Source organism: Hyalella azteca, unplaced genomic scaffold, assembly GCF_000764305.2.
Source record: "Hyalella azteca isolate HAZT.00-mixed unplaced genomic scaffold, Hazt_2.0.2 contig5264, whole genome shotgun sequence".
Taxonomy (NCBI): domain Eukaryota; kingdom Metazoa; phylum Arthropoda; class Malacostraca; order Amphipoda; family Hyalellidae; genus Hyalella; species Hyalella azteca.
The window spans coordinates 1-139,304 of record NW_025935459.1 but is presented as its reverse complement, the minus strand read 5'-3'; the positions used below and the strand labels follow the sequence as shown (position 1 = coordinate 139,304).

Sequence of the window (139,304 nt, the reverse complement as noted above, 5' to 3'; positions counted from 1 at the left end):
AGAGTTGAGGTTTGATAATTCTGGTGATTGAGTATTTAAAACTGAGTAAGCAGTTCTGGATAAGAGTAAGGTGTGACCTCCGTATTTTAGGGAAAGCTTGCATTTGTTTACGCACAATATTTACGGTGAGGTGAAGCGGTGAATTCATTAGTAAAGAAACCTAAGAAGGCTCTGCTGGTTTGAAAAATTAAACATTAATGCATTATCTGTTAGGTGTTTGTTGTATATAAACTAAAGAATATAATGTACATAGACTTAAGGTTATCTCATTATTAACGACTAGTCACTAGTGTTTTCATTGTTAAGTTATCGAACTACTGAAGAAACCTATCGACTATCGACTGCATAAATCCTATCGACTATCGACTGGCATGCGGTTGTTCAACGACCAGATGACCTTGAGATAAATTTTACAACGACTCTTGTGCCACACTATGAGAATGAGACCTGGTCAGAAGCTAGAAAAATTTACTCAGACCAGACTCCAAAGCTTCGAAAAATTAACCATAGATTCAATTCAAGACAATTCATTCTCATTCATAGTTCTAATAAATTAGCATTCTGCTTTAAAAATTTAGTTCAAATTAAATTCATTAATTGAATGCATAGCTCCAAATTTAAATCAAAAGCTTCAAATTAATTGAAAGCATTGCTTCAAAAATTAAGTCTCAACTCTCAATTTTTCACCTTGGTTAGCAGATATTTTCAACACCTTGTTAGCCTTGTTTGTTATACCTGAATCTGATTATCTGAAGTCGTCAGATTCCACCCTGATTAAAGATCGTTTTATATTATAGGTAGGAGCTTGTTTCAGTTGGATGTAATATATCTCTAAACATTAATTATTACTTACCAACTAAAACTTCCAAGTCAACAAATGCTTTGTCAAATTCTTTTTCTAGAATATCAAGCCATCGAAAACCAACAGTAACAGCGGCCATAATGCATGTGTGTATTTGCGAAAAAATTCCAACACAATATGGCTGGCACTGGCAGCCGAGCTGAATTTCAAAACAAAGGCAACGTAATTCTTGAGAAGTTGCGAGTTAGTAATATTAAAGTTTCATCAACTCAGCTGAAGCGGCTTTTTATATTTTAAATCATGCATATAAATCTACTACACAACTAGCACAAGCACGAACTCCTTTCGGATAACACCAAATTCAACTGCCGACGTAGCATGTGTGCTTCAACGATATTGACTTCCAGTCGTTTAATGATGCATGTGGTTCCGTCTTGTTAAACCCAAGCCAAAATGCTCATATAGAATATTTTTTTTCTTTTTACATAACATTTAATGAGATTTCTGCGGTAAATAAACTGCCATAAATGCATTACATAAAATTTTGAAGCAGGAATATCAATAAAAATTTGATACAAACTTCATTATAAATAATTCAGCTCCGTAACGTCACAATCTATTAGACAAGTATTATCTAAATTTTAGTTAGTGTAGAAATTTGATTACCTTATAGCGGTATAGATGATTTGCTAGTATCAATGGAGGAAAGCTCGGAAGAGCAAGAATCCCCCATTCCGACATGTTTGCGGGCATTTCTGATAAATAATAATAATAGCGGTTTCAGCGTTTATTAGAGGTCTCGGACAAATTTACGGCCAGACCCGTGGCCGGTCTCGCGGCCGAAAGGTTTTCTTAGTGATTTTATTGTTTTTTTCTAGATTTTTTGTGTTTTTAATGGAACCTGTTCCTAACTGGACCTAACCTGCGAGGTTTTCGTTGATTAGCTAGGTTTTTTCTATGTTTTTAGTCCGGCGGCCGCGAGACCGGCCGCAGGTCCGGCCGTAAATTTGTCCGAGACGTGTTTATTAGGCCGTAGGCCTGTCGCCGATTCTTAACCTCGCAGAACATTTACAGCATTTTAGGTCTCGAACTCGCAACTCACTGCTACAATTCTGCTGTGTTTAACCGCCCGGCCTCCTTGCCGATTCTGACAAGAAACTGGCGCACAGAGCTGGGATCGAACCCGCGCCTCTCTGCTCCAATCCTGGTACTCTGAACTTTAACCACTGGGCCACCCTGCCTGCCCAGGGGATGCCCTGGACAGCGCCCAGGGCATCCCCTAGCGCCAAGCCTTGCCTTGCACGTTATTTTCATTCACCGAAACCATGCCATGAAAGTTGCAAATGTTGTACCTTCCAAAATATAAGCTAATAAAGCCATTAAATAATAACACTGACCCATAGCTTATGTCACGTTTTTGGTCAATAATTTATATTATATATGGTCTCCGGTGACTGCACTCAACCTGACCACGTGATTAAAAAAAGTAGACACACCTGCTACCAAGTCCTCAGACTCTCTTGACCAATCTTTAATCAACGTTATGAAAGCATTACGCCCACCAACAGTCACGAAATCTTGGGAGATTGCTGGCCCTGAAGTAAATCATAGCTCGGTCAAGGCCACAATTATTCATGAAACGACACGCGAGAAGAAATTTTTGCCCCCCGCTCGAATTGGCCTGATGATTCCATAATGCAGGATAGTCAGAGGTGGGCAGTAGCCCCGCTATATGTAGCGACCGCTACATATTTGAGTAGCGATACGAGGTTTTGCCGCTACAGCGCTACCGATACATTAATAGATAAAGCCTTTAGATTTTATTTAATAGTATTAAATATTATTTAAAAACCAGCATGATACATACAGAATATAAATTACAGAATAAAGCTGTACGAAAGATTTCGGTGTTATGTTGTCTACCTCAGCCTGTTACTAGTGTCAACATGTTAGTTGTTACCAGAGGTGGGCAGTAGCGCGCTACGTCTAGCATCAAACCATGCATGTAGCGGCCGCTACATTTTTAGTAGCGGTAGCGGAGCTATATTTAAGTAATTGCAGCGGTAGCTGGAGCGCCCGCTACATTTGGAGCATGTAGCGGTAGCGGCCGCTACATTTCAAAGTAGCGCTGCCCAGCTCTGAGCATAGTATTGTGGTTTCCATTCCAAGGTACTTCCAGCTGTGAATGATCCTACCTACTGCATCCATACAACACTAATCAAGTTCGAGGCGCCTTGTGATCACCGCTAGGATGTCGGTAGTTCGATAATTATTCTAGAAGTCAGTAAAGGAACGACTCGGTAAATTTATTCGCTTTAATGGTCAAGTGATCTCTAACGCTTCCACTCTAGAACAATTTGATGCAGCATTTCTTACTATCAAAGGGTTTAAATGAACTCAAAGCTAGCTAATACGTTGGCAGCTTCACGTTAAACCAAAATGCATTTCAGCACTCAAAAACAAATACATTGTTATCTTAATAATTAATAAACTTGACAATTTTATTGTTGAGGAAATTAAAGTAAAACTTGGCAGGTAATTAGATTTCGTATTTATTAATGACATACTTACAACCAACAACTTTCAACACAAGGGATTCAATGGATATATTACACGCATGATCTGGACAATTCAGCAACTTTTTCAAAGACCTTAATATTTCTTCGACTGTACGAGATAGGATGTACTGAGAAAAACAATTGTTAACTAGTGTGTGACAATCTTTATGCCCAATGAAAGTAAAAATACAAATTATATGAAACTTCAGTTTCGAAGTATCAGTCTAATTCTGACATGCAATGTCTCAACAATTCAGATAAGGAGAAATCTTCATCACAAAGGGCGCTGTACTGCGGCATGACTGGCCAACGTTGACGACCTTACTTTACTGCGCAGCAGCACCTGGGACATAGAATGCAATTCAGTCAATAGCGATGAGAAGAATAATTGAGTCAAACCTCTTGAGTAAATTCAAGTTAACATTAGGCAATGTAAACAAAATATCGCTAAGAATGAACGCATTTATCTATGAGCACAGTAAATAAAATACACAAAAACTTCTTTGTAACGGTTAGAAAATTTGCCAGACCTACATGTAGTATTCTTTAAATTGGTGAACTCTTCAGCATAAATACTGACATTTAATAAAATTATCGACTTGCCAGCAAATCTAGCCTTGCACTGGCACTGCCGCAGTGCTTCATTGACTCACCAGCAAATCCCTGCACTGTCGCAGTGCTTCATTGACTCACCAGAAAATCTAGCCTTGCACTGTACAGTGCTTCATTGACTCACCAGCAAATCCAGCCTTGCACTGTCGCAGCGCTTCATTGACTCACCAGCAAATCTAGCCTTGCACTGTCGCAGAGCTTTATTGACTCACCAGAAAATCTAGCCTTGCACTGTCACAGTGCTTCATTAACTCATCAACAAATCTAGCCTTGCACTGTCGCAGTGCTTCATTGACTCACCACCAAATCTAGCCTTGCACTGTCGCAGAGCTTTATTGACTCACCAGAAAATCTAGCCTTGCACTGTCACAGTGCTTCATTAACTCATCAACAAATCTAGCCTTGCACTGTCGCAGTGCTTCATTGACTCACCACCAAATCTAGCCTTGCACTGTCACAGTGCTTCATTAACTCATCAGCAAATCTAGCCTTGCACCTGTCGCAACTCGCAGTGCTCCATTGACTCACCTCATCAACAAATCTAGCCTTGCACTGTCGCAGTGCTTCATTGACTCACCACCAAATCTAGCCTTGCACTGTCACAGTGCTTCATTAACTCATCAGCAAATCTAGCCTTGCACTGTCGCAACTCGCAGTGCTCCATTGACTCACCTGCAAATCTAGCCTTGCACTGTCGCAGTGCTTCATTAACTCACCACCAAATCTAGCCTTGCACTGTCGCAGTGCTTCATTAACTCATCATTGACTCACCTGCAAATCTAGCCTTGCACTGTCACAGTGCTTCATTGACTCACCAGCAAATCTAGCCTTGCACTGTCGCAGTGCTTCATTGACTCACCAGCAAATCTAGCCTTGCACTGTCGCAGTGCTTCATTGAATCCCTCGCAGAGGCTCACGTCAGACTGTGACTGTGCACATTGCAGGAATTGCTTCACCTCCCACGCGCAGGGGCCGTCGAATTCGCTCTGCTGCGGTGCCTAATGTAAAGTTGCAGCTCTTTTATTAAGCCTTATATAGTAGCAACAAATGTTTCTCAAGTTACAATAATAATCATAAATGGATATTTGCAAAACTATATCAATTCGTTAGAAGATGCAAAGAAAATACATTGCTGTGAAGGTAATGAAATGGTTGAAAACATGTATCCAATTATTTCATCATTGGTTCAAACTTCCAAGCTGAATTAGTAAAATGATAACAATAGTTTAAATTCTGTATTTTGGAGATAAAGGTAATTGTTCAATAATCAACAAAAAAAATTTTATTGTGTATTCAAAACAAAAATTGTTTGGTCCTTAGTCATTTGCCATACAGATCTTGTGTTATTGATTTGAGGGCAACAAAGATATACCTAGGTTAACTGCAAACTTTGTCAAATATTCATAGGCAACAGAAGATTGCAAACGTGACCACCACAATGTTAAAGGCATCTTAGTTATTATCAAGTGCTAGATCCTCACCTGTTGGTATTGCTGAGGGTAGTGTTGTGGGTATCCTGACTGCTGTGGCTGCTGCTGAGGCGCAGCCTGCTGTGAATCAGAGCTGCCACCTCCACTGGTCAATGCATGACCAATAACATGTCCCTGCATACAAAGCAATGTTGGGTAAAAAAGCAAGTAAAATCCATGTTGAAATCTTTAGGGATTCATGACAACAAATTTCAAGCTATGGAACAGACAATAAAACATATCAATCAACTCCTTCTCAGGCAGAATTTTGAGAAGTGATGAAACAAATGTTTGCAGTATCATACACGAACAAAGCTAACATATATATAGGTACTAAACCTATAGGTACTGTATAGAATAAGAAACTGATTCTCAAACTGATAAGCAAGAGCTTTGTGTCCAGCTCAAATTTAAAATTAAGAATTATATTGCAATATAAGCAACCATTCTAGCCATGGCATATAAATTTTTAATATCTATACATGTTATGTGAATCAGAGAATGAAAGAAAAAAAAATTGGGAAGTGTAATAAAATTGAACCCTTTAAGTCATTTCCATAAATTAAATGAATCATTGAAAACATAATAACCCAACCAGTGATAATTCATGGAAAAGGATTTTAACTTTTACAAACACAGGACATAAAAATTAAGAAATCCAGACATGGTTTCATGGAGCCTGAACTCAACACTTTAGTAAGAAATATTCAACAGAATTACATTAATTGGTCAAACAGCCAATATTATGAGATATATATTTAAATATTCATATACATATATTTATTTATCTGCCTTCAGTCCAGGTAAGTAAAGCAGCTTTTCTAATTAGTCTTTCAAAAAACTGACCACAGCCGAGCCAACGGCTACTCCACCAGCAGTGGCTGCCATTTGTGCCATAAGACCAGGTCCCTGAGCAGGTGCAGCAGCTGCTGGTGGAGGAGGAGCTGCTGCAGGTGGAGGGGGACGAGCTGGTGGAGGTGCTGGAGCAGGTGCTCTCCTTCTGAACATCACATAATAAAATGAATAATTATTCAAATAAGTAAAGGTAATCATTCTAATTTTGGATCCAAAAATTCATAAAATCTTATCTTAACTTCAGTTTCACAGCATTTTCGTCGTATAAGGATCAAAGGAATTAGAATAATTCATTCAAATAATTCACTTTCATTATCTGTTGCAAAAAAAAAAAATAAAATAAACAGAAAAATTTGTAACTTTCAGAGATGAAAATTTAAGCAATTGAGAAAAGAAAGCCTGAAATGAGTAATTTGTTACCCTGAACAATAATATACATATTTAAATGAAAATGAAGTGCTTCCACTTAAAATCTAACTAAATATGTGTAGTACTATATACCATTGCCAGATTTTGCCAATATATAGGTAAATTATAGAGTTCATTCCAACACAAAGCACAAACAATGTTACTGTTGCAATAGTAACTTGAGTTTATTTAAAAAATATGCCATAAATCAATTCATAATTCAACAAAAAGCATATTTAATTTGAACACTCACGGGGGAGGACGAGGAGCAAATCCACCACCACGACGACCCATTGCAACTTTGTTAACAAACAAGTAGACTTGTGCTTATATGAAATATGGCTTATAGGTAATGAGAGAATAAAGTGTTAAATTTCACACTTCACACCTAAATGCAATAATCTAATTCCACAGCACCAGGCCTGGAAACACAAAAAAATAATGAAAAATATTTTATGAGACTGGTTTTTTTTTTCAAATAATAGACAAAGCCAGTTGGTAAATATTATTCACTAAGCCTTCTTAGTGAAGTTCTGAACTTCTGACTGAACTACATCAGACATCAATAGAAACAAATTTCTCATATCAATTATGATTTATGAGTAAAATTGTAGCATTAAATTGAGTAGTCATCTCAAGACTGAAAACACTGTATAATGCACTAAAACTAAGAAAAGCTACTTCATTGTTCTAAAGATGAATAACTAAAACAAACAGGCCAGAGAATTTCAAAAATTTTGACCAGAGATCTTGGAAGCTGGCCACATTCCAGAGTGCTCAGAAGAGAGTGAGTAAATTCAAATATCTCACTCATAGACAATAGTCATTACTTATTGAGTCAATGCCAATAACCTTACCAGCAACATAGCATAAAAGTTGACAGCCTTCAATTTAATTTAACCATTCTATTTTAATAATTTTATAATAAAACACAATTACCATATATATCTACTGTTGAACAGAGTAATAAGGTTCAGTTTTGAGCATTTATTGTCAATAACTTTTCACCATGAAACATTTCATAAATGAGTTTGGACTCATTTTAAAGGTCTTTGCAAAGGCTACCATATGGCATATCTGAAAAAATTACATATGCTATTTGTAGGGTGCCAAATACAAAATGAAAGCTTCTTGAATTACTCCTGGGATTGGGGTAATGAAGGACACTTGAAATTAAACATAATTTTAAATGTCTGAAGCATGCAGAGTGTACTCATCCATTACTAACAGTACTCTGAAGACCTCCTCTTCTTTTGTATATGATGTAGATGTTTAATAAATGACATTTTCTGTGATTTCAACTTGTTTTCTTTCATTGATATGAGTGATATGATATTGATATGATAATGATATTTTATTGTTTTCTTTTATTGATATTAATTTACCTTGTCCATACATCACTGTATTATTGATGTGACATACGGTAACAGTATCCATACACATGCCATCGAGCATGTACTTTTCCACTGCAAGCTTCATATCAGCAGACATATAGCATTTCTTCTGTACCCGTAAGCTTACAGGACGGCTTGTAATTTTGCACCATTTTAATTAAGTCAAGCAAATTTACTAAAATAAAAATAAACATTATTATAAAAACATGCCTGAAACAGAATGGAATATTTTAGTGACAACCATCATATTTTTTGGAGAAATAAATAAGTTTTTTTCATTCTATCTTGCCCAGTGCACAATTCTATGACATTCTATGAACAATTCTGTGATGACCAATGAAGATGATGCACTAATTTTTTTGTTAAGTGAAATTTTTCTTGCTGAACAAGGTAAATTTAATCAAAATTGTTAGTTGTTAATTGATTTTTTTTTTTTTTTTAACTGGAGCCTTTGCTAACCAAGTTTCTAGTTCTACTGTAAACGAGTTTTTACAGGAGACCCTTAATACCTCTGGGGGTATCCCTTTTTACCCCCTCCTGCAGAAACGGCCACCATTCCCTTTGAGAATGAGGAAACATTTTTAAGCCAACACCTGTGTGCTAACTTAATGCGAGTAAAATCTTTTAATACGGCAAACATTTTTTTTTGCTACAGACCTTAGCAGAGGTACTCTTCCAAAATCTCACTTTCCACACTTTTTTCAAATATTTTTAGAGGTAGTACCTAACTAGTAACTAGTAAATGTATGATTTCTGAAATTCCTTTATGCTAAATAGATGGGAAAAATTTTGAAAATTACGACACTATTTTTAGTTTTGAACTAGGGTAAACGCGGTATATTCCAACATCGTGAGTAATTCCGACACCTCTCTAGTTTTTCCTTTATATTAAGCTTTGTCTTAGTTCCACGCATTTGTTGATGGTCGAAATAGTGACGTCATACCTTTGCGCGCCAACCTATTGCCAAAACACTAGGTTTGGGCCGTCTGGCGGGAAAATGTTGAGATCCAAAGAGAGACAGTACATGCCACCCAGTGAGATCATCAAAAAATGTGTCAAAGTTGTCAAAAAATGTGTCAAAGTTGTCAAAAAATGTGTCAAAGTTGATAGTTGACCTTGCTCTACCAAATATTGATAAACTGTTTGTGTAGAAAGAATATTATGGTTTATATGTCTGTGACATATATATATATATATATACCGTATATATATATATATATTGGTGTAGTTTGGCAAAAGCTTCTCTTTTATGCAAGTTTGATTGAAGACCGGAGCATGCTTTTTATTTACAATCTTCTTGTTTGTCTTTTCAATGAGTCGAACCAAATTTCTAGCTGGAGCCGGGAGATCGAAAAGCAGGTTTCCGAATGACATTTTAATAGATTGCGACGTTTCCAAAATACAATTAGATGTGTATAAGAGACAGCACTAGAACGTATCCTTTTTGGGAAGTAGGCTGGTGACAATACTGCTCTGGTTACTCATCTCAGGCCGTAGAGGGTTAAGGCTTCTCAGACTCACTTCCGCGGGTCCGAAAAATGAGCCCCATTCAAAGCAACTTCAGCCTTGATGTTTTTTCGGAACTCTACTGCCCTAGTGGCATGTCCACAGCAACACATAATGCCATGAGGACTGCCTTGCATTGCAAGTCGTTGTGCACAGCTTGGCAGAGTTGCCCGCAGCTAAATTGCCACCGTCATATCGTGACGGCAAGACCAACGTCTCCAACAAACGTAACGGGAATAGTGAAAGAAATAATTATAAACATATGAGTAAGGTAAAGAATGTAGGGGAAAGAATGTCTCACCTTGGCCTTGCGACTCCAAATGGAAGTTTCATGTCACNTTAATATGTCTGTGAATATATTAGGAATCCTTTAAGTATACTTGTATTTGCTGATTTCAAGTGGTAAATAAATTAATAGATGATTAAGTTAAGAAACAGATTTAGACACAAAAACTAATTCGGACACAACTTGAATTGGACACACACAGCTCGTTCCAAGCTTTGTGCAAAAATTAAAATTTTCTTAATTAAAAGCTTAATAGTTGTTAATTAAAAGCCTAATTAATTAGTGTTCAATATTCAATAGTGTTCTAATTCAAAGCCGTGTCGTATTCCAATACAGCTCACACAGCGATCGGAATTTGAACACAATGATGTTGGAATTATGTATTAGTAGAGTTTGAAGCACGGCCGGAATTCGTCTCACAATGTGTCAAATTTAGTCACACACAGCATCAAAATATTAGAGATTTGGAAGGTTTGCATTCTAAAGACTTTTAAATAAATATGGCAACACTTTGTGATGTTTCATCGTTGCTGGCACACATAGTGGCAAACCAGAGCTTTTTTATATTCAGTTCATTTTTAATTTCCTCATTTACTCAAGATTTAAAAAAAAATTCTTAAGTATGATAATGCTGGTATCCATGATATACTTTACTGGTCTACTTATAGGACTCAAAAGTGAACTTGAGGGAGAGTCTAAAAAACTCTCTGCTTTGTCACTACGCAGTGGCACGTAGTGCGGTGTTTTGAGAGTCACGTAAAGCAAACAGAACTCGAGTAACGCATACGGTTATTTTTTTATAGTTTTTCATTTCTCGATGCGTCCTTAATGTGTCGGAAAATACCGCGTTTACCCTATGAATATTTCAATAAATTCAGCTGCTACAACATTTCTACAAAAAATTTCAGACAGTCAGAGGACTGTCCCTTATTAGGTACCCTGTCCATCCCAGGCGTCCCTAAATTCATATTGGCAATTTTGCAAAGCAGAGAGTTTTTTAGACTCTCCCTCAAGTTCATTTGTGAGTCCTATAAGTAGATCATGGTCAGGAAGATGTGCCAGGTGCGCGGGAATTTATTTTGTCATTTTAACGACCTGCGCGGTGCGCCGTACTATGCTGGTAAAAAAATGCGCCGTGCGCCGTACTTTAGAAAGCTAAAATAGTTTAAATATGGACGCGCGGCAACGCGGCTCTAATTAAATAAAGATCATTACTTGTAGTATAATAAACATGAAGTCTCCCTATTAAAAAGTTATATTTCGTTGGTCATCAAAGATCAATGTTTATATCAACTACGCGAGTCAAACTGACAATAATAAATGTAAGACATGTCCCGATGTCTGGGTTACTTCTGACTCATCCGCTTGTCGGATATGGAACCTACGGTAATCGTAAACTGCGGCTATTATACATACGAAATGTAAACAGACGGTGTTCATTGTTGCCATATGACTTTGGAGAAAATTTATTCTAAAATAAAGTTCTAGATTTCTCATTCACCAAATTTCCGTATCAAGAAAAATCATATATTATTGAAAGATAATTAAAGGCATATAGTCAGATGGGGTAAGACAGGACCGAAATCACTAACAAGCCTGTAGCATCAATACCAAGAATAACTAAAAACCCTAAACCTATCACAAGGTGTATATATGCAATGGGCTCCTAAGCTACAACTCAGACGTTTTGCATCTAACATAGTTTTCTGTACAGATTAAAAAAAGTGAGCTGGTCCCATCTTACCCCATTGGGGTAAGATGGGACCAGGCATGGGGTAAGACAGGACCAACTGGTAATTCTTGTGTTACAAGATTTTTAATAAAAGTGCAAACATGATATTCAATATTATCCATCTAGAAACACATTATTTGATTAAACAACCACTTGTTACTGTTTTGTGCTGCAGGAAATCAACTCTAATATCAGTCAGATTGGAGTTTTTGTTACAAGAAAACTTCGTTAAGCATAGTAATAGTAGGTTGGCTTTGATTCATTGTAGAGGACTGCTAAATGCTACATGTATATTCCATTAGTGTCATTGTCTAAAAATTCATCAAATTGGTAATAAAACCAGTGGATAATAACTTGAGAGTCAGACATCATGTGTTTTCTTGCTAACTGCATTTGTGCTGCACTTCTTCAAACATAGCCCGTGCCCTCTCACAAAGTTATGATAATAATTGTTTTTTATGTTTTACACAATGATTTTTCCCCCCAATCACTCTTGCACATAGCTCTGCAGCTCACTAATGGGAAGAGACATCCCTATTTTCTCCATCCCCTTGATACAATTTTCAATAGTAAGCTAAATTTCTCTAATTAAAAAAGCTAACGAGTTAGAATGGTTATTTTGAGCAAAAGATGAAAATTGTCACCAAAATACTCCATGTTTACTTATGCTCAATAATATATTCACTTAAAAGCTACTTTTGATAAACTATGGGGTAAGAGAGGACCATTTGTGGGGTAAGATAGGACCACTTGTGGGGTAAAACAGGATCATGTAGTGGTCCCGTCTTACCCCATGTTTGGTCCTTTTTTACCCCATTTTAGAATAGATGTCAGGCAGTGATGGTAGCAGGTAGGAATGCCTAGTATGTCTCAAAAGTTGCTTATTACTTGAGGTTACCTGCCTACATCCACAAACCTGGCCAAAAAAAATTTTGTAATCAGACAGAGCTTATTTCCCAAATAGGGTTAACTATTTTGTGACCCTTCTTTACATAGATTTTCTTTAAAAATTAACCAAAAATTCATTATTTGCAGAACAGGGTTGAAACAAACACTGAAATGACTGGCAATGATTGCTCTAACATATTATTTCATCAAATTGAATTCAGTGCAGTTAGAATGCACGCCATGGGCCGGTCCTTTCTTACCCCATGAAGGCTGTGATCCTGTCTTACCCCATTTGACTATACTGTACTGAGTATTACGTCTGTTCCTCCACAAACTGCTCGTGCACGGCAGCGCGACGTAGAATTGATGGCCTTGATTGCACAAACAAGTGCGCGAAGAGAATCAATTTTCATTACATTGTGCCAACTGTGCACAGCAATGACTTAAAAAAAGTGAAAATGCGCGGGAAAATTCACCGAAAACATACATCATCCTGATTCCTGAGTGTGGTAAGTAGACCAGTAAAATATCCTGGATACCAGCAGTATCATACATAAGAAATTGATTTAAATCTTCAGTAAATGAGGAAATTAAAAATGAACTGATTCTAAAAAATCTGTGGTTTGCCACTATGCGTCCCTTATTACCCGTACCCCACACTCATGAAGATGTATATAAACGGGGAAATTTCTCGCGTAAATCAATCTAATTATATTTTTTTCGCACAGACGTTCGTGCAAATCACGGTCATCGATTCCGCGCCGCGCAGCACTCGGCGCGGGCCGCGGAGCCGTCTGACACAGTTCTGATTTAGACACAGTTTTCATCTGAATGGAATGGCAACATCGTCTGTAGATGATCAAGTAACGCTGAACCAGCATTGCCAGATGGTATATTTCTATACCAGATTTCACAAATCTGGTATTTTCAAAAGGTGTCTGGTATGAATATTTTAGATCTGGTATATATGCCTAAATCTGGTATTTTTCTAGTATTTTCTGACTTACTGCAAATTTACTGCATTTAGTTCCACCTCTGAAGTTTGAACTTCCTCCAGCGTAGGCGTGGATTATATTATTATTTATATGAATTGCCTTCAGAGCAGGGCGATTAGAGCTTTCCCGCCATTTTTGGAACCACAAGTTTTCATGTCAACCGGAACTCGAACACCACAGCAGAGAGTATTTTATGCAGCTAATGAATTTCGCAAACTTTGCTGGAAGAGAGATTATTGAATTTTAGAAAAAAGGCGGGATAATTCAATGAAGGCTGGTGGCAGAGCTGGCAATCTTGATACTCTATTGTGATTCGTGCTATGATAACCTACGTAGGTAACAATTTTCATATGATAGTTATAATTTTTGCACATTCAAAGTACACATGACATAACATAACGCAGACGCACCCAGATTTGGAAACCATTATTGCTCAAATGAAGCAAAAATAAACGACAGACCATTGACTTATCTTGCAAATATATATATTCATATCATGTATCACATAGCATAATTACGCTCTGTAATTATGCCATATTGACCTAATTTGTATTGTCCATTTACGCGCATTGTTATTAGGTATTGATCGTGTCGATTTTGCCGGCCGGGAGGATCGTACTGTTGACATACAGGTTCATAGGTACCCTACTTGCCGCAACCAGTCCAGTCATTTATTAGAAGGCACCGATCGCACATCTAAAGCCATGTTGCCTTCTTTAGTTCTGTAATTCATGTCCGATTGAATTGTGATCTATGAATCATAGTGGCAAAGCAGAGAGTTTTTTAGATTCTCCTTCAAGTTCAATTTCAAGTCCTAAAAGTAGACCAGAAAAGTATCATGGATACCAGTACCAGCATCATCATACATAAGATATTGGCTTGAATCTTGGGTAAAAGAGAAAATTAAAAATGAACTGATTCTAAAGAATCACTGGTTTGCCACTATGCTATGAATGAATATTCATTACTGTGCAGACTCTTAGAACCTGAGTCCTGAGTTGACGCGGTAGCAATCTAGTTAACTCGTATCCAACCACAACACAGTGCGGGTACACGTTTGTGTGTATGGTCAGTGTGATTACGTAATTTGCATTGCCGCGCGTCCATATTCAAACTATATTAGCTTTCTAAAAGTACGGCGCTGTTGGCGCACGGCGCATTTTTTTTACCGGCATAGTACGGCGCACCGCGCAGGTCATTAAAATGACAATATAAATTCCCGCACACCTGGCACATCTTCCTGACCATGGCCCGTACCCCGTTTGACAGTATGATCTCTCTAGTCTCTAGCACTGTAAAAAGCTGGCTAAACAACTTTGAAATTGTAGATTTACTAAAGTCTAAAGTGAGAGTGAGTAAAATTGACAACTCATAGTCATAAACTGCCATCTGCCAGTGGTATTCAAACCCTAGTACCTACAAATCATAGTGAAGATTAGTCAGTATAGTAGGCTACTAGCCTACTACCACGAGTCCACAACTCCACAACCACGGGGCTACCTCCATCAGTGCCAGTACCACTACCAGCATCCAGACTCATCACTCAAGGCTCCAGCTACCAGCAATGTGGTTTAGCCTATATTGAACTTTTGAAGCCTTGAAGGGCAGCAAATTATGTGCAGTATTTACCGAGTCACGGCTCACTGAGTCTCTGAGTGGTGACTCTGCTGACTCACTTGTCATCTCATCCTCATGTATCATTGAAATTTGAAACGATTGAATTGACGGTTTGACGCTGATGCCCCTGACTGCAGTTGGTATAACAAAAATACCAACGTACGACGTCGGCCTTTTAGTCACTTTCTAGAAAAATCTGTCCAATTTAGGCAAAACAGTTGCCAGTTGAAATTTATTCTTGAAAGGTTATTTCCGATTCCGAAGTCTAAACAGCCATACTTTTATCCGGGAACAAGATGATTTTTCGTACATGCAAATGATGCAATAGACCCACATATAAATATAATATTTGATCGAAAGGCATGAAACATGCAGAAACCACAGCCGGCTACCGACCTACCGTCACATGAAGCAACCTCACAGGCACAACAACTGAACTCTTCTACGCACGTCGGTATTGCGGATTTTATGTTCACTCTACTACTGAAGAGTAAAGACCGTAAAAGACGGTATCACCAATTTGAAATAATAAGTATACTGAATTTAGTATCAATTAAATATTTTAATACCTGCTACGGATTCAGCCTGCAATCAACTCTCACTAGCTATTATTGTGAACCTTGACATCAATCACTGTTTCTTGCTGTCCGAGACGTGAGAATCACTGCGACCGAACACATGATTCCCTGCAGAGCATCGTCCTCCAGCATTCTTGTGCTAATCGTCGGCATTTCATCAACAGACCGTTTTAGAATGACAACCTTGTAGAGCGTTTAAGAGTTCCTCCCTGTAGAGTTAAATAACAATCATCCAATAATCAAAATTAGGTCTGGATTAGTAAGTAGTTTACACACTGCCATATTGCATTATTTTCATCCAATTTTTCTGTTTTCGCTCAATAAAATAACTTAATCTTGTGCTAATGAGCAGCAACAGCTTTCTTAAGGATTACTCGTACCAGCGACAGTGAGTACTCGTAGACTCGTAGGTAGTTGTGGTCACTCATTATCTTCAAAATATACTGCCGCTGATGCTGTTCAAACTCGAGTTAATACCGGGCAAATTTTTTCCAACTGCTGGCTATTCTAGAGTTTGAATTTGCAATGTCTAGAGTTTGAAGAGGTGCTCTCATGCAATACTGTTTAGGCAACGGCAATTGTGCGTGGTAATTCAATGTAATAAGATGAATCGTGATCAGAATTGTTTGTCAACTAAATTTAGAAGTCCTAGTAGTCGCAGGACATGAACAAAAGACGACCGACGATAGAGGACTCGAAATCGATTAATTAAATTAGCTACGCCAGTGCAAAAAACTCTCCTCTACCGATCAACTTTGTTCAATATTTCATGCTGGAGTTTAGCTGGAAATGATAAACCTTTTCTAACGTTCAAGTCTAGAGAATAAGCTGTAAAATGTTCTATCCTAAATGTATCTCGGCTGTCAAAACATTAGATATCGGCTACATTCCGAGGCAACGTTAAGTGGAACGTACGAAGGTCGAACCCATATAAAATTAAGCCTGCGCCAATTTTTGGCCACATTACCACGTGTTGAGAACTTGAGATCCTTCGCTGACGTTCAGTCACTGACCAGCAGTCGGGGGTGGTGGTCTAAGCGTCCTGCTCGGGGTGAATCCTGACCAACCGACTGCTTGGTGCCGGCGAGTTGAGAATTTCTAATCTCAAGTGCAGTCGGTCACTTGGATCGTGCATGCAGTTGGCAATCATAAATATTAATTGACAAATTCCATAATGGACTGAATAATTAGAATTTGATAATTTTTTCAAGTTATTACGATTTCATTCATAGATCGAAAACCGAATGTGATGAGGAAACTGACAGCAAATAATATGGAAAATAGGCCGCTTGGTGAAAACAACCTGCCAGTAGAAAATGTTGAAAGATAAGATTGCTACAAACGCGGAATCGTTCTCACTTCATAACTTAGTGTTTACTTTCATAAAAAGAGACCAAGAGTGCAGCTTGCAAAATGGAAGAAAATAGGAACTGAGACCACTGGGCATTCTCAATGCACTTTTCTTTATATAGGCGAGAAAAAAAGGCATATCTAAAAAGTACGAACTTGATATGCGTGACAGCTGTCACCGTGTCACGATATACTTTGGCGTGCATCCCTAAAAACAGCTGGATTAATCGACCATTCCAGCCTGCTGGTGAAATGCACTAAGTTTTCAAACAATTCTGTTTGTATTCCACGTTCGTGAACACTCGTATTATATAAAATATAAACTTATGTAACAATGTGACGTTATGTTAAATGGTTTAAAGCGAGAAAATGCGGATTACCAACCGGACTCGCTTTCGAACAATGACTCGTATTTGAGGACACGATGCTGTTCAGCAATCTGTCTCGTGTTGACTACGGTTCTTTAATGAGTGTTTCTCGCTACACAGGTAATCTATCTATCGGCTCAGATGAGAGCGACTCATATAAAGGATAATAGACTCAAGTCAGCCAACTGGTACCAACTGGTACTGGTAGTAATCTGTATTCGATTGCTCTAAATTAAAGGATCTTTGTTTATAATTAAAGAACATAAGTGTGGTTTGCAGTAATCCTGAAGAAACGCATGTCATCGGAAGGAAATTGAACTACGCAGCGTGTTGATGATTTAGGTTTGTTTAATTCAAATGAAAACTCTTAATAATTATGCACTCGAAGGCACTTCCGATTTAGAAACCATTGACACGGAGCGAATTCCAAACTTGTCTTTTAAGTCTGGCAGATAATGTGTTAAAAATGAGACCATGAGACGGTGGAACTCGTGGCACGCGAGAAAAACTCGAGCTATGAATTAGAATCACTGAATGAGAAATCGATTCTATCAAGAGAAGAAACCTCCATCCCTTGGTTGAGGAACCAAAAAAGTTGCGGAAGTCTCAAGTTTTGTGATCGATTGATGGCCTGGCCAGATTTGCTTAGCATATTTCAGCCTGACACTCACGCATAGGCTTAATTAGGTAGGAAAAGGAACAGGTTTGACTGACACGAATGTTAATCTTTTGACGTCTTGCGTAATACGATATTTTTAGTTCACAATTTAAGAGAAAGATTCGTTAAAATTACATTTTTCAGATTTTTAAATGTTCACAATTAAGAGTCTATTGTCTATTGTCCGTATCTATCCGTTTTGTACACACCACATGTGAGTCATAGATATGTAATTATAATTACTGTGATTACATATGCCATGCACTAGTAAACTATTATTATTACATGTGTGATTTGACATGCACTAGTGAACAATTCAAATGTAAGTATTAGGAACGGAGGAATAATTGATAATTTGACCGAACATCAATAGTGAATCTGTAACACTTGTGCTGACCACCAGTTTTGTGTAGTATCCCCTTCATAAAGGGAATATAACTGAGATATCAACGTCAAGGAATTGGTCAAAAATTCAGTTAATTAGAATTAAAATGAACAAAACTTAGTCATTAAGTTAAGTTGCTACAAAATTTTTCAGCTAACAATATCAGAATATTTTCTGTTCCAGCACTTTTCTGTTATAATCTTGCAAGCGATGCAAATCAAGTTGGAATTACTATAGTCGACTAATAATTATTTTTTTTAACTTATGCTAACCAAGTTTTAACCCCAGAACCCGTTTGTTTTATTCACATGTGCTCTGCTTATAGAACAAAATAGTAGTCAACTTTCCAAGCATTGCAAGTTGTAGTAATACGAGGCAGAGAATGAATGGCACGGCAAACATTTTAAACCAACTACGGTAGAAGCTGGCCAATGATCCATAACAGCTACGGTAGCACCCTTCCACTACGTGCGCCACAAAACTCCTTTCTTTCATCGTGATTGAAACTCTCTTCGGTTACTGATAATTAAAATTGATAACTCTTATACCAATGACTGATAGACCAGGAAAATTTAACGATAAGGATGAAATTCCTAATAATTTTGGGAACTTATAATGATGCCGTGATGCCGTTATTTTATCACCGAATTATGATTGAGTGCGTATATATGATTGAATACATTGGATCTGAAATAGACAAAAGCAGAACACGAGAAGTGCATTAAACGCATTGCAAAACCTAAAGAAGGTTGCATTCCCGGAAAAAAATCTTTTTTTTTTTTACCGATCAATCAAACTCTCGGGACAGGTCGACTGTTATTGACGCGTCGATAGAGCAGACCTTCGGCACAGGTAGCATGTCAGTGGTGCGTGACAGCTCAAACCACTGAAACGAAAAGCGACATTTATTTCAGAACGCGTATGACATTTTGTTTGTTCAACTTCGTTTGTTCTACTTTGTTTGTTCTACTTAGTTTGTTCTACTTAGTTCGTTCTACTTCGTTTGTTCTACTTTGTTTGTTCTATTTTGTTTGTTCTACTTTATTTGTTCTATTTTGTTAGTTCGGTTATCAAGAAATGCATTCTGAACGATATACTGCATGTTGCTTAATTAGTGGCAGGAAATGTCCCCTATTCTCATTTCCGAATTTAGGAACGAATTTTTCCCAAAATACTTGCTGCCCATTGCCCAATAATAATGGTTTATATTTTAAAATCTGGGCTAATGATATTCATTCCAAAATTATCGCACACTTTTACACAAACAAGCTAAGGGCCCTTGTGTACAATAGTTCCAATAAATTCTTACAAATATAACACTAACTTTCATATTTTTAAATGGTATTGGACGCACAGGATAAAACATACACCAAACACTCTTGCAGCAAACTGAACCTGCCATGATGACTTACTTAGCATGGCAGAGTTTTTAATGACTTACTTAGCAGCCATTATTGGGCTGCGTGTTACTTGACTCTTTATAATATTTCCCAATGACCGCATCAACATCGCGGCCCTGACCTGCTTGATGCTCAGCAATCGATGGACTTGCTCCAACCAAGTCCACGGAAAAAATCTTTGGGTATAATGGCATGTGAACCTCATGCAGAATTGCAACCATTATTATGCGAGTTGAATGAACATTACTGTACACCTTCCGAGACATGGAAATTATAATGCGAGTGGTATAGTTAGCTAATTCTAAATTTATATTTTTAGTTCGGCGTGGCTAAAATGTATTCATTCATTTATGAAAGCAAATAGAAGTATTTGTCAATGTGTTCAATTACATCTATTCATATGTATTAATCATATGTCTGAGATTTGATAAGTTTATTTTTATTTGATTGGTTGATTGAACCGGATTTTGATTCATCGGCAATGCCGTGACTCGTCAACATGCCGAGTAACTCAAGCGCAAACAATTCTAAATTCTTATTTTGAATGTCAAGAAAGAAATGCCACATATTTTTTTAATATAATTACCTAAATTTTATTAAATTTTGAAGCTTGTGACTCTCTCTATTTGTCATAAAGCACGCTTTAACGACGCTATTCTGACTCTCCGGCAGATGAATATTTTGCAGGCGAACTTTTGTCATAAAATTATGTACCGGAACAGAGTAATTTTATGATTCATTTTGTGTGGCTCATAATCCACGAAGTTCAGCCGAAATCTAGGAAATTGTTGCCAGTTTTCGAACCTGTTTGCAGAGGTTAGACCAAACCAAGTCCCGTGGCAGCACATTGAAGACATAGCAGTAGCTCGTACATTTCCTGCGAAGGCACAGTAGCTAGAAAAAAAATTACCAGCAAAAGCGCAGTATCAACAAAAGCCTTTACCGGCAAAGGCGCAGCATCAACGAAAGCCTTTACTGGCAAAGACGCAGTATCAACGAAAGCCTTTACCGGCAAAGACGCAGTATCAACGAAAGTCTTTGCCGACAAAGACGTGTTAGGAGGCCGTGGGCGCCAAACCCCCCATGGGCGCCGGAGGAAGCAGCGAGCGCCGAGCGTCGGTGGGCGCTGTGGGCGCTGCCAACACGGCAGGAGCGCCGGTGTTCCAGCAGCGCCACGTCAAGGGCGTCAGAGGCTGCGGCGTCGACGACAGCAACGAGCAAGACTTCCTGGACATCTCCTACAGCGAGGGCGGTGGCATCATCTCCCCTCAGGTGACGTGTTGATTACTGCATCATCTCCCCTCAGGTGACGTGTTGATTGCTGCATCTTCTCCCCTCAGGTGACGTGTTGATTACTGCATCATCTCCCCTCAGGTGACGTGTTGATTACTGCATCATCTCCCCTCAGGTGACGTGTTGATTACTGCATCTTCTCCCCTCAGGTGACGTGTTGATTGCTGCATCATCTCCCCTCAGGTGACGTGTTGATTGCTACATCGATCCTCTACACTGCGTTGGTAACGGCGTGTGAAATGGTGGCACCTTATGGGGCCCAGTGGTTACAATTAGTACAAAATTTGGAGCAGAGAGGCGAGGGTTCGATCCTAGCTTTGTGCTCCAGTTTCTTGTCAGAATCGGCTAGAGGCCGGGCGGTTAAGCAAAGCAAAATTGCAGCAGTGAGTTGCTTGTTCGAGGTCGCAACAAGCTGTGGATATTCTGCGATGTGAAGATCGGCGACAGTCCTATACGGCCTTATAAACGCTGAACCCGCTAACCGCTATCATTTTCTGTCTATATTCTTTAACGACTAAATTCAAAAGCAATAACCCTATCGCATGCGCTGTTAATCGGCAGCAAAGCAGCTTCGTTTTTCTTCATCGGAAATTTAGAAATGTTGGTCGATGTTTCGGACCATACAAGTGGTCAATAAAATTGATCATTCCTGTTGTTTTTTTACTCTCAATTTGTCCCTTACATTTTATTTTCGATTAAATGATAGGTAGTGTGAAGAGCGCTGCAGATACCTCGATACCGAGGCAAAGAAAGTAATTTTCTCAGTAATGATTAGAAGGATCAAGTGCTTATAAATAAGTACTTGCATAACAGTGAACTCACAAATAATCCTAACGATTGTTTCAGTTCATCACATCGTACAGCAATCAGAGAAACGGCAATAGCTTCACAAGACACAACATGAAAGCTCCGCCAAGCAGTCACTGCTCGTCTCCCGCTCTCGACTCGAGATCCAACAATACGGCAACAAAAGTTACACATGGTAGATGTACTGAGAAGGACTTCAACAAAGAAAACACAAAACCCCTAAAACTTAATCAACCACTAAGCGCCGTATCCAGTAATCCAAGAAATTCTCATGGAATATCCAAGGTTCAACCTGCGAAAGCAACAAGTCAAGTTAATGGGACATCTATAACGCAAACAGGCGCAACAGAGGAGGCTGAAATTTCACCGAGCCAAGATGGGAGGCCGGTCATTAAGTCTGCTACTTCCTCCTTTGAATCTCGGACGGTGTCAGAAAGCGTCAGGAGTGTGCGCCGTCAAATCAGCGAAGTTCCTCTGCCGGTCAGTTTTTTCTCTAGCATTACGTCCACTAGATTGTTTACATACTACCAATTAACTATCAAATATATAGAATAGAATAGAAGTGTTGGCATTGAAGAAATAGGCCTGTTGCCGATTCTTGAATTTTTCGTGACTTGATTCACAAGGGATCCGGCCTTTGGAACCCGATCTTTCCATAACTGACGATTGATTGAGAAAGCTGCTGGGAATCTCGGACGAAGACAAGAACTATTACCCAATTAGAAAAAATAATTCAGCGATCATGTGCGTCATTAATTCGGTATGCGAGATGAATCAATTAGCACAGTTAAATCAGAGAGAATTGTTTAATATTTTATCTAGGAAGATTTTTTAAGGCATAACTCTTTCGGGCTTCCATTAGGCAGCATGAACTTTACTATATTAACTCGAATCGGTCTCGATTGATGCAGTGCAAGCCAGTGGTATTAATCCAATGAGAACTTCTATATTTATTTGAGCTTGTGTAGTGCACTAACAACAAGTTTTCTCATCTGGACGTGACAAATCCTCACGAAGTCTTTCTTATGTCTCCAGGCTGACGATAACAAGGATCCGAGGCCTTACCGCTCGCGGAGCCCAACGCGGTCACCTAACTCCGGAGACCTCCAGATAGAGGAAGTCGCTTGAATTTATAATAGAAAAGAATAGAAGCGTCGGCACTGAAGAAATAGGCCCATGGCCTGTTGCCGATTCTTGAACTTTCCGTGACGTGATTCACAAGGGATCCGGCCTTTGGAACCCGATCTTTCCATAACTGGCGATTGATTGAGATAGCTGCTGGACTTATTGCCTGGTCCGTAATTTGCTAGGCATTTTAAGACTGAACATGTGCTGATTTTAAGTGGCAGTATGGCTTCTATAGAATCGAGGCACAACAATACCTTCAACACAAATGTAACTACAGCTGATTGTATTTTTTTCAAACTAAGGAAAAAGGAGAAGTCCTTGTTATGCACCGGTTATTCAGTAATTCTATCGAAAAATACCTTGATGGATGCAGGATTGATGCGAGTAATTTGGCTGCCATTCTATAGACGCCTTCCGAGTCATCGCTGTCGTGGGAAAACGTCCAGCAGTTGGTTTTCCATCTCATAGAGTTACATCCTTCATAAATTTCATTCAGAGAGATTTTGAAAAAAATCATTACCGATGACGAGAAGGCTACTTCAAGAATGTCAATTTGGTAATGCCCGATGAGTTGATAAATAATCGAATTTCACTGATATTAGTCGTTAAAAATATTACAATAGGAAAAGCATAAACTGCATGTTGTTGAACAAAAAGGAAATTCAAATGACTGTCATAGTAAATCGTTCAGTATATGAATATTGTATTAATAATTGAATATTACAGTTGATAATTCAATGAATGAATTTTTATTAGCCTCCCTTATTACTGAATATTTCAAATTTCTTAACATTTACGTCGCTGGGTGATCATCTAAGCTGGCGACCTTTAGACGACCGAAATCATCGTATCATGCTCTCTATGACACGGACACGCCTGCTTCCGCATCCGAGTCATTAAAAAAAGTTACTTTCAAATGAAAACTTTTCTTTTCAATTGATAAGAAGAACATAGGAACGATCCTGGCGTGTTTCTTCCCATGTAAAAATTTTACGATCAAAATTAAATAATTTTCTTATACAGCATCTTTTTTCAAGTAAGGAATTGGTGATTCTGATTGTCATATATTAATTACAATTGGCCTAAAGAAATAATAAAAAATAAACGCTTTGCCTTCATAAAGATAACCTGCCGAGCATAGCGCTGGATTCAAAGGTTTTATTCATATTTAATACATATTGACTGCAACTTTAAGGCAGGCACATAAAGCTCGGCCGTACGTTTATAATTCAGGAACCATTAGGCTTATCATATACGCACCCTTCTCAGTAATAATTTAAGGGCAAACAACATCAGCAGTTATCGATGCTCCTTACTTCATGTTGTGCGTGAAACCTAGACGCTGAATTGTGATAAAAAGCTATGTATTGATTTGCACAGAAACAATGAAAAGTTCAGCTGACTTCCGAGTCTCCCAATTTTTAGAGAAGAAGGCCCGATAAAAAACATTAGCACAACTAAAAATTTTGACAGTTTTTTACGAATTCAATATTATTTCAGTTATAATAAGCTTTTATCTGTTTGGGAAATTATGTTTTGTCACAACATTTTATTCGTTTGAACACCTGTTGGTTTTCTTTTCTTATCTACGTATAATAAAAATATAATAATATGTTGGGTAAGAAATAATTTGTACTGTTAGGAGGAAGTGCTTTTATGCTATGAACTTCAGATGTTCATAAAAATTATCTCGCTTCTTTAAATCGTAACAAGAAATTATTCAGATGTTATTTTCTCTGAGTTGCCAGAGCAAACTATTGAAAGTAAATGACATTACAGCTAGAGTGTGGTTATAGTAAGATATTTGAAGGTCATACTTAAATGAAAATTACACAGACGTAGAAATATTGTCTAATTATTAAATTGCTATTACGAGATTTGTTGATAGAAAAATAAAGTAAGTTTTGATTTAGTTTGAATCAAGATTTTACCTGATGAATGAATTTTATTTTTTCAGTTTTTGCAGTAAGATGAAAATATTAAAGAAGATCCAATACATTCTAAAAGTTCCCACTCAATATTTCGTGTTTCAACAACGAATCAATTTCAGCATGCTTATTTCAACCTCGCGTCAACGGTGAACGCGTGAAGTGCAAAGAATCGTTAATAAAACACGCGAAATGTCGATGAAAGAGTGAAGTGCTCGCTCGGTGGACGAAAGGACATATCGCATTCATCTTTTTATCATACAAGTCGCATTGACGTTTCTTTCGACGTTATCTTTTGCTCGGACGCTCTACAAACAAGGAAGGACTTGTGCAAACAACAATTTATAGAGTCGGTGTTATTTCTTTGGTTTCTCCGAGTGTATTGTGTAGCTAATTTACGGTTACTGCCATTATGATCCATAATAATATTTGCCGAGCACTGTAGTGCTTAAACAAAGTTTGTAGCTTTGTTCGGTCTGCCTCTGCAACACTTGAAATGCACTCACTTTGCAAAGTAATTGGATCATGCATCGTCCTGAATTGAGGAACGAATTATTCCTAAAATACTTGCCGCACAATATGTACAATAATACCGATTCTATATTTTCAAATTGGGGCCAACAGTATCCATTATAAAATTACCGCACACTTTTACACAAGCAAGCTTAAGGAGCTTGAACTATCACGAGCCTTGTTGTCCCGGCTCGTGACTTGCTGCAAACTGCGGCTTTATGTTTCAATTACAAAATGTAGACAAGAGAACATTCGAAGGCGGAAGTTATAGAGGCAAACATTTCTCCACGATGAGCCAGGAAAGATAACATGGCTCAGGCAAGCTGATGTTGATATTGAATGAGTTGTTGATTTTTTACGAGATTCCCAACAAAATTAACTTCACGTTTCTACGTTACATTATTATTACATAATGATGCTAATAACAAGGCGCGTGCGCTGTAGAAAAACTACCACTACCGTAGTTACAACATCAATAAAAAACAAACATAGTTAGATCTATACACTATTTTTCCTGGAAAATAACAACCTGAACGTACATTATGAATAATACCTGCATAGACTCGCTAAGACGCCAGCTACACTGAATGATGCTCGTAAGTTGCATAATAAAGCTTAATAAATAGAATAATGAAGAAGCTGGATATAATCGCTGCCAGGCTTTAGATTGTAACTTGTAAGTTCTTTGTAAACTTGCAGATTTTTCTATGTTAAAATTATAATTAGTAAATATTCCAAGTCTCGAGCTGAAATGAACGGCTGTACATTTTAGCCATCCTCGGTGAAAAGAAAAAAAAAATTATATCCATAATTAGGAATTTTGTGTGATCATTAACATCATACAATGATCCTTAACTCAAGGTCAATGTCTAAATGCGGTCGATGGACTCTGTTTTATTTATCGGAGTCCGTTTATTTTAGTCTGCTTAACAGTTGCGGGAGTTGGAGTGACGCATGCAAGATTATGCATGAAATTTGAATCCTTCTCTGACTGAACGATCAATGCTGGTAAGACAATCACTCTAACACGCCACTCCATCAAGACCAGCAATAAACCTTGGGCATGTTTTGCCTTATATGGAACAATAGAGGATCACCATAGTAACGGTTATATATTGATATTGTTCCAATGTTTAAAAGTACGATACAGCATACAGCGAACTGAGAACAGCTATTTTTTCGATTCTGCAACCGACTCTACAATATGCAATTCTGTAATGATTTAGGTTCTATAACGAAAAATACATGGTGTATGAAATTCAATAAAAATCATATCAGTACTCACTGCAGTGAGTGACAAAGAGCGCATTTTCTTGTCCATCCGTCACGTAAAGTCACGGACGGACAGTCACGGACGGACGGACATGACGTGCACAATCACGCCTTTTTCCATTAAGGAGAAAATGCGCGATTAAACTGGTTGATGGTCAATCGGAACATACAGTCCTTGGCCAGTATGAAGACGGCCGACGCGTGCAAACTTATCACAGGAGTCAATAAAGCATAACTACGAAACAGTTCGCTCAGTTGTTCGGCCGTCTTGCCTTTAACACGCAAGCTCAATTTGCATAAAAGAGCGCCACTTACAGCAATCCATGCTCTGACTCAGCCGCCTCTAACACGATACCCCTTACGGTCTAACAAAGTACTGTAAATAATTACTCGATAATGGATTTCTCATTGCATGTATGCAAAGAGATAGTCGTTGTTAGCTTTGACGTTACTAATAGAACGCTTGAGATAAAACTCAAAGGTTACTTGCAGTTCCCATGACATTTGCCTGCTCTATTATCAAGATAATTCCGCACATTTAAGCAATCGTGCTCGTTTTATCGCTAAACTGACGAAATAATTCAAAGAATAATTACAAATGCATTAATATGAATTATACTGTACGTAGCATGACTTTTATTGCACAAAAATAACAGTCATATGCACGAAACAAATGGAGGATTTTTCGTAATCAAAAGATTTTACTTTTGAAATGCCTAGCCAGGATGACGATTGATTGAGGAACCGAGATAAAATTACATTATAAAATGCGCCATTGACACTATTATTATTAGTTTATTATTATTATTAAACAATATTGACATCTCAACTAAGAGGATCGGTTTAACGTAAACTCGATTCATGGATTTAAAAACGGTGCAACAGAACCTGCAAATACTGTTTAATGAATATAGTACAGTTTCCGTACGAATTCTCAGTACTAAATTCAACATAGGTTTTATGGTAGAAAATGATGGAAAAGTTTATTGTCCTGTACTAATATGATCCTTGATCAGAGCACTCCTAGCACATTCAGTAGTCGCGTGCCCTCGTGGATAATGTTTGAATAGGACAAAAGCCATAAAATCATCGGAAATAGAACTTTTAAAAGTCCTACGCTGTTGCAGGGTTTTCTAAAACTTGTTTACTCCTGCATTTATAGAATTAATGAACAGCGCAATTTTTCCCAATGTGAGCGATGAAATTGTTATATTCTACATCACAGCCCCATTGATACGGTAGAGAGTAGTGCTGATGCTTGGAGCAGTAGATTTTGGACTTCATTAAGTTTATCTAACCTAAAAACGTATGTACAGGATTGAAAAAGAAAAATAAATGTATATTTAACTTAATTTCTCAAAGAATTTTACCAACGCAACACAAAATATTTCCGATTCACACATCGTAGCACTTTGCTTTTAAAAACTACGTGGACAAATAATCGATTCGAAAACATGGATGCCTTTCTTTAAATAAATGCAAAAAGTGCTGAGATTTAAACACAACTCATAGTATTTCTTATTTTTGGAAAAAAATGTCTCAAAGAATAGTGTGGTTTGCCATCTCCATATATTTAAATTTTAAATTTTTTAGAGCAATTTACTGTACACGGTGGAATACAATAACAATACCTTGCTTGTTACTGCCGGTAGTGCGCAAGTCCCAATTAGTGAATCTACTAATGAAGTTCAACTCGAAGGCAACGCCCTATGAACGTGATCTGGGACACTATATATAGCGACCATCGCTTCATCACGGCTACGCTCGCGTGGTCGTCATGGCAACACGAGTATTGCTCTCGCTGAGTCGTGTCGCTACGGACGGTATCATAGATACGAACTGCAACAGAGAGATTTCAATGGAAATAAAGATCACTGCAGTTCACTCGCAACTTTTGTGACGGTATGTGCGCCAAGTGTGGTTTGCAAGCAGTTCTGATATATTTAATCAATTCGGATGTCATGTGTTTATTAATAACAGCCGAATGTTTCTAATTTGCTCATATGGACACGTGGATTATCGTGTCGAACCGAATTTGATATGTTAAATTAAAACAAAGTAAGAAGTGATATCAAAATGTAGAGACCAAAAATTATTCAAAAGTTCAACGATCCTGCATCGGAAAAAATCCGTCTAACTAATCGTTTTAGTTTCAGGGTACCAATTAAATTGGTATAGTAAATACGCAAATACAAATTTGATACTATATAATACGAATACCACGCACTTCACAAACAACTATTAAATAATTAATCATTTGACTTGCACCACACCGAAGAGAGTCGCGTGATGCGAAATGGATACCATTGATTTCTTTTCTAGGCCATTCTCTCCCCATTCACGTTCGTAGGCATTACGTCCAAACATTCAAAATAATATTATTCTGAATGATATTCAGAATAATTGTGCTCAGGTATTCTAGCAAAGAAAAGGTCGCTAGCTTGAAATTTATTATACCAAAAAGAGTAAAATCAAAATGGTTAAAGATGGTTCGAAATTCGTTTCGTGATCCCACAAATTAAGTACTAGACTAGATAATACATACTACAGGCATTTGATTCAATAAGTTATTTTCTAAAGCATTTCTTGATGCCATCGTTTTTCCAGTGTAACATACAACTAGATTGCCAATGAAAATTGCCGCCCCACGCAATTGCAAAAACTAAATCGCGGAATTTGTCCGGAAATAAAACCGTCTGGCATCCCTGGTTGCAACTACCAAACACACTCTCAAGCTAACACGTGGTTGGATAGCTTCGGAATAAAAACGATGCATACAGCCACGTACGATGAATTTTTAATTGAATCATAGATCTGAAACCTCGAATTTATGTGTCAAAGTTTACGTGTTCGTGTGCTTGAAGCCTGGCAAGGCATATACATGGGGGCTGTTCGAGCATGTATATGTACACTATGCGATATAAGTATTGTTGATACGCGCTCTACTGATGAGATGTCGGAATATTACATACACCAGAACTTTATTCTTATCGAAAGAATTTTTAATTTCTATAAAGCATTTCGAAACAAAGAGGATAGAAATGAATTGGAATAAAAAAAGAAGTTTTAAATTGGCATATATAAAATGTAATTTAAAAGGCGCAATATAGTAATTCCTATATTTTAAAACGAGAAACAATCAAGTCGTATTTTCTGTGTAAAATTTCTGTTCAGACTGATCTCTCCTAATTAACACACATTTGCTTTAAAGTTTAAACGAATGGAATGTCGCGAATCACGAATTGAATGTCACGAATCACGAATGGATTTTAACATTATTCAGGATAAAGAGATTCCAAGATAGCAGGGATTATCGATCACCCGCAACGCCGAGCTCACCTGACAGTAATGAATAATTCAGTCGGAATTCTGCGACTCGATGCCCACTTTCAAATAGCTTGATGCCTCGGTGATTCTGTGACAGTGTTAAAATAGTGTAATCAATCGAACGTCAAGGACTACTACACAGAGTAGAGTAGTCCTTGTCGAACGTATAATTAATTAATAAGAAGTGCAGTCTGTTTCAGAGTTAATTATGATGAATAGTAAATTCATAAGTAAGTAAGTAAAATCCCAATTACTAAGAAGGTTATTTCATAATTATATTTACCAGAAAAATAAAGATAATTCATAAGTCAATATTACCGTGAAAATGTTCGGGAAAAAAAGCCGCCCCACGCCAGAGGGAGCTGAGGTTGACACCAGCACACGACGCAGCTTCTCAGAGCAGTCAGCGCAGCGAGCTGGCCCTCTGAACAGGAGCAGCAGGCGTCTGTCTCTGGGATTAAAGGTACACGTGACGTCGTCACAATTGTAGATATATCATTTGTAGACTTGCGGCAATAATTAAATGGAAATTGATATATATTTGGCTAAATGGGTATGCGTTACACAGTAGAAAACCATTCAAGTTAGTTATTTTATCAGCATAACAGGACTGTCGATGAAACTCACTAGTTGGATGCAAATCATTCAAGTTTTTTTCTTTCTTACAACGACGAAAAGAAAGTAGTTTATCATCAAGCAACTATATCTTGAAACAGATTTTAATCACGCTAAGCGTATGGATTTTTTACGCACATTTCACGAAGTAATTTGAACCATTGACTCTATTAAAACTGAAAAAAATTCATGAACAAGTCATACCGATTGTTCTGTCGCGTACGATGAATCAGCAAGAATATAGTGTGTGCAACAAGACATCTTTTTCTTTTCTATAAAGACGATAGTACGCAAGTTAGACGCTCGCAAATGCAGCTGCAGTTCCGTGAGTAGGAAATATTTTGAGCAGGAAATATTTTGAGTAGGAAATTGGATAGGAAATTTACCTAATTAGTATAAAATATTGTGTACTTGACATTTCTGGATTCATAAATCACCATGCGTGACGAAATTGTATGCTCTGAAACTTAGGTCATTTCGCGACATTCAATATTAAGCTGAACTGTAATTTCGATTAGTTCTTGTCAACGAGCGACGAACGAAAATTCGTTTCAGTTTCTGTCTGAATAAACAGGACACAAGAAATGCGTGTGGACGGTGAGCGTGTAGGCGGGCAGTCAGATAATTTTTTCCATTTCTTTGTGCCTTTTATGCGATTTTTATTAAATTAAATCTGCCTTTTTCCATGCCAATATATAAAATTATTCCTGAGAAGCTGATTGTTATACTCATGGATATTTAATATAGTTTAATATACGCTAATATATCGCCATTTCCGGACGACTGCGCTGAAAAGTTGCTGAACTACCGTCCCAGTGCTGTCTCAAATTATTCATAATTCTCATTGTTCGTTCAACTAAAATGGTGAGGCGGAGTATTTCTGCACCTATCACTTCGAGTTGTATAGGAATTGGATTACTGTACTTCACTTTAAAATAAGTTGCATATCAGCTCCATATTTTCAAAAATTTCGTCTTCGTGCATACGAGAGCACTTCCTTAATTAACTAATACAAGTTTTCGAAGTCAAAGTTTAGAGTAATTATATACATGCATAAATAAACTTCTGCCATCCTGCATACATATTCTGTCAATAGTTACAAACCCTTCTGAATTGAGGTTTTTAATTAATTGACTTCAATGTATTTATAGGATTTTGAAATGGTTGACGACTTTTTTGTTTGACAGCGAAGAGCCCAACGTCTGTGATTGTAAAAATTCATACATCGATTTAAACTATGGCATGTATCATAATATACACGTATGATATATATAGTATATATCATACACTCTTACAGACGTCAGAAAAGTCGGCGAAAGCCAGTACCAAAGTCGTCAATCCCCAGAAGAGCCGCAAGGAGATATTGCAGGAGGTCGACCAGGAACGAAAAGAGCGTCTGCAGTTGAAGAAGGATGTCTTCGGCGAGGATTGGCTGGATAAGTGCTACGAGCAAGTCACGTACCCCAACCCTGCGTGTATTGAGGTATGAAACTGTGATTATATTTAATCCTTGTCGGAACTCATAGGTATAATTGTACCTATATATTTCGGTACGATTATAACGATGTACTTATTGTGCAGCATTACAAGGGTTAATGCCTATTTACTGAAGCTTTTATTTTAATTACAATCTAAAATCAAATTTATATAAAGGAAAAGAATGTATTAGAATGCATTAAAAATGTATTATATTGAAAAAAATTTTCAATATAAATCAGTAAAAGTTTGCACTTAGGTTATGTAAGTGGTTTTTCGAATTAAATCATATGATCACGTTCATCATATCACCCGTACTCACTATCTCATATCACTATCATATCATATACTCACTATCATATCACCCATACCCACACTATTATCAGTTATGCTTATTTTATTTAATTTTGTGAAGTTTTAATATTATTCACTGTATCTTCTTCAACTTTCATTAACGTACATTGGAATTAATTATCGAGTCTCCTGCCAGCTCATGGAAAAGGTGGGTCGAGTTCTGGCCAAACGCATCACGACGCCCCAAGACTCCGAGCAGAAACAGCAGGCCTTGTTCTACCTCCTGGGACCTGAGTACACTGAACAGTACTTCCCCACACGCACCTACAGCGTCGACATCTTGGTACAATATACGACTTTTGCAGCACTTCGTTGTAGAATATACGACATCTTCGACGCATCCTTGTAGAACATTAAATATCTTCGACCATCCTTGTAGAACATTAAATATCTTCGACCATCCTTGTAGAACATTCGACATCTTCGACGCATCTTTGTAGAACATTCGATATCTTCGACGCATCCCTGTAGAACATTCGACATCTTCGACGCATCCCTGTAGAACATTCGACATCTTCGACGCATCCTTGTAGAACATTCGAAATCTTAAACGCATTCTTGTAGAACATTCAACATCTTTGACGCTTCCTTGTAGAACATTCGACATCTTCGACGCATCCTTGTAGAACATTCAACATCTTCGACGCTTCCTTGTAGAACATTCTACGCGTCCTCGTAGAATATTCGACATATTTGACGCATTTATGAAGAACATTCGATCATCAAGCTTTCAAGAATCCTTACTAAGAAGTTTAAAATTTCAATCCATTGTGAAATATTTATTTATGATCATTCGCGTACAAGTGTTGGTAGAAAATTATTTTATAACGATATTAGCTAAATGAAAATAAATTGCATACTTATTTAATTTTCTTGTAGTTTCTTTTTCTTTCTAGCATACACTGCTTGAAATAGCATACATATACTGAAATAGGTTATTATATTTAAATAAATCCGTATATCGAATTATATTCTGCTCATATTTGTTCATGTTTCATTTAAAAATATCACACAAGAAAATTGTTAATCGGAACTTTTCTTCACAGGAACCTCCAAAGATGTTGCCTGCAAGGAAAGAAAAATATCTGGAAGAAATGACCGAGTTCCTGAAAAACACTCTGGATAAAGCCATGGACGTAAGCGGCTTTGAAATAATGTTTATTCTGACTTTTCATGGAATCCTCAATCCTATGCTTCTTAATTTACTTCCCTAATGAAATTTTCACTTACTATTATGTTATCAATAAAATAATTTATGGAGAAATTAAGACACAAAAATACATTTTTCACGTTCATGGCAATTAAAAATGTATATTTTGTGGGTTTGATGGACTATTTTTACTAATTTTCCGATTCCGTTTCCATTGATATCTACATATCTGTGTCTACGGATGCATAGACGTCGTCAATGCTATCCGTATATGAAGACTTCCTAACTTATGTTACCGTCAGTAGACCAAGGGTTACCTGTCTTTGACAGTTGACAAAGGGTTAACCGTCTCCGTCTATAGAAAATGGTTAACCGTTATCGTCATTAGACAAATGATTAACCATCACCGTCAGTTGACAAGGGATCATCCCTATTCGTCGGTAGAAAAATGGTTAACCATAACGTCAGAAGGAAAAGGGTTAACCGTTACTAAAAGTAGACAAAGGCTCAAACGTTACCAAAAGTAGACAAGTAGTAGTAGTAGTAGTAGTATGATGGTTTACTAGCGCTTCAGCTATAGAGCTATTTCGCGCCGGAGGTTATAATTTAACATCGCCAGCAAGGCGGAAGGTCTCAATTAATCAAAATCTCAAGTTAATCATCACCCACAAGGGGCGGAAGGCCTCAATTGTCCAGCCCGCTGAAGCTGGCTCGAAAGAAGTAGCGTTAGCATCTCAAAGAGACGAAGTGACAAGGAGGGACAGGTGAAAATCAACAGAAACGAAGATACTCGCACAAGAGGTCGCTTACACGGGACGTCGGCCGCCCGCACGAGAGAGACAGAGAAGGGAAATGCAGGAAGGGAAGGAATCCTATACCTACATAATAACTTAACCCCACAACCGAGACCTGCAGTCAGACCCCGCGAGCTCAGCGGTGGGGCGCTCAGGAACAATCCCCCTAGGAGCACGAAATCCCATAGGACTTCTGACGCGCACAGACACACGTTTGAAGTCCCCTCTGAGGGGAAAAGTAGACAAGGGGTTAACCGTTACCATAAGTAGACATGGGGTTAACCGCAACCGTAAGTAGACAAAGGGTTAACCGTTACCATAAGTAGACAAAGGTTAACCGTTACCATAAGTAGACAAATGGTTATCCGTTACCATGAGTAGACAAAAGGTTAATACCATAAGTAGACAAAGGGTTAACCGTTGCCATAAGTGGACAAAGGGTTAACCTTTACCGTAGGTAGACAAAGGGTTAACCGTTACCGTAAGTAGACAAATAGTTAACCGTTTTCATAAGTAGACAAATGGTTAACCGTTACCGAAAGTATACAAAGGGTTTAATGTTGCACGTCGCAGGACTGCGGCTTCCCACGTCTGTACACGGAGCACTCGGTGGACGACGAGCTCTACCGCTACCTGTTGGCTGCGCGTACCGTCTTCAGGAAGGGGCTCGAGCAGCGCGTCATGAAGGAGCGAGGCAAGGTGAGTTGTTGAAATGGTTTGGATTGGTGGTTCTTTTGCGTTGCCTGGGGTGGGTGATACGCTGGGTAGTCTAAGATATAATAATATAATAATATAGCGGTTTCTGCGTTTATTAGGCCGTAGGCCTGTCGCCGATTCTTAACATCGCAGAACATCCACAGCATTTTGCGGTCTCGAACTCACAACTCACTGATTCAAATTCTGCTTTGCTTAACCGCCCGGCCTCCTGGCCGATTCTGACCAGAAACTGGCGCACAGAGCTGGGATCGAACCCGCACCTCTCTGCGCCCATCTTGGTACTCTGAACTGCAACCACTGGGCCATGTCTATTGAATTCCCTAAAATGTGCCAAATACAAGGCCTAAAATTGCTAATATTCCTTCATAAATCAGGCTTATTGGATTGCTTAATGGAAAACCTCTTTTCCTTCCTTAGAAGATAAATGGGACCTCAGCTGAGAAGTTACAAGTTCTCGTGGCAGAAGGAGGCCCCCAGATGAGGGTGACAGGATCCAGCATCGTGGCGCTGCTCAACAAACAACCCAGCAAGAAGAAGGCCTTCATACAGAGGTGAGCTCCGTGAACACTGGGTGCTATCCAACTTAACCTACCCCAAGATTATGAGGAGTCTTTGTTTCTTTGAGGACTCTTTGTTTCTTTGAAGAGTCTTTGTTTCTTTGAGGACTCTTTGTTTCTTTGAGGAGTCTTTGTTTCTTTGAGGAGTCTTTGTTTCTTTGAGGAGTCTGTTTCTTTGAGGAGTCTTTGTTTCTTTGAAGAGTTTTTGTTTCATTGAAGAGTCTTCGTTTTTGTGAGGAGTCTTTGTTTCTGTGAGGCGTCTTTGTTTCATTGAAAGTCTTTGTTTCTGTGAGGAGTCTTTGTTTCTTTGAAGAGTCTTTGTTTCTTTGTGGAGTCTTTGTTTCTCTGAAGAGTCTTTGTTTCATTGAAGAGTCTTTGTTTTTGTGAGGAGTCTGTTTCTTTGAGGAGTCTTTGTTTCCTTGAGGAGTCTTTGTTTCTTTGAAGAGTCTTTGTTTCATTGAAGAGTCTTTGTTTTTCTGAGGAGTCTTTCTGTTTCTTTTTCTACCTGCATTAAGATAGGGATCATAATTCATTGCCGAATTGATTTATGTGTGAAGCCACTAATTTTACAACTTAAACTCACAAGTTTGCTCAATTATGAAACAAATTTTCTGAGATTTTTAAGGTATCGAAATGATTTTTCTTATGAACTGCAAAATACCGTGTTGTCTGTATTTAGGAACAATCATCATAAGTAAATACAAAAAATTAATTTCTATCTGATTTACCTCAAAATAATTCAGTGATTTTACATTCCTTACAATAACTTTTAGCTGCCATGTTTGTAGTATCTATATGCGTTTATTTTGCTCGTTGTTTCTCCTATTGTAATTTCAACAGAAGTACTATTGCAAACGATGCAATCAAGTTTCGCACTTATAAATATGTCTTTATGAATATAATGTTAAGTAAACCGTATTATTGACAGTCTGCCCTTTGCCTAGGCTGGCATCAGCGAACTCCAGTCCAATCAGACAAGAATTTTTTAGAAAGCTCGAGCCAACATTAATGAGTCGCCTTTAGTTTTGAACTAATGAACACTCCAAGATACCTTGTACAATATTTGTTGACGCCAGACAGTGCGAAGTAATTTCTTAATATCGTATGAATTTTGAGTAAAAGATGTGTAATAATTCATTCCATAAGTGTACGAAATGGTCTTTATTCCTACAGCTCTTCGTCTGCCCAGCCAATTCAGTGAAGATCGCAGCTCAATTACAATTAAACGATGAAACCCTGAAACCTATTTATGATTCTTAGCTTTCGAAATAACTGCTCACTGACGCGAATAACTTTCGTACAGGTACTTTGGTATACATGCAGAGTTATATTTGAAGAGTATTCTTTATGTTTAATCACGACAATTTTTTTTCGTTCTGTTCATTTTAATAGTCAAAATGCAAGAATTTTTGGTTCAACTTCATATATCCAATGATTTCTGCTCCACCTCTCTTGTCATTATAGACTCGCAATGTAGTATGATCGAACCTTACATTACGTTACTCGTTATTAACATTGACCATTATTTATATGATAACCACTGGGTAGGGTGGCCCAGTGGTTAAAATTAAGAGTATCAAGATTGGAGCAGAGAGGCACGGGTTCGATCCCAGCTCTGTGCGTCAGTTTCTGGTCAGAATTGGCGAGGAGGCCGGGCGGTTTAGCACAGCAGAATTGTAGCAGTAAGTTGCGAGTTCGAGACCGCAACAAGCTGTGAATGTTCTTCGATGTGAAGAATCGGCGACAGTCCTACTGCCTACTAAACGCTGAAACCGATAATAATAATAATAATAATAATAATATAATTATTATCATTATTATTATTATTATTATCAATATTATTATTATTATTATTATTATTATTATTATTATTATTATTATCATCATCATCATTATTATTCTTATTATTATTATATTTGGAAGCGATTATTATACACCATTATTTGTATCAACTGTTTCATCATTCACAATCCCTCTTAGTGTGTCAGGAAAAAAGATGGCGCTGCCCGGCGCGCTCCGACGCTTCGTGTGGACGGAGGTGATGGCGGGGAAGGACAAGAGTCTGAAGCTGAAGGAAGGACAAAGTTGGGAGGCGGAGAAGCTCAAGCTCTTCACTGCTGACCTCTCCAAACAGGCCAAGAAGCAGGGCCTTGCGCGCGTCACGAGGAGCAAGAACGGCGGCCTCATCGATGCCGCGGTTATTGAGGCTAGTTCTCGAGCTCTTTTTTGAGGTCACATTATTGAATTTTATTTGAAGAGCTATTCTCTTTTTGTTCTTAATGCTTGATTTTGTGTTTTTGATCTTTCAAGGCTGCTCTATTGATTGCTCCTTTCCGTGGTACGGGAATTTTGTCGTGGTAATGAAGTCCCTATGCCTGCATTTTCAGGGAGGATATTTGCGTTATCAGAGGAATCTTCTGTTCAGGGATAGTTTTACTTTAATTGAGGTGATTATATGAGCTAGATTGCATATCGGTTCGGTGATTCTGTCATCATGGACTAGGTTGCTGGTGCTCAAGGTGCTCAAGTAATAATAGCGTATTCAGAGCTGGGATCGATCCCGCACCTCTGTGCTCCAATCTTAATGTCGTCGAAGCGGTTCCTGCTATTCCGAAACAACTGCTTTTTGACTATTACTTTTAGTTTAATGGATTATTACCAAGTTTTTTTCTTGACTTCGTTTCGTGTGAGTCTGCCATCAAAAATTCAAACCTTAATTTAAAGCACTTCTAAACATCCTAGTAAGCTGAAATTTGGCATGCATGCTTATGCTGCCTAACAATTCAAGATTTGATCATCAGAAATAATAATTAAAAACATTTTTTTAAACATAATTAAAAAATAGTAAAAAAACACTAAAAATTCACGGTTCTGAATTGAGTTTTTTCTCGAACATCCACACTTGCCAACCCTGGAAATTGATTTGAATTGCTAAAATTGCTAACTAAAAAGTAGAAAATAAATATATAAAATAAAACAAATAAAAAAACACGTTTTCTTAACGGACAAAAAAGAAGAACATTTACTCTTACATAACATTTAAGTTATGTAGAATGTTATGTAATGTTATGTAAGAGTAAGGCGGCGCATCAGCGTAACCGGGAACTAGGAAGTCCCGAACTCATCATAAGGTAAGGTCATAAGTAAATGTTTTTCTTTTTTGTCCGTTAAGAAAACGTGGTTTTTTAAAAGTTTTTTATTTGTTATTATTTGGATGAACAAAATGCATTGAAAAGCAACGTCATTCATACAACGAATATAAATCTTTAAAGATAAAAACAAACTAAAATGAGCAGCAAGTAAAACAGATCAGTGGAAGCGAGTGAAAAATAATATTCAACTAAATGAGACTATTATCCTCCCAAGTCTAATCCTATAGCTGTTAATTTCCTTCATTTTATGTAAGTATCAAAGTTTTTAGCAAAGTTCTTTTACCGTTTACGATTATTCGTGAATGAATGTTCGTTTATACAGATGTTTGACGAGTCCCAGGTATTCAAATCACTGGACTCGGACGACTTCTCTATGCGGATCGCACGGGTGTTGAACACAGCGGACGTTCACTCAGGAAATTTTAGTCCGTTTCACGCGTACCACGTGATAGCTCTGTACACTGCCTACCATCGCAGCGACCTCCAGCCTGAGGATGATGGTGAGTCATTACCGGGAACAGGAATCACTCTTCAGTTTCAGTGAATTTTCACTGGGTGGGTCATGAGTTGTCACTGGGTAGGTCATGAGTGACAACTTACATGAGTAGTCAATGGGAATGATGATCATCACGAGAGGTTGGTCATGAGTTCATATATAACAATAATGTGTTATGTAGTTCCCATTTATGAACTGTAATATATAGGTCATGCTGTGCTTACGGTAACTGGTATGAGTAACTGGTGTGTGCTCATGGTAACTAGAACGGGTAATACGATGCATACGGTAACTGTAATTAGTGGGTCGTTATGTGCACAAATGATACTGTTATGGGTAAAATGTGCTCAGAGTAACTTGGGAAAAATGGGGCACCACCATAACTTTGAGGGTTATATGAAGTTCATAATAGACTGGAAAGTGTTGAAGGATAAATAAAACACGTCAAGGTAAAGTTTGTATTGCAGAATGCATGGTAGTGTAGCGTGAAAAAATAGTACTTTGCATTTGCTAGAAATGTTGCATTGAGTATTTAATATTATGTAATGATGGCAGATTCCGAGACGCTGCATTTGGCGTTCCTGATGACGCAAGTCGCCAGTTTGCTGCTACCTAAGCCGGACTCTGTTTTTGCGATGGCAGAGCGGGCGCTAGGGACTGTACAGGTGCAGGACAGCTTCTACTACAGTCACATCAAAGAGTCGCTCGCCAATCAGCCCAGCAAGATTACTGGCAAGGTGTTGCCCTCTCAATGCTGATTTAAAAAGTTTTTTCTCATATTGGACGTGTTTAATTCTTAATTTAAAAGTGTTGCTTTTTATAGTGAACTCATTTTATTCCTGCAAAAATGTGATTATTTCGATTAAAAAGTGCTGTTTTTATAGTGAACTTGTTTTATTCTTGCAAAATGTGATAATTTCGATTAAAAAGTGTTGTTTTTATTGTGAAATTGTTTGATTATTGCAAAATTGGATCATTTCGATTAAAAAGTGTTGTTTTTACAGTGAACTCATTTTATTATTACAAAGTGTGATCTTTTCGATTGTGAAAAAATACAATAATATTATCAATCGATTCACGAGTAGAAAGAAGGTATGTCTATCGGAGAGATGGAGAATTTTGTAATTTTTAGTTAGTACTCTAAGAATCTTATATAGTACCTGCAATTTTGTAAACAATATAGTATTTCCATCAGGATCGCGGCGCATTTGCGCAAAAAAAAATAACCAAAAATATTAAAGCAATTAATTGCCGGAGATAATAAAGAAGAAGTAACCTGAGATAAATAGAAAAAGACCACAGGGTAGCCAAGCAAACGATTCATCTTACTCATTATGTTTAAAATAATGTTCTTAGGTATATATATGACATTGTTTATAGAACTACTACTCCAAGAAATAATGTTGAAGATTAATTTCTTGGTATTTCTTGGTACTTGTTTCGGACGTAGCAGTCCCAGGCCACGATGGATCGCCGCTTTTCATTCTTAACATTAATTTTTTTCCGTACCTAGGAATTTCCCCCGGAGGTGCTGGACCGCAATCCGTCGGCAGGGACGAAGCTGCTGGACCAGATCCAGCAGCAGCTGTCTGCTTCAGGCGAGCTGCAGGCAAAGCAGCTGCTCGTCTTCACCGATCCAGCAATCTTCGTCAGAAAGTGGATCGCCCAGGTGCCTTCAGCTCTGAAATACTAATTCTTCTGGATAGAAATTTCAAATTTAGTGTGAAATTTATTAGTGGAATTTCAGATTCAGCATAGAAGTAAAAAATATAACTCAGTACTCACTGCAGAGAGTGACAGAGAACGAATTTTCTCGTCGACGAAAACGTGAAGTCACGGACGGACGGACAGACAGACAGACGGACGGACAGATGGACATGGCGAGCAAAATAGATCCTTTTTTCCATAAAAGAGAAAATGCTTAAAAATACGCACAACAGAAATAATTCAGTATGCTCATTATTAATGTATCATAAATCTGAACTCAACAACATTGCTTGAATAACCCAAAATAATATTGAATGGCCTATCATTCCAAGCAACAATTCTGAATACTTTAATATTTGTGTATTAATGAACAAGTCAGACGCAAATGTCCGGGAACCAATTAACTTTTAAAGTGATTTTGTTAGGTAGATCCGTTCATAAGTTTCGAAAAAAATTACATCTGAATATTGTTGAAATTTTGCGTCCAATACATCTAAATATTGTTGAACTTTTTGGTACGTAGTTACGTGGCTGAAGTCCCACTTTGACTTTCATTACACCGTAAAACGCATCATTCCTGTAAATCGCCTTATTCAGTGAAAAGAGTCATGCGGTGACACGTCTTTGGCTTGCGTCGTACCCTGATATTCATCTATATGATACTCATGCTTTGATACTCGTGCTTTGATACTCATGCTTTGATACTCATGCTTTGATACTCATGCATTGAGTATCATAGCATGATACTCATGCTAAGACCGTCTCAGAAGAAGCACCGTCTTTGATACTTATGTTGACATACTCATGCTTTGATACTCATGCTTGCTCTAATACTCATGCCTTAATATGAGTATCATGCTCATATTAAGGCATGATACTCATACAATATGAGTATCATGCTTGCTCTAATACTCATGCTCTGATACTCGCAGTGCTTCATGGGTGTGCTGAGCGTGGGCGCCAGCATGTGGGTGTGGGACCAGCTCATGTTGGGAGGCTGGAGCCCCGAAGTGTTTATCGACGTAGCGACTGCGGTGCTTTGCCTCCTGCGGCCCTGGATGCTTAGAGCGAATAAATATTCGGGCGCTAAGAAGGTAACGTTTGTTTGCGTGACAATAAAAGCGCGCTTTAGTTTATTTTTAGTCATGTTCGATTGGAATATAATTGTTCTAATTACAATATGGTTATAAGGTAATAAAAACGTGATCATTGTTTGATTACAATATTCTGCGTCTGATTGCATGGTCATTTGATAGTTTTTCTTTCAATTTATCTCCCAAATCGTTTTGCAGGTGGTGAAGTGTTAGCTGTTAGTTCAATAGCTCAAGTGTTCAAGTTTATATAATAATATAATATAATAATAATAATAATAATAATAATAATAATAATAATAATAATAAAGTAATAGCGGTTTCAGCGTTTATTAGGCCGTAGGTCTGTCGCCGATTCTTAACATCACAGAACATTAACAGCTTGTTGTGGTCTCGAACGCGCAACTCACTGCTGCAATTCTGCTGTGCTTAACCGCCCGGCCTCCTCGCCGATTCTGACCAGAAACTGGTGCACAGAGCTGGGATCGAACCCGCGCCTCTCAGCGCCAATCTTGATACTCTGAACTGTAACCACTGGGCCACCCTGCCCATAGGTTTGCCTTGCAGTTACTTGCTTCACTCATGTCTGTTCATTCAATACAGGTGCTGCTGCAGGAGCCTGGCAAGATATACACAAGTGATCTGCGCAAAGTGTACAATCACTTGCAGAGCAAAGGTCGTCTTGTTGAGGCGCCTCCTAACACTAACTACATCGGCCCACCCTCCCCTCCAGCCATCCAGGTATTTTACGATAAATTATCAAGTTTTAATACATAAAAATAAATTAGAACTCGGTGCTCCCACGAAAATAAAATCGTTCTCCCCAAGCACGAGCACAGCAGTAAAAGTTCTTAAAGTTTTGATCGAAATTTCAAAGTTTTTTTTTATTCAAAATTTTGATCAAAATTTCAGTTGGTGGACGAAAATGGTCAACATTCTCCAGCTCAGAGCGATGAAACGCGCATCAGACGCTTACAATCAACGCAATCAATGCCACGTGACAGCAACAAGACGTCGCAACAGACGTCAGCTCGCGGAGAAGACCCCAAGACGAGCGTCAGAAAAGCGTCGTCGACACCTTTAAGGGACGACAACGACGACGATTCATCTGATCGACCAAAAAGTATTTGTTTAATTATAACTTTCGTGTGTTTTTTTGATAGGTATGCAAGTTTTATTTATCCTGTAGCTTCTTTACACTCAAATTGCTGCCAAATTTGACGCTAAAATTAAGCGTCATTTGCAACAGCCCACTATCAATTTAGACGCCGCCTCTGAATTCTCAGACTCAGAGAACGTCTGAGAATTCATGTGAATTCTGACCTCTGAGTCTGAGTTCATTTACACTCAGACGCCTCTACCTCTAGAAGCCCCGGACTCCTGCGCAGACGAGCTCACAGCTGCATCGCTATAACGGGCGCCTATCGTTTACCTACAGCTCCCGGGCACGCTAACTATCCGTCAATATTTAACAGGTCGTATTGAGTTGGCAGGCTGACCTTGACTCACGATGCGCTATGGCCTTGAACTCATCCAAATGATTTATATAATGTGCTGCGGACGAAAAAATATTCATTCGTCGTAAACGCACACATTATTCATTTTATTACACTAGTGACTGCGTTTTAAAAATAGGCGAGTTTTCTTAATAACATAAATTATTTTTTCCGCTTGGAGAACTCTCCATAAAAATATGTTGCGTAGGCAGAATGCTGATGATGTTCAATTATAATGACTCAACTAATGCCATCGTTTGTTTCAGAAGTAAAATATTTCCTCACCAGTAATAAAATTGTAATGATTAAAACGATAGAATCACAGTTATTAAAGCCAATGTCGATTCATCTACACCCAGTTATCCTAATAATCATTAGTAAACGGACTTTTTTATTTTTATAAATGCCATAATCTAATTTTTTTTATTTTCAATAAGTAAAACTGTAGCCAATTCAAGGGAAATTACATGCAAAAAGAATAAATTAAGCGTACTTTTACAAAGCCAAATGCCAGGTAAAATGATGAAGCATAAATAATTTAAATAAAATCGTTGTCAAGAAAGACCTTGAACACAATTTCTTTTTGAACTTAAGAGCGCCTTGCCTCATCGTGAATTGGTTGAAAAAAATTATGCGGAGCTTCCCATGCTGATTCTTTTTATCGCCTTGGTATGCCATTAAAGAAACGTTAGAGGTCCATCACCAACGATGATCATTCCGAAGGATAGTTAAGTGGGCTCTAACAATACAGTGTGTTAGAGCATTCGTCTAAAACTCCTGCACTTAGCCTGCACTTGGCTGACAATCGCGTGCTCTTCGGAATGCCTAATTTCTGATACTACAAGGAAAAATTCAGAGGTCAGACTTGAAATTGAGGTGTAGGTAGCAATCTGACACGGCACCAGCAAAAAGAATTCCGGGGCTATTCACTTGTCCCTCCATAAAGCATTGCACATTTTCCTAGGTTTCTGCACTGATTGCTCATCCTGCGTTCAGTCAAAGATATAATTTTGAAAATCCTGAACTTTAAACGTTACTGTAATATATATTTTAACTTTTTGGCAGCGTGATGCAATCGCTTGTCATTTTCCAAGCTTACACAGTAGAAGTCAGTACAACTGCCTCTTTTTGAGAATGATCATATTTTTGTCTTCTATATATATGTATGGAAAAATATGCTGGAGTTTTTTATGTTCCAGTTTTTTCATCCCATAGTTCATCAAAAAATGAAAGGGTGATACAAAGAGAAGAGCTTATAATTTTTTCGTTGGCTCGAGTGGTATCGAGAACATTGATTGCGTGATCATTGATTCCAAGGCAAGCTGAAGGATAAACGAGCTAACATTGTTTTTCTAGGCTACGTATTTAGCCCAGAATGTATACTGACCCCACATCAAGAAATAGCTGCCCTATATACCAAAGAAGTCGAATTTCGTTTAACACCCTGCCAATATTCGGCCATATATCTAATGATTAGGTATGAGCCTCGAGCCTGGAGTGTTTGCCAACGGTTTGTTCATGGCTACACCGTCAATTTGAAGCAGTCGTGACCTGCTCTTGGAATAGAAGCATCTCTCTGAAGGGTATGAGGCGCACGTTGCAAATTGCTGTTATTATGTCCGCTTGCCGTCATAACCCCAATAGCGTATGTGAGCCTAATTGCAGCGTCACGGTGCGGTGGTCGTTCGTCTCTACTGGATTTACGCTGATTTAGCGGAGTGAATCCGTATTTTGGATTTTGAGCTGCGAACTATTTTGCAGTTTTTTAAATATTGTCCTGATAAACCCTTTGCGAAATTAACTCTCTTTTAAACATTCGATTATTATTCATAATACAACACAAAATCATTATATGAAATAATGGACTTATTATTGACGCGTTAATAAAGAGTTTAGGACTTACGTTTCATCTTCACATTGGATTTTTAAGTGCTTGATACAAAATTTATTACTAGGAAGTGAATCAGAATAAGTTAACAGAGTGTGTTAATCTACGCGTCGGAAGCACCAAGTAAGTAATTTGTGTAAAGCAATCAAATGTGAAACCCATGGAATATTTCTTCCTTCTTTCTGAACTAGATTTTAAGGCTGATTTTCAAGGATATGATTGAATTGAAATACTAATGTTACCTCTTGCAGATTATCAAATAGGTGAACAAATTATACCAATTACTCTGAAGCCCAAATAATAGATCAAATATAATTCTGATCAGCGACATTACAATTACAGACATTTTCCCATTACCGTCAGAGAGTTTTTTTCTTTCCAATCAGAGACATGTTATAAGCACACTTTTTAGAAACAAACGTGCAAATAAACGACAAAGATCTTCTCGATATTAGGAATGGGGTTTTATGTATCTAAATATGCAAGAAATCAAATTATTTTTCACGTAAATTGTTATTTGATGTAATCGATGTTGGCTTTTTACTTGTAACCTGCAATTGTCGAGAGAACCACTCTGTCTGAAAAGCCATATTATGGAATGTAAAATATAGAAATTTAAAAAAATTTTCTTGTATTAGTTTTTACGCAGCTTGAACCAGCAATCAAGCAATTTCTAAATTACCATTCATTTTTGATTTTTGAATTGAAAGCATGAACGGAAAACAGCCAGTGTCCATTTAATTTTTAAGGCCTAAAGTTGATTTTGAAGGCCCCTATAATCCCCCCTGAATGTTTAATTAAACTGTTTTTGATCAACAAACAACGTTTTCTGTACAAAAATATTAATAATTATTGAACGTTGGTAACTGATGAGGTGGCATCATAGCTCGATCACATATCAATGAAAGTCTACGGCAAATGCTAACAGGATTCAATTATCTCGGGATTGTTTATGTACTGAAGTTGACCATTAAGCTTTGATACGTTGCTTAAAATTAAATTGATTGAAATATCTCAATTGATTTGGGATTTTTTAATTTTGTTTCATTTTATTTTCTGTAGTAATAATCTGCAATAAAAATTTCTATAACAAGTTTTAACATACAGTATGTCCGTCCATTATGAAACTTTCTTCTACCAAAAATTGCTTTTCGCTCTAGGGCCATACACATGCAACAATACCAAGTTTACAAATGGTGTTAATAATGCAAACTATTAGCGCATTATTGATCTCCTAGCCGTATCATGAAGGCTCTTATGCACAATTACTAATGGAATTATTAATTATTTCTGTTTGTAATCAGCCAGATATTTTGTGCTTCGATAAATAGGGCTCGAAGTTAAATTTCTATTAGCCCCTGTATCTTTTGTATAAATTAAATGAGCTATAGCGTTGATATTCAGTTTTTACGCTCAGTTTCGCTATTTCAAGGTTTCAACACGGCAACTTCTTGAACAGTATCCTGTGGCAGACATCGAGAACGGGCCAAGCTAATGTTTGTTATTCAAAGCCCCACATGTCAGATATTAGTTGAGATCACGCGCAACTTCCTTAAATTGCCTAGGATCATGCGACTATCGGCTTGACGTGCGTGACTGCCGTGAACCTTCACCTGGACTGCACCAGCGGTAGCGGCATTAACTGCTGGAAAATATGTACCCTAGCGGCCTTATTCTAATTTGTTAGGCCCCAGAGCGAGAAATAGTTTGTTTTTATTTCAAGATGGGCACGCGACGCTTTATATGATATATTTTCAGATTATTGCAGTTTTACTATATTTAAATAATTTGTTCTCCCTTCATTTAATAGTAAACGGTTTAATAGTAAGTGGAAATAATTTGAAAATGAAGAAAGTAATCGTTAGGATTTCACTTCATTTTCAAACGTTGACGCTTTTTTTTTATTAAGTTGACTTTACGTGTTGATTGCTATTACAGTTAGAGTAACTGGTACTAACTTATTTCTTTGTCTAGTACTAATTAGTAATAACTTATTTCATTAAGTCGTCATGAGCGCATCGCGTGTGCTCTTTCATGATAAAAATGGTCGCGCACTCTCGTAACAACGCACTCGTATAACTCGAAGCAATCATAAGTTCAACAACGCCATCATAAGTTCAACAACGCGACCATAAATTCAAGTTCTAACAAAGAGCTCGTAGTGCAGCTTTTGAAGCTAGCTACGCCCCGCGACAGTAGAGTTTATGAGACAAAGTCAGAAAATTGCAGCTAATAGATCATTTTCCTTCCAATTACCCGCTGTACACGGCACAAAGAGCTCATAAAGGACGACATGGGCAGGTATTTGAGTATTCGTGGATGGCTCTCCACCTTCATCAAGAAGGCAAACCGTGTGATTTCATTAGATCCACCAGGAAGTAATTGTGAACACAATTTAATACAGTAAAAGGTTAAAAATAATTATGTAATGTTTTCAGTGGCGACGCACTTCTTAAGCCCATAGTGTTATGAGCTTGAATCTTACTCCGGACGCTCACAACTAAGTTCAAAGTATCCTTCATTTTTGCGGAAAAAATTAAGCGCCACTCTTGCTCTATTATGTACACGATAATTACGAGTGGTTCTATACTAGATGTGTCCTGGCAGACACAGTGCATGGTTTCCGATGTTAATTACCAACATGTAGTATTAGTTTGATGCTTGTTACATGTCCATAAATTGCAGTGACAGTGAAGCCGTTCCAAGTGGGTACTGGCTTCTCCCTCGAGGTCGACAAGCTGCTCGATGCCAAGGACGATGATGATGATGACGATGAACCCTTGCCCCTTCCTGAACCTCCGCCGGACTCAGACGACGAGCAAAAGCCTGGTGCGTTCATTTCATAATTGTATAATCGATGCTATTTCCAAAATCTCCACGTGATGCAGATGGAATAATATTTTTGATTAGTAGCACACTGTTAGAAAAAATTACCGTTAACGTTATTACCGGCGCTTCAGTGACCGGTCGGCACGTGAAAAGAAACACCGTGTCACTGTTTTTATTCTAATTTACCACTATAAATCCGTAAAACATCTGATAAAAACGGCGAAACAGTTTATTTTCACAGGGGACTGGCCACTAGAGCGCCTGTGAGACCGTTTTTTTCACCGTTTTTTCTAACAGTGCACAATGAAAATGTGGGTGTAATTTTTATACTCATCAGAGGACGACACTCCCGAAGAGGACAACTTCGACCCTCCTGCCCCTTTCGTGCCTCCTCCTGCGGAGGATAAGGCGTGGCTGCCTCACGATCCCTCCACCAGGAGCAAGCTGCCCAAGCCATGCCGGATCTCGGACACCGTCGATCTCTACATCGACTCAGTGCGCTTCATGCCGGACTGCGCAAACCTATGCAAAGTGAATTTTTAGATCAAATTTTCATTTAGAGTGCTTAACGCATATCTTTTGCTAATTTCTCTATGCCTTTTACCATCTTTTATTAATTTGTTACACAAATTTACTCTATGTATAACGAAATACAAATAATAACGAACCAACTAGCCAATACAATTCCTTAGTTTTACAGTTCTCCTTGTGCTGTTGATATAAACAAATAATCGAGGCTGACATTCAAAGAGACACTTTACATAATAATAAATTATTTCTAATTCATTGTTAAGATAACTGGCCGCGTGTTCAACATACACTTGGACGATGACGTTAAGTCACCTGAAATTCTCGCCTACCCCAGCCTACTGGGGTCTCTGACGTGCCCGACTTTCAAGTAATGCCTTCACATTTTTTGACCGTCATGATTTTCATAATATAAATACGATTAAAGTGTATAAATAAATTCTGAATATAGGAGTGGGTTTTATTTGTATCACTTGTAAATTAAAAATTATTATAGAATTCTTCTAACGAATTCGAAAGAACGATATATGAAATATCATTCATCGTGGTAGTAGGACAACTAACCAAAATGGTAGTTGTATAGTGAATACAGACATTCGTTTTCTATTCTGAAGGCATGCATTCCAATTTTAAAGTGATTGTGCTAATTATGTAAGAAGATATTAGAGATAATATGTATAACATTTCATCCTATGTGGCCTGCAGTAATCATAATAAATGGAGTACTTTATATTGGTCGAATTCAATAAGTCCCTATTGGCCTTATCACAATATGTTTCATCAGAAATTTTCCGAGCTGAAAAAAGTGCTTTAGGAAACTTTACATACCAATATTTAAAATCGTTATTGTTTAATGCCTTTTAGATAGCCAAATGCATGACCTAACCGTGGGTGTTCAATCACTGTTTAGTCCCTCATTATTGCCCAACAAAACTTCGAATATTGATTCGAATGGTACTTTCATCAGTGTAATACTGATAAGAAAATCTCTTCAGGTATCGTCTGGTACTGAATGAAGACCGCCAGTTCCTGAACCCCGACTTGGTGGTTATGCTTACCCTGCACATCCAGCAAGAGTCAATACGGTAAGAGATGACAACCTTCAGAATGTTCGGTAGTTGTGCTCACTCTCTACATCCAGCAAGAGTCAATACGGTAAGAGATGACAAGCTTTTTTTTTTGACAAGCTTATGAGTGTTCGGTAGTTGTGCTCACCCTGCACTTCCAGCAAGAGTCAATACAGTAAGAGATGACAAGCTTAAGAGTGTTCGGTAGTTATGCTTACCCTACTCATCCAGCAAAAGTCAATACAGTAAGAGATGATGAGTTTACAACTGCATAGTAGTAATGTTTCCGCTGCGCATTAAGCAATGGTCAATACTGCAAGAGTTCATTGCCCTAGTAGTGTTCGGTGATCACTCTTTATATCCATTGCAACAAATTTTTCCCACTAAAACAATTATTTGTGGTTTGTCAGAAACTCTGCGATCGATTGACAAAAATGAATCACACAGAACAAAATTTAGCCCCCAAGCTCATTAATAATAGCAATAGCTCCTTTAATAAGGTCGATGTTCGAAAATGTAATTTTATATTGTCGCTCGGTTGTAAATACAAATGGACTTAATGCAAAATAGACGTACTCATCGATTGCAGGTTGGTGACGCCGCTGGGGTCGTGCCTTGTTTCACTCTTCAACTCTGACCTCGCGGAGCCTCTGCTGTGTGTAGGCGCATATCAGGTAACCGGAAGTTTCAAAAGCGATAATAAGTTTTGAAATTAAATAATTTAAAAATTCAGAAATAATTTCTTCATTCATATTTCTAATTAGAAAATTTTAAAAATTATCTTCATTTATTGAAACACTCCTCATTATTGGTCAGTGTTCAACCAACTTTCGATTTTTATATTTTTTATTTGAGGCTCATGAGAGAAGTTTGGCGCACAATTAGTGTGTTTCACGTTGATGGTGCGTTCATTCTGGTCTGACTAAATATCTGCTATTTAAACTATTGTCAAATATCACCAGCTTATAAAAAGCGTAACTAATTATGAAATTAGGAATTTAAAAGCAAAGAAAACAGCCAGAATATTAACCATTTCTTAAGAATGAAAACGTTTCGGAGTCCAGCTCCATCGTCAGTTCAAAGTTCGGTGTGTTGTAAGCAGCAAAAATGGGTCTAAACTGAAATTTCGAAGCGAAATCTGGCTTATGAATCTTAGGCAAGCCATACAAAATACCTGGGTACACCCTTCTAAATTACAGACCCCTCTAAATTTATCGAAATCACAGATCCAATTGCTAAAACTATTTTGAAGATTGAGGATAAAATTAATAATTTTTTGAGAAAACTTAAAGATTCCGCTGCACTTTCTTCTGAAACTTATTTGAAACTTTATGCCTCTGGCTCTTGCCCAGGTATTTTGCGCGCTGAAATTTATGATGGCGCTGCTTCCTTGCATAATTAAAAAAGTAGAACGGAATTTTTACACCGGAACCTGCAAAAAATCTTGAGTTTTAGTACTTTTTGGCCTTTTTTGTCCGCGAACTTGGCCGATTTTTAGGTCAGTTGGCAACCCTGTTTGGAAGATATATTCTCCAGAACCCCGGTTTTGAGCAATGGAGAGCAGCGGAAGGCATAGTCATAAGTCATCTCATGTCTGATATGCTTATTTCGGTAAAATTTGACGGTTTGGGCATTTTCCAGTAGATTTTGCAATCAAAAATCTAATGTAACCTTAAATATACTGTAAATTTCAATGTAGATAGAAATTGAATTATTGCACCGCAAATTACTAATTTATTAATAAATATTGAAATCTGGCCGTTTCTTGTAAATGTATTAGGCCGTTTTCTTCTCCTATCATACACTGCTGGTCATTTTCTGTTACGCACTAAGCAGTAGTCTCGTGAGTGCCATCTTGTACGGGTGTAAATTGACACTGTTCTCATTTCAATTGTACAATACTGTCGTGTGTAGTGAAGTATAAGCCTATAATATCATCCAGAATGAAAAAGCCCGGTACTTCTAAACATGATATGCACCGCACTCGAAGAAAGACTTCACTAGCAAATGAATATGAAGTTTGCTATATAAGGCTATAACCGACCACTCTTAATGCCGGTAATGATATTCAAGTGCTGCGCAATGGACTGCGGAGTGCGGAGTTTCTCAAGATATCGGCTGTAGGAGAAATTTACTGCTAACGGTATGTGTTTGTTAATTGTTGACCTGTGCATTAAACTATTCGTGTTCATATCATATGTGTTCTAATTTTTAATTTATCGCGATGACTGAAGCGATTAGTGGAACCAAATGTTAAGCATTGTCAACAGTCGATTCTACTGATGAATAGACTCGATTGGTGTTGCGTAGTTAGTTCTGAATTGGCACGCACTACCGGTAAGGCCAAGCGGAAGGTAGTCATCAACAGTTTAGCTTGCAAATAAAACATGATTAACAAGGTTGCAAAGCCTATTTGATAGTAATTTACTTGTTCTTCGCTCGTAATTTTATTCTTCATTTCATGTGTCATCAAATTTGTTTCCGGAGCTACGTCGAAGTATCGTTATGAAAGTATTTATTCAGTTTTAGCAAATTAAGCGTGGATATGCCTCTGCAACTAGAAGTCTGTTTTCATTTCAGTAAGTTAGTTTTGGATAGGCTGCTGTTAGTCTCGCGCATGAGTCATGTGTGCGCTATAAAATTTCGGCCAAATTGTGCCGATGCGGTTGGTAACGCGTTCCGTGCAGACGAAACAGAGCAAAACTATTGAACTACAGACAGCGTTCTCACTCAGGTTATGGAAGGAACGTAATGACATTATAAAACTTTGTCTATTTGTCTAACTAAATGTCTATTTCATGCTCGGTTTGCTCAGAAACGCCTTCGGTACGGTCGGCCCAAGCCTGAAGGTGGCATGACCAAACTCGTGGCTTCGGACATGGATAACAACAAGCCCATACCTGCCCTTACTATCCTGTACAGGATCATGCCTCATACTAAGGTAGGTTTCTTGTCTTCTTGTCTTCGAAATATTGAGGCGAAAGTGAATCATTTTCCTATAGCCTGTTCTTTGTTATTGATTGAGCTAAAATTTCGCTTTCGCTCATGAATTTAAACTCCCGATATTACTGAGTATAAGGAGCGTTAACATAATTCGCATGTTACCAAATTCAAATATTACATAAAATTAAATGACACCTTGATCACTCACCGCAGATGACGTTTTCACTTGCACAGAACGCGTTTCAAAACAAATTATCTTATTAGGAGAGTGTTGTAGGCTAATATCACGCTGCCCAATGAAAACGCCTCAGAAATCGATTTCACTATGCAGGTTTTAACATTAAAAATATGTTCAAAGAAACTTTTATCTGTTAAAAAATAAAGATAATTACTGTTAATTAAAGATTTAATTTTTTTGTCCTAAAATTGGCAGCGCTTGAAAACTTAATTAAGAAATTCAATTATTTGTTCCTGATTGTTAGAATAACAGAAAAAAATGATTTTGTAAGAGATAGATTAACGCGGAAATATTTTTAATGAGCTTTGAATCTTGCTCAGCATTTAGTGCCACCAATGACTTGCCCCCTAGTGTTTTGTGACTTCTCTAATGGCTGTAAAACCTAATTGGACAATGTGCTGTGCCGCATTCGTTATGGTCGTCATTGCCATTATCTATTTAGTATGGACTACGCAATCCAAGTTTATGTCGTTAAGAACGTCATTGCCAGTAACTATTTAGTATGGACTTCGCAATCCAAGTTTATGGTATCAATATCAATAATTATTACATATTTTGTCATTCTACCGCAGGAATATATACCGGCTCCGGCGTACGAGACGGGGGCTTACCGATCCAAAGGATGTCAGCCTACAACCACCGAGCTGGCGCTCATCCACCATTACTGCTACCACCCTGAATATGAGTGCGTGTCCGGTAGAACTAAATCTATAATTCTATTATCTGCAGTCTTTCTGTCGCTCAAATTGACGCAAAATTAATAAATCGTGTTATAACCCTCTTAAAATTAAAGTATTCAGCTAATTTCACAAATTGATTGATTTAATTTATTGACAAAACTTACATTGGGTTGCATAAAATATTCATTGCGCAGGACCTCGACAATGCAAGACCGAGCTGAGGCGCTTATGACAGCGGAGAAGGAAAGCGGCGTCGGCGATCTAAAGAAAGTTGAGGTCCGTTGCGAATTTTCCTGATGAGTAGTGACAAAATTTCATGGAAATCTAACTTAGCAACGTTCCGAAATTCAATGTTCAAAGTACTCAATCAGAAGTAGAGTGAAATTCAATTATATTTCAGCTCAAGTCTGAGATTCCCTCGTTTAGTTGTCTAATGATTATTAATGCCTATTTTTATATTTATATTTTTAACTGGCATTAATTACTATGAAAATTGCATCCCGCAGAGAATTATTAAATTGTACTGCCTTTCAATTTCATATAAAGATATTAATTTGTCTGTGATGATTGAACAATATATATTTTATGGTCAGTGCTCCAAGGACTTCAAGCCTAAATTTTAGTTCATATGAGTCCGATTAAAGTAAAACACCTCCATGTTTACATGCAGCTTTCTCTAAATATGTCACTTCTCTCGTAAACGAATGGGCTAAATTTATTGGTAAAATAGATTTTATTAGCACGATTAAAATTGCTATGATGTTCAATTCGATTTAATTCGAGGAGATTTTCGCGCCTACTCTCCCTTGTATTAGAGTTACCATTAATAATGCATGTTCCCGCCTAAAAATCTGTGCCGTATCAGCTCATTTCGTCTCCAATGAATTTTCTACGGTAATAACTTCTCTCATTCAAAACGTCCGATTACTTGTTTGTTTCCAATATTAACTTAGCTATTTCCCTTACGAAGATAATTCAATGCCCCACGTTTTTTACGCTCAAGCACCTCAGTAAAATATTTTTAAGAAAAAAATTAAGTATTTCTCAATTTTGCTTTTTAATGATGGTTCACGTTGCTCAGGCGTACTTCAAAAAGAAACTTCAGAACAAAATTCCGAAAGGCAAAACTCTGCCCCCTGAGACTGACTTCGCCCACTTCACCGAATACAACATCGCTCAAGGCTTCAAAGTTGACGTGCAAGGCGCCTTTAACTTACCGGGTGAATTAAACTCGTGCAAGTTCATTAAAATTTTCTGATAGATGGATTTTTTTCCGCGCTCTGCATATTACTTTAAACACGTTTGAACATCAACAGCTTAATATTTGATTTTTCTGTGTGATTCGCATAGGCAGTGTGAATGAGAACATAGATTAACCTAAGAAAAATACAAGGTGATTTTGTTGGCAATCGTTTTTTTTCGATAGATAACTAAAGTTGTTACTGTGTGTTGTAGATAGGGTTATTGTCACACATTGTCATGTGCATTACCTATATTTTTGTATTTATTACCCTCTTAAAGCACGTCACAGCTCTGAGATGCACTTTTGATCATATTGCTCTTATCGAGGATTAATAAGTATATAATAAAAGTATTAAGCTGGCTATAAAGAATATTTCGTATTATGAAATTATTGAAAATAGTTGAAAATAAATCAGAAAATAATATTCAAATAAATAATTACAGAAGCATTTGAAGGCTACTACATCCTGGCCTATGCTGAGGTCATCGACAGCGAAGAGGGCGAGGCAGAGCGGGAGAAAGAAGAAGAGAAAAAGAAGAAGGTCACAGACAAGAAGAAGGCAGCACAGAAGGACTTCGTCTGGATAGACGAGTACCCACCAGGGGAGCAGCGTATGATGACCAGCAGGCTGGACACCAAGAGCAGTCCACGAGCTCCTCAATGGCTCGACGAACACGTCGCTGTGAGTTCATAATAGCGGTCTCAGCGTTTAGTAGGCCGTAGGCCTGTCGCCGATTCTTAACATCGCAGAACATTCACAGCATTTTGCGGTCTCGAACTCGCAAATCACTGCTCCAATTCTGCTTTGCTTGACCGCCCGGCCTCCATGCCGATTCTGACCAGAAACTGACGCACAGAGCTGGGATCGAACCCGCACCTTTCTGCTCCAATTTTGGTACTCTGAACTTTAACCACTGGGTCCCCATTGGGCCATATCACATGAAACATAAAATCTTCGTTAGAAAAAAAATATTAATCCTCCAGGCTAATGACGTTGAAAAAAACGTTGATTATTAGAATTTCTAAATGATATAAATAATAACAAAATATGTGAGTAATAATTATATCATTTTTTCTCATATCGAAAGTTCATCAAGAATTTAATAGCTTAGAGGATGCCAAGTAAATTCACCGTATCTTCATTGAAAACGTTTCGGGAAACAACTCCATAATCAGTTTGCAACTTTTTGTTTACTTCTATAGAATACAAGAACTATTGTCAGTCAAAATCTAAACATACACGAAAGAGATTGAAACAATGGAACAATGAACCGATAGATTTACAATTTCAAGAGGATATGAGCTGCTTTATGTTCGCATCGGCGCCCGTCTGAATGACGTCGCGTAACTACATCCGTATTTCTGAAGATTTTTGTTCCGATGTCGTTTTCTCGTTCCTTAGGATTTAGTCTCTTACGTATACACTTAGATTTTACAACACTTCTCTTTAACTTCACTTCTTGTTTGTCTGTCTGTCTGCTACAAATCTTATAATCGATTTTTAACACAATTCTACCTCTCCAATCGATCTGAAATTTTGCACATTGAGTAAAGTTGGAGTCATTGCATGAATCAATTGACAGAATAAATAATTTTGAAAATTTAATTTCTTTATGTATTAAAATTATTAAAAAATTAATTTTTTAATATTCGAAATTAAAATTAGAAATTTATTGTACATGTTTTACATTGGAGACACTGGATTTTTTAGAAGTGTTGTCTTTAAAAAGTAATTTTTAAACGTATATTACTCACTGATGATCTGGTATTCTATAGAGCCTTCTAAATTGATGATGGAGCTGGTCATCAAAATGCTTTCGACGAAGATATACTTAGTGAATTTACTTGGCGATTGCTTTGTTTTCGAATTTTTGTATGATATATGTTTTACTCTACGATTCATCAACGCTGAAATTTCCGTCACTGACGCGGATTACATTTAATATTTTATTACGGGTATTCCTTTACGGGACCGTGATAGCGTCGCGCCCACACGGTCACATTGACGATTCACTCCATCGCCAATTCGTCTTCATTTACTTGCGACGCTTCGGTGCATTTTTTCACATGGCACATACTATGAGTGTGGGTAAGGAAATAATCTGAAATAACTTACGATAATTTCTATTGTATTTTCTCAGAGTCTGTACCCTCCATTATCTTCCATGAGCGTCCTGATCGTGAGGTTGTTTGGGGTGCAGCTCGAATACAGTCCTGGCAACGGATCTAAACCCGGCACCATCTCTGGCTTAGGCGGCAGCCCCATCGCCTTAAACTACAAGAACCCTTTGTGTTGGGGAGCTGTCCAGCTCTTCGGCAGGTGAGGACCTGACAACAGCCAAATAATTATATTTAATCTTGGAATGCATTATTATTGAAAATGTAATCTCGCTTTAAACTTATTTTATTAACAAAATAATAAAAATGCAAGCTAGCGTCACAGAAGACGTCATATCATTGAACCGTAAACTAGCGTACAATTTTGTGAGTAAAGACAATATTGAGGTAGTTATGCTCTCTGGTTTCCAACAGGTCGCGTAAAAAATAATTGAAATAATATTATTCTGGTCTTTTGCAGAGGCACAGTTCTGTGCGGCAGCCACTTCGTGCCACTGTTCCAGGGAGGGCCACCGCCCATGGTGCTCGCCATGTTCAGACGGGAGCGCACGGTCGCCGTCCTGGAAACTGCCATCAAGAAGAAATACTGCAAGTTGCTGGTGATGCATTCATACTAACCTCTATGTTAATACGTTCAACTGATATTGTATAGTTGCGATACCAAGCGCATTTTCTATTTTGGTGAACTGTGTACTGATCTGCTCAGACAACTAGACCATGTTGTTCTTACGGGAAACAAACTTGGTTGCTTGTTCAGAGTGAACTGTTCGAAGAGACCCACTTTTAACAGTGCTTCACTGTTCAGATAAGACGTTCAAATATTGCAGATAACATTTTAATAACATTGATATCAATTCTATGATTGACCTTGAATTTTACAATTTTATCCCAGCGAATTTAACCGATCCCAGGGATCGGACCATTTCTCGACTTAGTGCTAGTTAACCGATTTAGAATACTCTATCGAAAATATTTTTCAAATGCTTGTGCAAGTTAAACGAGAATTAATTTATGCCCGTTTGACAGCCTGGCGCGTCGCTGGAAGTGCGTTTATGGGACGGCAAGATAGAAGACTTCACTGAGCTACCCGAGTGCTGGCACAAGCATCTGCTGACTGCCCTCAAGATGGAAGACAAGGCCCTTGAGGGCAGAGAAGCCCGCTTCACACCTACCTACGAAAAGGTAACTCCATTAAGCAAAAGCGCTCATTTCCGTGCTTGGTATGCATTGCGATATATCTCAGTTGACAAGGTTATGTTGTTTACAGATTTTTCTACAGGTCTGCATTATCGTGTGAACCTTTAAAAGTAACTGTGACCGTTTTTCATAATACTCGGTGAAATCAAGTCAGGCCGGTTAATTTTAGTCGGTGTCAATTGAGTGCCTTGTAAACTTTGGGACAAATATGTATCTTGTTTTTAGCTATGGAATTAGCAGACGATAACTTGACAACTTTTCAAAATTTGATTTTTTTTGTATTAACTTGATTCAAAATTCCGTATCGCAGTTTTACACCAAAGGGTTGAAGGAGGTCGAGCGTCACGATCTCACCAGGGTGCTCGCGGAGAGCGAATTCTTCCGCCAAGCCGCCAACATCGAGTTCGGCAAGGCGCTGGTAATTGAATTCAGTAAATTGCGAATATCTGGGCGACAGTGGTACAGTAATGAAGTGCATGGCGACCATGATGTGATATAAACGTGAACTTGGATTTCTGTGTTCGCGGCAAGAAAATACTAAATTATTTCTGAGGTCAGTCATCTCAGCTTCTTTTGTATGCAAAGTTATTGTTATCAGATGTTCTGTTCTTTGTTTTAAGTAAAAAGTTTAGTATAGTTTGAGTTTAGAGAGATGAAAGTTGTCGATACATGGCTGCAATCATGGCGATTTTAACCACTCACCATCCCTGAGCTTCCACGAAAAAAACATACGGAGCAGACATTCTTTTGGTGGTATATTACTGTATTTCCTGATAAAACAGCGTATTGATAGGAATCGCATAAGCTCGGCACCAGAACACCAGTAAAGTCTGTTTTTAAACGTCTTCGAAAGGAATTATGATCTGAGCAAGAGTTCGGAAGGAAAGAAGCAGTATTCCTTCCAGTATCAAGTATGAAAGATTTCTTCAATCGAGAAGAGTACACGTATTTAAATTGCAAACCAATTTTTGATATTTGTTTTCAGAACAAAGCTCTGGTGACAGCGGGCAAGGAACCTATGCCGCCCCTTCCGGTCTTCGTGCCCTGAACTTCCTTGCGGATCGGAGCCTGAAGAAACGCGTGCGCGTAGGTCGACCACAGCCACTTTACGGAACCTTAACTGTATCGAGAAGCTCACGGAAGCCCTACGTCATTGCTATTTGCTCTAGACAGGTTAACTTACAACCTGAAATTCCACTCTTCAGAACCTAAAAGCTCTAGCCGCCAGGGGATTATTAAGAATATGACCGGGCAGCTAGATTTAATTACGAGCGTGAACTCAGTCCACTATCCGCGTAATCTAGCAAAAGATTCGTCCGTTAGTCAAGCATGTTCCTAACATAACAAATTCTGAACATATTTCTTTCGAACTGAAGGTATAGCCCTAAAATGTACTGACTAAGTAGTGAAGAAATTTTTTGGAACTTTAAAACACTACCTTTATTCTCCCGTGAATCTCTCCATTCGATCGCTTCATGGAAGTTCTCGAACGATTTAGCCGATCGAAGTTCTCGAACATCGGCTGCATGAAATGAGTATCAAATCAAACTCGTTTCATGAACTTAAATTCTGACTTCCTCCATCCCGTCAGGGCTGGGACACGATTCGAGCTTCTCGACTTTAATGCTGCAGCAAAAATTTTCACTGTATGTTTATTGCAAAAAATATTGATTATCGTACAAAATGAGTAGAAGACAACCATCAAATTTCAAACCAAGGCATCTAATAGAATTTAATACATAATTTCTTAACATAAATAATACTTGGTATACGACAGAACGGAAGACAACAAAATAAGGATATCAGTTCGTTGCTCCCATTCGCTCAGTGGAATGACACAGTAACTCTGATAAGCGCCTTGCTTCTATCCGTTCTCAAATTTTGTATTCAAACAAGATCTGGAAATTATGAAGAGTGAACAAATTGTTATTCTTTAAGTATTGCCACAAGCTGCAATATTTACTTGCCGTTATCAGATTGCATAAGTACAATTGTGCCTAAACTCGGTGCGATTACAATACAGTAAAATTATGCAGCCTGACATGTCTAAAGGAGTAGATTTGTGTTAATATCCTCACCGCAGCACGGAGATATTGGGCAAAACCTCACGCGCATGAAATGAAAATCTCCACCAACGTCGTGAAATCTAACACCGCGACCATCTAAGTAGTAGTAGTAGTATGATGGTTTGCTAGCGCTTCAGCTATCAAGCTATTTCGCACCGAAGGTGAAAATATAACATCGCCAGCAAGGCGGAAGGTCTCAATTATTCAAAATGTAAAGTTAATCATCACCCACAAGGGGCGGAAGGTCACCGCTGTCCAGCCCGCTGAAGCTGGCTCGAAGGAAGCAGCGTTAGCATCTCAAAGAGACGAAGTGACAAGGAGGGACAGGTGAAAAGTAACAGAAACGAAGACACTCGAGCAAGAGGTCGCTTACACGGGACGTCGGCCGTCCGCACGAGAGAGACAGAGAAGGTAAATGTAAGGAATCCTACCTACATAATAACTTAATGTAGGGAATCCTTCCTACATAATAACTTAACCCCACAACTGAGACCTGCAGTCACACACCGCGAGCTCAGCGGTGGGGCGCTCAGGAACAATCCCCTTAGGAACGCAACATCCTATAGGAGTTCTAACGCGCACAGACACGCGTCAGAAGTCCCCCCTGAGGGGGCGACCATCTAACACGAAATACCTCTTACATAGGAAATGATAGGTTACTATTATTATGCAGCAAACATCACAACAGTTATCGAACATGCGACTGTCCAGCATTCTATTTCACAATAAAATGTTAGCTGTGAATGAAATGAATTACATTGCTGTCGTTTAGCATAATTGCCGAAGTATAACGAAGTTAGTGAATAAACTCGGAATGTTATTTTGATTTTAAGCCCCCATTGCTAGAATAATTAGGTGGCACCGATGATAATAATATAATTTTCATACAACTGACTTCGACTTAAGGTGTATCCGCCCTGACTCTACAGAAATGGTACAAGAGGTTTGATTCAAATCGGTTAGGTTTAACTTGAAAGTTCCAAAAAAAGCAGCAAATTACGTTCTAGTTTACAGATACAGGTCATTTGCATGTTGGCACGGTTAAAATATTACAACAATGGCAAATGCAAAAAAGTTCTTGAATGAATGAGCTTCACGCAGTCACTAAGCAGCAAACCTATCGGTCACGTTTTATCAACGTGAATTTGAATATAACCCTCTACCGTCCGACATGAGTAACCAGAGCAATATTGTCATGAGCCTATTTCCCAAAAGGCTATGTTCTAGTGATCGCAAAATGACTTGCACTGATGGTTGCCGCCACGTACGACAACTTTAAAATGTTCTCTGTTGAGTACAAACGTCCTCAGGTTGCTACACTCAATAATTCAAGTATAATTTAATTTGAAAGTTATGTTCCCAAAGAGTGACGCACAGCGGAGAGGCTTAACGAATAATTTCACGTCAACGTCACTTGACTTACTCAATAAAACTTGATGAGAAAATTGCACAAATTTTCACCAAATGGACTCAAATCAGAAGCATATGACATCCAAATACCTCAAAACACAACAATGTAATGTAATCTATAACAAATAATAAATATTATTCTACACTTAATTGAAAATAAATACCTACAAGTTGCCATCCATAACAAAAAGCCGGGCTGATAGTGATTTGATAGGCATAGTGATAGTGCCGGGCTAAGGGTTTGCGTTCAAAAAGAGCTACCAAACAACCAACCCTAAGTCTACCTTCAGATGTTGCCAAACCGCAAATAGTACTAAAAATCTCCCACAGACATTCAGGGTTAAACATTGTCAAAACAAATAAAAACTGGCAGAGGAGTAAGAAGTCTCGTGTAAGAAAATAGCATAGAAAAACCAAAGAAGTCCTGTGGATGCAGAATATCTAGCGACTTGTGCAGCAATTATACACGTTACGCAGCTTGATAAACCTCTAGCAGCTATTCATTTCACTATGTCCCGCAGGACATTTTTTTGCAGCGGTGGAATACCTGCCTCTTCTGCTGGCATGCACTGGAGTAACACGAGTTCAACAGAGCCAAATAGAGCAGTGCCCTCGTAATTCACTTGAATATTTCACGTATATATCTTGGCAAAATTATGGACGAAAAATCGAATATTGATTTCTATCGTTCCGATAAGCCACATCTTACATAATCGAAAGCCTATAATAATATATACAACTATCACTTCAGGAAGTATATAATCCTATCTCTGTAGCAATTACCCAGAGATTTCAGAGTCTTGCTAATAACAATTACTTTGATAGAGAGGCCATAAATAAAGCCAACGTGATAAACAATAGGAACCCAATTTAAAATAATGGACGGCAATTGCCGTTTCGACATCTCTAGTTATAAAAAAAATACTCATTACCACGCAAACGAAAGAGGCACAATCACTCCTTTGAAATAAACATTTTGCCATCAGTGTTCTCATTACTTAGACCATCTGTTACTTGAATAATAAACTTATTAAACTATAACCCTGCCTTCAGTCCCATCCTGCACATCGTGAATACTAAGCATTTAAAATCAACGCAATTTCAGACTGAATTCAGAAGTAAAATTTTGTTGCAGGCACGCATATAATCGCACGAAACAAATACAATAAAAAGCTTTGCTTACAGTCAGTCACATGGAAAACGAGTGAGGCTGGATACCTTCTAATATTTAATATCTCATTATCTTCCAATATTTCATCACAAATTACTCAAGGAACAAATTACTCAAGGACCCAAGTGGACAACTACAAGCTCTTCATGGTGGCCATGAGTTCCTCGAGTGTCACGTCAGGAGCGGGTGGCGCCGAGCTGCCAACGGCGCCTCTGTTGTCGCTGTCGTCTTCGGCACCGTCAGCAGCGGGGCGGTCGTATGCCACCCTGATACCCGGGGCCAGGCCCCCCACTACCGCACCGGGGGGCGTCACTGGCGAGGTGCCACCGGCCGGGTCCGTGCGAGGCTCCGTTGGGGTTTCGTCCACTAGACAGATGCCTGCAAACATCAGCATGAGTGCAGAGAGCGAAGCAGAAAAATAGGTAGACGAGGAACAAAAATATTTTATTAAGAAGTTGAGTAATGTTCTAAGGTTTTCGAGAATATAAGAAAATTTTTCTAGTTAATGAGTATGGGCTGCACTTCAAACAATCTCTATCAAAAAACACATCCATGAGAAAATTGGTCCTCATGCTTGAATAGAAACCATTGGAAACAAACCAGTATAATAGAAACTACCATTACAAACCAAGCAAAAACAAATAATATAGACATGAATGTTTTGTAAGAGGCATGTTAAAAATAAATTGTAAGAGGCATGTTTAAAAAAAAAGTCTGATTGCTAGGCACTACAGGGAAATATTCCATCTGCAAGCAAAAATATTTCGCACGGACTTGGTACCAAAATTATTCACTACTTTTATTTATTTCAATTAGATACTCGTGCTGTTAATAGTCAGAGTGAAGGATAACTTAACCTAAACCTTAAAACTTGCAGGGATAATCTACGTATCTCTGCAAAACCCTGTAGCGAAAAATCATTTCAACTCTAATTTGTAAATGTAATCCTCAGCCTACCAGCCCGGAATGGGCAGTACCCGGTATTAATGCTTTTTGTCTATTGTTCCACGTGTTTTCTGGCAGCCCTGCGCTCAGTGAACAGAGTGGAAAAAAGCTGTTATCTTACCCCATGAGTTATCCTCATGGGTGACAGCCTCCTCCTGCTGCTGTGGCTGAGGAGCAGCAGTTGCTGCTTGAGTAGCACGCACAGCCTCAGCAGCAGCATACTCCTGCTGCCGTCTGCGACACCAGTTATCCTCGCACGTGGGGTTAGGGCGCACTACCATCGAAGGGAAGTAATCTAGCAGCGCGTTGTAGCCGAGATACGAGCTCACAACGCCAAATTTTAGTAAATATCTGGGGAGTAAGATTGTGCTCAGTGAGGATCATGCAAAGCACAAAAATGTCTGTATTGTCATTTCAGATGTGCAATTTTGCCAACTGCTCTTGGATTTGAAGCTTATTAGTAAAATGGTAAATTTATGACAATTTTTCTCAAATATTAGACATTAATCTCGTTTGATAATTTAAAAACAATGAATGAATAATCTAGTAAAAAATATAGCAACAATCTGGCGTCTCTCACTTGAGGACATTCTGCACGAGGAGCCCAGCGACTATGCCCATGGTAGTGGGAAGTGAGGCGGCACAGACGCCGTCCTTCTTGAGTGTGCGCTCATCGATCTGACTGGCCACAACCAGAGGCGGTGCGCAGTCAAAGCAGGCCGTCTCACCCGGCACCAGAAACTGGATGTGGCCGCTCACTGCGTTCTCCGACACTCCGGATTCAAACCACGTCTGGTTAAGCTCATTGCATGCGCGGTTTACGGCCATGCGAGCCTCGTAGTTGTCCACGCAGCTCAGCACAATGTCCACCGGTCCTTCTGTTAGGCTGCCCTTGCTGTTGGGTCAACGGGAATGTCAGAGTAGTCATGGACAACCAATTTAATGACAAGCAGGGACTGAGGAAAGCCTTCATGGGAAACAGAATGGTATTGCTTATAATAACACCGACTTTTCTGAGAATAAAGTAGCACATTGCTTTGATATATGCCAGCTCTCGAAACAAACCTGTATGATGGGAAGTCTGTCTTTTGATAACACTTTACATTGTATATTTACTACAAGCACTATATCAAACATTAACCTGACTTATTCATGTACTTTTCATACAATATCACGACGTTATTAGACTCACGATATCCTGTTCATAAAATGATCAAAGTTGTCGACGGTGGTGATGTTGTAGTTGTGCACCTCAAACTGTACATCAGGATTGATGGCCAAAAGCGTACCAGCAGCAGCCTCCACTTTGCTCTGGCCTGCTTGGTGTGGCTGGAAGAATAGCCTATTCATGTTGGCGAGCTCCACCTTGTCGTAGTCAAACAACAGCAGCTGTGGGAAAATGATTTGTCCAATTTACAGTAATGGCTGCATTAAATACAGTTAAATTAGACAAAATGAACAATAGTTAAAAAATTTCAATCAAGTAACAAAATGTCAGCAGTCTGCTTGCTCTTTGTGCAAGGGAAATGATCATTGTCAATGATCACATGTTTATTGCAGAACCATTTTTCACATCCTGGCCACTAAGTTAGGTTTCGATAGAAGACTTATGGCCACCATATTATTTAGAATGCTAACTATGGACAACTAAAATGATACTGTAAAAAGGTCAGCAATAAAATGCACTCCAGTTATCAGTTTCAGAAAAAAAATTGTAGAGTATAACAAAAGTTGAATGCAAAGGGGAGGTTGTTAACTATAGGGATGGCAGTTACACATTAAATATCTGATAAATATATGCATTCAACATCACTCTAATTGCTCTTTCCAGGTTATGGTTCTGAATGCATCACATGGGAAAATCAAGGAACAATGCAAAACTTTTATATATATCTCTATATACTAGTGTTGTTAGGCAGAAGTTCTTCATTTATGCAGGTTTTGCAAACATAACTTTTGACACAGAAATCTAAAATTCCTAAGCAAATCAAAACCTAAAAAATATGACTCAGTACTCACTGCAGTGAGTGACAGAGAGCGCATTTTCTCGTCGACAAAAACGTGAAGTCACGGACGGATAGACGGACATGGCGAGTACAATCGTGAATTTTTTCCATAAATGAGAAAATGCGCTAAAAATGAATCCACATCAAAAAATTGCACCACCAGAATTTATTATCAAAACCAGGTGAGCAGCTGTTATAAGACAGATGAAAGAGTCCACCATCAGCTGCACAACAGTAACTACAGAAATAAAACTCCTAATTTACTACAAAAACAAAAAAATTAACAATTCAATCATGATAAATGAACCATGTAAAAATTTGGGACTACAGCAAGAAACCAATGTTATTTACAAATTCTCCTGCATGACAGGTTGTGGACTTCTCCAAAATGTAAATTACTTTGGTTTGACCAGTACAAACCTGAGCAGCCAACTCACATGCCACCTACAAACTGGAGGACCAAAGAACCATATGAGGGAGGCTCACAACAAAACCATGACCCATTGGAAGCCTGCAGCATCATCATCATCATGCGGTGCCCTTATACTACCAAGACTGGCAATAACAGAGGCTCACATCATCAAGGATGAGTCCCCAGCTTTCAATTTGCAAACCACTGGATTTGTCAAGACATTGAGGTTGTTCTCAGAATATTTTCAAGTTTTGATTTCGAAACGCTACCTACAATACCTTTATATGCACTTGTGTCATTTCTAAATTTAAAATTTTGAGTGTTATAAAACTCAACACCTAATTGATAATGAATATTGAATATCTGAAAGTCCTAATCTGGTAAAATGTCATTTGGTAACCTGCCTTTTGATCTAACACTAGCAAGAAATTTGGTTCAGCTTATTGAAAAAAATTTTTTAATAAAAAGCATGCTCTGGTCATCAATCAAACCTGCATTTATATAGGTATGTGTTGTACTGACTTTACTCAATACAAACTGCGTACAAATTACATTTAGGAAATAAAATAAATGAAAAGATAGATTACTTCATGGTTATCCAAGTGAGCATGACACAAACACAAAAGTTTCTGAAACAAGATATATTACAATAAAAAACAAAATATTCATCAACCCTAAAGTTGGTGTTCTGATCCTGACCTTGCCAATGCCACACCGAGTGAGCATCTCAGCAGTTACACTGCCTACACCACCAACCCCCACCACAGCCACAGTGTAGTCTCTGATCTTCTCGTAGTTCTCAACAATGCCCATGCGCTTCAGAGCCATCAGCCGACTGAAATTTTGCAATAATTATAGTTATCATCAAGCCAACAAGAGTGCAGGGAAAGGCAAAGTTGAGAAAAAATATAAACCTACAGTATAAGCAAATTAACACGTGGCTTTGACTGGAAAATTTTAATAAGATCTTCACAAAAACACTTGAAATGAAAAAAAAAAACATTTCTTAATAGTAAATCAAATAGGTTCAAATCTAAAAGTTCTAGAAGTTGGAAAGGCAACTTTGAGAAAAGCATATTCATGTTTTAATATATATAGGTATATATAAATCTCGATATACATATAGGTATATTGGAAGTTTTTATCAATAAAAACATGATTGGGTCTTCAATTAAATTTACATATAATATATACAGATATATGTATATACCTTTATGATCACGCCAGTTTTCTCCCATATTCCAAAAAGTAACATAAAAGACTGACCTGTAAGGGTTACTGTCAACCACTTCAGAGGACATCTCTGCAATCTTCTCCCTTTTTTTAAAGGAATCATTTCTTTCTTTTTCTTGTTGAAGTTCTTTTTCTAATGAGGCTATCTTCTCTCTCAGATTTTCTAATGACTCAGTCATTGTGTTCAGATGAAATATAACATTAGCTTTCCAAGATCAATGCACAACTGAAAAAAAATGTAAATAGCTTAAAACTTTATTCATAATGAAACAGTGATTCTATAATATACCCTACTTCAACTTGTTTCTTATCCTAAATTTCATTATCATTGAAAAATCAATCAAATCCTTTTTTTAATTTAAGCATATCTTGTGTATTTTATGTAGGTATACCCAGCTGCTGTAGGTATACCCAGCTGATCAGCCATTTTAACCCTTTACGCCCTGAATTTCTGGGATGAAAATCGTAAAATTCACTTTTTCGGTTTTAAGTCTCACTTCAAAGCTGACATTCTGACCTATCCAACGTTGTGAATTTTTCGAAAAAATGACAGAAAACGTGAAATTGTTGGAAAACCAAAGTTTTTTTCTGTGTGACGAATTCGTCACGCCAGGGCGTAAAGGGATAATGCATAAAGGGTACAGCAAAATTAATAATTTCACCATCCTCAAAATACCATTGCAAGCCATTTGTGGCTTGCCACATGCATGGAAAACATCTACTTTTCAAGCAGAGACTATGCAGATGCTGCACTTGACACTTTGACTTACTCACTGCTTGTAAGTAAAAATCATATATATATTTAATACTGGTCAGAACTATGATTTGCAAGGTTTCAAAACCACATGACTAAGATGCTGCTTTGGATGAGCTAGAAAGGCATGGTTCAGTTTTGTTTACAAAAAAGATTATATCATTTGAAGACTTACCTACCATGGCTTGCAAGAATTATGCCTTGAAAAACAAAAACCGTATTTCCCAGTAACATGCACAATCATCAAACACAGCATGGCCAGCAAATCATAATTCTGACCACTAGTCTATAATTTTTAGTGACAAGCAGCAAGCCTGAGCATGGAGCCAGGATGTAGACTGCAGCTGGAGGATGCGTATTCAAAGATCTTGGGCAATAAATCAGCATCAAAATTCAAAATCCATGTCTTCAAAAGATTGTTCCAAACTTCCAAGACCTCTCTCTTTGAATACAACTTTAAACAATTTACATATATTTTTGGCATTAAATCTTAGAGGCTTAGGTTGTTCAGGCAATAAAGATTTCATAACACAGAAAAATGGCTCACTGGCAAAACCTGTTGCTAATTTATTCAACTGTGCAGAGTGGAGCAGGGTGGCTGCAGCCTAAACAACTAAAACAAGGTAAGTACAGAATCTGCAGAGTGCAGAGCATAGCCATGTGATAGTGGCCCTTAATCTCTGCCGGCCTCCGATCTCTGCCGTGTCTATGTCATGGGGGTACCCTGGCCTGCGTGTCAACCAGATGCCAGGCATACTCGTGGGTCAGGCCAAATGGCAGGGGCCCTTGCATCCTGATCGCTGCCAGACAGAGGCTCCTTTCTTCATTTTTTCACCTAAGGGTAGAGGAACTTTGGCCTCCCTTCCCCCAACCCACCTTTTTCTGCCTATTTTTCCTGGGGCACCTTATGCCCTTCTCTCCTCTCACATTTACTTCCTACTCGTCCTTCATCTGACCCAGGGTATCCATCCCAACCCCAGCCTGCACACCTGCTCCCTTCCAGTTACATGGCAAGGATATTTGTTCCTGTGCTCCAGGTGCAATGCCTGCACCCACAAGCAATGCTCCAGCCTGCTCTCCATTCATCTCTACTCCAAAGACTGGATCTGCCCTACGTGCAGACGGTCTGACCTGATCCCAGCCAGACTCCATCCCTCTTAATGGCTACCCTCTTTGCATTATCAATGTTTACATTCCACTGGCCTCCTCCTGCCTCCCGGGATATTCCCCGGAGCTCTCAGACATTGTATCCATCCTGGGCGACTGTCTGATAGTGGGCAATTTTAATGCCCATCATTCCTCCTGGTTCTCCCATAAGGAAGACCAGAGAGCGGCAGCATGAGGAACCATAGTCGATGACCTCGTCGCTAGTTCCTCCCTTGCATACCTCAATGAGGACTCCCATAACTGCCTCCCCTCTCATGGCCTGCCCTCCTCACCGGACCTCACAATCATCAGCAGTCATCTACTCCTCAACACCTCCTGGACTCAAGTTGCTCTCAACTCCAACCACCTGCCCATCCTGATTCATTTCCCTTCCTCTGCCCACTCCCAACCCCCTGGGTTGCCTGCTCTTATGTAAACTTTGAAAAAGCTGACTGGCCCGCCTACACGGCGGCCATCAAAGCAGCACTCAAGATGGTCCCTCCCCCCACCTTGTGTGGCAGTGAGTTGACCTTGAGAGGAGTCTTGATCATGACTTGATGGCTTGCCAGACAGCATATCCCTGCCGGATTCTGGAAGGACTTGTCTCCCTCTTGTCAATCCTGGCACCCGGTTGCTCATCAAGCAGCGGATGACATCAGGGCGGGTAACCCAACCGACCCTTGGCTCCCAGAACTAAACCTGAAAATTAGTATTTCCATTCAGGCCCATGCTAGGAACACATGGTGAACATATCTTGCATCATGCAGCAGGTGCACCAGTCTAAGCACTGGAATCTCCTTCACTCCCTAGACAGAAAGCAAAACCACCTGCCCTCCAATCAGTCAATCCAATTTGGCCTGAATTCCCTCTCTTCCCAGTGCAAGATCTCCTCCGCCTTCTGCAAGCAATTTAATTCGATTGCTCCTCACTCTCAAAGCCCCTCCACCTGCCACCTCATGTCAAATCTGGGCTGAACATCCCTTGATAGGGACTTCTCCCCTTTCACACCCAACATGGTGAAGCTTGCCATTGCAGCCACCAACAACTCTTCCGCTTGAGCTCCAGACGGCCTCATGGTCCTTCACCTCAAGCACCCCGGCCCACGTGGTCTCCAGTTCCTCACCCGTATTTTTTACATCTCTGTCTCCACAGCCTCTATCCCATCCATTTGGAAAAATTCAATAATTATTCCAATCCTCAAACCAGGCAAACCCAGAAACCAGGGCTCTTCAATCTTCATACCACCCCTAAAATACCACCCAATCTTCATACCACCCTCCCTCCTCTGCCCTGCAGCCAAGATCCTAGAGAGTCTTGTGCTCCCATAAGTCTTAGGATCCCTCACCACCATTCCCCCCGCAACATGGTTTCAACCCGGGACACTCCACAGTCACTGCCCTCTTTCCGCTTGCACACCAGATCAAAACGGGTTTTAATTCTTGGTGCCCTCCACCTTGCACTTGCACAGTCACTGCTGCAGTTGACCTCTCAAAGGCTTTCAACAGTGTTGACCACCCTCTCCTTCTAAGCATGATCGCTAGCTGTGCTGCTCCTTCAGAGGCAGGCAGGCAGGCATCTTGCCACTACCCAAGAACACAATCGCCTTTCAGAGCTATTCACTCAGACATTCCCCAAGCCCCAAGGCTTGGGCATCTTGCCAGGCTGCCAGCCCTCTTTAACCAGGGCCCTGGCCACCACCTGAGCTTCCCCCCCCCGGGCCCCCGCCCCCGGCAAGCATAACTGACGCAATGAACAACAACAACAACAAAATAGTGGCAAGCCAGAATTTTTTTGGAATCAGTTCATTGCTATCCTAATTCCTATGTTAGTATGTCTGTAACATATGTTAAATTGTTAATCAGTTAATGCTAGTACCCATGAAAATCCATGATACTTTGCTGGTCAATTTATAGTAGTTATAGGACTGAGGACTCAAAGTTAAGTCAAAGTGAACATGACTTGAGGAAGAGTCTAACTGTCTAAAACTCTCTGCTTTGCCAGTGCCATGGTGGCAAACCAGAGATTTTTTAGAATCAGTTCATTTTTAATTTCCTCAATTACTCAATATTTAAATCAATTTCTTATATATGATAATGCTGGTATCCATGATACTTTACTCTTTACTGGTCTACTTATAGTAATCAAAGTTGAACTTGTGGAAGTCTAAAAAACTCTCTGCTATGCCACTATGTTTGCCGGCACTATGCGTGGGTGGGTCGTGGCCTCGTGGGCATGGTGGCAATCCATAGGTTATTCAAAAGAACCTGTTCTTATGTCATTTTGAACCGATCAACGCTTCTTTACGGACCGATCGTAAAACACCTTCACCGGCAAAAGCTTTTGCACTTCTGAAGAAAGTCAGCTGACAGCTACACTGGCCGTGGGGCGTGGTGGACCGAATTTGTATAAGTACTCACAATAATTCCCTGCCACCATGCTCGTGGGTCACGGTGGGTGGAGTGCAGAGTGGCAACTTCAACTTGTGTGTCATAGTAACAGTCATACAGTCATTGACTGTTATGATTGACACATTTGACAGTAACCATAGGCATAGTCCACAGTCTTCAGCCTAATCATAGTGACAACTGACAAACTCCAAGTTCAGACAAAGCAAAAGCAGCCCAAATCTAGAGTTTGGAAACGTTGTGTGGTCACCGTCGCTCCAAGTATGAACGCGTTCAAGAACAGACTAGATAAAGCTATGGAAAAATATATGTTCAGATTTGAAATGCCTAGCACCATATCAAACCCGGGTCCCGGCCCAGTGGAAGTCTAGTAGCTACTAGCTAGCTACCTAGTACCTTAGGTACTTAAAACCGTCGTCAGTCATGAAAAGATCCGGTCAAATGACACGATTTTAAATCTTCTGTGAACAAGGCACGAAAAGAAAAAGGGTATTATTGCAGATTAACTACATCCAAAAAAAAGGGTGTTTTTTTTTTTTAATTATATGTTTTTTGGGGTGTAGATTACGAATCTGAATGATTTCAGATTCGTAATCTACACCCCAAAAAACATATAATTAAAAAAAAAAACACCCTTTTTTTTGGATGTAGTTAATCTGCAATAATACCAGAAAAAGAATCGACGACAGGCCACATCAGGCCTACACGTCAGCGCCGACCGCCGAGATCACTATGTTTTGTTAGTATGTTACAGAGACTTTTTTAGACTCTTTCTTAGCCTCTCAGGTTTGTTCATTTTAGTCTCAAAAGTAAACCAGCAAAGTCACATGGACACCGGAGCCTCCGGAGGATTATCATACGTAAGATGAATACCTGTTTTAATTTGGAATAAATGAGGAAATAAACACATTTTTACTCTCCGACATACTAAGAGTCTTCTTAGACGATAGGTTTGACACACACAGCGTTACTCCCATCCCTGGAACGATGACAACACAACCCAACTCGTGTCTTCGACTCTTCGTCAAACACATGTTTCCAGAAATACCAACACCTGAAATTGTTTTGAAAAATAATTTTAAACAAATTATAGTTCAACAATTGCAAAAATAGTTCTAGTGTCTAAACACCGAAATATTTGCAACGATACTCGTGTAATGATTTGAATCAAAATACTCAAAATAATCTAAGCCAAGACATGTCCATTATCACTCATTCTGTTTTTAAAATTCGCTAAAGATACTTCCACAGCTTTCAATACTATCTCCTAGACACGTTTGTTCTTTCATATGATAATCACGCCAATAACGCAGAATCTAATCAAAAGTATCCTCAGGAAACCTTTAATTTTACATATTTTGTAGTCATCGATTAGTCTGTCCTCGTCCAGATCTTCAAAATTCATGGGCGCTCATTGATCCTAGAGAATAATTTTGTCAAATCTTTTTATGGATTATTTTCGGTATCACTGATCGAATTAGCCAAAATAATGACTTAAGAGGTCAACACAGGGAAAAATCTTAAGATGTCGAAAACAATTAGATCGGAAAAATTAAACAACGTGTCAACAAATACAAGTATTTACATTTTTTACCGTTCACCAGGTACAAAAGTATTGCTCTTTTGCTAGTAGCAATTGCTCTTGCTGCAAGTATTGCTAGTAATCACTTTGAGATAACATTAAAATTAGACTCCTAATAAATCTAGTAGCAGCACATTGTCATATAACGTCTTTTAACTATTTCAGCTATCAGATAAATTAAGCCCTCATGATTATGTCAGGTAGATGCCGATATTCACAGCCCAATTAGAATGCAGCTTGTTTATACAATAAAATGCTATTACGAGATGAACAATCTTTATAGTAGTAATTAAAACAACCGATTCACGAAACATGCTAGCCTAGTAAACAAAATATTTTTACGTGAAAAGGGGTGAGAAATAATTTTTTCTGAGCGAAGCAGAGTAAGCATTGCAGCCGCAAGCATAGCAAAGGACAGATGCACTACTGAACCCGTAGTTTCGTTGTACGTATTGCTTTGTATGCTAGGTTTATGGAATGGGTAATAAAAATTAACCTATTATTAGATTGACCAAAAAACAAAATATGTTTGACCGTACATATTTATCATTGAGTTTCAAATCAGGCAAATTTATAACGCGTTAGCTATCAACATCAACTATTAGATAAATCATTCCGGTGGCAGCACACCAGCTCATGCATTAGAATAAGAAACATTCAGCCCGACGTGTGCATACATCTGTGTATCTTGAGAGGGTGAATTCGCCCTGGAGATCTTCAAGAGACGACTGGACGTGTTCCTGGGCACAATCCCTGATCGTCCGCCCCTGCACCACTACCATCGACGAGAAGCAAGCAACAGCATCGTGCACCAGCTGGCCCAAATGAGGGCGGATGCGCGATAGTCAGAGGCGGCGATCAATCGTGGCCTGGGACTGCTACGTCCGAAACACATACTAAGGATCGTGCGTATTACATTCAGAGCTCTGCATGACAAAATTTGCTCATCATTTTCCCAAAAAGTAATCGGGTGGGGCGCGTATTCAATTGATCACGTCAATACTTGCATCCGTCTTAACATAGGCCAAAATTTGTGTGGCCGTCACCTAACTGAGCATTGGTAGTAGATCACAGTCGACATTTTGTGTGATAAATATTTCAAAAATTAAATAACTGCGTAGGTTCAGGTAACAGACTAGGATTATACTGACACTTAAATTGCCACAACATTCAGTTGTTATTCAACTTTGACAGAATCCATATCTCCCTGGTTCTCCTTCCCTGTAACAGGTGTGTTTATTTTCTTCCGTTGGGCGTAGAACTTGCAGTAGCTCAGGAACCTGCGACAATAATTGCAGTAATAATTCAATGACTTAATGATCTTTTGAACGTTACAGTTACAGACTTGAAATGACTAAGCTCAGAAATTTCGAATGTTACAGCGACTCGTCACATCGGAGGGTTCTTGAAAATTTTTCTATTACATATTCATGGAATTGCTGGGAATGAAACAATGCCATAAAGGCGCGAAACCGTCTAGCACTTTCGGGGATGTGCGGTACGAGTCTCACAACATGTAGGGCGTAGCTAAATCCATTAAGTAAACTAAAGTTAAGGTCTTGATGTTATTTACTTTCTAAGATACTTAGTAACCAAGGCTAAAAATTTTGGAAGTGTAATTCATCAAATATGTTCTGATCATACGTTCAGTATGACATATAAATTAAGACTCTGTATGTATCTATGCTGTGCTCCTTACCCCGTGAAGACAAAGACAAAGGAGAGCATGATCATGTAGCCGAAGGTGTCCATCCTAGGGAAGGCGATGAGGAGGAGGGAGCGCAGCAGGCTGAAGAACTGGTTGAGAGATTCTTGTACTCCACTGATGGCCCCACGCTCGTGAGGCGCTACCAGCTCCTGCATGCTCTGCACCACGGACAGGTCAGCGGTCCACAGCCCTGCCAAGTCACATTATAACTAGATTTTTGACAATCAATACTATATAAAAAGATCTAGTATAAAAAGGAGTACTGAATAGCAGAACAGCTATACATAGATTTTGGTAATCATGTAGTGGCGGAACTCGTTTACTCGTTCGCCTGGTCATATTGTTGTATGTATTCAATTTTATTTTATTAACGTTCAATTGTCAAGTAAAGGCCTTTTTTTAGTGAAGAGATTTCAAAAAACTTATCCCGTGAACGTAGTTATCCCAAAACTAATTATAACATTAATTCACGAGTTCATATTTATCAAATGAAGAAGTTGAATAGGATAGAATGAAGTTACTAATTGTTAGATATTTAATATAAACGTTTATACAAGTGATGAAACTACAAGAACGCACCAAAGCGGGACACAATGATGCCTGTCAGTAGCATGACCATCGAGCAGTAGCTGTCCGTGACACCACGGCCTCCGGCCGTCAAGTTACTGGACCTGCTTCCAATACTGTCTGGAATTTGGAATAATCGGCCATAATTTACTTGAAAGTTCATGGTTACTTAGTGCATTCTGGACAAGGAAAAATAATTCAATAAGCAGGCTATGTCGTGCATTTTTGCCCGGGAAACAATCGAATTTGGCAGGAAATGTTGTTCACTCAATAATAGAGCCATAAAATCTTGAAGAAAAAGTATATGAGAAATAGAATCATTTCCTGCGTCGATAAATACCTAGTTGAAAAATGTAAAAAAATTGTAAAAGTGAATATAGTTCGTGAAATTCGCTCAAATTGCTTGCAGTTAGGATCTAAGGCTGAATACTCAAATCCAATCGCAGAACACCAATAAAAAATATAACTCAGCACTCGCTGCAGTGAATGACAGACAGCGTATTTTGTCGTTGACGAAAACGTGTGAAGTCACGGACGGACAGACAGACGGACGGACGGACATGGCGAGCACAATAGAGCCTTTTTTTCCATAAATGAGAAAATGCGCTATAAATTTAATGATTGAGTTTAAAGATGAGAGGCGAAATTGGCTCTTTGAATTTACGTAGCAAACATAAATGGGCCCTACAAATACCTTAAATTTCCGGCATGTACAGTAAAGCTAACGTCTTCATTTATAAGTCACAATAAATGAGAGGATGTCTATAAGCGGAGGTTTACCGTCGTGCGTGCGGAGACCTGCAGTGAGATTAGTGGCCACAGCAACGGCTAATGAAGCTGAAGTGGTCGTCGGGGTCGTGTAGTTCATCAATGAAACGCCTAACGCCAGCGAGCCTGTGAAGTATAATTGCATAGAACGTTAATATCATTGGCCGGAACATCAATTTGGAACTCAATTTTATCACGTTACGTAAGTTTGTCAACATAAATGACTAAATATTTCGGCATAAATTATAACATGCTGCATAAGTTATCCAGAGAGCATAAATCTCAATTTACGTGACATGGTTGGTTAGGGTGGATAGCTAGAGGTCAGCATAGCCAAAGTCCACAGTGCGATTCATATACCTTCCCGAGCGTAACGCAGCCGGGCATCTTCACGGCTTTTGACACAAAGCGCCCACCACAACAGCGCCGTTCAGTCACAGGCACTGTTTCACAGCGCCGGAGCACAACTGGCCGGAGCGCAGCAGGCATTACCTACAACGCCTTAGCCCGGCCCTACTCCTAACCTAACCTAACCTGCGGCTGTTGCGGTAGGGCCTGTTGCGCTCCGGCGCTGTGAAGCAGTGGCTGTGTTTTTTAAAGTTGGTGTGGTGACAGTCACTTACACACAGCTCATTGATCTGAGGCTATGTGTAGATATTGCATGCTGATGGTTGGGGTTGGGCCCAGGGCCTGTTTACGAGTCAATTTTGTCACCCACGGCTGCGCTCCCGTTGGTTAAAACTAAGACCAATATGCATAGATCGCACATACGGTACATAAAATAACACAAGCCGCGTGACGCGAACCGACCTCGCTGCTGCCAAGGGGCGAGGTAGAAGAGCGAGCCTGGAGCGAACACTGACGCAACGCACAGCAGCAACCAACCGCTTAGCCAGCCGAATCCCAACAGCCCCGTCCGCTCCAACCCCATCTGTCGGAAAAGAGATTCCGTCTTAAAATACAAATTATACATTTGTGCTCTTCAATTTGATTCATTTCTGGGAGGAGGCTTAAAATATATTTCCTTAAATTTGCAACAACTATCAGCCTTATATTGTAACGGGTAGCCCAATTATCGATGCTCTTCTGATCTTGGTTACATCTGACGCAGAGTCTGAACGGATTGGCTGGCAGTGGCAGGAGGGTTGCTTCTCATTTAAAATGGAATATGCCATTAATTCAAGCATGCCAGAGGAAATGAATGCAGGAAATAATTAGGTTTATTTTCAAATATCGTGATTGTTTCTTCCTTTTTGAGAAATTACAAGGTCCTCCTGAAAAATGGCATCACTTTCTAAATTTTACGTAAAATCGCTCAACTCTTGTTTGAGTCAACATGAGAAAAGAGAACCTAAGAGGCCCCCGCACTTCTTTTTGTCTGATTATAGAGAAGAGAAAGAAATCATTGAGGCCCATGCACTTACCTTTCGCCGAAGTACAGAGAAAAACAAAATCTTAAGGAGGCCATGTGCTTACGTTTCACCTGAGCACAGAGAAGAGCAAGGCATCAAAGAGACCAGGTGCTTACGTTTCACATGAACACAGAGAAGAGCAAGTCATCAAAGAGGCCAGGAACTTACCTTCCGCCTGAGAAAAGGGAAGAGCAGAGAGCCAAGAAGGCCTGGCAGGGAAGACAATGCCGTACACACCCCGAGGATTAGTTCGTTGAGACCAGCCTCGAACAGGTACGCTGGCATGAATAATATCTAGTTGGAATAATTAGAACTGTATTTCCTAGCTGCTAAGTATCTAAAATTTCTATTCGTCCCCGACGTGGTAGATTGTTGTCTTGATATGGCGGCCTTTTACGAGATAGAACCCTCCAAGATTTGAAAGTACTTAATTAAAGAGCCAGATGGTTAATGGAAGGGAATGACTCTTTAGTTGTAGAATGTGGTAGTTGGCCACGTTAATTTAACTTTAATGCTACCATTATCTGATTCAGTTGACTACAGTAAGATCTCGTTTCCAAAAGAAGCAGAAGGTATTACCTCTGTAGTTATTGACTGATGTAATTCACTACAGTATAAGCTCGATTCAAAGCAGACAAATGCCTCATCCTTTTAGTTAACTGCTGTAATTGATTACAGTAAGAGCTCGTCTTCAAAAGCAGCCAATCGTCTCACCCCTGGAGTAGTTGTCTAAGGATAGGACGGTCATGTAGAGGAGGGCGAGACCCAGACCAGCACATCGCACTTGGTGCGTCAGGTAGACGCGCCATGAAAACGACATGGCTTCAACCTTGTGTCGCAAGCGTGCAAAAGCGCTACATTCGCTGCTAGTGGTGCAAGTGACCTGGAATTTATTCGGCGTAATGAGTAGCCTGTCCTTTTGTAAAGCATAAATCATATTTGCAATTGATACTTTAGCAAAACTGCTCAACATCATGCAATTATTCAATGCACCAAATTGCCCAAAATATCGGTCTCAACTACCCAATAACCACACACGAGAAAAAACTTAAAACCTTCTACTAGTGAGAGTACCAGACCACTGCAGCCAAAGGGATATATATATATGTTCAGGTTCAGGAAAAAATTCATGCGGATGGACCGGAAGAAGGTTTAACTCTCAATAGTTAAAGGCCAGCAATACCTTGTAACTAATCATACACTACACCTCAGGCTTGCTGATCTGGAGCCGCGGACAGAGCTTCCAGATGCGCGCGTAGAGGGCGGCCTCCAGCAGGAGGCTGGAGAGATTCCAGACGATGATGACTACGGCGCCGACACTGACGCTCACCGCGGCCATCAAGTAGCCGGCAGCCACGGGACTCATCACCTCCGTGCCCAGGTCGATAGCGCGGATCACGGAGTTGGAACCTCAGTGTGAAGTGAGGGTTACGAAGGGACTCTACTACGCTGAGTTGCTAGGGTATTACGGTGCCAGCGTAATTTGGTGCTAGTGCTGCGATGCATGAGAGTTACGGCTGGAGAATAATAGTGTTGCATGTTAGTGCGCGGGTGTAGTGTGTGCGTTAGGATTGATACCTAAGCAAAAATGCGAAGCGCAGTGACTACAGACTAGTCATATGTTGAGTAAATACTTCGAAAAATACTGTTTTTTTATATTGGACACTAAAGTTGGAGTTATCCTGCATATAAAAGAACACTTACAATAAAAAGTAAGCTAGGCAGAAGTCATGTCGTGCCAGGAACAAATAGAGCTATGAAGTTTCATTTGCAGACTCATAATAATTTCACAGTTCAAACTAATTCCCTGTTAGTAAAGAAGAAACTGAACGCAGTATTGAACCTTACGTGCCAGTAAGTGAGGGTTTCTAGAAGCCACTTCGACAAGCCAGTCTTTGGTGAGGCAAGTTTGGCAACCGCTAGACGCCACAGCAGCCACAGCTGCAGCACACACTGCGCCACACAGCAGCAGAGGCTCAAGCCACACCAGCACTTGCACTAAAAAATCCAATTCAGAATAAATAATTAACGACTTAATCTTACACTGGCTTCATTGATAATTTTACGATCAATAACCGATCTACATAAGCTCAAACTGGAGAACTTTTAAATCGCTGTTTTAATCATACCAGAAACTACGCCTTTTTTTAATATCTGCCGGTAAACACAAAGAGTACGAACCAGATCCTTCTACTTATGGTGCAAACTTGCAAATACTTATTTTCCAATAGTAGCAATATTGATGATTTTCATTTGAAGTGAGACGAGCGAAAATCCAATACAATAGAGAGCATGCATTGGATACAACGTAAATACACAAGGGTATATGGTGCTCTGTAAGACAGACGAGCAGCAAAAAGGTTGAATATGCAAGTGGATAAATCCTGTGAAATAGTAAATAGGCAATATCTGAAAAACAGAGGGGCAAGGGTTTTCTATGTTTGATAAAGCAAATTATTTCCAATGCACTTCAAAATTTCATAGTGAAAATTAAAAATTCTCAGGTTAAATATAAATAATGGGGTTACAAAACGTGTAAATAACCAAAGTAGAGGAATCGAATTACCCGGAAATTTGTACCCAACTCACTGAAGTGAGCGCCCTGCAAGATGACTAGGAAGCAGGCACCGCTGAGGGCCACACACAGGTTCTGCACGAGCAGACAGGTTAGAGCGACCTGACGGCGGGGGTTGCGGTCAATCCACGAGCCCAGGGGCGCAGCGAACACGATGACGAACACGCACGTGGTGGCGTAGTACAAGCCTATGAGGCGCATGGAGGACGGCGAGATCTGGGGGCGGGTGAGAGCATGAGACATGTAGATAGTGGAGCAGGGAAGATCTGGGGGCGGGTGAGAGCATGAGACATGTAGATAGTGGAGCAGGGGAAGATCTGGGGGCGGGTGAGAGGATGAGACATGTAGATAGTGAAGCAGGGAAAGATCTGGGGGCGGGTGAGATGATGAGACATGTAGATAGTGGAGCAGGGGAAGATCTGAAGTGGGTGAGAGCATGAGGCATGTAGATAGTGGAGCAGGGGAAGATCTGGGGGCGGGTGAGATGATGAGACATGTAGATAGTGGNTCTGTTGATAGGTGAGGAGAAGAGATCTGTTGATAGGTGAGGAGACGAGATCTGTTGATAGGTGAGGAGAAGAGATCTGTTGATAGGCAAGGAGACGAGATCTGTTGATAGGTGAGGAGAAGAGATCTGTTGATAGGCAAGGAGACGAGATCTGTTGATAGGTGAGGAGAAGAGATCTGTTGATAGGTGGGGAGATGAGATCTGTTGATAGTTGAAAACAGTAAGAACTTTACACACTGAATAAGAGCAAGATTTATGCATAGGTAATATGGACAAGATAGATGAAATATTGCAGGTAAAAGGACTAATAATGCCTGATTTGGCTAAATTGAGAATAGAAATTGAAATAAATATTATAACATCTATAGATTGCTGTACATTTTGGGATAGCTGACCTGCACAAGTATCATGCCAGCTGTGAACATCCACTTTCGGTCACCCCAGTGACCAAGGAATGACAGCACATAAATCTGCACAGTGATCCATATCAATGAAATGCCTTATCTAAAGGCAAATTAAATGCTTCTGCACTTGAAATGCAATCTAGGCAAATATTTTCAATAAAATTCCAAATAGTATTTTGTTACAAATTTCATCATGGAACAGCTTTCAATTTTTATTGCATATAACATCACAACACACATCAAATGAAAAAGGGAATCATAAAAGATATAGCATAACTTTTCAAATTTCCAACCAAATAGTTTCCAAGCTAGCAGTGAGTATATTCTTATAACATTGACACCTTTATATCTTAGATGATTCATACTTCATGTTCATCTTAGGATGGATATTTTTCCCAGTATAATTTGATGGGAAAGCTGCATTTGATTTTGACCTTCATGCACTGTCATAGGCAAGGTAAATTCTTAGAGAAACTTTGTCTCAATATGCCTATACTGGTAATATATTAAAATTATTATGCCTATATTATTACTATTGGAAACATTATATATTCATGATATTATTATACATAGATTATTCTTCAGCCATAACTCTCATATAACTAGTATTGAGAAAATTACAGCATGTTAAAGAATTTTGTTTTTACACTGGAGGTATATGTATATATACAGAAATTAAATAAAAGCAACAAACATAATTGTTGTAAAACATCTGAAATTAAACAAGATTACATAACTTTCATAACTTACCAGTGTGAGTGGACTCCACTTGTTAGGTAGACATGGAGAGCAGCATCCATCTTTGGCTGGCTCTCTCTCTGATAATAGAAAAGAGAATTAAAGTTTTATGCTTATTTATAATTTTAAATTGTGTAAGTAAAAAAAACAAATTTAGATATACAAAGACATTCAAAGTAAAAATAATTCAGAGAAATAAAAACTAAAAAACTAAATTTTTATATTTATAACTATAATAAGAATTTTATAGTTTAAGAATTTCATATAATAAATTTTAAGATTATTTTAATATCATAACATAATGTTAAAAAAACATAAAATAAATAGATAAATATAGAACAAAATCCAATATATCATAAAACATGGCAACATTGACTAATTGAGGTGCTGCCCTGTGGCAATGGCATGATGGTACTTCTTGATATATAGTCACATATTAAATATATAAAATATATTATTCCTATTACATTTGTTGGTTATCTCATGGTACTTTGAGAGCCATCAACACAATTATTCTAAAGCAAAAACTTTGTGAGTTATTGGGTTTTGTTTTCTTAACATCAAAATGGTCCAAGTCAGTCCATTTTACAGTAGGTACTATAAAATCAACCATGCTTTAGCCTACAGTTAAGAAAACAACATTTAGATATCAGCATTGATTACCTTTCACATTTGATGAGCTTGGAAATTCAGAGATGTCAGATTGAAGATCATTACTAAGAGCCATAACATTTGGCTCATCTCTATCATTCATAAGTATGAGTGGTAGAGAGGAGGCTTCTTCTTTGACAGGAAGGAATTCATTCTCCATTTTATTGACAAATTTGTTATAAATGCAAGTTCACATACACTCAGACTTATTCCAGATGATTGGAGGGACGCTCAGGTCACACCCTTGTTTAAGAAAGGAGATAAAGCAAATCCTGGTAATTATAGGCCAGTCAGTCTCACTAGTATAGCTTGCAAGGTTATGGAGGGAATAGTTAGGCATAAGGTTATGCGGCATTTGAGTGACAACAGTTTATTGACTGGTTGCCAGCATGGCTTCGTGGCAGGAAGATCGTGTACTACCAACTTGCTCACCACCCTTGAGAACTGGACTGAGATATTAGACAGGGGTGCTCCCGTCAATGCAGTATACTTAGATTTTTCGAAGGCTTTTGACTCGGTACCTCACGAGAGATTACTCGTCAAGCTAAAAGCACTTGGTGTGGATGGTCAGGCGTTAGGATGGATCAGGACATTTTTGAGCAATAGACGTCAAAGAGTCTGCGTTAATGGCTGTCTATCAGACTGGACGGCTGTAACAAGCGGAGTGCCTCAAGGAAGTGTCATGGGGCCTGTACTTTTCGTAGTGTTCATTAACGATTTGCCAGATGCCGTAGAATGTTTGCGCTCCATGTACGCGGACGACACCAAGATGTATAACAGCGTGGAAACGGACGCCAAGCAACAAAGGCTTCAGAGTGATTTAGATAATCTTGTTGACTGGGCAGACACTTGGCAGCTTAATTTTAATGCTGACAAATGCAAAGTGCTACATTTGGGAAGGCAAAATAGACACTATAAGTATAATATGCGAAAGCACGGGAGTACGGAGCGCATTGAATTACAAGCGACGGAACTTTGAACAGACTGGACAGTGTTATGCGGGACCTTGTCTACAGTGTAGACGAGCTTCCCACCTTTATTAGAGCTGATCAAAGGATCAGCAGTCAGTATGGACCAAGAGACGAGTACCAGGCACAACAGAATCGGCAACAGGCTGTGGAAGCCTAACATCTGATGCCGAGATTGCTATGCTATGCTATGCTATGCTAAACTTGATTTAAATTGAAATATTCAACCTTTTACTGTAAAAGAAGTTGTGATTCATTTAAACTGCTACAGTGGTACCTGATTTCTTGCTGCTTGCAACTTGCAAGATAGTAAAACTCTAATTTTTACACATACCTACTTCACCTTGTATCTGTTAATTTATTACCTATTTTCGAGACAAACCAGTTAATTTTGGACATTCCTCCAATGAAAATTAAATTAATGGACAAAATGAAATTATGGCATTTAAAAAGGGAGTTGAACAGGTTGCTTGGTCCCTGGTTGGTACCTAGGTACACATATCATGTTGGATTGAAACGCTCAATACTAGAATATCCCTCTACTCTCTAGGTAGAGTAGACTCTAAACCTAGAGCTCCGATGAGATTTTGTCATCAAGCAAAGTTAGGAAACTAAAAATTGCCAACTAAAATCAATATTGAAATATATTATATAATACGAGTTCAAAAACTCCTTCGAGTGTAATAATAACGAGTGATCACCTCAGCCTATGCTGCGTGCTTACGACTGGAAATCTCCCTGCATACATTTTGAAGTTCCAAACTGATATAATTTCAAAATTACATAGGAACCAATTTCAATACGGTAAACTGTTTGGCTATCTCAGCCTTTCTGCACTAAGCAGTATCAATTATCAGTAGACAGTTCACAGTAGCGCACTAGGACAACGGCTGCGCAGTGTAATACATGCCAGACGTATTTGTCCAGCTGCGTACGACAACTTTTATCAGCTGCAACGTAGAGCGGCAGGCAGAGCAGGGGCTGTTTGTTGTCGTAGTGTCAGTTGCACATTTGCTGCGTTCTAAGTGGGATTGTAGGTCATGTGTGCCGTGACGTGCGCGGTGAGAAGTGCGTGTGATTGAGTTCACACTTTGTATCATGGATAGTTCATCAGTATGCAGCAGTCTCATTGCATGGGTAAGCTTACAAAAATATCGAATTATTCATGAATACGTCTCCTAATAATTAAATTTTGTTGTACGTTGGTGAAGACTAGGCCGTTAGAGTGAGTAAACTCGGAGAGAATACCTAGTATTTGGGAGTTCTGTCCCAAGCCGATCGGCTACCTATTTGAGTATTTGCAAATCACCGAACTGGGAAAGTTGGATTCGGCCTCAACAATTACAGTCTGATATTTTATTGGTTATGACTTATTGACTTTGACAGACTACATATTATTAATGGATATACAGTATTCAAATCTGTATTCATTGATCTTTAACTGAGGAGGCAACTCAGGCAAGTGCTATATCATATATGATGGGCGTTTTCTTCAACTCTGGTCATTTCCATCTCTTATTTTACTTCAGACTGAAAATTAATTAGCTACTCACCCTTGTACTGTTGTCTATTCTCTTTTTTGACGATTAGCGCTATATGGTATATTGTTTGCCTTTTTGAGCTGAAATGGCCTAGTAAGTAGTAACATGGACTGGAGGTACTGGATTTAACATTTAAACCTACCTAATTCCACCAAGGTGTGAAAATTATTTATCTATTGCTGAATCAATAATAATTAAATCAATTTATTAATTTTGCTGGTTTGAATTGGTTTTCTATTAATGAACTGATTGAACTCAGGAGTCAGGAACCTAGCCATAGTAGGCTAGGCGGTATTATTGCAGATTAACTACATCCAAAAAAAAGGGTGTTTTTTTTTTTTAATTATATGTTTTTTGGGGTGTAGATTACGAATCTGAAATCCATTTTTGGCGGTCGGCATCGGAAAACCGATTTTTTTCGCGACTTACTAACATGGGGGTTACGTTTTCAGATTCGTAATCTACACCCCAAAAAACATATAATTCAAAAAAAAAAACACCCTTTTTTTTGGATGTAGTTAATCTGCAATAATACCGGCTAGGCCCCTATAAAATAAAATATGCTTACTTTACCTTAGTCATGGTAACAAGAAAATTTTTCTTTAATTTAAATGTAGGCAATATAATAATTCATTTATTTTTATAATTGGACTAAATATTTTGGTTATAAATATACATTTTATATTACTCTTTTTGTGCCAGTAATTTTGGAAAATACTAATAGACTAAACTTTGAAATTTCTTTATAAAATATTTCAAAGTCATTTAAAATAACAAAATTTTGGACTTGTGACTTAGGGCAATGTCATAATGTCTCAACAAGTCTTGGAATTTTTTAAAAATAAGCAATTTTTAAAATTTTGGATCCACTTTGAATTGCAAGTATATTAACCAGCTAACAATAATAATGGCTAGAATTTCATACATTATATGAGCCAAGATGAGTTTAAATATGTAATAATGTGTAATAACCAAAAAGTAGAACTTATTTATATTATAGTCACTCTAGTCATCTATCTGCCCAAATTTTAAATTTTGCAATTTTCTGGGGCAATTCAATTCAAGGCTTCACAGCCTCCACTTGTGGCTTGAAAAGTTTTACATATATTGTTCTGTGTTTGAACACATTCGTTTTTGTGCAGTTACATTTTATTTTTATGGTTAAATAGTACCTACTTATTTACATGGCTACTTATAATGAAAGGAATGTTTAAACAATATTTTATATATTGCAATGTTTGAAGAGTTTTAAATCAAACTTATCTACTGAATTAGATCCTATAATTTGTTGATTAATGCTGTTGATGGCCATACTGTGGATATGTACTTTGTACACAACTACACATCCCCAGACTTAGGGTTGCAACTGATTTTCTATTTTGTTTTTGTGCTGTGCAGCTGGAGACATTTCCAGGCGTATCAAACGTGACGGTTGCGGGACTTGCTGATGGAGTCGTCATTGGTCGGGTCCTCAATTTGGTGTAAGTCTTCTGAGGCTAATTACTTCTTCCCTGTGTAAATCTAATAATTGTTACTGCCTGCAATACACTGAACTGACACTGAATGCACTGAGGCTAATTACTTCTCCCCTGGTTATATCTAAAAATGGTAACTGCCTGCAATACACTAAACTGACACTGAATACACTGAGGCTAATTACTTCTCCCTTGTGTGTATCTAATAATTGTTACTGCCTGCAATACACTGAATAAAATTTATATACATCATTACTCAATTTTGCTTTATTTATGTTGTTTAAGAAACAATAGGATATGATCTATACTTGAATCTGTGTGGAAAATGGCACTCCAGCATATCTCATGTCAATTAAAGTTTAACATTCATTGCTTTACTTTGTCAACTCCTATCAACATATTTTAAAATGACAATGGCAAATGCTTATTCTTTCTGCTTTGCAAGTTTTGCATTTGTTAGCAGATATAATAGCCATTATTATTTTATTGTGATTTTTGTGTTCAAAATTATATGAGCTTTTTATTTTTAACTCCTGTATTTCCTGACTGTATATTCATGTGTTTTAGCATTTCTTGAATAACATTTTCCACACCATTTCTTATATATTCTATCCAAACAACTGTCAAGTTAAATATTCATTTAAATACCTTACATGAAAATCTTGCTAATTTCACCTGCATATTAACTAGTTCTTATCCCAGTTATTAGTTATCAAGTTTCTGCTGTTCATAGCGAATTGTATTGTAGCGACAGGATGGATGCAACTCAGGCTCATAGTAATGAATGGGTCATGTTGTCCAAATCGTGACACTCTTTCTGCACGTAGCACCAATACACCCTTTTTGCAAGGGGCAAACTGGGTAAGAGTGACCCACACGCGGCAGAAAGCGCATCGCTATTTTGACCAAGTTTCGCTCATGTCCCTAGCAGCAGCATGTTGGCTAAGCCAAGTTCTGGTTCAATTCGTCCAGCACGTCACATAGGCAATGTCCTCCGGCGTTGCCATGACAACTCGCCTCGTCCCAAACTCCGCGTTTCCGGTAGCGCCGCGATGCCTGCTTGACAGCCGAGGGTTGGGGGACTTACGACGCTCGAAACTCACTGAGGTTTACCGTGATCGTGATCTTGTGCGTCGTGACTGCAGTCACCCACGAAAAAATAGAAACTAATTTGTTTTGTTGGTAAATGTAGAAGATACGTTTATTTGGGTATCGTATGCGGAAAATTACAAGTACATGAATCTAGCTCTGCAGAACGGGGTTTAGACTAGTTGAGAAGCGAGTTTATTTTCTCTGCATTAGGCTATTCATAGTAACAATGGTAATTAAACGCGTCGCCTGAGCTCATGATTGCCATGGAATTTATCAACGTTATTTTAATTTGAGAAATTTAGTTTGAATTGCGAATACCGACAGTGGCAGTAAAGTATACAGTGGGGGGAAATAAATATTCGTACACTTGAAAAATCGTATTTTAATGTATGTAAGTACACAAACTTAACAGGAAAAGTGATTTAAATTATGTATAGAGACGCATAGTATTCAAAAATACTATCAAAAGAAATTCAATCTCAATGCAACAAAAAACAATGCAACATGTTCACTTTTCGGGTGAAAAAAGTATTCGTACAAAATAATAAATCCGCGTTATTTTAATTTATTACTTGGTTGAATACCCTTTGTTCAGCTCAACANGTGATGCTGTACTAAGCGCAAGTGCTGCTGTACTAAGCGCAAGTGCTGCTGTACTGAGCGCAAGTGCTGCTGTACTAAGCGCAAGTGCTGCTGTACTAAGCGCAAGTGCCGCTGTACTAAGCGCAAGTGCTGCTGTGCTAAGCGCAAGTGCTGCTGTGCTAAGCGCAAGGGCTGCTGTACTAAGCGCAAGTGCTGCTGTACTGAGCGCAAGTAATGCTGTACTAAGCGCAAGTGCTGCTGTACTAAGTGCAAGTGCTGCTGTACTAAGCGTAAGTGATGCTGTACTAAGCGCAAGTGATGCTGTACTAAGCGCCAGTAATGCTGTACGACAACTGTACTGCACCTCCTAGCCAGCGAATCTTGCCTCTCATGTCGGCAGCTGAGCGTCATTTTTCAGCCGTAGAGATTCACTTCCCGTCGCCCGCATTTGGTGTCGTGTTAGAAGAGCCCCGTCTTGTGCTCAACCCAATTTATTTCATTTTTCCTTGCGTGTTTTATAGCATTCTAGCTACTTGAAGGATTTTCCGTAGAATTTCTCTCATTCTTTTATTTATATCCTCATTAGTATGCGCTAGCATGAGCAAACCGTTAATTGTCTTTGAAATGCAGAATGAACGAGAAAAATATTTTCTAGGAGTCATTCAAAACGATTGTAATGACCGTGTCGCATGTGGTTGGTTAATCTCACGAATGAAAAGAGATGAGAAATTTTTGTTCATGGCTTAGCGAGAACGTTTTATAACATTCTCGTGAGCTAACTCTACAACGATGCGATTTATCCATTTATGTACCGCGCTTGGTTCTATTAGCTCTTTGAAATGTTAATCTTAGTAATGCGTCGCTGCTCTCGCGTCAGCAGTATTTTTCACTCTCTCGAGTGTCCTGTTCTCCCGCACTCGAGTGTCTTGTTCTCCCGCACTCGAGTGTGTCTTGTTCTCCCGCACTCGAGTGTCTTGTTCTCCCGCACTCGAGTGTCCTGTTCTCCCGCACTCGAATGTCCTGTTTCTCCCGCACTCGAGTGTCCTGTTCTCCCGCACTCGAGTGTCCTGTTCTCCCGCACTCGAGTGTCCTGTTCTCCCGCACTCGAGTGTCCTGTTCTCCCGCACCCGAGTGTCTCTGACTAGTACATTATAGTTAAGCCATTTCTTTCCACTGGGCTAATGATTTCTCCTGAACTGCTTGCCGTGTAAGGCGACGTAGGAGATCCCGTAGAACAAAGCCGCTCTCAGCTCTCAAGTGGCTGGCTTTCGAAGGCTCTTCATCTCTGGCAGCGCCACGCGGTCCTGGCGAACGTCAACCGTCGATCGAGACGACGAGTTCATTCAAGTAGATTCTGGGCATGCTTTATGCTGTCGTTTTGTTATCAATTTAATCCAATTGACAATGAAAGTGGCAAGAAAATTACCCATCAAACTCGAGTGTAATGTCACTTGATACAACACAATGATGGAGGAATATGGAGGAAATCACTGAAAAGCTGTGGTCATTGGCACAGGTGGCTGGTGCTATTCTTCCCCGATACGGAATTGCAAATCGCGATATTTGTCGAGTGTTTGACATTAATTAAAGTTTAACATTCATTGATTTATTTTGTCAAATTAAATTCATATATTTCAAAGTTTAATGCGCATATGTGTTCATTTGTAAAATTTCCATTTGTATTCCCGTACATAGCCAGCGCTAACGATGAAAACAAACTCAAAAGTAAATCCTACATTAATTATTCCAGAGGTTCAATCTAAAGCATTGCATATGAATGCTTGGATTATGCATCCGCAAGCAGCGTCGGAATCTTCAAAATTATTTGGTGTGTAGATAAGTAGGTGAGCTTATTAAATATCATACCAGGTAAATTTTTCCTGTATCTATTATTACGATATTCATGAATCTAAGAAATGGTCTCATTTTCATTTCAGAAATATCGTCTATGAAGTGAACTTGGACAAATTTCATGGAAACGCGGTTCCTTTATTGAAATTATTATGAAAATAAAACAAATAAAAAAACTTTTAAAAACCACGTTTTCTTAACGGACAAAAAAGAAAAACATTTACTCCTACATAACATTTAAGTTATGTAAAATGTTACGTAATGTTATGTAAGAGTAAATGTTTTTCTTTTTTGTCTGTTAAGAAAACGTAGTTTTTAAAAGTTTTTTATTTATTTTATTTCACTATTTGTAGTTTTGTAAAATCCAGAGAAACGTGGTTTTTAAAAATATTTTTTATATTTATTTATTTTCTACTTTTTAGTTAGCAATTTTAGCAATTCAAATCATTTTCCAGGGTTGGCAAGTTTGGATGTTCCAGAAAAAACTCAATTCCAAACCGTGAATTTTTGTGTTTTTTTATTTTTTAATTTTTTTTTTAATTTTTTTTTTTTAAATTATTATTTCTGATGATCAAATCTTGAATTGTTAGGCAGCATAAGCATGCATGCCAAATTTCAACTTACTAGGATGTTTAGAAGTGCTCTAAATTAAGGTTTGAATTTTTGATTTTTGATGACATACACACGAAACGAAGTCAAGAAAAACGTGGTAAATTAATCTATCTTTGAAGATGAATTGAATTTATTTGTGTCTGTTCGAACATTGATTCGTCATCGTTGAACAAAATGAATAGTAGTTGCTGCGCTTTGACTCCCTTGATGATGCAGCTTGGTACGGCTTGATAAAATATAGCACCGGCTTTGAGTGCGTAAAGAGTAATTTAGTTCATGTTTGTAGTCTCTGCAGTAACGCATGCAGATAACAGGGTTTTAGTGTAGTTGGATAGAAGTTCTTCATTTGTTCAGGTTTCATTTATTCAGAAGTTCTTCATTTATTCAGGTTTCATTTATTCAGGCTTGATTGAAGACCAGAGCGTACTTTTTAAGCGCATCACTTAATATCGTAATCCAAATGTAAACAATTATCAGGATTATGTAGTCTAAGCAGTAACACTTGCCGCTAACAGCATGCAGATTATCATGCTGCTGCAATTTTTACGGCTGTATCTTCCACTGCTGGATTTATCGCTGCGGTCGGGTATGCTGCGGGCTTCTGCAATTGTTACGGCTGTACCTTGCGGCATTGATGATAACAAGAAGTTAGATTGAATGATTTTTTGGGCTGAATGATTTTACAGTCTATGTATACTAATAAAGCTTGCAGCATTCATGTTATAGATCTTACACTCGTAAAATTACGCTTTTCAATACACTGTTGAACTCTTGTAAACACCCAAGTAATTCCGCTCTGTACATTTTTGCTCTTACTTCAGTTCCGACTGCAGCTCTGCAGCAGTTCCGACTGCAGCTCTGCAGCAGTTACGACTGCAGCTCTGCAGCAGTTATTCTGCAGCAGTTATGACTGCAGCTCTGCAGCAGTTACGACTGCAGCTCTGCAGCAGTTATGACTGCAGCTCTGCAGCAGTTATGACTGCAGCTCTATTAGCAGGTCAGGCTGGAAGAAGGCAAGGCTGCGTTAGAACTGTATATGCCTGTCGGGACAACGACCTTATGCCGCTGCTGCTGGTCGCCGTGGCCGAAATGACAGTAGCGAACCACAGTGCATTTCACTCCGTAATTAGGCTTAACTAGGGGCCTCTTTATTGTTGTGTGTGTTAATTAGCGCATGCATTTCTCTACAAGTGACGTAAGTGACGGTTGAGTGCGCATAGGACAGCACGTTACTGTCATGGATGTGACAAATAAAGTTCAATTGTGACAAAGCTTAATTCTATTTGCGCAGCACGTAAGATATTCTTTACATAAAGTTTATGGTCATTTTTTCATTAAATTTAAGCTTCAGAATCAAATGAACGAGCTTGGTTTTGACGTAGAGCGTGCTTTTCTTCAGATATTTAAGGTGCATTTGTTCACTAAGCCGAATGCGGTTTACTCTCCTGAACCCGAGCTTCCGCGAGTGGATTCATTAGCGCCCTGACTTCACCGACTGTGAGTAAACGACTGTGAACCTTTACTGTCTTGTAAAGTTATTTGCTGTAAAGCTTGCAAGAAATTTCAATCTTTTTTCCCATATTGGTAATACGTTGCGAATGGAAGTATTTATATAGGGCATCGGCTGTTCTCTAGTCTGGTTGTTTGTTCGGGTTCAGAGCTGCAATGCTGAACGTATTGTGTCGATAATATCTTACAAAGTTAGACCGACTATAACAGACGCGTGGGATTCTACCGTAGAGTGTAATGAGATGGATTGAGGCCTTTAATATCTTTAATTGTTTAGTTTGTGTAGCAATAAATCTACGCATGTAGTATTTCATTTATTTTTATCGGCATTTCTTGTCGTTTAGTAATTCCCAGCATAATATCCTCGTCGCAAATTATATTTCAACTATCGAATGCCTGTATCTTTATTTTACAAACTTTCCTGCGTCGTTTTTTACATTACCCGATCTCAGTTTGTCATTGCAAGTCATCTCTCAACGACCAGTATTTATGTGGTAGTTTGTGGTTCGTGTGAAACCTGTTTCTCGACTGCTCGTTATTATGTGATTAAAATGCCGACTAATTTCGATGCACCTCCAAGCGATCCTGCGTAGCGAACATCGCTGCTATATTTTTGGTCGGGGCATGAGTTACATTCAGAGAAATAAGCGAGACGTTGTACAAATAGCGATACGCTTTTTAGCTTGTATGGGTCTCTCTGACTCAGTTTGCCTCTTGCAAACCGGCGTAGTAGTGCCATGCACGGAATGTGTTGTTAATTGGACAGCATGACCTAATTATTTTTCTGATCATATCTGAATGGTCGAACGATAATATAGAGTGCTGGATTAGAGAACCATTGTATTAATTCACGTGATGATTGTTCATTAAAGTGACAGATAAAAATGCTCGAGAGTTTCACTCTCTTAATTTTTTTAGCTCTTGATTGCTAGAATTTTTTATGTGCTACTGGTGCAAAGAGATTTATTCTGCGAATTAACTAATTAATTGCCGGGTTTCTATTGATGAATTATTTCCTATATAGTAGGTTCTGGTGAATGGTCTCTTTTGTTGACTAATATTTAATTTTTTATACGTCCGGTGTTTCGTCTATTTACTACTCGTGAGGTAAAGTGGGGGACGCAACTATTCGCGACTTTCTGAGCTTGGCGAAACTAAAAAATTAGAATGACTTATTTGCGTGGCTTTGTTTTGTTTCAGGGACTCGACCCACTTCAACAGCGCCTGGGTGTCCCGCCTCAAACCTGACTGTGGCGACAACTGGCGACTCAAGGTGAGCTGTGTGTTGTGCTGTGTTGTGTTGTGTTGTGCTGTGCTGTGTTGTGTTGTGCTGTGTTGTGGTGTGTGATGTGTTGTGCTGTCTTGTGCTGTGTGTTGTGGTGTGTGATGTGTTGTGCTGTGTGTTGTGATGTGCTGTGTGTTGTGTTGTGCTGGCACACATGCTGTGTGTTGTGTATTGTGCTGTGTGTTGTACTGTGCTGTGTGTGTTGCTGTGTGTTGTGTATTGTGCTGTGTGTTGTACTCTGCTGTGTGTTTTGCTGTGTGTTGTGTATTGTGCTGTGTGTTGTACTGTGCTGTGCGTTGTTTTGTTTTGCTGTGTTGTGTCGGCACACATGCTGCCTGTTGTGTTATGATGACAAGCCTTCAATAGTATGACCTTGTACTGGCTTCTCATATAACATATAACTCATAACAATTCATGTTAGTATTGACAGCGTTTAAATCATCACTCATGGCACACCAAAGATCAAGCACCCTCTCCATGCAGTTGGGCTAGGGGACTCTGGTATCGCTCAGCTCTGTCGGTCGATTTCAGTCAATATAATGGCCACTCTGGCCGGCATTTCAGTCAATATAATGGCCACTCTGGCCTGCTGGCCGCGGCGTTCACAGCTGCAGTGCAGTAACGCCATTTCTAACCATTACTGTCATCCTAGTAGAAATAATAGTCGTTGTAGCCTTGTTCTTATTCAGAGGCTACACATTTATAGTCCGAGCCTAATTCTTCTTCAGTTGTTATGAAGGGTATTATTGAACACGCAGTATTTCCATGAGATGTTGAGGTTTCTTTTCTAACCTTTAGTTCTTAGCTTCTGTCTGCATCAGATTCTTAGCTATATAGTGTTATTATGCGCTGTTGTGTGGTAATCTGCTCTTGAGCTTTTAATAAGTCAATAGTATATTGATACGGGGAATCCATTGTAATCATAGTTTATTGATGTTTTATTCATGATGCTGGAAACCTTTAGCAAATAATCTGTAATCTTAATGACGAGTGACATCTTTTGTCACACAAAGCTTATGGTGAAGTATTGTGTTGATCTACATAACGTCATGTGAACTGTAGAGTTTGGCCCTCTGAATCTCGCGCATCTTTTTGCTTAGTTATAACTGCGGTTTTTACAATGATGCGTCTTAATCCCTTCATAAATATAGCATTATTATTTCAATAATATCTGTCGATAAGTAGGTAATAAGCCCCTATAATATGGGATAGTATGTGTTACAAGATCTTAAACAATGAAGGTTATTATCAATTCGTAAAATTAGAATTTTTTTGTTCAAGCTATGTAGATTTTATCGTCGTGATTAATTTGTATTTTTAACTATTTAGCTGTCATTCATAATGAAGTTTTGCGAATTTAATTAATGATGTGGAAGTTAATGCACACCTGATTTGCATGTTAGAAGTATTTATATCATAATGCCCCCTAAGTAACGCATCATACCTGCCTGCTATTATTAGCAATGTTCATTATTTACAATATGCATGACGCTATTAGGTATTATGCTTATGCATGTTATGCGTCACATCTTACCAATGATCATTCTCTCTATGCAAGTTATGTAATGAGGTTCACAGGTATAATGGTCTACTTTCAGTTAGTAAGGCGGTAATGCATTAATGCAGACTCAATCGTTCAACGGTTAATCGCAATAATCAGTAAAAAACAATTCGAAACTTATTAATTAGTCGATAGCAGTGTAATTTCCAATGGATGGAGTAGATTTAAATAATAAACAATTCAGTTCAAGGGACTCGGCAGTATGAATGTATAGTAAAGTTATGCCTGCTTCCATAGCACATATATAGCTACGTTACAGCTGTGTGTGCGGACTTTTCCACTGGCTGCAGTTGCGCGTGTGTAGCGGTGCTGTAACGGCCGCTTCTTGTCTACACTTTGTACGCTTCACTAAGACTGTGGAATGTCCAACGCTCTTCACATTCTAATGATATATTTGAATTCTCTTTGTTGAATTCAATTCGCTGATTATACTTGAAAATGACTTCAATGTATCATCACTATTAGTTTTGCTTTTACTAATTTTATTTGTTTACCTACTGCATTACTTACTATATACTGTAATTGTCCATCCATACACACTGTATTGAGTGACGTTCCCTTTACTGTCTCGTTTGTTGTTGTACTTTTGGTTTTCTATCATTTTGTCAGCTGTCAGCGCAGTCATAGCAATGATGAAACTTGTGCTTACTTCACACTCATCTCGTGGCGATGATGAACCTTCTGACTCACTGTCATCACATTTCAATGACGAACCTTCTGACTCACTGTCATCACATAGCAATGATGAACCTTCTGGCTCACTGTCATCACATTTCAATGATGAACCTTCAGACTCACTGTCATCACATTTCAATGATGAACCTACTGGCTCACTGTCATCACATTTCAATGATGAACCTACTGGCTCACTGTCATCACATGGCGATGATCAACCTTTTGACTCACTGTCATCACATTTCAATGATGAACCTCCAGACTCACTGTCATCACATTTCAATGATGAACCTTCTGACTCACTGTCATCACATTTCAATGATGAACCTTCTGACTCACTGTCATCACATTTCAATGACGAACCTTCGGACTCACTGTCATCACATTTCAATGATGAACCTTCGGACTCACTGTCATCACATTTCAATGATGAACCTTTTGACTCACTGTCATCACATTTCGATGATAAACCTCCAGACTCACTCTGATCAGAAAAACATCCAAGCCTGTTATTTTCAATAATTTATCGTTACCACGGCCGGTTGCCGGCGCTGCTTGACTATCTTGCTTATCATCGCTGGCTGATAGCCCATGATTGGACGCTCGCAGCTGCAGAGATGCCGCGCCGCGCCCGCTCTATTGTGTCCCAATTTTCTTCCCAGGATTATGGAGATATAAGCCAAATTATAGCGTTGAGACCGATCAGAATTTATTTTTTTCGTTGAAACTATCAGAATTTATTACTTTTTTTAGTTGAGAACGATCAGAATTTTTTTTGTTGAGAACGATCAGAATTTATTTGTATTTTTCGTTGAGACCGATCAGCATTTATTTTTACTTTTTTTTTCGTTGAGCCCTATCAGAATTTATTTGTATTTTTTTCTTTGAGACCGATCAACATTTTTTTTCGTCGAGAGCGATCAGAATTTATTTGTTTTCCTTCGTTGGATCAGAATTTTGTTTATTTTTTGTATGAAATGATTTGTCTGGATAGTGTCTGTTCTCGCATATTTTTGTGGCAGTACATGATTATGATAGCCGTGCAAGTACCGAAAAAATGTAAAAATATAAATTGGTTCGATTGAAGGCCGGTGTGTGCACTTGTTAAAAATAAATGTAAAGAAATGAAGACAGAAATTGAATTTCCTGTTTTCAAGGTCAGTTTTTTGAATAAATTGCCGAGAATATTATCTTATTCAGCAATAGTTTGTTCATGTAAATATCTCGTTGTTACTTATGTTGCCGACGCCGTAAAAGGACAGGAGAAAAACTGTAGGATTAACTGTTCTCATCCTTCAAGGATTATAATAAAAAATATAACTGAGTACTCACTGCAGTGAGTGACAGAGAGCGCATTTTCTCGTCGACGAAAACGCGAAGTCACGGACGGACGAACAGACGGACATGGCGAGCACAATAGTGCATTTTTTCCACAAATGAGAAAATGCGCTAAAAATACGGGTTTTAGCAGCAACGATGACTGATCGAATGTGAATAGTAGTATCAGTAGTATTATATTTGTCACTCAGAACATTAGCAACATTATTAGGAATGTTACGTCGGTAGTAAATATTTTTTTCATCTTTAATTTCTTTGTAGTTAAGTTATGGTGGCTAATAGAGATAATTGGTGCTGATGTTAATGGTGATGTTCTATATGATGGTTGGCAGGATGAACGAGTTAGGTTGTGTGAGATTAGTGTTATACCTACATGCAGTGACATATAGTGGACAACACTAACCAATACATGGTTAGTGAAATGCATGTTGGTGAGATACCTAGTGAAGTAGTTTAGGGAGGTTTGAAAAGGTTAATGGTGAGTAATAATTGAGGCTTGTGTGATTTAGGAGAGTTTGTGCACAAGTCCATTTATCCGTGCCGAAGTCATGTTCATCACTCATGACTGAAGTCATGTTCATCACTCATGACTGAAGTCACGTTCATCACTCATGACTGAAGTCATGTTCATCACTCATGACTGAAGTCACGTTCATCACTCATGACTGAAGTCACGTTCACCACTCATGACTGAGTGGAGTCGTCACTCACATGTCGGCCGACTTACTTCACGCACCATGACAAGGTTGTCGGAAGTTCCTCAGCTGCTTCTGAACGGTTCCATCAATATGATAAATTACGCTACGATAAGCAACAATCACGATCGTACGCTTCGATACGCCGCAAATGTGAAACTCTACTGAAAAATTGATGCTGGATTTCTCAATTTTCGCCTACTTCTGTTATTTGTAGATTGTTGCTGAGCGTCACCGAAACTGCACGTCGAATTTGTTTTTCTTTTGAGTTCAACGGCGGTTTCGTTTTGTTAAATTACGATTTACAGGGAATTAAGACGTTACCTCGTCTGTGACTTTGCCACCTCAGTGACGTTGCATCTGTTGTAACTATATGATCACATGTGCGATGAGTGACCTGTCATGTTGTACGGTAGAGATACGTCTGAAGCTTGTGATTATTTTTAATTAGAAACATTACGTCGTTCAAATGGTAGTTTTAGTATTTTGTTGATTTATTCATACACGTTATAGCTCACCGTGAATGAATGTTATAAATAACTATAAATACACCTACTAAAAACATCGTTCATGTCGATGTTCTTTCTCCAAGTTTTTTATTTGTGCCCCATTATCACGACTGAGGCATATTGTAGTCACTTTCACCCCCCTAATTTGATCTCCCGACCCTGATGATCGATGTATCCTTCCTTTCTACAGCACCTGCGACAAATCTGGCAACTTATCATCATTAGTTTTTCCTCGAGTGACATCCTTTGGCGCTTGTCTATTGGTGTCGAAAAGCCTTAGCCTTTTCCTTGAGTGCCATCCTTGGTGCTTGTTTATTTGCGTCGAAAAGCCTTAACCCTTTTACTTGAGTGCCATCCTTTGGCGCTTGTCTATTGATGTGGAAAAGCCTTAACCCTTTTACTTGAGTGCCATCCTTTGGCGCTTGTCTATTGATGTGGAAAAGCCTTAACCCTTTTACTTGAGTGCCATCCTTGGTGCTTGTCTATTGATGTCGAAAAGCCTTAACCCTTTTCCTTGAGTGCCATCCTTTGGTGCTTGTCTATTGATGTGGAAAAGCCTTAACCCTTTTCCTTGAGTGCCATCCTTTGGTGCTTGTCTAGTGATGTCGAAAAGCCTTAGTCCTCTCGGCCGAAGATGCACTCCAAGAAACCAGTGTTTTGTCTAAACAGCGATGCACTTTTCGCCATTGTGTGGGTCATCTGGACCCAGTTTGTTCCGGGAAAAGGGCGTATCATTGCTCCGTTCAGAAAGTGTGTCATTCGGACGTTAGGACTCTTCCCAGTGAAAATTTACAGACTCGGCAGCTTCTTATTTGGGGTACCAGAAGCTGGGGCGACTCTAAATTTTATTAGGGTTTTTATTTTTCTAGAAGTGAGTGCCGTGGTAGAGCTTTATTGGGATTTGACATTCATTTAATTATGATTTATTATTATACTTATATATTGTATTTAAATTAGTATAATTTTCTGAAGATCCAACAATGGATACTCACTCCAACCTACAGTTGTTCACTGCTTATATGTGGAATTGTTGAAATGAAATTTGAATGAATACCGTGTGCATGTAGCAGCGTTGTTTCTGTCAGCAGGTATTTTTCGCGCTATTTAGAAAGAAAAATTACAAAGTAACACAATTTTTAAATTGAGACGACCACTGAAACGAAACCCTAATATTTCTTCTTTCTCGCACAAATTTTATCTCAAATATTGAAAGTTTAAATCAAATAATGTAAGATTTCTTGACATTGTACAATATGCCATATAGTTTGATGTTCGATATCAGATCTTTACTCATCGTCGACAAATTAATTGCAAGGAACGGCGCTCGTGTAGTCCGAGTTTCTCCTCAACGCAGTCACGTTCCAAACAAGTTCCCTGCTATTAATACCGTAACGGCAATTTCGGTTTGTTCTGAAAATATTACCCTTAAATACCCCACTCGTCGTGTAAGGCAATTCGTTGCCTTAGCGACCAAAGCCTAATTGTGTGTTGGTGCATGCGGAGAAAGTCGTATCCGTAATACGATGGTACAATGCAGCTCGGTAAGTCCCATACCGGGTAATCATGGAGCAACTGATACCCTACACGAGACCGGGTAATCATGGAGCAACTGATACCCTACACGAGACCGGGTAATCATGAAGCAACTTATACCCTACACGAGATACCTATGCATGTCGAACGCTTATTACCCTCCTGCGATCCCGCTTCCTTTTCTCGTCCCACTGGAAACCTCTTTCTTGTTATCCGTTCCTGTTGTTCTTTAGATCCTTCACCCTGGAACATGAAATTTAACTCAATTTATTCTCTATGTAATCGCTGTTGGTACGTACAAATTTTCAACCGATATCTCCGTATGCGATCTGGATTCAAATTTCGTTGCCAATTTGAACCGCTGTAGGCGCCAATTATTAGTGTACCGTAGTGGTCGAGCCAACTTTCGCCGAATCAGCGAACTGAGTGAAGTCGGCAGATGTGCATTGTAGTGCGTCTATACAACTACAGTCAGCTATGCATGTTCTTACAATCTATTATTTGTGATCGCTAGATCCCGTATGTGAAGTATGAACTCTCTCCCAGGAGTTGTTCGTGTTGTTTGTTGGTTTGAAAAAATATTGCATTGAACCAGCCAGTATTCTCCGCAAGTTTGGGATCTATGTGCGTTCTAAGTGAAACTCAAGTTCGTTTACCCCGTAGGACTTCCAATATATACAAGTTTTCAAATGAAAGTAAAACGAGTGATCTACCTCAATTTAATCACCATGCTTTATTTCACAATATTTCAGAACAAGAACTCCTCATGTTCTCACCTAGTTAGGCCACCAATAACCTAATGATGGATACTAATAATGAATAACTAATTAATTGAAAATACTAATGATAGGCCGAAAAAGTCAAGTGCTGAGCATGCAGCTTGCGCAACGCTTGGCTGGATAGCTCTCTCCAATGCGTCCAAGTCGCCGCCGGCCTAATTTCCGTGGCAGTTAATCTACCGGTCACAAATCTTGGCCGCTTTTTCCCTAACCAATTATTGAGCAACGGTTAGAGGCCAATAATTCAGTTCTTTGTTAATTAGGATGCTGAAACCACCTGTACGTTGTTACTGTAAAAGGAGTAAATGATAATCTTCTTTAGTAGTTTTACCTGAATTTGTACTGTACTATTTTTTACAGCGCAATGAACATTTTGTAGGTGCAGCCCGTAGCTCAACTTTTCTTCATTGGTTGAAGTGACATTGTTGATAAATCAAAATTAAAGTTCATGAATGAAAGTGACAGGATGAGTTATTTTTGCATTCGTATTTTTTATGATGGAAATAAGTTTTTTTGAAGTAAGAATACTTTACCCGTTCATGAGAATTATGAAAAACAGTTTCTATGTTTGAAAATAACTCGATAATTTCGTATATAATTATAATAGGTATATATATTATTATAGATAATTTATGCATTCGTTTTTTATAAGTGAAATGAGTTTTTTACGTAAGAATTACCCGTTCACTAGAAGAAGATAGTAAAAACCAGTTTCTATGGTTGAAAATAACTTGATAATTTTGTATTGAGGACTGAGCCGCGCAGAAGGACGGCGCTGCATTGCTGCACGCTGCACGGTGGCCTGAACTGACCTGCGTACGGTACGCGTTTCCGGTACAGCCGTGCGACGCGGCCGTTACAAATACATAATCATCACACTCAACGGCAAAATAAACGGAATAAGACACCCCAACATTCCTGTGTTAAATCCAGACTTCGCTACGCCCCACTCGATGAAACAAACTAACTGCTCGGTGTGATTTTTTTTTTCGATGATGTCGATTATTATGCTTTGCGAGTAGTAGGACTATGTCATTATAAAAGATTATTATTAGACTAATTCCATTATTAATTTTTATATTAGGTAAATCTCTTCTATGAAGTGATGCCTCTTCAGTTTGATTTAAGAGTTGTACATTTAGAGAAAAATTCGATTTGCAAGTCAACTACTTTACACTAGAAACTTTAAGACAGGTAATGAGTAGCGCCATTTGAAATCACTTTTTGACCAGTGATGGAAGTCATTGAAAATACGTCTTATTTCATGTGTAATGGCATTTCATTGTTCCATGCAATAAAATCGCCTTTCAGTCTGAATTGAGAAATTCACCCTCTTTGCTTAAGGCTTTTTGAAAGACCTCTAACTCATTTCGTACCTATTTCATGTTTATTTTGCGCTTATATTGATGAATAGCACCCCAGCGCCGTTACATTCAACACACTTTAGTTACATCTTAAACAATGTAACGTATAATCATTGTCTCGCTAGTGAATTAGGAAATGACGTGTTGTCTTGCTCTAAGACTAGGAACACGATCACTTCACTTTCCATGTTAAATGTTCCTTCCTTCAATGCAATGTCGATGTCGTCGTTTGCTTGTCATTTGCCACGACCACCACCATCTGCCTCCCTCACCTCTCGGATCGTTACCGGGAACCCTGCGCGTGTTTGAAATTTTTTTTTATTCTTTATTGCCTTTGAACCCTAATGATCGTTCATCCGCCCATCTTAGGAGATAATTTACATTCCAGTCCTATTGATCGTCACTTCGTAAAATTGCAACGGCAAAAGAACGACAATTTTTTCGAAGAATGGAAGTTCATATGGCCCCGTAGTCCGGAAATTTGTTAATTTTAATATTTTTATTTCTCATTTACTATTGGAGTGCTCCACTCCTAGTTTTATGCAAATGATAGCTTCCATTTTTAACCCTTGAAAGTGTGTCCATGGAAGGTGTGGAAGAAAGCAGTCTAAATCATTTTTTTTGTAAAAACTACTATCTTAGTATAAAACTCCAAACCCGTGTATTTTTCTTACGTATATATATGTTCTCGTATTGCATAGATGTCCAATTGTCCAATCGCATTGAAGTAATCTATTGCCTCAACTTGGCTAGAATTGGCCTCCTCATGAAGACATGAACGCTCATGTCCGACGGTCTAGCTCGCACATAGGCACAAATAGGTGGTGGTTTCTCGCAGCTCTTGTTGCTGGCGAAAGCTGAGCGCTGCTGTATATTGGCTAGGCACTTGTTGGTTCGGCTGTATAACTTCGTGCCTTGAGTGGCGCTCCCGTGTGACGACTTCTCTATTGCTGGTTGCGCGGCCACTTGTTAGCTGCCTTGCTGCTGCTGGTACTGCTTGCTGCTGGTGCTGCTTGCTGCTGGTGCTGCGTGCTGCTGGATCGTTTGTGTGGCTGCTGGTGCTGTTTTTTATGCATCTTTTGTTTGCCGCAGTTGCGCAGTTGTTTTTTTATGCATCTTTTGTTTGCCGCAGTAGTTTTTTCGATGCATCTTTTGTTTGCCGCGGTAGTTTTTTCGATGCATCTTTTGTTTACCGCTGTTGTTATTTGATGCATCTTTTGTTTGCCGCAGTTGTTTTTGATGCATCTTTTGTTTGCCGCTGTTATTGTTTTGATGCATCTTTTTTGGATATCTGGCCCAGCTGATATTGCGTTATTTTCGATGCTGTTTGCGTTGATACATTTCTCTTTGTGTTGATGTCTGTTGCTGGACAGGAACTGTTAATACCGACACTTATTTTTTGCTGTTGCTGCTGCTCCATTTCTTTGGTTGTTTTTAGTGTTGCGCTGGTGGTTTTAGTGTTACTTTTACTGTTGGTGTTCCGTTGCAGGGGTTGGTGTTGTTTAGTGTTGCTGCTGTGGCTGCGCGTGTTTCGACCACTGCTCCTTGACTGGTGTGGCGGGTTTTGCATTAGTCACAGTTCTATGGCGTGGACCACTTGCACCGATATTTACAAAGCTTTTATTATTATTGATTTGGGTTTTATGGATGACTGGAACTGTTGATTGGACTCGTGCTTCACTATGATATCCCCTCTTTCTGAACGTGCGTTTTCAACTGAATTAACTCGTTTATAAGTCAATCAAAACCGATGAGGAAATTTGAAAGCGTATCTCTCGATTATACCTCAATTGTCTCTTCCGTTATTCATATTTGTTGGTAATCACTTTGAGGTGATGAGTGCCTTTGTTGTCATGGCTCCTCAACATCATGTCTCACCAAGGATTATGCGAATAGCTTCTGATGCGAAAAAAAGCAATTCTATGTCACTTCTGCGGTTAAGTCAGTCCAGTGCAAATTACGAATTCGATCATTCAAACTTCTTGAAGTAGTAGCAAAAAATTACTCGTATTTGCAGTGTTAGAACAAGGGTATGATTAACTGAATTGTTATCTGAAAATTTCTGAAAATTATTGTGTAATTATCGACGATGACAATTTGCGTGTTCATGAGGTAATTCTAATTTACAAGTGAATGGACCCCTGGTTTTAAATATATTTCTGCACGCTTGACTCTGCAAAATAACGCGTAAAATTCACTCATATCCGTAATTATTAAGTGAAGTTTATTGCAAGTAACAGAATTGTTAATATACAAATAGTTTTAGCTGTGCTGGCTTTTTGCGTGTTATGAAATAATTTTAATTTACAAGTAAATGGACCCCTGGTTGTATATATATTTCTTCTCACTTGGCTCGGCAACGGCAAAATAACACGTAAAAGTCACTCATATCCATAATTATTAAGTGAAGTTTATTGCAAGTAACAGAATTGTTAATATATAAATAGTTTTAGCTGTGCTGGCGTTGCCACCGCAGTCTTGACCACGCAAAAACTTGCCTCCCAGACAACCTGAACCGCTTCGCTGATCGCCCTTCTTTTTGTTTCGTGGCTGCTATTTTTATTACAATTTTTTGAGCAGGCCCATCAAGAGCAGCCTTGCAATCACTGCATGTCCTTGTGCATCTTTACCGAGCTGGTTCCACTCATTTATTCGTGCGTGCCTCATGGTCTTGTATCCGGTCTGTGTTTTGTCTTGCTTCTTGTCACTATAAATATCACGGTTATTGCATTATATTGGAAAATTACATGAGATAGTGCATTACTTTTTATGACTCAATATCCTCAAAGTTGTTTTAAAACCGAAACATTGTAAAGGCCACACTAAAAAAATCTTACGAGCGGAGCAAAATTTCTTGCAATTTTCGTTCGATACAAAATCTTATGTTCTTTTTACCTGCATTTGATGTTGCTTGCAGTGTGATTTCTTGTTTTTGAGTTATAGAATATTAATTTTTCGTCTAATGCGAAGTGAAGCCGTTGATTTGCTGGAAGCGGATCGCTTTCGCCAGGGCACTTTAGACCGCTATCACGTCGATGTCGTGGGAACTGCTCTGCTTTATGTCGATATTCTTCACAAGCACAGGATAAGTCTTGATAATTATCAAAAACCGTGTTGCTTTATGTTGATATTCTTCACAAAACAAAGGGTAAGTCTTGATAATTTTCAAAAACCGTGTTAAGCTGCTATACTAATAATATTGTATGAGGCAGTAAGAATTTTCGTATAGCAGTTGTGGTTGTAATAGAGTATTTTGTTAAAGTGATACACTAGATACAGTAATATATGTATGCCAGTTGAGAATGAACGGGTTTTGCATGGGTGTCAGCCATCACGCGCTGAAGACTTCCTAAACATAAATCCTCTTACACATGGTCGACAACATTACGTTGCTTCCTTATATAATTAGAATCACATCACTACACCTGTCAGCAAACTCATAATGAATAATAATTGACTGACAATGAGGGACTTATTTTACAAAAACCCTCTTACACTTTGTTAACAATTTTTCGTTGTTAACTTATTTAATTAGAATAACTTCACTACTAGAATCATCAAACTCATAATGAATAATAATTAACTGACATTTAGGGACTTATTTACAAAACCCTCATACACTTGGTCGACAACTTGCCGTTGTTTCCTTATATAATTAGAATAACATCACTACTAGAGTCATCAAACTCGTAATGAATAAGAATTAACTGACATGGTGGGATTACAGATTATATATACTGAGCATGGGGGCTTCAATGCAATTGTTCTCACGCTTATTGACTCGATTCGAGAAACGCCTTAAAAGTCAGTTTGATTATAACTGCCAGAAAAAGCATAGTAATTTGACATTCCGGATGATATCTATGTAAAATATTTGCAATTATTCTCATGGATTAGAATCGATACGGGAATGAAGTGTGCGGAAATATGCGGGGAAAATAATTTCAGAATTAGTTTAAAATTTATGAGGAATTATAATTATTAACCTGTTCATTAAAGAAAAACTTGCTTATATTTAGAGCTTGTGTTCGACTTCGCTCAAAATACCTTTGCGAGAATTCGACGAATCTGCAAGCGCCTGTTACAATTTTAGCTAAAAAAACACTAATTTTCCCAATTATTTCATTCGAACCCTGAACCTTGTGACGTCGCGTATTGCGTGCAAGTTCTACAGTATTAAAACCTGAGCGGAAAATCGTGAAGCAAAGCTACTCGTACTTCATTCTGACAATCTGGAACCAATACCCTACAAACGGTACGCATTTTTTAGTTCGAATATTTTTCTATGCTGCTATTATATATAAATATATAATTGTTTTTCTCCTCGATTAATCAATTGCTAGGCCATGTTCAATATATTTTCGCGTTATTGTCAAACTAACTCTGCTGTTCTCTGAAGACGCGGAATTGAACCTTCGTATTCGCCTACACGCGCTCGTGGGAAGCAGCTGGCTTCGTGGTAGTATTTAATTGCAGTGTAAGACTCGCGCAATATGAGCAACAACTCGTTCGGATAATGCTGCTGTTATACTCGCGTGTCAGGGGGTATATGCACCGTTTGTCAACCGTGGAGTAGTAGCTACACGGCAGACATAGAGGTATAGAGTAGTTTGACTACAGTAGAGTAGGTAGTAGCTCTACGGTAGACAAAGAGGTAGAGTAGTTTGTCTACCGCACCGTAGTAGCTTTACGGTGAAGCAGAGTATTTTGTCTACCGTAGAGTAGTAGCTCTACGGCAGACAAAGAGGTAGAATAGTTTGTTTACCGTAGAGTAGTAGCTTTACGGTGAAGCAGAGTAGTTTGTCTACCGTAGAGTAGTAGCTCTACGGTAGCCAAAAAGGTATAGTAGTTTGTTTACCGTAGAATAGTAGCTCTACGGTAGACAAAGAGGTAGAGTAGTTTGTTTACCGTAGAGTAGTATTCATGTGTGGAGGGCACACACAAAAAGCTATTGCAAAGTAATGTCCTTCGCAATTTTATTGAATAATATCAATTTATTGGCTTACACTTCCTGAATTTATTTATCGAATACATAACTGACGGCAAGGTCTTGTCACTCTTGTGGATCATCAATGACGGCGCCAGTGGATTATATAGGCATTACTGAAGAAAAGTTTATTAGCTATTTATTCCTTATTCTAACAAGTTAATTTGCTTCTTTTGTGTAAACTTAGCATGCATTTTTATTAATTGGTTCAATTTATTTGAAGAATATCCAACGAAGGTTTTATGGAACTAAGTTATCGTTCGCTGCATTATAATGGAAAATTCATTATTAACTTTTTTTTTGTGAATTAACAGACTGTTAAAAAGGTCAATTTGTTGAACTAGTGCTTCATATTATGCGATTGAAAATTTTTAATGGACTAATTCACCTATGAAATTTATAATAGGAATATGCACGCCTTCACAAATTGTGTTTGAAAGAAGTAGATCTTATCTTACAGGCGGGTTTTGAAGGCCGGCGCGTTCTTGAAGAAAATTACGTGAAACCTGTTTTCGTGGCTCAATTTTGCCACCGTAATTTTGTTCTTCTCTTTCAAAGTTGTGTACCTGCAATTTTATCAGCCATGCTCTTTTAGGACAAAATAGCGATTATCTTCGGCGATTTTGAACGTGGTTATTGGACTTGAATGTACATTCTATTCCTGCGTGACTTTTTATGTGAATTATGAGACGTCGTGCGAGTTCGTTCTGCCGACGAATGTTCGTTGTCAGGATTTGCGTATCGATAATGCTCATCTGTTACCGTGCCTAGTTCAACATAAAAAATTACCACAATCACTGTTTCTCGAAATAACACGGTGATTGGACTATTCACCCAACACGTATAAATAAGTAAATAACACGTGCGTAAAATATACACGCAACAAGCACGTCACATCATCTCATCCAAAAGTTTCTCGTGTGAAATAACGTGAGTTTGGAATTCTTTGAATTACGTGAGCTTGGTCAATGTATTTTTTTGTTTATTTCTACCAATCCACGCCGAAAATTATTCGCAAGTAAGCTGATAAGTCATTGACACGACTACGTTAAAATACCTCACCTGGCTCGTCTTTTAGTGCACGTTTATTCTAGTTTTATTTCTTATTCATTAATAAACAAGCGCTGCATACGTTCGATCACCACCCCCTGTCAAGTTCTTCTCATCAACGTGATTGTTTTTACCGTTTTGTATCCAAGGTATTACAACTCGTGTTTACTTCAGCGATTAACATGACTAAGAACCGTTATGGGACGGGAACAATTGACCGGCTTGGGAGTTTTTCACACTTGTTTATGTAATAACTAAATTGACTCAAAGATACGGCAGAAATTCTCCATTGTTCTCGATGAGAATTTTTTTGGTCACATCCGCAGAATGTGTTCGGTAGCGACGTTGTCTTTTTGTTTGGATAATTTTAATTACACGTGGTAGTCTTTTTCCCATGCGTTATTTGTAAGTCAAAATTATGTTAGCACGTTTTCGCCTTCTTTTCTTCACTTTTTTCAAAGTCTTAGTTTGTGTGATGCGCTGATTCGAAAATTTCTTCGAATTCAGTTTTTTATGCACATTGAACTTTATTTTGATCCGTCATACCGTCTCTTTCGTTTCTTCTAATAATTGTCTAGAGGCTTTATTGAATGAAGCCATAAACCAAAAGTAATCATTATGAGTCCTCTTTTGAACAAGTAATGTATGGACTCCTGTTACCTCAATTAACCTGGAGCCATCGCCCAAAGCCTATCTCTCATAAGAAATAGTTTTGTGCGAAATGTAATTAGAATTTTAATTAAATATCTAAAGAATATTCAAATTGGTTGCATTTCTAAAGTTTATGAAACATTGAAATAATAACTTTAAATATACGAAGTTGAATGAATGGTTGAATAGATGTATGATTATTTATTGAACAATCGAACTTGATGAAATGCTTTCGATAATTTCATTGACGAGTGTTTTAAATTTTTTGAACAAATATCTGCAGTAAAGATATAATTATGTTGCCGATAATAGTATAAATAATCTCTCGCGTTGCTCCTAATTTGAAAAATTTCCAATCAAGTCAAACGTCTATTAAATGTTATGAAAATATAGCAACCAATTGTTTATCCAAACCGGAAATCCAGCGTGAAATTGAATATCTATTTTGTTATATATTTTAAATATTTTGGCTCTGCAGTAATATCTAACTGATGAGTTAAATTAATATAGTAAGCAACCAACCGTCAAGTGAAGGCTAGTAACCTACACTATTTAATTATTCAACTTTAACATTCTATTAGGGAATAGTATAAATTTATTCATATTTCTTAGCAATAATTATTCCATTTTCATTTAGAATTTTCCGTTCCGCAATTTAGGTTTTGCATGCTTTCAGGATCTTATTCATTCATGTTTTAGTTACGCTCTGGTATGACTTTATAACTTGTTCATTTGAGTTGAAAGATTCTTGCCCTTCCTGTGCCAGTCAGTCATGCCCTGTATCGCTTGCCTTTTAAACCACAACTCCACTGCTTGAGTTGGAGCTTCGCGGCCACTTCCGTTACTCAGGCCCGACCATCATAAATCTTACTGTGCTTGGGTATATATATGTTTTGGTAACGCGTTTATAGAGCCATCTCATCCCCTAATGTACGATTGTTTAAATTATATTCATGTAATTGTATCTTATCGAAATGGATATACGGTAGTTGCTATAGCAAGCATCGCGTTAAATTTCTCGGATACTGGGGTTAATGGTTAGTGCCGCCTTGGTCCAACAAGCTGTTGCAGAAACAATTTTGCGTGAACATTGAAAGAAGTTTGCCAGAGAGGTTAACGTTTAGAATAGGTTATATAAGAATCTCATAGCATCATATTCGATCGCTTTGTTATTGTTTGCGTTAACAATATGTTATTGTTTGCGTGAGATGTCACTAAACTTCGAACTTTGAAATTCTATGAGACTATCTCCTACGACGTAACCCGAGTTTGCATAAAGAGCGTATATCGCACGAATTCGTGCGTAGATGTATGGTTGGATTGGCATTCTGGTCGAGAGAGACGAGTGAAAATTCTTGTTTATTATTTAACCGCCGTGACATCTTGCAGAAGTGATTTGACTTTATGACTGATGTAATTGACTAATTTCACAGTTCTTTTGATCGCTATGTATGGTGGGTGTATGTATTTAAAATATTTTTCAATGAATATTAACTCGGCTTGATTCGGATAGTCATCTCGTAACTTTATGCAATATCATTACCATACTTCCAACAATTGAAGTTTATATGTACTTTGAAAAGCATGTTCCTATATTTCAGCATTGTTTTCAATGTCACTAAACTTATTGTGCTTGGAAAAATTCAATAATTTTTGGGTCTAAATACAGTGCGGTACCTCATTTTATTTGTACTGTTTTCAGCGTAACGTATTAAATCATGACACTCTTATTTATTGTTAAGATTATTTATTGTTAAGAACAATTCCGTGAATTTGATAAATTCAGGCAGCATGTGGTTAGTGATGTAATTAAGGCGAGTCACGCTCTGCTGATCAGAAGTTAACTGTTTTCATGCCTGAGGTTCCTTTATAATTGGGCCTTGTATGGCAGGAAATTCTCGTGTTTATGAATCTTACAAAATATTTCTATAGATGAGTTGCGCACAACTTTTATGAATTGAATTTAGATTTTTAAATTCCTTCATCGTTAAAATAATTAAAGGCCCGCAAGGTCTTCATGTGCTTCGATGCGAATAAACCTGAGAGTATTAAGTAACATAATTAGTTTACGATAAAGAGCGAAATTATTTTTGCCAAAGAAATTGTGCTGCAGATGCGTAAACGTTCTGCATGCGTCACCTGTTTCATTTTTGCTTCGCTTCGCCAATATGTCGAGTATGTTGAAAATGTAGCCCAACATATCAGTTAAAATCGTTAATAATGCACTGATGCGCATTAAAAAACGTCTCCACCTTGAAATTCAGACGGGTTCATCCGATGCCGACAATCGGCACAGTTTTTGGCGATGACATTTGTTAAGGATTCCAGTAGTGGATTGTAAATCTGATGTTAGAAATCATAGAGTCGAGCTCATGCCTTTCACTATACGTATAGCTGTCCGCGTGAATTGTGACGCGTGTCTCATCTGATCGTTTCTATACTTGGTACAGAAGAATATAATCTTCATTGCTTGTCCATATTAGAGGTATTTATGCTTCACTTGCAATGTTAGCTAACATTTCTACCGGCTACTAAGTTTTGAATTTCAGTCTGCAAGAGCTTAGAGCTGACAAAGAATGTTTGCGCTCAAGCTCATGTACGTTATTTTTACTTCTAACTTTGCATCTATATTTTGGAAGTTTCTGCTTCTAGCATTTTTTGCTGACTTGGCTTCGCGATGATGCAGTTCTTGGCAATTAGTGCACATGATCGATCTTGATATTTTTATTTGCTCTCGCTGGCTCGCGCTTTTATTCGCTTTTTATCTTCTGCATTCGCTTTAAATTCTCGATTTAACTCTGTGCAGTGCCAGCAGAGGCAGTGACTCATATGTCAGTTCAGGTGCAGTGTTTGTTCAACTGAACCAACAGTTTTAGCTTCGTACGTACAGGCAACATGCCGCTCAAGGCTGGACTGAACGAATAAGCGACCAGTGCTCAATCTTGAATATCGTTTGCATCATCACTGATGAACTTATTTCTAGAGCTTTTGTATTACTGATATTTCATAAAATCAATGGAATCTTTGTCATATTTAGCTCGAGTATTTTCCTTATTTATGTTCATTCCAGTCATTTGCTCCATTGTTTTTTCGAGTGTAAAATTTCATCAGTTGTCATCTTAGGACTCTCAAACGAGTGTCCTCAAATTTCTCCTAAAAAAACATTGATGAATGTTTTAATTAACCAATTGAATCATATTGTGGTACTTGTCAGAGCATAATATTATTCATAAGTGGTTGTACAATGCAAACTTCACCGTAGCTTCACTGTGGACTTGATACACATTGGATGGTTTTGGTCAGTGAAGCACTGAAATGGAACGGCCTTGAGTCATTCACGTAGAGTCGACCGCAGTCACAGCCGGCCTCGTGACTGGGCAGAGACAAGTGTCATACCAAGCACGATTACCGTGCAATGTCGTGCGTTCTTTGCCTACCGCCTTCTAATGAACCATTGAGCGAGTTGCGAAGAAAATTTATAGTTTACCCGCAAAGAAATTACTTTACGCTGAGGTACTGAAGCGTAACTCAAATCATAAGCGTTAACTTTAACTTCATTCAAATCTGCGACGACTTGGAATTATCAATGGGTGAATAATGGCCGAGAATGATACCGATCAAAATATTTTTTGTAAGGAGTTGCTTTATCCGCGGTGTACAAAGTCGTCTGGAAAATGACATTTCGATTGGGCTGGCGTTTTCTAAATTTTAATTCCCTAAACTCCTTTTTCATTGATGTCTGTGGAGCTGATTGAAGGATTGCACTCCACTTATATTTTCAAATTAAAAATTATCGCTTTCAGTTATAACTTTTCGATGCTATCTAATGTTCTTAGTTTAAGAACATTAGATAAAATGATGAATATGAATGGTGTCAACACGTTACCTACCTTACATATTAGTCCCACCAAAAAATTAAATTTTAAAGCTTGAAATGCGGAATAATTCTTAACCGGTATCTTTCCCGAACAAAAGTAAAATGCTGGAGAACTTTTAAAGGAAATCAGCGAACGTTAACCCGGAATATATAAGCGAATTCATGAGTATTGTCTTTGTATGGACTGTGTTATGGTACAGGAGATACTTGAAAGAAAAGCGCCGTCTTTGCCTGCGGGTACAGCAGAGATTTATGAAACAAATTTCAGCAATCGTTTGGGTGATCAAACTGATCATTCATTATGTGCAGGAGTGCACTCAGGTCAGAGATATCGTGCGTGTTGCGTCACGCTCGTGTCAGTGCATTCAGAAATCGTACCCGAGAAGACTTCTGGAATTATTATGCAATTCTCTTGATCCTTCAGAGTTTTGAGGGTACATATTAATCGAATAGATTACTCTTCCAGAACTCAAAGGTGGATGAAGGAAGGATGTCCAATAATAGGGTATATTCTTGTCCACGGTATTTTAGATCACAGACCTTCATTAAAGAGAAGAATAATCCTTGACGGACCACAATTACAGAATGAGAGAATAATCATAGCCGGAAAACTTCAGCAGGCGATTATCAGAAAGATGAGTTGTATTATCGTACCCCTGCAGATTTTTTTATTATCCATTTGAATGTTCTCCGTATCACTTGACATTAATCGTGACGCTTGCAGCGTATCGCCATGATTAAATAATTTTCCAAAATTTGTAATCTTCCTTACAAAGGATTTGAATTTGAAGAAAATTTCGCATTCTTTGCTGGCTGAGGCGTGAGACGCCAGCTTGGTGTCCACTTTTGACCGCTTCTTATCGCCCTTGAATTACAAGCAGACGTGTCGCCCCGCGGCCCGATTTCAGGAGAGTTATTACTTTATGAGCGGCTGTCGACGTAGCTTTAGGAAAACTTCTCCAATTTATGGCCGGGTCATTCGTTGCGTTACATTTATGTAAATACTAAATGTACTCAGTCTGGTGATCCTGTATGCATATTTAGTATGGCAGTAAATGAATTATATACGAATTAACATCGTGAATTTACAACCGTAATAAGGATGCCACCACACCCTAACCTTTTATACTCCGATCGAAGATTCTATGTTGCTCTACTGGTCTCAAACTCACCCGTTACACTTTACAATTCCGAGCCCAAATTTAGTTTGCCTAGTTGACATGTAATTTACTTGTCTATAAATAATTTATACCTTTTACATAATTTATTTTATGGAATAGTTGCGTCGTCATCAATATCTTTTACACCTGACCTCTCAAATTCTAATTATAAGTTCCAGATTTACATACAAATTTAGTTCATTCGCGTCATTAAATCTAAATTTTCGATAAGTTTTTTCTACAATTAATTCGATTATGGAAAGGAGATTTTGAAGTGCCCCATGCAGTATCGAATGTTAAATTCGAATATTAAATTTGAATTTGAATATCAAATTCGAATTCGTATATTAAATTCGAATTCGTATATCAAGTTCGAATTCTTATATTAAATTCAAATTCGAATATTATTTTCGAATTCGTAAATTAAATTCGAATATCAAATTCGAATTCGATTATCAACTTCGAATTTGAATATTATATTCGAATTCGAATATTAAGTTCTTCTTTCTGGTGCCCACATGGCATCGCAGTTTCGAAACCGCTAACATCGTTACCGCTGCTGCTGTTGTTCAGCTGAGTCTCGAGCGGTCTGGATATTTGTCAACGGAGTATACGCGTAGATAGCTTCTACATGCTCATTTACATCCACAATACATAACACAATTTCCGAGTAATTTCCATGCGCTTTTTCCTCTACTCACACACACACTCACTGCATTTCAATGTTCCATACAGACTGCAGGAGAAGAAAGTTGCGCATCAAATAAGGTTCGTGGGAAGCCAGCTTCTGAAGGAGCGGAGTGCTCTTGCTAGTCTTTTTCACGTCACTTTCTACCGCTGCTTTTGGATTACTGTTAACTTTCAACCTTACGCATTTGTTTCAAGTTTAAAACTCCATGTATTTCAATGAATTATCTGGTATTGTTTGTGCGTATGTATTACAATACTAACCCATTGGTATACTTGTGCATTATTAGATCATAAATAAAGAAGAATCTGGCGTTAATTACATTACGGAAATTATAAGAAATTTCTAAAAGGGAAGAAAATGAGGAAGGTCGTTCCTACCTATACCAATAAATAACACGTGGTAGCTGCGCACCACATTCGCCAGTCAACCTCGTCTCAGAGTTTGAATTGTTGTACAATATTTCTCGTCTCATAATACGCAAAACATACGCCAGCCAACCTCGTCTCAGAGTTTGTGTTGCTGTACATTATTTCTTGTCTCATAGCACGCACCACATACGCCAGCCAACCTCGTCTCATTGAATTGCTGTGCATTATCTCTTGTCTCATAATACGCACCACATACGCCAGCCAGCCTCGTCTCAGAGTTTGAATTTTTGTACATTATTTCTCGTCTCATAATACGCACCACATACCCCAGCCAACCTCGTCTCAGAGTTTGTGTTGCTGTACATTATTTCTTGTCTCATAGCACGCACCACATACGCCAGTCAACCTCGTCTCAGAGTTTGAATTTTTGTAAATTATTTCTCGTCTCAAAATACGCACCACATACGCCAGCCAACCTCGTCTCAGAGTTTGAATTTTTGTACAATATTTCTCGTCTCATAAAGATTCTCGTCAGGCTTTATATACTCACTCGCCTAGCGTCGCCTTTTTGCATGACCGCCGCCGGCCGCTGCTTCTGAGGAACCATCTATCAGTATAGCCACCTATTCCCAGAAATATGGCAATGTACAGCCTCTGTGTTTTCCTGTATATTGAATTATGGGGATGACTCAAGCTTACATATTCCATCACTACAAAAGGTCGTATTCTTATTAAACCTCGTGTTGCTCGTGTACTACGTATGAAAATGTTTGCGCTTTTGCGTGATCTAAAGGAAAATAGTTTTCATGAATAATGAGGAAAGAGAGCTCTGTCAAAGAAAAAAAAACACCTGACTTTATGGAGAAGCTTCGAAAACAATTTTGTTCCTAACTCAATTGCATTTGGTTATCAGTAAAACTAAATTGAACGATTACCGTTCCAATGAGCTATCAACGTTGCGTAAATCCCTAACTATTGAAGCCATCATCATACCAATTACTCAACATGAATCAGCATTAATTTAAGTCTCTAGTTTGGGGGTGTCTGTGCCCGATAAACAACCGTCATATTTATCTGTCCTAATTGCGAGCAAAATTTGCCTGGCAACGCAAATATATCGCCATTCAACTGATAAATTGATTGAACCAGTGTACAGACCAGCTGGTCTACGCGAAAGTTTCCCTTTCCATTTCGTTGCTGCATTTCTGCACCTGGACCTTTTCATATCATGAGATAAATCTCGTCGTGGGTGGACCAACAGTTGCTTCTGATCACTTTATTGATTGTTTCTTTGTTTGGAAATTCGGACGCTCTTTGATGCAATTTGTACCTGCTGCTTGAGTAAGTCCGTGAACTGCAAGCAATGATTTAACCTTCCTTCCCGTTCAAACCTTTTGGCTTCGACTCCGAGTGTGTAATGTCGTTTGATCAAGTGTAGATTTTCGTCACGCGTTTCCTGGATTTTACATGGAAGTCAGGAACACATGCGGGTGAGCAAAAAAATATCTATTTGTATGGACTCGTGCACAGCATGAACTTTGGTTGCTACGGAAGATTTTGTGTGTGAAAATAAGAATAATATACCTAAAAAATTCGACAACTCAAATGGTTCATTTAGTGTCGTTCTCTTATTTTGTTGAAACTGGTGATCGCGGTCAGAACCAATTTTGGTATCGCTCTGGATTGCCCAAAGTTTTTAAGTGATCGCAATTAAATTCAGAGAGGCCCCGTCTGATTCCGTAGGGGATGGTTAAGTTCGTGAAGCTTTCCCTGCTATCGCTTCATCGAGGGCTGCTTCAACAGCTCCGCAGCAAGCTTATCTGGATTTACGCTTCCTCTGTTCACGTTTTGATCGCGAACATTCCATTTTTTGGTTCGTTCTTGGAATGTGGCGCTCAACGGAACGTTATTAAGGTCCGTGTGTTACTATGGCATCTTTATTACCGACCAGGTTATCGGACTCTGAAAGCATGGCAGTAACGATTTTTTCTTAGTATTTTTTACTTCTGATTTTTTTATTAATAGTCTAAGGAATGAAGATATTTCATCGACCATCATCAACACATATTCTGTCAGGGAGCGTTACAGTCTGAATACCGTATAAATTTCTCAAGTTCTAGACCTGAATGATAGTCATATTTAAGAGATATTTAGATATGCCTATAAACGCATAAATAACTTATTATTGAGTGAGAGTGCGAGCGTGTGTGACGGCATGCAGGACTCGTGTATACGAGTCCTCAGCTGCCATGCATGCGTGTCGCACTCTCTGCGTGCTGCCATGCACTGTCCTCTCGATGTGGCAAGTGGTGGGGAAATTCCTGGATCTTATCTCTTCCAATCCCTCTTTTTAATTCTGATGAATTTGTAATTGAAGTACTGAAGAAAAAAATTCAATGTTCTTTGCCGTGTCAACTTTCAAGAATTCAAGTTTTGCTGGAATTTAAGCGAAGTTTTCTATCTTGCTGAAATTTAAGCGCGTTAAGTAGATCTCAATTCACGGTGAATACTTTCTCACGACCTAATTGGGCCACGTGTTCTTAATTCAGTGAAGAAAATAAAGACCATCGCTCTATTTGTTACGATGTATCAATGGTCCTCGTATAGCTGCGCGCTGTCCGAGTTGGTATATAAATACGTCAGATTTTCCTTTCACTAAGCATGTGTGTGGGCGGCCGGCGTATCGAGCAAGCACTTCGTTCCTGACATGTGAAATCAGAAAAATTAATGGTTCATCTTAGCCAAATGGTGACACATTTTCCTATCCCAACACGAGCAGAGAGCGGACATGGCACTGATGCGCCAATTGCCGAGCCAAACTGAGCCAGGATGAGCTACACAAGAGTAAATTATGCATCGCTATATGGACAAAGTCTCTTTTATTTTCCTGATTGTAGCGCTGCTGTTTAATTTTAATCCGTCCAAACCTTTCAATATTCGTCAAGTTCGCAGTCTAAGTTGGATGAGCATTGTATCTAACGTCAATGTCTACGGTTTGTCGGCGAACTGTTGATATATCATAAACAATATACAATGTACGGAGTCTGCCACATCTATGGCAACGCTTACTTCCCTTATTTCTCAATGAAACAAACAGGTGAATTAATTTTTATTGAATTTTTCATTGAATGAGCTAATAGCCAAGAACTACCTAAACAATTCTCAAACGTATTTATTAAATATGACTGCCCTTATTTTCAATGAGGGCCTCCAACCTACGCCGGAAAGCTCCACAAGAGACTCGCATGCATTTCTTATCAAGTCCCATTCTCATTTCAATTTAGACTTCAAACTATCCAAAAATGAGCTTTTTCTGCAGACCCTACTCGCTAACCTCGTAGTAAATGCATCAACTGTGGTGTTAAAGGTGATGCTTGTGCTCAGGATTTGTTTTTTTTTTTTTTTTGTCAAATCCCCATAATTGGCCTGTTCTCATGCATCTATTAGTGTTGAGAAATTTTCTCGTCCACGTTGTTGTTAAATAAATTGAATTTCTATGTGATCATGAATGAGAGCTTAAGCTAAGACCTTCGAAAAAGGCACGTGATTTTATATCTACTCGAGAAATACGTACGTAAGAAATATTGATAAAGATGAAAGGGTGCTAAAAATTCAATTGTGCAAGCATTTTAAGGAGCATCATATACCTGTAGATGCCTTGGAATCCATTTTTCCTCAACTGACGCTAACCTTATTGGTAACAGACCTGCACATACGAATAGCATTGTCGACATTGCAAGAATCTGCTAAGAATTAAGAGGTTTGCCCTGCCGTGCAGGAGTTTATTACTGCGAGGGCAGAGCACGCGCAGTCGGGCGTCGGTATTAACTCTGATGGGCTGTTGGTGACTACATGAAATGCAGCCCTTGTCTCATAGGCTCACCCTAGATCTTTTTCTATGGTCGTGTGTAAAAATTTGTTATATTATCTGTACTGCATCTATCTGCAATACTTTTTCATTGATTTTCCATTAATATATATATTTTTTAAATTTTGAATCTCCCTGCTGTAGCCAGTTTCCTTTTAATTAGAGTAAAAGATTTTTTTTACTGTTATGAGTTATGGCTGACTATTCTTCTTATGCATAATCACTAGGAGTATTTATTCTTAATTTTTCTGTAAAGATTTATTTATTCCAATCACAAATTCAATACGAAGATGAAAGTACTAGCATCATCTGCGTAGCCCATTCTGGAACGACAATCTATGCCAGATATCTTGCAACATCGGTACGACCAACGGGCCTCTGCTTACCGTCTCACACTTTTGATGCAATCTTAGATCTCCTTATTACGACCCGCTGTATACGGTCAGCCTACAGTACGGCCGCCCCGCGGTACAGTCAACCTACAGTACGGCCGCCCCGCGGTACGGTCAGCCTACAGTACGACCGCCCGGCGGTACGGTCAGCCTACAGTACGACCGCCCGGCGGTACGGTCAGCCTACAGTACGACCGCACCGCGATACGGTCGACGGTATGAGTGTCATTACGTGACGCTTTGACGTCCATCGGATACGTGTGACGTAAACCTCAGCTCGAGGTGACATGCAGTAAGAGCGAAAGTGAGAAATTGTGACAGCTTATTACGTTATGCTTGATGTTTGATACCGGCCTGATGTCCGCTAGTGTTTCTGGGTCTTCGATTTCGTACGAGTGTTGTGCAAATAAAGTCAGTAAGATGCGTTACCTTGAACTCTTCTTAATTTGCGGTAACAGCAACCGCATCAAATATAACGTGCAACGATTTTCATCATCATCATCATCATCATCATCATCATAGTGATGTCGGCGCTGAAGAATAGGCCTGATCTGGCCTGTCGTCGATTCTTGTACTTTTCGTTACGTGTTTCAGATCTAAAAACAGGTCCTCTGACTGAATCTTTTTTAAACTGACTATAATTTGAAATAGCTACTAGACTTCCACCAGGTTCGATATGATGCTAGGCATTTCAAATCTGAACATCCATTTCCCCATAGCTTTATCTAGTCTGTTCTTGAACGCGTTCATATTCGGAGCAACGTTCCACATGTCGGTGACTCGAAGCGAGAAGTATAATGTCGCGTGCATGGGGTGAGTTGCAACGCTGTTTTTTAGTTCATAGCCGTGGCCGCTGGTGTTGGTTCTTGTTTCAAATTCTAGTAATCCATCTGGGACCTTGTATAAACCATGAGTATACTTGTATACTTCAATGAGGTCACCACGCAGACGTCGATAACAGAGGCTTGGATGCTTCATAATCTTGAATCTCTCTTCGTAAGACTTGCCCTCAAGCCTGGAATTATCCTTGTTACATGCCCTTGAACACTCTCTACTAAATTTTTGTCCTTTTAAAATTTCGGTGACCACATGGCGTTTCCAAACTCTAGGTTCGGGCGCACAACAGCAACAAACAACTGCTTCATCGTTTCGTTTCAGGATCTATATAGGTACTTGTTCGAGCGTCTGATAGTCCCAAGAAGCTTATTGGATTTATTAGCTTGCGTTTCAATTTTCCTAGGAAATTTCAGCTCCTTGTCGATATAAACTCCCAAATCTTTTTCCACGCTAGTCTTTTAAATCATTATTACTCTCTCGTTGCAACCATGTCTTCTCATACTGTAATCTTGCTGTTCATTATTCTTCGCGAGGTGAAGCACTTAACATTTGTCAGCATTAAAACGCAGCTGCCATGTATTAGCCCAGTTAACTAAACTAAATTATCATCTTGCAATTACTCTTTATTTGACGCGTCCTTAACTGTATTATAAAATTTTGTATCATTGGCATGCATAGAGCACACGCTTGACGCTGCTTCTGGCAGATCGTTTATAAAAGCAACGAACAAAACAGTGTGGTGCAGGATCTGCCGATAATAAAGCCACGTTGATAGTCTGATAGGAGATGGTTAACAGTTGAGTGATCGATAATCCTATCCCCACAACAGATTCGATTCCTTTGATACAAACAACATTTGTGAGACTGAAAGGGCTATAGTTACCGGGACAAAATTTATCCCCTTTTTGATAGAGGCTTTTCCAGTATTCGACATGGTGTTCTTGAAATTTATCAGCTATCAGTATTCTGAATGCGATGACCATAAAGGCTATCGAAGACGTATTCCAGAAAAAAATGTGCTCTTCGTCTATATTCTATTTCACGAGCGTTGGTCAACCACATTATTCCATTTAATATTCAAGTAGCGTGTTAGAATTTCCAGTAGAAAGAAGTAATGGAGAAACGTATCTTTTCATTCTATAACACCGTTGTGGGCATCAAGGTTACAGCTTCTCAAGATAAAACATTCTCTTGGCTTAAGGATTGAGAAAAAGATTTACGTGTCCGCGACTCACCATATATGGGAGGTGTTGAGCACAGCAGTTCCTATGTTTGTGTTAAAGTTGAAATACGTAGCGTACAGCAGGGCCCTACCATGCGTGTTCAGTCGCCATATCGGCCTAATTAAGAAAAAATGGAATAAACAGGTTCAAATTCATTGCGCCGTTTTTACATTTTTCTTTCCTTAAAAATTAACGTTTCATGCTAGTTTCAAATCGTAACTTTTGATATACTACCTCTTCATTACTTATTATTCAGATTCTTTTTTTTTTTTTTTGTTTTATTTCTTGCTTTAAAAACCATAACCGCCATGTGGTTGATGACCCTTGAAATGCTGAATACTTGCGTCAGTATTTGCATATTTTAGTGCTGTTTACAACTTGAATTACGAGAAAACAAAATCCAGTATCTTCCATGTTTTGATGTCAAACTAGAGCATCAGTAATGACCTTTGCAGAGAATTTCTCAGTGCTTCCAGCATGATGCGTCACTTAAGCTCTGTTTAATTCAACTCAGTATACGTATTGTTTGGTCCGTACGATATAGTGGCTAGCCTCGACCCCTTCACCCACGCTGCTTGCAGCGCCCGGTGCGGCACCCATTTAACAGTTACTTCGTCCAGCGCCTTAGGGCAGTGCAACCACACAAACAACAGTCCAAAGAATCGCCCGTGCTATGAAAATAGTTACGCGTTTGGATCTCCGTCAGCCAATCACTGAAGGATTTTCGAGCGAAACCCACCAATCCCAGACAAGGAATTAGCCGCTACGTGAGTTTAGGCCGCTTTATATACTTGGGAGGCGAGTTCTGATAGTGCGGCCATGCTGGACCCGATGTAATAACACTCACAGAAGGAAATATCGTTGATGGTGGTGTCGGATATTGATATGCGAGCATCTACGTTTTAGTCGTCTTTTTCCCCAAACATTGATTTTAATTATGTTCTGTTAATGGGAAAGTTGCATCGCAGTAACTTTATCGTTATAGCGAATAATATCGCTGCAATGGAGCGTTTGATATTTAGGTGCGCGCATGTTAGATGTTGAAAGAAATTTGTCGAGTGCGATACCAGTATCTAAAGGTTTAATAAAACAATTAAAACTTTTTTATAACGTTTTTAACGATTTTTCAGCATAGCTTAAACTAGCAAAGTGAATTTTTTTTTGAAAATTGAATTCATCAATGTATGATGAATATGTTCAGAGGATGATTGCTGGCACTTTGAAATATTAGTAATCGAATGTTAATTGGCGAATTTAAGTTTGTTCGCACCAGTTATTCCTTTGCTACAGGTCAATGCAGGCATGCACTGTAGCGTGCATGTCTCGGTAGAGCAAATATGTACAACCTGGCACAGATGTACGAAGCGGTCGATATGGGTCGCTCACATCGAGCTGTCATCAACATCAACTCCAGTTCTTATAGCATCCAAACGTTGAGTACTAAATTTACATAGATATTAAATTTACATTGCACTGTTTTCATAACTAGTTACCTCTTGAGTTAGGAAGTACATTGCACTGTTTTCATAGCTAGCTACCTCTTGAGTTAGGGAGAAAGGTTCCATTGTGTGTATTAATATGTGCCAAAATATGTGTCGTTTACCTCCTCTATACGCGATGCTAGGCAAGTATTTAGATTCAGCCCACTTACCTACTATTATAGACTTTGTCCCGTCATAGTCTAATTGATAACATAAATCCAAATTTCTTACTGGAGCTCGCTCGTATGCTATTGGCACCTTGTGTGCTATTTCTAAGTTTTGTTCTTATTTCCTCCATATTCGGCTAGAAAGTTTCGTACATGATACTGTACGCATTTAAAATATTTGTATGAAATTTCGTGAACTTATACGTACATGCCATGGTGATGTGTACACAGATGATGTGTGCCCCACACAGATGACGTGTGTGCTCTGAAAGGTGGTGTACATTCAGTCACGCTGTGTTTATGTCGTCTCGCGATGTTGCTGCGTCACGCAGCACGCGTCCAACACCTGTAACTAGACCGGCTTCCGTATCAGGGGTTATACAGCCGTGTTGCTTCCGTTACAGCAGCTCTTGTTATCCCTTATGTCATATTCTGTCATTGTTGCTGATGCTGCTGTACTCTAGATTATATCTTTGAATGAACTTTTTTATCTATTTAATTCTAGAGCTTAAAGTATTCAATAAGCCATTACTTCAGTTGGATGTGGAAAAAAATTGTTAATGATCAATTTGTATGATTAAGAAATAAAATGTTGCATTTGTAGAACGTATCCTATGATGCTTTCTGCTGTCAAAATCTTTGTATAGTCCTCTGTATTTATTTATGCTCGGTCTACCTTGGTATCTTTAAATTTCTTGTTGAAAGTCAGTCTCTCTGTAAGAGCTGTTTTCACTGCACCTCACTCTGTATTTCGCTTATTTTTAGAAATATTATGGATTGTAATCACGCATGCAGATCACTAAAACCACTTATTATTATCAAGTAGTGAAACATTATAGAACCCTAATGGAATATTCGATAATTTTTTTTAAGCAATACATGACTAATATGTCTGTCAAGAGATAATATTTTCCATCACTGCTTTCACTTATTATTGCTGCTTGAAGAGTTATGCTGCCTTTGGTATTTAAGTTGTTGGAGTAGTGAATGGTTGAGGCACACCTATATCTGCTCTGACTGTAGTTATATTTAAGCAAGAGATAGCGATGTACGTGTAGGAGTGAGGTAATAGGTAAACGTCCCGCTCTCTTTCCATGCATATCCTTTCGCCTTTCTAGACACCTTCGATTGGTTCAATGTATTCACAGGTTTTTATTTAATACGAGTGTGAAATTTGCGTGCCGAGTGTCTAAGAATTCCGTACTTGAGCTGATACGAAGCAAGAATGATTAGAATTTAATTTTTGCTTTAGATTGTAAAAAATCAGAAATTAAGCATATTGAGGCTTATGTGGTAACCTGATTTTGTTAGCCAAATGTAAATATTGTATATTTATGCACTTAACACATGAGGATAAAAAATTCCATACTATTTGGCGCATATAACAAAATTATTATTCATGTGACAAAGACGGGCTCACCTCAAGAAGGCAGCTGTTAAAGCTCAGTGTCGCTTATTTATCATAATTTTGATGCTCATGAATTAGACATCATCTCATGTCCAACGTTATTTTTCGAGCTTACACTCGTTCACATAATTGTTGGTGCGCTTATAATAAAACTTTAAGCGAAATTTCACCTCGAATTGCGTTGAGCCGATTATTCTGATTTAAATTATATAGTTGAGTTCGTAGATTCTTATTAGAGTCCAATTTGTTGATTTTCTCGATTTGTTTCCGGAGTAAATTTTCATATTTTTACGCGTGCATGTGGACTGATGAAAGGCCGTTGCCTCGCAGAGGTGCGTCGTTCTGCTCCGGAGCTGTCCGTTATCGCGGCAGGTTTTTCTTACTATTTTTAATCCTCTTCTCTCTTTATCTTCCCCTTCTTTCAAGTTCTTTCTTGCCTTCTATTTTTGTTTCTTCGTCTCTCAGTTTAATTCTTTCTTTGTTTTCCGGTGTCTCCTAATAACTGTCGTTGAAACATGTGTATTGTATTGCATAAGTGAAGAATAAAATAGTTGAACAACTCTGACTGAATTTCGTATTCGAACGTTAACTTTGAACGGACATTCGAACGTTTATTTGAACGGAAATTCGAACGTTAACTTTGAACGGACATTCGAACGTTAATTAGATGAGAGCCAAGACGACAATGTTGCCAGTGATTAATATTTTTGGAAATTGAGAATGTTTGTGTGCGGCTGGCGTGGTAGTGTGATGATAGTTCGAATATCACGTATACAAAGATTCATAATATGGATATTTATTTTATGATAGTCCATCCTCTTATCTTCTCTTTCTTTTTTTCACTGATATAAGCCTGGCCAAATGGGTAAGTATATATAGAGATAAATCTTTTCTGAACCTCAATAAATTAATTTTTTCTTTCTAATATTGAGTTGAAAATGCGAGCAATGGTCCACAGAAAATTGAAATTTCCTGATGTCTAGCGAATGTGGACAACCCTGCATATTCAACAGTTCGTTATTTGTCGTATAGTTTCTGTCAGCCTGGTTGAATTACTTTAGTTTGTGACTACATAAGCATAATTTACTATAGTTTGTGCCACATTGGTTTGTGCCATTGGCTTAAGTCACGGAGGAGTGAAACTGAACTTCCTACGGTGCCTCAGCAGAGATGCCTGCAATTAAAGGATATGGTCATTGCCCCATTGTGGGTCATACTGACCCAGTTTCGCCCTATAACAGGGCGTATCAGTGCTACGTCCGCTCTCTGCTCGTGCTGTGAATAGGAAAGTGTGTCACCATTTGGACAATACGATCCATTCATTTTGTTTAGTGTGACGTCGTGCTGTGCCGTTCAAGTGACTGGTCGGACCAGGTCGCTGGTTTGACCGCCCGGCTCTGGTGGCTGTAGCACCGCTACCCACTGAAAATTTACAGACGCCTCAGCTTCTGGGCCTATACTTAAAAAAAAAGTTAAGAGATCGTAAGTTCACCAGCCAATCATTGACGGCCTTTCAAGCCAAATCCACCAATCATAGACAAGAAAATAGCGCGGAAGTACTTACGTTCACTTAGCGAGTTTTGAAAGTATAGGCCCTGATTTGGATTACCAGAAGCTGGGGCGACTCTAAATTTTGTTACCCAGTGAAAATTTACAGTCGCGGCAGCTTCTGATTTGGATTACCAGAAGCTGGGGCGACTCTAAATTTTGTTAAGGTATACACTCGCTCGCCTCATGCCTCTTGCTCGGTACGAATACTTGAAATTATAAGAGTGAGTTATTATTTAGAGTGAGTTATTTATTATTTATTTAATGTTTATTAGCATATTTATATTTCATATTTATTTTTATTTCATGTAAGTGAGTGATTTAGATTGTGATAAGCCTGAAGTGTGATTAATGAGGGTAATATCATTGAAGTTTTCAAATTCTTAATACATTAGTACAGTCAATATGACTGAAATTTTTCACACGGTGAACAATATGATTGGATACTCTAAGCAGAAAATTTTGTAGTATGAGTAATGTTTTTGTTTCTAAACTTCTAGTTTGGTTTGTTCCTAGGATATGAACAATTGAACATGTTTCTGACTTCAATGTCAGCGTGGAAAAATATTAAATGTGAAATGATGGTAGGTGCATGTCGTGAATTTTAATTCATATATAATTGCTTACTGTATTCGTGCAAAGTTGTAGACTCTGAATTCGGACTGCACGATAAATTACCATCTAATTCTCTATCTACTGAACTTACCTACTCCTGTGACCTGACCCCTACCTAAAAGACGCATTGGCGACCGTTGCTACATCCGCTGACAAAAAAAATTTGAATTTCACCGAATTGTAAATTTTTCACAAATTGAACTCAAGACGCGATTGAAGCGATACCCAAAAGACATTTTTTTCTATTACATCAGGTGTTTAAATAAATGACAGATTATTTTATCCTCATGTAAAGATAATCTCGAGCAATAGTTATTACAGGTCGCATATATTCCTCATGGTGAGGCCCAAGCATATGTGCAAGGTACCGTGGAGCAATTTACCAGTAGGCACAGTAATAGCAAGCCGCCCAGCGCAATATCTCGTGTCGGGCTAGCCGTATTTTGCGGCCAGACAGCCATGCCCCTGCAGGCTATACGTAGGACGTTGACTTGGCTAACTATACGCTGCTACAACTTATCATAACTTGTTTCTGGTTATCATCTTTGTTCGTATATGGTTATACCCAGCTAGTACCTCTAAGAAACAGGCAGAGGTTATCTTTTTTTTCATTATAATGCAAATCTGTGTACCGAGCGACCTCTAAAAACAGGCAGTATTTTAATTTTTCAGTATAATCCTAATCGGTGCACCAATTAAGAAACCCCTAAGAAACAGGCAGTATCTTAATTTCTCATTATAATCCAAATCGGTGCACCCAGCAACCCCTAAGAAACAGGCGGAAGCTATTATAATTTCTTATTCTAATCCAAATTTTATTGCTTGAACTTGGCTGGTAAATTGATTAGAGGTAATGCGCTCTAAAGCTATAGAGAGAGCGAAATGTTGATGCTTAACTGCTATAAATATAACCGGAGGGAATTTTTAAGAAATATGTAAAAATGGTCTCCGACAAAAACGTCCAGATTTATTTTCCACCTTACAGTATAATAAAATATGAGTATACTACATAAACTACATAAACCTCGGGTTTGAAGTTGTTTCGTTTGAAATTGAATCTTTGTTGCCTAATTAGACAGTTTCAACTCAAAACGATAGCGTTTCTAAATTCGAAGTCTATTTTAGCTGTTATCTTCATTGTTTGGTTCGTCTGTTGCAGGTGATTAGTCTTATCGATGGATAACTTCTACAATCTACATGTTCACAACAAATGATGATCTCTTTCTATCTTCCACCCTCATAATTCTCAGATAAATGCGTTCATTTGTTTTTTGTTTTCTCAAGTTTGTGTTGCAATTTCTCAAATATTACTGATACCCTTTAAAATTCTCTTTCAATTTCTCATTACATAAATTCATCGTTGCTCCATCAAATATTTTCTCCCGACAAGTTATCTCCACTACTTACATCGCTCTACTTTCTGATTATTATTCGTTATGTTATCACCGATTGTAGCTCCTTATTTTCATATGTAATCACAACTTAGAGGATGTGGAGAGGTATAACGTGATTCCTATCTCTCGTGAGGGAAATCCCTCTCTCTCGTGAGGACGAGCCCTCTCTCTCGTAAGGTCGATCCCTCTCTCTCGTGAGTGCTATCCCTCTCTCTCATGAGGACGAGCCCTCTCTATCGTAAGGTCGATCCCTCTCTCTCGTGAGTGCGATCCCTCTCTCTCATGAGGACGATCCCTCTCTCTCATGAGGGCGATCCCTCTCTCTCATGAGGACGATCCCTCTCTCTCGTGAGGGCGATCCCTCTCTAATGAGGGCGATCCCTCTCTAATGAGGGCGATCCCTCTCTAATGAGGGCGATCCCTCTCTAATGAGGGCGATTCCTCTCGTGAGGGTGATCCGTCTCTCATGAGAGCGATCCCTCTCTAATGAGGGCGATTCCTCTCTTATGTGGACGATCCCTCTCACATTTCAGTTCTCAATATACTATCTTCCTGTTTGTCTTTAAATCTGCCGCTAATATATATCTAAAATTGCCAGTGTACCTTTGATTTTATCCAACTTAAGAATTGCCCTTGTAGACGTTAGTATGGCAAATGAACGCTAAATGCTATTAACGCTCGGCGAGGTTGCTGCGTCATACCACTTGGTAGATCCTGGCATTGACTCTGGATATTTATTTATGCTCGTTGAATATGCATGCAGATTTGTTTTTTTTTCAACTAACTAAAAGCTATTTAGGCTAAAATTTTATTTACTGAACTTTTTGATGCTGAAATTTTCCCTGCCTGGGTTGAAAAACTTTTCCTAGATTTTAATCGCATTTTGTGTGAAGTATCCTAAAGTGAGCTGGGAATTTCTTAATATTGTTAATGAATGAAGTCAATACTGCACTTTGGAGTTTATCTTTCGAATTAAAATTTTAAAGTAAGAATGCTTGATTCAATTTATTTCAACTAAGATCCTTCTCTTGTTCAAAGAGCTCATGCAGTTTGGTGCTCTATCATCTTTTGGCCTTAGTAACAACACTCCAAAATGCATATTTGTTTACGCACCAGCTAGAGATTAAAATTTTGTTATACGAATTTGAATGCGCAGGTGTAATTTTCTAGAATCCTTTTCTTAGGCCCGAAAAATAGTGAGTAAATACACTTAGGCTGCGCCCGTGTTTACCCTCGGTTGCACGGGCTGGTGAAGCTTGACGGCCTGCATAGAGCCTATAGCTCTCCTCCTAACTCGCTGCTCAAGGTTAAAACATCAGCATTGAAGATCTTGATGATACATAGATATTTCTGATGCATCTTGTTCATCTCATTATGTGTCAATAATGGATAATTGTATATAGAAGTTTTTTCGATGGCTTAGCTTGAGTCTGGATACTCTTTCTGTATATGTTTAATGGTGGATTTAATGAACTGATTATGGGACTGTCGTGCCTTGTATGTCTGATGGTGAATTTATGGGACTGATTGTTCACGACCTCAAATGAAATAATGATAGATATAAAAAAATTCTGCTGCATGTGCGGTAAAGAGTTGTGTCGAGTCATGATCCGAAGCAGCCGTTGACCAGATCTCAAGGCGCTCAGTGTCAGGATAAGCCGAAGAAGCTCCTTTGATGGCCATGTTGACGCAACTCGGTAAACATTGCGTCATCCTTGCTGGTTTGACGCCGAGATTTCATTACGAAATTCAACGCAGTCATTGTGATTGTTTTGAAGTTGATTTGAAGTTGAGACTCCTTGCAGCTGCTGCACGATTTTTATATCAAAAGAATAGAAATTAATGGCGTTTGTGCATTCTCAGCATCATTGTTTGATTGTTAATTTTCATAGATAAAATGCTGGTTCGCGTGATATCAATCAAAATCACTAAATCCAAAGAATGAGAACATGATCCTTCACAAAAAAAAATGTTTTTTTTACGATATTGCGGTTGCGATATTGAAGGTTCTAAAATGAGAAACGTCTTTGCTACGTTCAACAGTTTCTTTGTTAGCTTTTCTGCATTCAACGAAGAGGATATCAGCAAGCGTACAGACCAGGGTCCATAGTATCAAAACACGCTAAGTGAACGTACTCACGCTTATATATATTACTTACGCTCTATTTTCTTGTCTATGATTGGTAGATTTGGCTTGAAAGGCCCTCAATGATTGGCTGATGAACTTACGATCTCTTAATTTTTTTTTCTTTAAGTACGGGCCCAGGGATGACTGACCGCGTGACAATGAATGAGCCGAAGAGGGCGTGGTGCCATCGTGCAGCCGTTCCTCCGCGACTGTTATGCCTCCAGGGGGGCTTGATGTGTGCTAAGAGAGGCGCATTGTCACGCTTAGGGGGCGCAGTGTCATGCTCAGCCTCGCGCAGGGGGCGCAGTGTCATGCTCAGCCTCGCGCAGGGGGCGCAGTGTCATGCTCAGCCTCGCGCAGGGGGCGCAGTGTCATGCTCAGCCTCGCGCAGGGGGCGCAGTGTCATGCTCAGCCTCACTCTGGTTCAGATCGCGTGTGCATCGTAGGCCTACGTCCATGTATAGACTGCCAATATTCACGGCAATATCTTCACTAGAATCTCCCGTCCCCGCTGGCCTTGTTCTGCCGACTCGGGACTCCCCCAGCCTGAATTCTTCTCGTCTTGTATTATGTATACTCATTATTATGTATTATGGACGCTTGTACTCATGTATTATGTTCGTACGTGGTTTTTGCGCTTTTCTAACTCCACTTAGCGCCGATCATAATTTCCTTTGACTCCAAACGTTTCATTTTCCGCAATATGTCTATTTACAATCGTTTTCTTATCTTCAGTCTTATCTTCATGATGCTATGTTATACTCCTGAAATTGGACTAGAGATATCGTGCGTTACGAATAAGTGCAGGCTGATGTCCAGATATTGAGGTAATGTGCTCGACTGTTCGTAAATTCCATGTGCTTGTTGGCAATCTTAAAAGTAGTTATGTTTTTAGGAACCACAAAATCTCCTACCGTTCAAAGCTCTGCAGTTGAAAATTCAGATTGGAAAAGTATTTTCTGGATTATTACTTACAGTATGCATGATTTGGTTCCTTTATGATTGAAGTTTGATCGTTTCGTGGCAGCTTCAATCCTAGATTTTTACTTCGACCATAAATTACTCGGCATCCGCATTTCTGCTGTAGTTGCGCCCGGTAAGATTATTATTACAATGTCTGATATTTGTGAGATTGCATTGTTTGGAATCTTGTTCTCAAGTTTCTAATCAGTTTTTGTCCCACTGACGATACTGGCTCGAATATTTTCTCCTTTTAATCCAGTTTAGGATTTATGCTCCAGCTTTTTATTTCGATTGAATTTCAAATTATTCAACTGGTCCGTGGATAATTTGCCTTGTATATTGAGCGCCGACTGCTATGTAAATGTCACCCTTTTTGTTCTTCATGTTATTTATTTTATCCGTTTTTATTTGCTTATTTTATCAGTTTTTATTTATTTATTTTATTGGTTTTTAATTTTTTTCGTTAATTTTTTATTTGTCCTTCAATTTTATTTATCCGATCAGAAAATGTTTTAGAACGATCAAAAAAATGCGAATTTCAACCATTGATTTACGATAAAGTAAAATTACGAATAAAATTACGAATATATTTTTATTATACTTCACCGGGAAAACAAAAATTTTCTATTAGTTCTTTATCTGAATTGTCATTATATGAACTTCTTTGCAATTGCAATGAAAATAAATGCTTTTACCGGCACTCTTCACGAACACGAAATTTACTGTAGTATTTCCTGATGCAACAATCAGTAATTTGTTGCATTCGATATTCGTAATAACAAGAAGAGAATTTGAACCATCTTAAAACACACGCTCAACACTCGAGTTTCGCGCGTGCCTTTGCTGCTCATTTTTTAAAATATGCACTTGTATGTATGCATTATCAGAGCTCTACCAACCACCGGTCAAACGAATGCCATGGTACGGTGACGCTAAAAGTTCGATGATATTTTCGTATGAGTGAGTATTCAAGGTGAGAAATCCAATTTACTGGAGCAAAACATAAGAGGAAAAGAACCGAAGTTCCAACCACCGAAACACATGCTTGAAATAATTATGAAGTTTTCTGGATTGTCATATTTTCCAAGTGTGCAATTATTTCCTTGCTGAAAGTATTGGGTGCCACTTCTGTGGTTACTTGATTTTATGTGAAATTCCAATTACTAATAACTTACTGTAATTGCCACAGTAAATATGCTTGTAGTTTCAAGTTACAGACACAATAGTGGCGTGTAGAAGCAGCGGCTACGGCAGACACATTACTGGCGTGTAGAGGCAGACACATCACTGGCGTGTAGAGGCAGACACATCACTGGCGTGTAGAGGCAGACACTTTTTTTAACCTAATAGATATGCAAACTTTTCAAATCTTTCTATTGTGTTATGTAGCCTCAGTATTAGGCCTTTAATGCCCATTGACAAAATTTTTCTATGTCAAATAGTTTTTGAGTTGTGGGGGTTTTTGTTAAAAAAACGAAAAGCGGTCTAAGTTACCCCGCCGGTCTAAGTTACCCCATTTTACGGTAATCAAAATTCTTTGGTGTTAATTGATTTTTTCATTAACTGGCGCCTTTGCTGAGCAAGGTTCTATTGTAAATGCAATTTTAGGGGTGTCCCTTATTACCCCGTTTTGCGGAAATGGCCACCATTTTTTCTTGGAATGATATATGCAAATTCTGTCAATCGCGTTTTTAAAATAACACTAGTGTGCAACTTTTATGTAAGTAAAAATTTTCAATACGACAAATATTTTTTCTGCTACAGACCTTAGCAGAGGTACTTTTCCAAAATCTCACTTTTCACACTTTTTTCAGGGATTTTTTTAGAGGTAATAAATGTATGATTTCTCAACTTGCTTTATGCTGCATAGATAGTAAAAATGTTGAACTTTACACCACTATTTTTAGTTTTGCAATATTTTAGTTAGTTTAGCTGCTACAACATTTCTACAAAATGTTGTAGGACTGTCCCTTTTTACCCCGCCTGTCCCTTTTTACCCCATTTGACGGTATATCTATTTTTGAAACGTTCTTTACAATGTTTGTTAAAGCTGGCTAGAAATTAGGAAATGCAAATGCTTCACCATATCCTCCCGTCAAATTTTATCCAATGCAGTTAGAATGGGCTTATCTTTTCCTACTTCAAAACTCGTGTTGTGTCTTGCATCATCTGACTATACTATACCTATTATATATCTGGGCTGAACTGGTAAAAAATCTAATATAAAAATCATGAGACATTAAATAACATAAGTAAAAGTAATAAGTAAGTAAAGAAGGCATTTAATAGAAAAGCGGCTCTGGTCTGACTCTGCATTCAAAGTCCTAAGATAATAAGATTCCCTCTCATGGCTGAATGCAGGCAACAAATGTTATACAAAAAGCTGAAATTTGCAAATCTTGATGTAAAAGCTCTGCCATGAGGAGCTTTATGTAGGCAATAAATTTCACTGTATTAAATGAACAGACTGCATATAGAATCTAATTTAAATTGAGAAGGCATGAATGATTTCTAACATTGGTACATCTTTTTAGCAGTACATGTTTATGATGTGCAATGATGCTTGAAAATTCAATGTTTTAAGTACAAAATCAATATTAAATCTCTGCTGTTTTCCCTGAATGTATATATAAATTCTGTTTATATGTATAATAGAATCATGATGATTTGCTATTATACCACCTATCTATAAAAAAGTAATTTTGGCACGATTGTATTTGACTTCTGCCATTTGATTGACAACAGAACACTGCTTTCAATATTTGAAATTTTGATGCATCATTAAAATTAACTGTATCTAAATTGAGTTAATTTCTTTTAATTGAAATGCATCAAATATTAATTTTCAATTATGCATCAAGTTATCTCCATTTCAAAGCCTGTTTCAATAAGGTATAAACTAATTTCCTTATGTATAATTTGAATTTCTCAACCATGAATACCGGTATAATTGATTTATATTTCGATTGTATTTACAGGTGAATTTCATATTATATTTCAATTGTATTCAATTCGTATATTTGTTACAGGTGATGTATGTGAGTTGGAGGAAGAAGACGTTCTAAAGAAAGCTCAGCAACACCTTCAGGCTTTGTCATCCTGCTTTGCACAACTTACACACAAAGCCCAAACCATCTTTCAAAATAATGCCAAGTTAGAGGTATGTTCTTTGCACTAGGGTCTCAATATATACTTATTACTACTGATTGTTCTTGCAATTTTATTATAGTTTATGGAAAAGTGCCTTGACTTAGTGGCCTATATTATATAGTATATAATACCGGTATACAATTTATATAATATACATTGTATATATTATAAAATGGAATGGTTTTCTTCATCTTGATATTTTGTTAACCATCTTCTTTCCTAAAAGTCCATTGGTGAACAATCATTGTTATTCCAGAAAAATCTAAATTAATAATAATAATAGGTAATAATAATAATAATAAATAAATAAGAGTAATCAAAATATGACCCAGTCTGCAATCAGGAAGTACCATTTGAAGAAAAAGAAAATAATTTTAAATTGATGTGAATTAGATTTTTTCCTATTCTGATGTAACATTTTGTACTGCAGGCTGAACTTGTACATCTGCGGAGAGAAGCATGTGAGGGCAAAGCTCAGCTCAAAGTATTGAAGGAGAAGCTAGACACATTAAGTATTCCACAACCCCCACCAGAAGCTGACCCTTTATCTTCTGATCCTAAAACTTCTGAAGTTGTTGTAAGTTACCATCAATAACTGAGATATTTTTACAATTAAATACAGTCATGTTTATCTATTGCTAATATACAAGGTCTACAAGGTATGTAGACCTTGCTTTCTTTGTTGGAGTTATTGTGTTTGTTATTGTATCAGGAGTCTTAATGCATAAGTGAGAGGTTGTCTTTACTCTTTAAGTTCTAGTTTATTCCTTTTTTAATTTATGCCAATTATGCAGTTTTTTATAATATAGTGAAATATGAATGTCTAATTTTCACACTATAGAGAAGTGGATAACATTTAGTATATGTATAACGTTGCATTGTATGTTTGCATTCACTGCTTAATTAATTTTCAGGTCTCTCAGGTAACAGGCATCCAAAATCAACTGCCAGAATTTATCCAAGCAGAAGAGGTAAGCTTGTGGACTGGAAGCATTTAATTATTTATAGCAGGATATTAGGAACTGATTTTATTTAAGAAAGGAAACTGTAGCATGTTTCATAAGAAATTACAGATGAGAATAACAATTTTATTGAAAAAATGGGTAGAACAGATATAGATGTTTTATCACTAACCTGAACATCATATTTAGTAGCAAATTTTTGCTCCTAATAAGAAGTCAATTAGTAAACAAATAAAAGAAACACACAATGATGTACAGCAATGTACATCTGGTACATTATTAGAAATGTTTATATTCACAGACGTATTTAAAAGTCTCAAACCATAATATTCTTCCTATACAAACAGTTATTCACTATTTGGTAGAGCAAGGTCAACTGTCAAATTTGACATTTTTCGATGGTCTCACTGGGTTGCTTGCATCGTCTCTCTTTGGATCTCAATATTTTCCCGCTAGATGGCCAAGACCTAGTGTTTTGGCAGTAGTTTGACACAAAAATGTATGACATCACCATTTCAACCATCAATGAATGCATGGAACTAAAACAAAGCTTAATATAAAGGAAAAACTAAAGAGGTGACGGAATTACCCATGATGTCGGAATATACCACGTTAACCCTACTAAATTTTCAGTGATCAGAGTGGAAATCTCTCAACTTCTCATGGGAGGTAGGGTAAGTACTTTTGTCGATCTGCCTTTTTGTTATCGCAGTTCAAGGCTCCAAGGCATTTGCCTTGAACTGTTGCTACGGCGGTCTCAACCTGGCTCACCACCCTTTTCAATGGTTTAAACCTGGCATGAACAATCCGGCCGAAATGAACAATCCCCCTTCGAATGATTAATGTGACCCCATGGGCCAGTGGGCCTTGACAACTCCCTGTTGTTCTTCACAACATTAGAACGTTGTCGTTCAAAGATTTACAATACTCTTACTATCACAATCAAAATTATTGTCAATATCACAATCAAAATTAATATAGCCCTATCAAAAATCTAATTCATGAATCACGATCATTGGCTACTTTTGTCCACTCTCAATCTCGTCACACTCCTGCCTTTGTGCTTGCCGGCCATTGGCAGAGCTTGCAGTGACGTCACCTTTGCCCATGTTTTCCATTGCACAACACAATGCAGCTGCACCATAGCCCGCCACAAATAAATAAATACTTAGTAATGGAAAATATGTTGCTGTAGCACTTCAAGATTGGGTCTAAACAGAATATGATATTATTATCTTAGTGTGATGTGCTAAACACTTGAGTACAGTAGTTCCTTTGCTTGCCACTGCTAGTGCTGCCATCTATATGTGGGCCATTTTAGACTTGAAATTTGCTTCCCTTATTAAATTTTATGCAATTGATTAGATAATTAATTTATTACAAGTTAGTACCGTATCCTATTTACATGATTTTATACCTATGTCAATCCAAATTTCATCACTCAATGCCTCTTGTAACTTGAAAATGAATGTTTGATACATATGAAAGGTTGTTAACAAAATAAAAATGTCCATTGGTACCCTGATTTTCGATTTACCAGTTTGAATGAAAAATATTGTTCAATATATTGAGAAAAACTAATGAGAAAATTGTCAATAAAACAAATTCTCTGGTCTCCAATGAAACCTTATTAATTAATACAGTGGGGGGAAATAAATATTCGTACACTTGAAAAATCGTATTTTAATGTATGTAAGTACACAAACTGAACAGGAGAAGTGATTTATATTATGTATAGAGACGCATAGTATTCAAAAATACTATCAAAAGAAATTAAATCTCAATGCAACAAAAAACATTGCAACATGTTCACTTTTCGGGTGAAAAAAGTATTCGTACAAAACAATAAATGAGACGTATAGAAATAGACTGGTATCTGTTGAGCTGAATAAAGGGTATTCAACCAAGTATTAAATTAAAATAATGCAGATTTATTGTTTTGTATGAATACTTTTTTCACCCAAAGAGTGAACATGTTGCATTGTTTTTTGTTGCATTGAGATTTAATTTCTTTTGATAGTATTTTTGAATACTATGTGTCTCTATACATAATATAAAACACTTCTCCTGTTCAGTTTGTGTACTTACATACATTAAAATACGATTTTTCAAGTGTACAAATATTTATTTCCCCCCACTGTATATATACCTATATGCTATATACATTGCCATATGGCCATGCTGTTGCTGCACATCCATGATTAAAACATTTTCAGTTATGGCTCAAAGCATCTTTTTCAATAATTTACTGCACAATGCACAGATTGAAGAAATGGAATTATAAATTTATTGTCCGTCTTACTGACTTGTAATTTGAGGCTTGAGCCTCAACTAGATTTTTCCTGCCATTTTTGGACTGCAAAATTCCTGCTAGATGAATTACCTCCCATGAGAAATTTTAAACTTCTCCTATAATTTCTTAAATTTCACTGATAAATAATCTTCCATGATAATACAGGGAATATAAAATGATTTTTTCTGAGGCACAGTGTGGTTGCCCTCTGTCCAGCTGTGTGGATAAGTTTATGTTGGGCACTGGGCAAACAAGCTCCTGGGACTCAATTATAAGCAGTTCTGAGCAGTGACTGGGTCTCACAGTGATACATACAAATCTAGTTATGTGCTGCCTGCTAATCAGGGTCTTTAGAATCTTCATGCACCTCAATCATTATTTCTCAAAACTTACAATGAACTTGATTCTCAGTTCCTTATTTTGTCAAAATGCCATACCGTAACATTTTTCTTTTGTTTGTTTTGCAACTACTATGCTTATTTTGCTATTGTAGGAAGTTTGCTACTGTTTTAAGAATGTAGCATTCTAAGCCAACTTGTATAGAATTTGTATCAAATACCGTAAAATGGGTTAACTTAGACTCCCGGGGTAACTTAGACCACTTTTCATTTTTTAACAAAAACCCCAAAACTCAAAAACTATTTGACATAGAAAAATTTTGTCAATGGGCATCAAAGGCCTAATACTGAGGCTACGTTACACAATAGAAAGATATAAAAAGTTTGCATATCTAATAGGTTAAAAAATTAAAAATGTGGCCCCATGAAAAAAAGCTATTATTTAAAGCCTGTCAGACCACCCCTCCAATTTTTTAATTTTTTTTTTTGGTAAAATAACTAGGTTTTGATGCATTGTAGTAGAACTCTTCTAGTTACATATACAAATGACAAATTTTAGGAAAGTGTCATAGTTTGCAAATGGAGGGTGCCATCCCCCAATGGGGGAACTTAGACCACCTAATGTCAGCCCTGACGGGGTAACATAGACCAGCTTGTAAATTAATTTAAAATTACCATATATAACATATTTCATGTTTGATACACCTATTATGTTTTTTCTTTATGTTTCAGACTCTACAGAGTCTTATATATGGTAATTTTTGCTTAATTTCCAAGCCGGTCAATATTACCCCTTCACGGCTGACATTAGGTGGCCAAAGTTCTCCCATTTGGAATTGGGGGCGGCACCCCCCATTTGCAAAGCTATGACATTTTCCTCAAATTTGTCATTTGCATCTGTAACTAGTAGAGTTCTACTAAAATGCACCAAAACCTGCAGTTATTTGGAGTTATTTTACCAAAAAATATAATTGATTTTACCACCTGGTCTAAGATACCCCAAGAACTGGGGTAACAAAGACCATCACTTTTTTTGAAATTACATAGAAACTATCAAAGGCAGGAGCCAGCAATTTATGGTGAGGGAACCTAGAGTATAGACCTGTATTTTGCATGTTTCAATTTAAGTTTAAGGGGAGCGTCTACCCTAAAATTGAAAATTTTCACTTTTTCGGTTTTTATACTCATTTTAAAGCTGACATTCTGCCCTATCCAACGGTACCACTGCCATCTCTCTACGTTGATTTATGATTTCATGACATTTCATGAAAGGGGGATGGGTGGGGAGTTCTTTAAGTAATTAGATAGGAACTAATTAGCTGCTGAGCTCTTTAACCCATTAATGACGAGAATTATTTACTGAATTTTTTTTTGGTTCCTTGTGAGAATATTATCATTTGTGATGGTAATAAACAAAAAATATGTTCATATATTTATTTTTCGTTGTATGTGAAAAA

At 38.4% G+C, this 139,304-nt stretch overlaps 5 protein-coding genes, 1 long non-coding RNA gene and 1 other non-coding gene across 7 annotated transcripts; 4 read left to right on the top strand and 3 right to left on the bottom strand.

Annotated features, from left to right (window-relative positions):
• Window positions 1-3,338: 3,338 nt before the first annotated feature.
• Window positions 3,339-7,126, bottom strand: LOC108672966 (coiled-coil-helix-coiled-coil-helix domain-containing protein 10, mitochondrial). The gene is made up of 5 exons (XM_018160737.2): window positions 6,958-7,126; window positions 6,288-6,441; window positions 5,454-5,576; window positions 4,832-4,970; window positions 3,339-3,703 (listed from the first exon to the last, which is right to left on the bottom strand). Exons 1-5 carry the CDS (start codon window positions 6,996-6,998, stop codon window positions 3,687-3,689), a joined length of 474 nt encoding a protein of 157 aa, XP_018016226.1. The 5' UTR covers window positions 6,999-7,126; the 3' UTR covers window positions 3,339-3,686.
• Window positions 7,127-20,550: 13,424 nt separating this feature from the next.
• Window positions 20,551-23,128, top strand: LOC108672955. Its single transcript, XM_018160726.2, has 3 exons — window positions 20,551-21,134; window positions 22,002-22,442; window positions 22,998-23,128. Exons 1-3 carry the CDS (start codon window positions 20,946-20,948, stop codon window positions 23,088-23,090), a joined length of 723 nt encoding a protein of 240 aa, XP_018016215.1. The 5' UTR covers window positions 20,551-20,945; the 3' UTR covers window positions 23,091-23,128.
• An 8,055-nt stretch (window positions 23,129-31,183) lies between these two features.
• Window positions 31,184-60,520, top strand: LOC108672944. Its single transcript, XM_047880347.1, has 28 exons — window positions 31,184-31,198; window positions 32,043-32,228; window positions 32,712-32,858; window positions 33,622-33,711; window positions 35,093-35,218; window positions 35,654-35,787; window positions 37,774-37,999; window positions 39,268-39,445; window positions 39,997-40,178; window positions 40,955-41,110; window positions 42,081-42,242; window positions 42,843-42,980; window positions 43,152-43,362; window positions 48,309-48,452; window positions 48,790-48,983; window positions 49,247-49,350; window positions 49,976-50,065; window positions 50,637-50,721; window positions 52,863-52,988; window positions 53,801-53,913; window positions 54,103-54,184; window positions 54,990-55,128; window positions 55,595-55,833; window positions 57,293-57,471; window positions 57,730-57,868; window positions 58,296-58,451; window positions 58,777-58,884; window positions 59,452-60,520. The coding sequence occupies exons 1-28, from the start codon at window positions 31,184-31,186 to the stop codon at window positions 59,512-59,514; spliced, it is 3,912 nt and encodes a 1,303-aa protein (XP_047736303.1). The 3' UTR covers window positions 59,515-60,520.
• Window positions 60,521-62,697: 2,177 nt separating this feature from the next.
• LOC108672984 (ubiquitin-like modifier-activating enzyme 5) lies at window positions 62,698-67,960 on the bottom strand. Its single transcript, XM_018160754.2, has 6 exons — window positions 67,743-67,960; window positions 67,176-67,311; window positions 65,251-65,447; window positions 64,639-64,953; window positions 64,180-64,409; window positions 62,698-63,491 (listed from the first exon to the last, which is right to left on the bottom strand). Exons 1-6 carry the CDS (start codon window positions 67,886-67,888, stop codon window positions 63,247-63,249), a joined length of 1,269 nt encoding a protein of 422 aa, XP_018016243.1. The 5' UTR covers window positions 67,889-67,960; the 3' UTR covers window positions 62,698-63,246.
• A 6,478-nt stretch (window positions 67,961-74,438) lies between these two features.
• On the bottom strand, window positions 74,439-83,802 carry LOC108672926 (solute carrier family 40 member 1). Its single transcript, XM_018160694.2, has 13 exons — window positions 82,940-83,802; window positions 82,289-82,356; window positions 81,530-81,604; window positions 80,641-80,842; window positions 79,900-80,049; window positions 79,259-79,461; window positions 78,766-78,934; window positions 78,220-78,329; window positions 77,450-77,570; window positions 76,652-76,765; window positions 75,884-75,991; window positions 75,296-75,494; window positions 74,439-74,876 (listed from the first exon to the last, which is right to left on the bottom strand). Exons 1-13 carry the CDS (start codon window positions 83,085-83,087, stop codon window positions 74,774-74,776), a joined length of 1,770 nt encoding a protein of 589 aa, XP_018016183.1. The 5' UTR covers window positions 83,088-83,802; the 3' UTR covers window positions 74,439-74,773.
• A 1,101-nt stretch (window positions 83,803-84,903) lies between these two features.
• On the top strand, window positions 84,904-93,824 carry LOC108672976. The gene is made up of 3 exons (XR_001930943.2): window positions 84,904-85,032; window positions 86,835-86,917; window positions 93,758-93,824. It is a non-coding gene; the product is annotated as an uncharacterized LOC108672976 (long non-coding RNA).
• A 40,314-nt stretch (window positions 93,825-134,138) lies between these two features.
• On the top strand, window positions 134,139-135,227 carry LOC108672933. The gene is made up of 3 exons (XR_007156683.1): window positions 134,139-134,264; window positions 134,685-134,831; window positions 135,169-135,227. It is a non-coding gene; the product is annotated as an uncharacterized LOC108672933 (transcript).
• Window positions 135,228-139,304: the final 4,077 nt, after the last annotated feature.

Excerpts from the sequence above, each read along its gene's own strand:
- LOC108672926 (XM_018160694.2), bottom strand. The coding sequence starts at position 83,087 with ATGGAGAATGAATTCCTTCCTGTCAAAGAAGAAGCCTCCTCTCTACCA. Across the intron at positions 75,992-76,651 it reads AGGTCTCCGCACGCACGACG|ACAGTATTGGAAGCAGGTCC; the intron begins GTAAACCTCCGC and ends TCCAAATTCCAG. Across the intron at positions 75,495-75,883 it reads CATCATTGTGTCCCGCTTTG|GGCTGTGGACCGCTGACCTG; the intron begins GTGCGTTCTTGT and ends GTGACTTGGCAG.
- LOC108672955 (XM_018160726.2), top strand. The coding sequence starts at position 20,946 with ATGGGCGCCGGAGGAAGCAGCGAGCGCCGAGCGTCGGTGGGCGCTGTG. Across the intron at positions 21,135-22,001 it reads GTGGCATCATCTCCCCTCAG|TTCATCACATCGTACAGCAA; the intron begins GTGACGTGTTGA and ends CGATTGTTTCAG. Across the intron at positions 22,443-22,997 it reads TCAGCGAAGTTCCTCTGCCG|GCTGACGATAACAAGGATCC; the intron begins GTCAGTTTTTTC and ends TTATGTCTCCAG.
- LOC108672966 (XM_018160737.2), bottom strand. The coding sequence starts at position 6,998 with ATGGGTCGTCGTGGTGGTGGATTTGCTCCTCGTCCTCCCCC. Across the intron at positions 6,442-6,957 it reads TTTGCTCCTCGTCCTCCCCC|AAGGAGAGCACCTGCTCCAG; the intron begins GTGAGTGTTCAA and ends TGTGATGTTCAG. Across the intron at positions 4,971-5,453 it reads ACCCTCAGCAATACCAACAG|GCACCGCAGCAGAGCGAATT; the intron begins GTGAGGATCTAG and ends ACTTTACATTAG.
- LOC108672944 (XM_047880347.1), top strand. Across the intron at positions 42,243-42,842 it reads AATATTCGGGCGCTAAGAAG|GTGCTGCTGCAGGAGCCTGG; the intron begins GTAACGTTTGTT and ends CATTCAATACAG. Across the intron at positions 58,452-58,776 it reads TCACACCTACCTACGAAAAG|TTTTACACCAAAGGGTTGAA; the intron begins GTAACTCCATTA and ends TCCGTATCGCAG.
- LOC108672984 (XM_018160754.2), bottom strand. The coding sequence starts at position 67,888 with ATGACTGAGTCATTAGAAAATCTGAGAGAGAAGATAGCCTCATTAGAA. Across the intron at positions 67,312-67,742 it reads GTTGACAGTAACCCTTACAG|TCGGCTGATGGCTCTGAAGC; the intron begins GTCAGTCTTTTA and ends GCAAAATTTCAG. Across the intron at positions 65,448-67,175 it reads CTCGGTGTGGCATTGGCAAG|CTGCTGTTGTTTGACTACGA; the intron begins GTCAGGATCAGA and ends ATTTTCCCACAG.